Here is a 114,473-nt window from a genome sequence, read left to right as displayed (position 1 = left end):
TCGAAGTGTAGTATCTGTTCTGATACCTACATCGTGCGAGGCAGTGCTGTTCTGTTCTGGCGACACATTCTCGTGCCCGGAACACCTGACAAGCTTTTTGGGTCGCGTTCTGTCCGCACCCCCACTTTGTCTGTCTTTCTCTGCTCTCCCCCCTCCCCCACGGGGGGGGGATCCGAGCTGATAATTTACGACCTTCCCGCGAGGGAGGGTCGGAAACACCTTCTCTCTTCCCTCCACTAACTTCCCACTCCCTCTCTAACTTCCCACTCCCTCTCTCAGTTCTATCTCCCCTCTTGCCGCCTTTTGGCGCCACCTCTTTTTGGCGCCAAAGTCGGCTCCCCACTTTGGACGCTGATTCCACGTCACTTTTTCAGTGAATTTTTTAAAAGAGAGACCCAAAACGGACACCCCCAGCCCGGGGGCCACCAATATGGATACCCCCAGCCAGGGGGCTACTGCTCCCCAAGAGGACGAATCCCCACGCCCGGGTATGACACCATTGGACGCTCCCCAGAAGGGGGAAAATTTAACAACAGCTCCCCCGAGGGCGACTCCCCCCAAAGGGGAGCAAAACCAAAATCGGTCGTAGCATCTCACTCCAACCACAAAAAGGAGGAGGTGCCAGACCAAAAGGACAATAAAGGGGACAGCGCTCCCCAGGAGGGCTGCTCTCCCAAAAGGGGAGCAGATCAAGAAAATGAGGGGGCATACCGCCTGGACCTCACAAACGAGGAAGAGGCAGATGGCCTCAAAGTAAACAAAAAAGATCATGCTCCCCAAGAGGCCGACTCCCCAAAACGGGAAGCTGCTCCCGAAAAAGACACTAAAAAGGGAGCCGCCGCCCAAAAATGAGACACTCCCACAAAAGGACTGACCAAGACATCTGGGGAGGCAGGAAGCGTCGCCAATAAACAGGCAGGGGCGACCTCCATAAAAGACCAAAAACGGTCTAACCCCACTAAAGACCCCATACCAACACCAACAAGAGGGTCTGCGTGGGGGAAGACCGTAGAAAAACAACTGTCCCCCTCAAGAGTATAGAGACCTGTACCTGACAAAGTACAGACAATACATAGAGGGGGCAGATATAAAACCCATACCAGGTGCCTGGGAGGCGATTGAGGGCAGAGTCCTGTCCTTTGCCATTTCCGATATACCGGAAAACCGCCTCCTAGGGATGAAGAAGGAAGACATGGCGGGGCTCCTCCACAAACTTAACATCCCAGTACTATACCTGTACCAGAGGAGCTTCGCTGTGTGGGACATCCTCCTACCCACCAAGGACGATGCGGAGAGACTCTCCCTCCAAGAAATAAAGCATGGGAGAGTCAAACTAATACCTGAATACCAGGGCAAAAGAAGGACTCGGGTGCAGGTATTTAATGTGCCAACCCAAATACCTGCGGAAGTATTAGGATGCCTCTTCAGCCAGTACGGTGAAGTGGAACAGGTGACCCCAGTACGGTCAAAAACTGGGACTCACCTGGGCTGCTACACAATAGCAATGAGGCTGAAGAGGGAGGGTGTTCGAGCAATACCACCGCTGCTGACATACAAAGATGCCAGCATAACGGTAGTGGTGGAGGGCCGTCGTCCACACTGTTGGTTCTGCCAAAAGCAAGGCCACATGGCTAGGAGTTGCCCCCAAAGGGTAACCCCTAATCAAACAACCCAAAAGGCGGTCACAACCCCTGAGACAACGCCCGCACCAAAACAGGTGGCAACAACCCCTGCAACTGCAGCACCAACCCCAGCTCCAAGGAAAATCCAAACCACCCAGGAGGCCAAGGGGGAAGAATGGAGCACGGTAGTGAGACAAAAGCGGAAACACATAATCCCTTCTGCCACCGTCCCACCACCAGCCCAAAAATCGAGGCAGCAGCCTCTGCAAATGCAGCAACAACAACAGCCACCACAGCCAATGCCGCGGAAACAACTGCAGCAACAACTACTGCAGCAGCAAAATCAGCAAGTGCAGCAGAAGCAGCAGCAGCAAGGACACCAGCGAGAGCAGCAGCAACAAAAACAGCTGCAGCAGCAAATAGAGGAGCAGACACAACCAACGGTCCCCACACCAATCGAGACGGGGATCAAGCGGAGAAAAGACTGCTCCTCTGAGGATGAATCCGCAAGTGAGAGGGAGAGGAACTCAAACTCACCTCTCCCCGGTTCATTCGAAAGAATGAAAAAGAAAAACAAAAGAAGAAAAGAGGAAGAAAAGGTGTCCCCCACTCCCTATGAACATACACCACCCCTAACAACAAAATCCACTTCCACCCCCAAACCACACACTGCACCAACACCAGACACCGCACCAACACCAACACCAGACACCGCACCAACACCAGACACCGCACCAACACCAGACACCACACCAAAACCAACACCAACACCAGGCACCACACAAACACCCGTCCCCACACCAAGGCAAACTGAGCCACTACCCCAAAAAGAAAAGGAAAAGAATGAACCGAGGGAGGGGAGAGACTCCTCTGCCTCCTGCAGACCAACCAGACTAAAGGTCCTTGCCCCTGAGGAACTATGTAATGTAGACCCTCTATCTGTGGCCACAGACATTTCCCATCGGCAGAGGAAAAACTTAAAACCTCTGCTCGATTACAAACAGATAGAGGGGAAAGATGTAAATATCCCCTCAAATTTCCCGGACGCCCCACTCCTAATAACTTTTGTCAGAACTCCAGAGGCCTGCAAGACCAACTTGTGGACAAGGCTGCAGGCCGCTGAAGGGGCGTTTCCGGGAATTGAACTGGTGAAAAAAAATGACCCTTCTCTTGATGAACTGTCAAAACAATGCAAGGGAAGGATCCCAGTGTTGATCCATCCGTCACTCTACAGGGTCATAAAATTAATTTATCCTTTGGACGTCGGCGGCATTGCGAGAGAAGGTCAGGATATGAAAAACCTGACCACCTTGAGCATGGCACATAACGTCGGCGTCCTCTCCCCAGCTGACTTCGGAGCTCAGTGTGACATACCCTAAGGTAGGTACCATAGCTTTGAATTTGGCTAGTTTGAATGCGAGGGGCTTGAGATCACCGGCCCGGGCGGCTCGCCTCCGGCACGACCTCTTGTCCCTGGGAGTGGATGTGGCTGCGATTCAGGAGACGCATTTCGTTTCCTCTGTGGACTGTCAGGTGCTGGCCAGAGAGTTTGAGGTTTTCTCAGCATATGGCAGCCCGCGGGGGAAGGGAGTTTCCGTGCTGGTTAAACGTACCCTGTCGGCGACGGTCGATGTTGTCCATAGAGATGCGGTGGGCAGGCTGGTTGTGGCCGATGTTGCCGTAAAAGATTCTGTGTTTCGGGTGATCGCGGTTCATGCGCCTGGCACCGCACGTGAGAGGGTCTCATTCTTCAGTCAGCTTGATGCGTTTGTAGATTGTCGGAAGCGGGTAGTGCTAATGGAGGATTGGAATGCCATCTTAGACCCCGACATAGATAAGGTAGGAGGCGGAGCTAGAGGATCGGAGAGGTGCGAGTCCAGCCTGGCTGATCTGATGGCTAGATGCGGTCTGGTCGACAGGTTTCGGTTCGAGCATCCGGGGCGGGAGATGTGGACGTGGACCAATAGCGTTTCCTCCTATCCAAATACCTATTTGGACAGGATGTTAGTTAGGAGAGGCGAAGTAGACTTCTTATCTTCTCCCACGTTCACTTGGCTAGGCCAGACAGACCATAAATTAGTTATGGCCTGGCTGAAGCTAGGAAATAGACCTAAGTTAGCGGGGTACTGGAAGTTAAACACCTCCCTTCTGGAGATACAAGTCTTCCAAGATCAGTTAAGATAATTGATTAAAAAGCACTAGTGAGGGCGGTTACCGGGAGTAAGTGGTGGTTAGGTCTCAAAGCCAAGATCAGAAGCTTCTCCGTCAAGTATGCCCAGCGCCTCGCACTAGATAAGGCCAAGACGAAGAAGAAGCTAGAGCAGAAACTAGCCCAGGTTACGGGGGAGGGTGATAGGGTTAGTCAGGAACTAGCTAAGCAGGACCTTCTACGCGAGACTAGCGAGCGTTACGAAGGCCAAGTAGTTAGAGCTAGGCTTAGAAAGATAGGCAACGAAGCAATCAATTCTGATGCAGACGTGCGCCGTGAGGTTTCTAGGCGTGGCTCAGACAAATACATTGCGAAAGTCAAACATCCGGATGGACGCACCCTGGAATCGACTCGGGAGATCTGCGAGGGGTTTCGAGAACATTTCGAGAAGCGTTTTACGCAGCAGCCCGATCTTCCGGTCCTTGAGTTTAGCGACTATTTGGCCGACTCTCCCCGCCTCGAGGCGGCTAGAGCGGCTGGTTGCGAGGGCCGGGTGACAGAGCAGGAGGTCTTTACTGCGCTGAAGCAGGTCAGCTGTGACAGATCGCCAGGACGATGGTCTGCCATACGAACTGTACTTGAGGCTGTCGCCCATGTTTCTGCCTCTTCTGATGGATATGTTCAACCATTGGTTTGCTCAGGGATCCATCCCAGGGCAGGTGACCAAGGGAGTGATCACATTGCTGAAGAAAGGTGACGGGCATGGAGGGGAAGAGTTAGACGACTACAGGCCCATAACTCTGCTAAACACAGAGTTGAAGATTTTGGCCAAGGTCCTGTCGAATCGGCTGCAGGTTGTTATCGACGAGTTGGTTGAACCGGAACAGAACTACGCTGTGAAGGGGAGATCGATTCAGAACAACTTGCACCTGATCCGCACGATCCTAGAGGGGGGAATAGATGACGACACGGAAGCCGCGCTGATCAACTTAGATCAGTCCAAAGCTTTCGATAGGGTCGACCATCATTTCCTGGCATCTGTCTTAGAGGCCGCCGGTTTTAAACCGGACTTTTGCAAGTGGATCTCCATAATGTATCGACAGCCCATGGCTGTCGTGCAAGTTAACGGAAAGCGCTCAAAACCCTTTGTTATCTCTCGGTCGGTTCGTCAGGGTTGTCCGCTGTCGCCCCTGCTTTATGTCCTGGCTTTGGAGCCTCTTCTCCGCAAGCTGAGACATGGGGAGGCAAATTCGGCCCTGCGCGGAATGGCTCTGCCTGGCGGCTCAGCTGCCAAGGTATCCGCGTTCGCCGATGATGTCACGGTCTTCGTGTCGGGCTTCAGAGACATTGAGGTCGTGTCGGAGGCACTCACACAGTACAAAAGAATCACGGGGGCCAAGATAAACCGCAACAAGTCGGTAGGACTGCGGTTGGGCGCATGGAGTGGCAACGCAAACCTCCCTGCGCCCTTCAGCTGGACAGATGGCCCGGTCCGGATCCTCGGCGTGTGGTTCGGACCGGGTCTCCGGCTTGACAAGAATTGGTTGGAGGTACGGTCAAAGGTGGAGGCTGCAGTCAATTCGTGGCTTCCTAGGAAACTTTCCTTAAAGGGTAGAGCTGAGGCGTGCGCCACTTACGTCTTTCCTCTCATCCTTTACCGACTGGCCATACTTCCCCTGCCTGCACAACACCTAAAAGCTCTTGTCGAACTCTTGTCCTCGCTCCTTTGGGACAGAGGAAGTCACTGGGTGAGCAGACAGGTCTGTATTCAACGTCCGTGTGAGGGAGGCTTGGGAATGCCGGACTTGAAGTGTCATCGAGATGCTGAGAGGCTGGCCTTCCTGAGCCACTATATGCAGGATGACCAACCGTGGCACCCCGTGGTTACTGCCGCTTTCCCCGACCTCGTTCTCGACCCTTCCATCGAGAGCCGTCGCAGGCCGCGGGGAGAATCTGCCTACATGAAAGAGTGCCGAGCCGCGCTAAAACGACTACCAAGGTCCAGTGACCTTGTGACTGCTACCCGTAGGGAACTCCACAGGGATCTAGTGAAGGGGGCCGCTGACGACCCGCTATGCGCGCGTTTGGGGTGGCAGCAGAGTGAGATCCGCTCCGCGTGGAGCTGGGCACCAGGTTCGAGTCATCTGAACAATTCGGAGTTCTCTCTGACCTGGCGATTGGCCCGAAATGCACTTCCACTCAACAACATACAATGCAGTTCCGGGTTTTTGGAGTCGCCTGATTGTCCCCGTTGTGGGACAACGGCCGTAGAAACTACAGATCACGCTTTCTTCGATTGCCGCGAACTCCGCCAGTACTGGTCGTATGTCAGTGGAGTGACGGCTCGCATCGATCCTGAGCATCCTCGCCCAATTACTGTATCCAATGTTGTGGACAACGTGAGGCCGCCGTGGGACCGGGAAAGACAAATGGTCTACGTTACGATGCTGGCTGTGGCGAGAATGGTGATTTGGACGTCGCGTCTGCAAGGTTGCCGGGGGGTGTTGTCTTTTTCTGATCAAGATCTGATCGCTTTCTTTAAACACCAACTACGGGTGAAGATCAGATGTGATAGAAGAAGGCTGCATCGCGCGGCATTTGACAGAAGATGGATACATGTGGCAAGTCTGTGTGTACGAAGAGGAGCCAAATTTGAATACGTGTTCCCCGCCTAGGTGTGGAACGCGCAGTTCTGTAAAGTAAAATTAAACCAGTAGCCTCTCAGCTAGCTGAGTGTGTGTTCCATCCCTCCCCGATTAAAACGCCTCCAAGATCCCCATCCCCTCTTACCTGCAATTTTTGTTTTTACCCCTTCCTCTAAATTTTACCCATCTTGGAGAAAAAGAAATACAAACTAACCTCCATCCCTTACCCACAAAAATTTTCTTTTCTCCATTCACCCCCATCTAGAGGGCATCCCCACGTAGAGACTGACCCGCAGAAGCGAGGTTCCTTTTACAAACCTAGTGGAACGGGCAGTCTATCAACTAGACGGGGTTGGGAGGGTCCTACTAATCACCTTTTGTTTTTTCTTCCTCCGCCCTCGACACAAATGAATTATTGTACCATTTTATTGTTATCTTTTTTGTTTTTACACGTCAATAAAAAATGTTTTAAAAATTGGGAGTTACTAGGACGTCCCTCAATATGAAAGGGTGAATGCGGTATTATGGTGAAAGAAGATACTAGCTGGGAGAAACTTTTGACTTTGTTTAGTTCTGGAGTGACAAGGATGACCAACGACCCCCAAAATCCCCCCTTTTGAGTTGGCCATGTGCCTAAGTTTTTTGTTCATCGTTGATTTTGACTGTATTTTTTAACATGAATAAAAGATTTAATATCTCAAAGTGTAGTATCTGTTCTTCAGATGCTGCATTTCTATTTCTTGTTCTCTTTCGGTGGAGGAGAAATCCTTCACGACTGAGACAATTTTTATTTTTGTACCTTTTCTCCACGTTAAAAAACGACCCTGGTGTCTAACTCTGTCCCGTGGGGAGGCATAGTAAATAGGTACAACAGAATACCGACCAATAAAATTTGTTAGTTTATAAGTTTTCGGGGTCGCTGACAACGAATCTGATACTCAAACCCGTCGCAAATTTACTGTTTGCATGGTATTAACCCCTGAACCCTCGCACTATTTTGTGCCAACTCACCGCCATCGTTTATGCTACATGATGCGTTCGCGCATGGACGCGCGTAGTAAGGGGACTTTCGCCTCGCAGAAGAATTTTTAAGCAGACATTTGAAATAACAAGTTTGCAAAAACAACAAAATGTGATTCATTTTTCTTTTACGTAGTTTTTGATGCTTTTTAATTGATCTAAGAAAAATTTAGTTTTCACGAGCGGTTTACAAAAGCATTTTTATTTTTCGCTTTTTTTTTTTTTTGAGGGGGGTTATTCAATTATAGAACTTATACAACATTTAAGAGGTGCTTCTGCAGTTTAATTTACCGTTTTTCCGCCCCCCCCCACCTTGACTGAACTTTGAAGAAACATTATGACTTATGTGAATCGGGGAGGGGTAGGGTTACCCCCCGCCCCGATTCACATAAGTCATAATGTTTCTTCAAAGTTGTTCACACTTCTTCCTTTTCATCCTCATCATGTAAGACTGTATAGATATGGTATAAGGGGGTATTCAACAATATTGGCAAACATTCCATGTGAAATATTGACCCTAAAAAAAAATATATATATATATATATATATATATCCTAATCCCATTACAAAAGAAAAATAATGAAATGAATGGAATGAAGGAAACAAAGACTCGATTGCTGGAATAGATAAACGTGTCGTTTATTTACTGTTGAAAGAATGAATGTTTTAGATATAACACATGTTCATGTCCGCGCGGGTGTAACCATCGTTTGTTGCAGGATTGGTATTATAGAAGGAAAATGGAAATGTGTTTACATCTCACGTTCGGGTCACTATCGTTTGTTCGCGCGTGGGAAAAGAAGTGAGTGATGTAGTGGAAAATGGGAACGATAGTCCAGCGTGTAGACACAGAAAAAGATAGAGGGTTGACATCAGTTAAACTATGCGCCATGTTAGCCGTCAGCAACGCGGTGGTGTTCTCTGGCACAAGTAGTAGATAGCGAGAGAAAGAGTGAGAATGAGAAAAAGTCAATCCAGGCCATGGAGAGAGAAACCGTATAAAGTGTACGTACGGTCTGATAGATTTTTGTCCCACATAGTAGCAAGTGGTGTGAGGCACGCAGTCTGAAAAGAAAGGGTTGGAAGCTTGTTTCTTCCTTTTATAGGTGTTTCCGGTGTGTCTTTTGCACATGTGTGGATTTCCTTTGAAAGGGGAAGTGACGTTGTCCATGCGTGCGTGTATGTGAGTACATGTGTGTACGTTAGCGTATGTGTATATACACGTGAATGTGAGTGTATGTACGCGAACGTGAATATATGTACGTGTGTGGACGTGGGCGCGTATGTTTGTGTGCGCGTATGTATATGACAAGTAATATAGCTTGAAATGTGAACGCGTGTTTTTGTGTGAGACTAGAAAAGGCTCGCGCAGACTTAAAACATAATGAAAAATGACTCGTGAGTCGAAGATGTTCGACTTCGAAATTTGAAACTTCCCCATGTTCGAATTTTGTCCAACTTTTAGTATGATGTATAGTAGACCCAACCTGACATAAATTTTTTTTATATCAGTTTGCATTTTGACAAGACTATGGTGCTGCTAGTAGGATGCAATGTAGCATTTTATTATCATGATTGAATGTGTCTAAAATAGTGTTCGAAAGCTACATAAGATAGTGGCTATTAGCCTAGATATATTGAAATGACGTTTCTCCATTTTTGAGATGAGGATTGGTTATTTGTATTATTATTCATCGGACTACTGTTCTCATCTTGAGTGTGATTTTCATAACGTTTCAGTCGATATAACCTCCGACCTTCTTCAGGTGTACCTTGTTGAATTCTGCTTAAAATTCCGTCCAAATTCCTGAGTTTGACAGAAACATTCCCAAATTTGACAAGATACACCTGAAGGTCAGAGGTTACATCGTCCGAAATGTTGTGAAAATCACACTTAAGATGAGAACAGTAGTTCGATGAATAATAATACATAGATGTATTGAATTTGTATGTGGCATCTGTTCTTGGAAACCTACAATACTTTGGTCCAGAAGGGAATTTCAACAGTCATTTTATTATATGTGGAGATTATTTATGATTAATGGTTCTCATAAGTCTACTTAGTAATTGATTGTTGCCCAGCGTATGTGCTGCTTCTTTGAGTCGTCTTAATCACCACTGTTCTTCTCTGTCTATAATTTTTACTTTGTTCTTTTTCCAGGCAGATCTGATTAGCCATATCCGATTTTTCAATCTCACCATGTATCATGGCTTTTTGGTGTTCTTCTAACGAAACATTAAAATTCCATCCCAATTCTCAAGTTCGATAGAAACATTCCCAAGTTCGACAAGATACACCTGAAGAAGATCGGAGATTACATCGACTGAACTGTTGTGAAAATGACCCTCAAGATGAGAACAGTAGTCCGATGAATCCAAATAATTTGTATAAATCACTTTGCAATTAATTTGCACAGCCCATTTTCAGACCAAACATGGTTTTTTATATAGGAAATATATTATGTATTTTTTTTTGTGGGAAGTGGGGTACTCTTTTACGTGCTTGCTTATGGTTTTTATCAGGGATTTTTTGGAGGGAGTTTGCTACATAGACTTAGGGTTAATAGTAGTGTTAAGATAAGGTGGGAGCGTGTTTGTGACTCGGTCATAGTGAAAAAATTAAGGGAGTGTTTTTAGGGGAGTTTCTACTCAGACTTAGGATTCCTGATAGGATTAAGGCAGTTAGGAGAGGTTCTGTCAGGATGAGGGGGAGGGGCTTATCATTCAAACTTAGATCTAATGATAGATTTAAGATTATTTTTGGAGGGGGACTACCCGCTAGTACTAGTATGGCTAATAGTTAAGAAGGGCTTTTTTTTTACTATTTCTTAGAAATTAGTCATGCACAAGATTCATTTTCTTATTTTTGTTAACTGTCCTAAAAGCTTGGAATAGCCAGGAAATGAAGAATCATTTTACATTATATTTATAAGTGGAAGTGATCCCCCACTTGAAATTCTAAAATGTTTTCTTGTTTTTTTTTTGTTTTTGTTTTTTTTTCAAAGTTTTTCAGAATGTTCACATATAATTACTTAAAAATCTATTGAATCGCTTTTCTTTTGGGGGTGGAAGTGATTTGACAGAGGTTGTTAATCTACAAATTTGCCAATTACTTATTTTTTAATATAATTTTTTTTGTGTGTAAGAATTAATTTTCATCTTCTTAGATGCAAAGGAGCCCTTTCTTTTTCTTTTTTTTTTTTTAAGGTGGGAGACTGTTTTCTTAAGGAATCATTTACAGTTTCACATAAAGAGTACTCACAAAAAAACTTTAATCAAAAACATTTTTTTTCCAAACATGCCACCATTTATGAAGGCCCATAGGCCATTCGAGGATAAGGATTATTGAGTTTGACAGGTGGACACTGAGGAGATTAGTAACAATGAGTGAACTGATCACAAATTAACTATTTAATAGGATAGCTTTTTTTAGGGCTAGGTTAATAAAATGAAAGTAAAGTGGGGCGGGCTATTTAGTTCTCTCTTACTACAAGAACTGTGACACCAAGGTCGGAAAATGAGATCAAGAATCAGGGCCCCAGAGGAGGAGCACTCTGACCTGCAAAGAGTATATGGGCAGCCCTGTAGGCATTTTCCGGTAAGGGTGCCTCAGGTGATTAGCAATAAACTAACCCCTTCTCAAAGAGAGAAGGCAAGGCCTGGGAGGGTGAATCTCCTAGAACTGCACAGAATCAGCATTACACCGCAATCAACAAGGGACTAGGTCATTACAGGAATTGATTTCATGTTAAGATCTCTGTTAATTTTGGGGGCCAAGGATAAAAATCCCTAGTCGGTAGGGTTAAACTAATAAAATTATATATTACTGATAGACTATGAAAAATATTTACAGAAAATTATTAAATACTCAAAGAATATTTGGCAAATTGATTGTTTTTGTGTCGTTTTGTATCGTCTGCAATAAAAAGAAAATGCGTGTGCTCACTGTTTCACTTCGATTTGTATCGTTCTGTAGTAAAAACAAAATGGCCACCACTGAAAAATGAAACGTTCCAGAATACATTAAATAATAAAGATCTTAATGTCATAAAAATTACTTGTCGGCAACAATTTTAAATGTCATATTCGTCCAAAACAGACCCGAATATCCTTAAAACTCAACTTTTGACAGGCGAGTGTTTAGTTGGTACACATTCGTACTTCGACCAAAAGATATTTCTCAATTTTATCATTTAAAAAGGAAAACTACACAGCTCCTTTAACTCTACAATTCACTCTGGCAGTGAAACTTTTCCCATTTTTATATGCCTTTAACCCTCAGTCCGATTGGCAGTAGATCCCCCCCCCCTTCCGAAAAAAATTTTGCTTAAATCAGAAATTGATTACATCTTAAAATGTTATCGGGTCGGAAAGTAAGCGATTGTTTAGATTAAATTTATATGCTAAACAGATCCCCCACTCTAATGTCTACAAAATTTTGGTACTCATGCAGAGAGTGATCCGTGCTGAAATAATAACGTTATTATTTAAAAAGCCATTCTTAACACGGGGAGGGGAGGGTGTTTTGTACCTATTCTGTACTTTAACCTTACAATTGAATTAAAAAAAAAGGGGGTAAATGTTTACTTTAACTACAACAGAACACCGACCAATAAATTTTTTTTTTTTTTTTTTTTTTTTTTTTTATAGGTTTTCGGGGTCGCTGACAACGAATCTGATATTCAAACCCGTCGCAAATTTACCGTTTGAACCCTCGCACTATTTTGTGCCAACTCACCGCCATCATTTATGCTATTATTACATGATGCGTTCGCGCATGGACGCATGTAGTAAAGTGACTTGTCACATTGCGGAAGAATTTTTAAGCAGACATTTGAAATAAGTTTTCAAAAACAACAAAATGTGATTCATTTTTCTGTGTTACGTAGTTTTTGATGCTTTTTTAATTGATCTAAAAGAAAAAAAAAGAAATCAGTTTTCACAAGCAGTGAGTTGGCACAAAATAGTGCGAGGGTTCAGGGGTTAATACCATGCAAACGGTAGATTTGCGACGGGTTTGAATGTCAGATTCGTTGTCACCGACCCCGAAAACCTATGAAAAAACAAATTTTATTGCTTGGTGTTCTGTTGTAGTTAAAGTAAACATTTACCAAAAAAACATCATAAAACTTTAATTAAACGTGGAAAAAAAAATAACAGCAAAATTTTTTTTGGAGTGGGGGTTGACTCGCGAAAAAAAAAAAAAAATAAAATAAAATAAATGATAAATAAAATTAAAAAACAAAACTTTAAAGCGAATTAAACAGGGGAGAGAACTCAATTCGTTTTAAAAATTACACCGTTGAATTTCCATGACAGTATTTTCTAATAGTATTACTTTCTTTTTTTTTTTTTAAGCTTAAATAACTTTTCTGTATATTTGTTTAATCAACACTGTAGGATTACTAATTGAAAATTGTTGATTCGACTGTCTTATGGAATATGTACATTTTTAATGAAGGTATATTTCCAATTAAGATCATTTAAGAAACGAACTTTACAAATGTTTGCTGAAGGTAAGACAAACTTCTCCATTTGTAATTGTAATCCCGGCCGCGTAAACTATTTAAAGCCAAATACAGACCGTACCGAAATATTTCGGCGAAATATCTAATATTTTTTTAATGCATTACATTGTTTCTAAACAACGTATTTTTTTTTTTAATCACTCCCGTGTCTAATCAGGTGTTTTTTGTAGAGTTGATAGTTTTTTCGAGTGTCGTAAGAAGGATATTTGGGTTTGTATTACTGTACACATAGATTCGAAAAAGTTGTCAAAAAACAAATATATAACAAATAAATATTATCAAAGGCAAGATAAGTTACTTTTCTACCAAACTGGATACATTTTTTTTTTTTTTATTATTCAATGTAACATGTTTATTCAGCTCGAAAAACATGCAGTGTTTATCGATGTAGTGGAAAATTTAAAATGGCGTCTCACACCCTCTTTAACACCGTAAGTTTGGGAAAAGGTGTTATAAATAATAAACTATACAAAATACTATTAAAAACCCGCCGAATATATGTCACCCTATTTCACGGTAACATATATTGAGCGAGTTTTTAACAGTATTTTATTCGGTTTTTTATTTATAACACCTTTTCCCAAACTTACCGTGTTAAAGAAAGAATCAGACGCCATCTTGAATGTTCCAATACATCGGTAAACACTGTATGCTTTTCGAGCTGAATAAACATGTTACATTGAATAAAAACACAAAAAATATATCCAGTTAGGTAGAGAAGTAACTTATCTTGCCTTTGATAACGTTTATTTGTTATATATTTGTTTTTTGACAACTTTTTCGAACCTGTGTACAGTAATACAAACCCAAAGTAACACACCGACATTTACCAATTAGAACACCATTTAACATTTTCCGAAGATTTTACTGTTTACATTGGGGGCGCGAGCGGGCGGGGGGGGGGGCGGATGTGATGTTTGGGCGCGCGCCCCAACATCACATCCGCCCCCCCCCTCTTCGGAAAATGTTAAATGGTGTTCTAATTGGTAAATGTCGGTGCGGTGCGTTTGCGTTACTTACGGAAAAACGTTTAACTAAACTGCAAAAACACCTATTAAGCCACATAAGTTCTATAATTGAATCCCCCTCCCGCAAAAAAAGAATGAAAAACATAAAGATGTTTGGTGCTTATGTTTTTGTAAACCAAAACCACATTAAAAACTACGTAAGACAAAAAAAAAAAAAGTTCCCCAATTTGTTGTACTTTTCTTTAACTGTAAGTCATTAAAAAAATGTCAGTCCGTAATTTTTTGATTGGTACGCCATGTGAGAAGGCAGTTTGCTAGGTGAAGCATTAAGCAAGCCGTCGTTCATGCTGCAGCGAGTGCAGCGCGCGCGTAGCGTAAACAGAAGCAGCTGCAAAATGGTGGAAAGTTATTCGGGGGTTAATACCATGCAAACGGTAAATTTGCCCCAAGTTTGACTTTCAGATTCGTTGTCAGCGACCTCAATTACTTATTAAAAAAACAAATTAGAGTGGTCGGTGTTCTGTGGGATCTGGATATTTACCTCTAAAAATTTAACAAATAAAGTGAAAGAGAATTTGTTTAATTGGAAATGTTTCGATTTAATTAATGAAAACGGGAAAGTTTTTCATGGAACATTTTTTTTATTTTTTTTTTTATTTATTAAAAACAGAAAATGAAAGGACATATTCATAATAGTTTAAACTGGGGGAGTGCCATTTGAAAACCAAAACATTTATTAGTCTTTTTTTTTGTTTGTTTGTTTATTTTTTTCGTTTGTGTGTGTGTGTTTTCGAACAAATAAATAATTTTAAACATTTTTTTGAATTGTCAAGATTCATTTTCTCCAGTAATATCGTTTTACCAAATTTCTGGGAGTAATAAATGATAATTTTAGTTTAATTTAACGTTTCTGGAAGTAATAAGTGTTAATTTTGGCAAATTTATTCTTTCCCTTTCCGGAAGCAATCGTTCGGCCATATAATATCTGGATTTGGACAGCAAGTGCGTGATAAAAAATATAATATCTGGATTTGGACAGCAAGTGCGTGAAAAAAAAATGGCGTCTCCAATTTCGGCAATAAAGTGTAGAAGCACCTTAATTTTAAACAAAAACGGGAAGTTCGGTTTGATAAGCGGAACAATCGACGTAGAAACTAGATTTTCACCTGACATCCGTCGGTCGCACAACGCTTCTGAATCGCCGACCGTTTATAAATATCAGGTCTGCCCATTCGCACATATATTGCTTTTATTTATGTTTTAATTTATTTATGTGTTCATCGTCATAAACATCAAAGAGACCTGGCGTTCTTAAAACGGTTTTCCCATATGAACTTTAACAGAAGATGGCAACTGAGGTCTGTCTATCCATTACGTATCGTTTCTGTCGGACATGTATTGTTTTTATTTATGTATTAATTTATTTAAATTGATTTGAACATGAATAAATAAAAGCAAATTAATTAAATTAATTTAGTTGGACTCATCATCACCGTCGTGATCGCTGCTGGGGAGTTCTGCCGTTTTGGATGCTCTTGTTTGGAATTTGCACAATTCAATGCACAGACACCGCAACTGGCGCAACTCATGACCGCTTGTTTTATGTGCCGTGTGTGTGTTAGGTTTGTTTTTCTTATTCATTGTTGGGGATTCTGATGAACAGCGTGTGTCCAGTGCCATATAACTGGACCCCCACCCCCACTGCCTTGTGGGCCAAGCTTCTTTAACCAAAGGCTAAGGGTGAGGTAGGATAGAAACCTCTAGAGAAGATTAGGCCCTCTCAGTTGCGGTATGCATTGCATCACACTCGCGGCGTGTGGAATATGCTCTGGTGCCCAGCAACCTAAGTCCCAGACATGGACCGAATAGCATTGGGGGTGGAGAGGGCTCCTGTAAGCCATGGTGAAGGCAACCTCTCTAGGAAAAGCAAATCTCTGATTTAAAAAAACCATAAAGCGAAAGACCAGTACCCGCATTAAGCTGGTCTGCAGTTTGACTTGTTGCTGGCTATCTTGCTTTTGCTTGTTCTCAACATTTTGAACCAAGAGAAAGACTTAGCTGTCGTACAAAGTTAAAACTCTTTAATATTTTTGTACAGAGACTCCCTCAGACATCATTTGTCTGAAAAAAAAAAAAAAAAAAAAGGTCCTATGGCGATGGAAAAGTTGTGACGCATGTAGGCCTGATAGGCTGGAAGCATGTAATAACTGATCTGCAATCATGTATATATGTATATATATATATATATATGTGTGTGTTTATGTATGTGTATATATATATATATGTGTGTGTGTGTGTATGTATATATATATATATACGTATGTATAGCAATGATTGTTTTCAATGTCATGTCTGCTCGAGGGTATGCAAGTCGCTGGTAGAACTTGTCATCTTCGGACACAGACTTTCAGCGACAGAGGGAGTGGCACTCATCTGACAAGACATTGCAATCATTATATATATATATGATTTTTAAGTTAATTCAATTTTTGTTTATTAAATTTAGGCACCGCCAAAACTGGGGGGGGGCAGGTCAGTACTTTTTGACGGACCGTCTTTTTAAAAATCTACCAAAAATCAGGTAATTATCCGATCAATACGAAATTTTCAGCGATTATTAGGAGAAGAATGAACTTTATAACAGTGTACTTATTTTTCATAAACGATATTTATATATATATATTTTTTTTGCTTACAAAACCCCCCCTTGTTTTGAAGTGGGAACAAATATGCTTAAAATAATCATCTGAGACTGAAATCAACATATTGTGTTGTAAGGGACAGAATTATAGATTAAAAAAAAAAAAAAAAAAATTGTTTGCATACCTTATTTTGACGTCTGAATATCAGAACTTCGATTGTGTTTAATTATCCCGCTTTTGAGTTTTGAAGTGTGAAATTCGGTGAATATGTTAAGTAAAATAATTAATTTAAGTTAAGCAAAACAAAAAAAAATTTTTTTTAATATTTATACGAAAAAAGCTATTTTAAAATTTTTGATAAATAAATTAACAATTTTTTTTAGCGAGCCGAATAATGCATGACCATTATTAAACAGGGCATGCTTTGAATAATCGATACCAAAAAAAAAAATTCGATAAATATTGTGCCCTTTGTGTTAAAAATAGCATCTTTTTTTTCGATCCCGTTTGAAAACGTTTGCCGCCTTTCGACTATAGTGGACCAAACGCGCTGAAATAATTTTTTTTTATTCTGCTTTAAATTGCCCCCCCCCCATTTTGGGGAGTCTGGCCCCCACACACATACACATTAAAAACCAAACGCATACAAATGGTCACCCATCTGGTACTGGCCAGCCTCAGCTTAATAATACATTGAAATTTTCGTCACTGAAAAAAAAGTTTTTTTTGGCCTGTTTGGTCTTCCATAGTTTGCTTTTTATCAGACGAAAACGTAAACAGAGTCGATCTGAACTCTACGTCAACGCGAATATCTGGTTACCTATATGAATAAGTGGAATTATTTGAAATTCAGGTACTTATATTATAATATTTTTGCATATTCTCTTAGAAAATCATCCTAAATCTTAGTTAGCCAATAAATAAATAAATTAATCATTTCAAAAACCCTTTTTTTTAAATATTTAAGTACGTTTTTTGTGCAAGACAAAAAATGTCAATTGTTAACTTTTTGGGAAAATTTAACATTTAAAATTGAATTAAAAATAGTAGAAAAAGTTTTACATTATTCTGTTTTCTATATGATAAAATTCAGGGTTTTATCTTTCTGGAAAAAAAAAGTTACTCAGAAATAATGGATTTTAATAAACGTAATTTCGTTTTAAAAAACAACAACAACTTGATTTTGCGGCCATTTTTGGCGGTGCCTAATTAAATTGCTATGTGAAAGGGTTTTATTTAAGAATTAAGGTTTATTCTTTACTTCCGGTTACCATGAGATAAGATTTCATTGTATGGAAGACCAAAGCGTACATAATTTACTGTTATAATTGTTAAGAAAAGATTGCCCCCCCCCAAAAAAAATATTGTTAGAATGAAAATAATCTTTATTAGAACAAAGTAAATATTACCTTATGCTACAACAGAACACCGACCACTCTAATTTGTTTTTTTTTTTTTAGGGGTATTCGAATCTGATAATCAAACCCATCTCAAATTTACCGTTTGCATGGTATTAACCGTTGGACGTTGGAACTATTTTGTGCCATCTCACTGCCTTCATTAACGCTGCGGCCGAGTGCATATAAGAAAACACTACCACATGCTCAGCCATCGCGTTAATGAAGGTGGTGAGATGGTACAAAATACTTCCAAGGTCCCGGGGTTAATACCATGCAAACAGTGAATTTGCGACGAGTTTGATTATCAAATTCATTGTCAGCAACCTCTAAAAAAGATAAATTAGAATGGTTGGTGTTCTGTTGTAGCGTAAGGTAATATTTACCAAACTTTTTAACCAAGTAACAAAATTTCTCACGCATCAGATTGTTTAAGTTCCATTTAACATTCATTTAAATAGTAAAACTTTTATATTAGAATTTAGCATAGAAATGTAAACTTTATCAAATACTAGCGGGGGTACCCGGCGTTGCCCAAGTGTTTGTTTCCGGGACAGGGGGGGGGGGGAGTTTTAAAAAATGTTATGGTAGGTAAGTAGGAAGGATCAAACCTGGAGTCATGAGTAAAAGTAGGAAAATAAAGTGTGAAAAAAAAAACAAAAAAAAAACATCTGCAACATTAACAGTTCGGCCACCAAGAAAAGTCCATTCCAGTTGTTTAAGGAAAAAAAAAAAAAAAAAAAAAAAAAACGACTACAGTAGGTCGGCGCGAACGTGAAAATATGATATGAATTGTCCAGCATGCTAACCACTACGCCACAGAGCACTGCAGCTTAGTTTAGTGATTTTAAATAACTTCACATGAAAGAACTACGAAGCCAAACCGGTGTTCTCTTCTCAACTGTTCCTTGTGAACGATCCCCAAACGGTGTTAAGTGGTGGCAGGGGGAGGAGGAATTTATTAGAGAGAAAATATTTTACCACTTCCATTGATCTTAACCGATTTTGGCCGTGACTTCTCAGCAGAAAAAGTATAGAAATCTAAGATTATCAAGGAATTTGAGAAATAATAAGCCTATAACACACCTCGGATATTGTTCTGCCATTTGTGCATATTATATTTGCATGAAATATCTTGATTTTTAATCCTATTAATGTCAAAATCAGACGGGAAAAAATGAGTTCATTTTATTTATATAGAGATTAGAGGTTTCAATTTGTTTTTAATTCAAACCTCAATAGAACTTGTAATCAAACAACGTGAACATTTTATAAGTGTTTTCATGAAATGTATTTTTAATAATAAATAATATGCATATGATTTTGAACTGTTTTATTTTTCTTTCTTACTCAAAACTCATCAAAAAACCGTATCCAGTAAATAATACCACTAAAGTGATTGTCCTTTATTCACTGCCGCCAGAGAAATTCCTGTAGATGACTATTGGAGTTTGCTGGACTAATATCTCTCATAGCGCTGATACTCCAGCTACCTTCAATGCGATTTGTATGAATGATAGTCATCTGGATTTGTGAAGTTATAGCTGTGGTTTACCATCTCATGGCTGGGTAGGGTACTATATGCACGCCAACCATCTGTCACTGTCCTTGTGCCTGGTCGCACATACTTCTGAATATTGACAGTAGGGTTTCAGCATCTCTATTGTTGACTGGTACCATTATGGTCACATTTGTTTCTCACTTAATCATACCAAGAACCCATTGCCCTTCAATATATTCCTCGGTGGTATTTCCGATGCATAAACTTGCCCTCACCTATCTTAACTGTTCTTGCAAGACCAATTTCAACTAGATTTTCCATCAAAGACATTGTGTAAATGTCCCTGATGGAATTGAACCCGTCCACTAAACTTGTCTGTGATACACTTTTACTATCAATGTCACCAGACTCCAATATAAAATCTGGATTAAAATGTTTAACTTTAATTTGCTGCCTTCAAAGAACGATCCCGTTCTAATATTTTTCCTTTTCCCCAACAATACGTATCGATATATTTCTTGCCCCGTTGATATTGCAGATTCGTACAACGTCTAGGAATTGCATCACATTTCAGACATGTATGCTGGTTGGCAATTAAACCACAATATGCCAACTATTTCATACTGCTTAAAATATCAGACGTATCATTAAAAATGTCTTTGAACAGTGTATTAGTGCTACAAATATTTGCCACTGGCATCACCACACCGACTATTTTGTTTATGATTAAATGTTATAATAATACCTTTCTTTAAACAAACTACAGCGATTACCTTAGGAATTCACAGGAAAGAAAATCTTATTTGAAAACATTACAAGTTACTTTTTTAGTATAGTTAATAAATGTCACTTTATTTTACTATTAGAATATTATATAAAATATTGTGACTCGCAGTCCTTTTTACTGCCCCTCACCATTCTCTTGTTTTTTTGGAGGGAACAACTTGTGACCCTTCACTGCTGACACCGATGCTTTCCTTTTCCCTTTCTATGGGGTAACTGCCATGAGGGCTTAGCTTGTACTGCCTCGATATTTCTTTACTTGACGTCAGACCTTCGCTTTTTTTACCTTCTTCAATTTCAATAAACCTGTTGATTTCATGATAAACCGTCTTCAGAGTTTTGATTTTGGAGAGGTGTTTATACTTTTCGTCATAAGACTTCAAACACACTCTAGGCAACAGAGCATGTGATCTTTTATGAAACAGTCTAGTTAAAAAAAAAAAAAAACGAAGTCGATCAAGTAGGATTAAAGCAAGCTCCAAAACCTATCTTGTCAATGCTACAAAGAAAAGTTACCTCTTCGACAACGTGGAATAGTTTCTCGTGGGGGTCCCTCCTCCCCCTGAGGAAGGACAACCTATTTACATCACTTACAACAACAACGGCTACATCAATCTCTCTTAGATTGATTAGGTGTACCCAGGCGAGGCACAGTCTCTTATCTTAAACATGGTGGACAACAAATCCAACTGGTTTTATAAATCCCACTGGTCTCACTCACCCCACAGTCTTCGAGTAAAGCATCTGTTGCTGTCTCTGCAGCTGCTGCTGCTACCCAAACTAAAGCTGAAGCAGCCAAAACATGACTAGAGTTAAAAATGAAACTAGAAAAACTACAACTCGAGAAGGAGACGGTTGCCGCTGTAGCTAAAGGAAGCTCTGAGGGAAGCTGTCGACGAGCTAAATGAACGGTCCAGCTCAAAACTCAACTGTATTTTTTTTTTTTTTTTTTTTTTTTTTTACATAGTGATCACCACTTATCAAGGCCTGGAAGCCACTCAGGGATAAGGGTTATTGCAAGTACATTACGTTAGTGTGGAGATTTGATGAAGTGTTTACTTAAGGGGGTGGTTCATTAGGAATTTGTTAACGTTGGACTTGAACACATCCAAGTTGTAGTCCGGTGGGAAGCAGGCAGACGGAACAGAGTTCCACAGGTGTGCAGTTCTAAGAAAGAAGCTTTGTTCATGGAATCCGCGTTTTGATTTAGGCACAGATATAGAGTGGGGGAAATTTTTCACAGTGGATTCAGCTAGACGGGTGTTTTTCGTGAAAGATTGGCGAGGAGGGACCAGAGATTGGAGTTCAGACGAGCAACGATAAAACAAGGATAGGCTCGCAATGTCTCTTCTGTGTGAGAGGTTGCAGGGAAGAGAAAAGGGCATCCCCCACTAAGCCACGAAGTCTATTTTGTACTCTGTCAAGGCAGGATAGGCTGTTTTTAGCAGCTCCTGCCCAGATATGGCAACAGTATTCCATCCTTGGACGTACTTGGCTTTTATATAGATAGAGAATTGCATTAGTAGTGACATATCTTCTGGAGCGGTAGAAGGATCCCACCATCTTTCCAGCGACCTTGGCAACAGACTTGATGTACGTGTTCCATTTCAGATCAGGAGTAAAGGTCAAACCCAGAAGCTTGTCAAAACACGGGGCCTCACTCAGATGAGAGCCATCCATCACAATTGATGCCTGCTGGGGATCAAAGCGTTGATGATGTAAGGATAGGAGTTTGGTTTTGGATGCATTAAAGGTAACCAGCCACATCTTCCCCCACTGAACCACGCGCTCAAGATCAGAGGAGAGAGAATCAGAGAGAACTTTGTCATTTACAGCCTTTGATGTGTTGCCGTAGATTCCTTCTGACCCTATCATATGGGTCAGAGAATACTTAGCCGATCAGGCAAATCAACCGAAACGAGATGACTGGACCCCACCCACCTCTTAATGAAAAGAAATTGGTCAAGGATGCCTCCATTGTCCACTCGTACATGGAGACCAACTTCCCCATCCAGCCAGGTTCATCTGAGCCAGGGAGCTCAGATGAACCTACACAAACAGTCCCCCCCCCCCATTATCAGTTATGACTCACCCACTTCACATGAAGTAAACGACGGTTTAATTGATGGATCAAAGGACATTTGCCAGTACTTCTGATCTAGTGAAGCTTTTCACTCTACACGAGCTCCTCACTACTGGGTTGATTCAGTATAGTGATAAATCAGGAGACTACCAAGTGTGGAGACAATCATTTCAACACATTCTCAGGGAACTTAGTCTCATTTTGAACGAAGAGATAAACCTTCTGATTAAATGGTATGGCAAAGAGTCCAGCATCTATGCTAAGAGAATAAGGGCGGTGCACATAAACAACCTGGCAAAAGACTTATCAAAAATGTGGGAACAGCTCAAAGAGTGCTACGGAGGTCATTGAGGAGGTACTTCTTGAACCTGTGGAAGACTTTCCTCTGTGAACCCATGCTGACACTCATCAAGAAAGGTAGACAGTTTCAGCTGACAATTGACATCAAGGGTCTCAATCGTCGCAAACTTCTCAGTACATCCACCGCCAAATATGTCCGCCCTCTACCAGTGTCCAGTAGGCAATTAACTGACACTGTCCTTGTTCTATAAGAAAAGGGAGACAAAGTGCGTGAATAACCAGTCAAAGTTGCATTGTTCACATCCACATGAAAGGAAGAAATAACTATTCACCCGAACAAACTTTTGAGACATTCCGTCTTATGATTGACATAAATGCGGTAGAGGCACTGCCTTTAATCTGTAATCTCTATACACCAATGAGTCTTAATGTGAATCTTAATGTGGTTAAGACATTCATCCACAAGACTGAAGCATCTAAAAAAAAAAAAAAAAACATGGCAGCAGAGAGACATCCGGATGTCATGATCTGGATGTGGCCCACCCCCTTAGAGTGTAAGGAGTTAAGGGCCAAAACATTTGATTGAGGGGGAATTCTTTGCTGTTTAGCTCTCCATTCGAGTTTCCTTCCACTGGAAAACAACAGCGGTACCCACCTATCCATTAGAGCTATTATCTCCCCCTTCAATTCTTGGGGAAATTTTCTGAAGAGAATCTTAGCCAAAAGATGAGCTCCGATAGAGTCGTCCGCAGAAAAGTCACAGAAGGAGTTTCCCAGTTCTTTGAACAACAACGCCATCCTGGAAATGAGGTCTTCCAGTTCAAAAAAGGATACACCCTTCTTCAGAACATAGTCAAGAATATCCTAGAATATTTGGGCAATGATTTTGTCCAGGTCCAAATACTCCCTCTTTAATATAGACATGGCACACTGGTAATTAGTGTCTGTGCAACTCAGGTGATTTATTAGCCTCAAGGCTCTGAGAGAGAACACTTCAAGAAGTTACCTCTTTCTGCATCATTGGCCCATGCCAGTCAGACAGTTCTCGAACCTAGTTAAAAAGTTCCTGAAACTCATGCAATCGGACTCCAATTCCTGTCCACTAAATGTAGGCCCCATGATTTGTATCCGTGGGGGTTTTATAATGAAGGAGGAAGAAACTCCCTGTGATTGCAAAAGCCTCCGAGAACTTAAAGGCAGATTCCGAGTAAAGGCTGGTCTGACTATTGATAGGTTTGATCCATATCGCCCAGGTCCTTGTAATAATCCTTCAGTTGAGTCAGTCAACCGCCCTCAATCTTGGCAGGTGTTATCTTGTTGAAGGGGCTCAACTCCAGCTGCGTAATGCGAGTTTATAACTCAACAATGAATTGTTAAATTTCCGTCTGGAAGAACGAGTACGCCGAGGGCTTTACTCCATCGCAACATATCTTCAGCCGTTCCTGTATCTTCTTAATCAATGACTCCCTCTTGCGTAGGAACTGTTCTTTCATGAGGTTCATGATATAACGAAAGAGTGAAGTAGCAAATCCTTTGCAAGATATGAGGGGGGGGGATTATTCTAACGATAAAGGTGATTACTAAATGATTGCGTAAGCTTCGCGGGGGTGGGTAACACAGAGAGCACCTTAAGGTTGTTCCAACCGTTCGCCAAGGCACGTTCCTTTTTTTTTATAAAAGATTCATACCTCCCACTACTCCTCTATAAAAGACTCCTCTTACACACTCAGATTGGAACTCCGCCCCCACCAACGTAAGCATTCATCATCGTTTTTTTTTTTTTTTTTAATTATTTTTTTCTCACATATATCAAGGTGTGGACACATTTGTTAAATAAACATGCGTTCTATAAGGTATCTCGCATAATAAGTTAAAAGCAAAAAAAAAAATTCTTTCTTAAAATTGTTTGGGTGACCCCCCCCCCCAAGTTGCGCGTGTTTATTTATATATATATATATATATATATATATATATATATATTAGTTCCAGTTTCTGTTGACCATTCAGATTCACGGGGAATTCCTTGGGAAAGTCCCTTCTGATTAGTGTTTTCCAGTTTTAAAATAAGCTAACAAAATTTTTCAGTTGTTTAATAATGAAAAAAAAAAAAAAAGTTTCACATTTTTGGAATCTTTTGACATGCATTTGTTCGAAATTCCATTATATTGCACAAGCACCATGTTTTCTTCTGTATTTTTTTTTTTTATTAAACATTTATAACTAGCAGGGAAATCCGATGTTACCCAGGATTGAATGATGATTAATGAATGTTTATGTTTCACACATCCACATCGAAATCGCCCATTTTGCAATCAAATTAATTGCTTGCTAGGGGCCTATCGTGGTGCAAGTAATGTCGCTAAATAGGGTTTGCAGGTGATATGAGAAAAATAAGGCTTTAAAAATGTTGCTTATCTGAAGCATTATTACATGAGGAGTCATTTCATGTAAAAAAAAAAAAAAAAATTTTTTTTTACCTATCGAAACGCGAGAAATGCACTGTTAAAATGTGCAAGCATTCAACGAAAGTCTCCAAAATGGCAACAGCTATATTGATTTTTTATTCATTGAATGTTTGCACACTTTAATCGTGCATTTCTCCAATTTTGATGGATAAAATAAATTAACTTTTTACACAAAATGACTCCTCATGTAATAATGCTTAAGAAACATTTGCAATGCCTTATTTTTTTCATATCACCCGCACGCAAACCCTAGCGACGTTACCGAGGAAGCTTCACATGTCTCCCCGTAGTTACTTAGTTCACAATACATTGTAGTTTACATTGCACTGTAGGGAACCTACTGTTGATTTTATAAAATTTTTATATAAGAGCTTGAATTGAAGTTTAAAATGAAAAATCCAAGTATCTTGATTCAGCTGTGCTTTAAACATTCATTTTGAACGCATCCCTATCACATCAAAGAACCTACTGTTGATTTTATATACCGGGCTTTTTTGCTTGTGTGGTAATAAAACTTCTCAAATGCGCTTGTGATGTTAGGCAGTATAAGGTGTTAACTTTGGTCAAAATAGTATATTCCTTCTTTCATTGGACTTTTCCGATTATCAATACTTATCGAGGATGTTCCAATACAAAACCTATATAAGAACACTGCCAGATACATAAAGTATATTTGTGTGAAATTTCAAAAATATCGGTCCATCTTGAAAACAGTCTGAAGGAATAAGGAAGATAACTCCAAATCGAGATTTTAGGAAGATATTCTTAACATGGGGGCGGAAGGGGCATTAAAAACACCCAAGTTCGCTTAAAAATAATTTTCTTCATAAAAATATAAATAAAACTACTTGATCAACTTTTCTTTTTTTTTTTTTTTGTACTAGTGCACTGCAGTGCACTTATTGATCCGTGCTCTGAAATAATAACGTTATTTAAAAAGCCATTCTTAACATGGGGAGGAGAGGGTGTTTTGTAACTATTCTATACATACTTTAACCTTACAAAATTGAATAAAAAAAACATATCAGAAAACTTTAATTAAACTTGGAAATACGATTTAAAAAAATAGCGCGGATCATCAGTAAGTGCACTAGCACTTTTTTTTTTTTTTTTTTTTTTTGTGCAATATTTTCTTTTGGTTACGGGTATGTTACATCATACTTTTTTTTTTCTTTACTTCTTTGGTTTTCTCCATGTGAGGGGGTGATTCTGGACAACCGCCGTCTATTCTGAATAAGTACCAAATGTTTTTCTGTACTCTCTCTACCGCACGCGCACCGTGGTTGTCCGTTCACAGGCGATGGCGTCAGGGCAATAAGATGCAAACAAACGCAATGGCCTATTACGTGGCCAACCTTTTCGTGTAAAGCTAAATCTATTTATAGACTCGGGTATTTCCACTATTTACTGCGTGCAAGATTAAAATTACACTCACAGTCCGTAGGTAAGTCCATCTGCGCACATAAATTTTATTCTAAAAGTATTGTCTTATTTAAAAAAAAAAAAAAAACTTCTCGCATAAATTCAAACGTTTATATTGAAGTTTTCAGTTTTAAGATGTTTTAAGTTTTAAGACAACATCGGTGTTTATTTATACTTATTTAAAAACAAAAATACAGAAAAAAATCTTTATGATGTACATACTCGTCACGGAATAAACATGTCATATTCCCAAAATTACGTAAATGGGTACTCCTTGGGCATTGAGTTCCATGGCGACCAGCTGAATTATTTAATGGTCGCTCCCTTAGTCCCCCCTCTTTAGTCAAGGCATAGTATGCGCACGTAACATTTTTTATTTATTTACTTACGTTGCCTTTCGCACTTTTACAAACATTATTTACGTCGGCTTAACTCTTTTCATGAATAAAAAAACAAGTAACTAAACCATTTATTGATAATTTGTCATTTTGGCAGAGTTGTACAACGGAACGCCCCTCCCCCCTGCGTAATTTCTATACTGAGAAGTTTTTTGAAGTTTTTTCACTGGATCATTATTGATTGGACACTAATTAACAAGATTATGAAAAAAAATTGAAAAAAAAAAAAATTATTTCGACATTTGAAAGGGGGTTCTCACTTTAGTTACGACGTTCTGGTAAACCGAAACCGGTCACCCATTTTTTTTTTTCTTTCTAAATACGGAATTGTCTTCGAAGATATGAAATGGTCGCATGTTGACGAAAAGCAATGTATCGGGAGGCGTACGATATGAAAATTGACAACGGGATGGAAAACTATGAAATAGGCACCGCCAAAACTGGGGGGGCAGGTCAGTACTTTTTGACGGACCGTCTTTTTAAAAATCTACCAAAAATCAGGTAATTATCCGATCAATACGAAATTTTCAGCGATTATTAGGAGAAGAATGAACTTTATAACAGTGTACTTATTTTTCATAAACGATATTTATATATATATTTTTTTTTGCTTACAACCCCCCCTTGTTTTGAAGTGGGAACAAATATGCTTAAAATAATCATCTGAAACTGAAATCAACATATTGTGTTGTTGTAAGGGACAGAATTATAGATTCAAAAAAAAAAAAAAAAAAAAATTGTTTGCATACCTTATTTTGACGTCTGAATATCAGAACTTCGATTGTGTTTAATTATCCCGCTTTTGAGTTTTGAAGTGTGAAATTCGGTGAATATGTTAAGTAAAATGATTAATTTAAGTTAAGCAAAACAAAAAAAAAATTTTTTTAATATTTATACGAAAAAAGCTATTTTAAAATTTTTGATAAATAAATTAACAATTTTTTTTTAGCGAGCCGAATAATGCATGACCATTATTAAACAGGGCATGCTTTGAATAATCGATACCAAAAAAAAAAATTCGATAAATATTGTGCCCTTTGTGTTAAAAATAGCATCATTTTTTTCGATCCCGTTTGAAAACGTTTGCCGCCTTTCGACTACGGTGGACCAAACGCGCTGAAATAATTTTTTTTTATTCAGCTTTAAATTGCCCCCCCCCATTTTGGGGAGCCTGCCCCCCACACACATACACATTAAAAACCAAACGCATACAAATGGTCACCCATCTGGTACTGGCCAGCCTCAGCTTAATAATACATTGAAATTTTCGTCACTGAAAAATAAGTTTTTTTTGGCCTGTTTGGTCTTCCATAGTTTTCTCATCATCAAAAGAAAACGTAAACAGAGTCGATCTGAACTCTACGTAAACGCGAAATATTTGGTTACCTATATGAATAAGTGGAATTATTTGAAATTCAGGTACTTATATTATAATATTTTTGCATATTCTCTTAGAAAATCATCCTAAATCTTAGTTAGACAATAAATAAATTAATTATTTCAAAAACCCTTTTTTTTAAATATTTAAGTACGTTTTTTGTGCAAGACAAAAAATGTCAATTGTTAACTTTTTGGGAAAATTTAACATTTAAAATTGAATTAAAAATAGTAGAAAAAGTTTTACATTATTCTGTTTTCTATATGATAAAATTCAGGGTTTTATCTTTCTGGAAAAAAAAAGTTACTCAGAAATAATGGATTTTAATAAATGTAATTTCGTTTTAAAAAACAACAACAACTTGATTTTGCGGCCATTTTTGGCGGTGCCTACATGAAACATTTCTCCAACATGTTAGTGAAATTTATAATACCTTAAATTAAAAAAAACATGCTACATTAAATAAAAACACAAATATATCCAGTTAGGTAGGAAAGTAACTTATATTGCCTTTGATAACATTTATTTGTTATTTATTTTTGACTTTTTCGAACCTGTGTACAGAAATAAAACCCCCAAAAACTAAGTAAAAAAAAAAAAAAAAAAAAAAAAAAAAAAAAACTCGGAACTTTATTTTCATAAAAACAATTAAAAAAAAAATCATGTTCATTCTTTTTTTTATTGATTTTTATATACACCCTTTTATATTGGTTACAAAATGGGTGGCTGATTTACCAGAACGTTGTAACTAAAAAGTGAGCACCCCTTTCAAATGTCGAAATAATGATTTTTTTTTTTTTTTTTTTTTTTTTTTTCAATTTATTTTTTTGATAACTGGTTAATTAGTGTCCAATCCAGTGAAAAATGTTAAAAAAAACCTATCAGTATAGAAATTACGCAGGGGGGAGGGGTTGTACAACTCCGCCGTCACTTTTACAAACATTTATTTATTGATTTATTTACGTTGGCTTAACTCTTTTCACGAATAGTGAAAAAAAGTTTTACTTTTTATGAATATTTAAAAGAAAAAAGTTACTAAACATTTATTAATAATTTCTCACTTTTAAAAACATTTGTAATTCGTTTATTTACTTACGTTGGCTCACCTCTTTTCATGAATATTTAAAAAAAAAAAGTTACTAAACCATTTATTGATAATTTCTCACTTTGACAAACATTTTTAATTTACATGAGCAGATAACTTTTTGGTAAATATTTACATTTAGGTTCACTTCCACAATTTTCTTTTTAAATGACGATTTTTATTGATAAATAAATCTACTTCTCTGCAGCGGACACTGAACCCTTTTTTTTTTTTTTTTTAATAGTATTTGCGGGTGGATATGCTGACAACAAATATCAGTTAAATTTTGCAAATATTTTTCACCGCCCCCCCCCCCTCCAAAAAAAAAAAAAATCTTTATTCCGAAAGCTATTAACATGGGGAGGTTAGGGGTGTTTATAAGGTGGACCTAATCTAAAAAAAAAAAAAAAAATTTTGGTGCTAGTGCACTTACTGATCCGCGCTATTTTTTTAAATCGTATTTCTAAGTTTAAAGTTTTTTGATATGTTTTTTTATTCAATTGTAAGGTTAAAGTATAGAATAGTTACAAAGCACCCTTCTCTCCCCATGTTAAGAATGTTTTTTTAAATAATGTTATTGTTTCAGCACGGATCAATAAGTGTACTGTACAACTAGTACCCAATTTTTTCAAATGAATATTAAAATAATTTCTCACTTTTACAAACATTTTTACATGCGCACATAAACAACTAATTTTTAAAAACTTTTTTTCATTTAAAAATTAGTAAATTTCAATGAATAGAGTAATAAATCATTTATGGTTTTGTGTGTTGAATAAAACTTTTTCATTACAACAATAATGAACCAATTTAAATCGTCCGGCATGCGTTTGAGGATTGCGAAATTAAATCGCCAACGTCAGTAAATAAAAAATGTTACGTGCGCATGCATTAGCCTTGACTGGGGGGGGGACTAAGGGAGCGACCATTAAATAATTCTGTTGGTCGCCATGGAACTCAACGCCCAAGGAGTACACGTAAATTGATCAAATAAGGTTTTCTCTTAAAAAAAAAATCAAATTTTATGATTTTTAGCGATTAATAATAAAATAGCGGCAAAGTCAGTAAATCACGACGAGAGTTTATTGTAAGAAAAAAGGTGGTACTGTAGAGACTGATCCGTGCTGAAATAATAACGTTATTTAAAAAGCCATTATTAACATGGGGAGGGGAGGGTGTTTTGTACCTAATCTGTACTTTAACCTTACAATTAAATAAATAAAAAAAATTTTTTTAATTAAACATGGAAATATGATTTAAAAAATAGCGCGGATCACTCTCTGCCATTAGCACCAAAAAGGTAAATTTTTTCTGACCTGCCCCAGCATATTATAAACATCCCAACCTCCCTATGTTAAGAACGGCTTTCGTAATAAGCACCCTCCCAACCTCGAAAGCCGTTCTTAACATGGACGTTGAGAGGTATTTCGAAAGCCGTTCTTAACATTGGGTGGTTGGGGGTGTTTATACTACCGTAAATAAATTCTGTAGGCATTTTTTTTTTTTTTTTTTTTTTTTTTGTTAAATATTATTTATTATACGGGGAATCTTTTCGAGTTAAAATCTCTTGAGCAAATACACTTTGTATTAAGACATACACGCTTTAAATGTGTAAACATTAGGTAAAGTTATTCAATATCGCCTAAATGACTGCCGTTTTGTATAACTTGTTATTCTTTAACTAGTGTTTGCATATTTAGTGTAGGTGCGTATGGAAGCGGTACCCCCTCTAAGTTTTTTTTTTATTTTATCTTTATCTTTTTTTCTGCAGATTTTTCTCGAATAGTCTCTCATCTACCAGATTATAAAAAAAAAAATACAAAAAATTTCAATATTTAACATTTTTTTGATACAACGTTAATCTTTTATTTATTTATTTTTAAGCCTTTTTGACAATGCCAAACTGCTTAAAAAAAAAAGAAGCTAAATTCGTGGAATTTGGCCGAAATAAGTCGATGCTTCCAAGATGGGGGATCGACGTCAAACGGAGCACCGGTTACGAATGTTAAATATACATAGAATTTTGATAGATTAGTGACCGTTTCCGTTCGGTAATCTGCTGGGGGAAAAATGGGTAAATGTTTATTTTACCTAACACACGCACACAATGCCGATCATTCTAGTTTGTGTTTTTAGGGGTTATCGAGGCTGCTGAAAACAAATCTGGCATTTAAACCCGTCGCAAATTTACTGTTTGCATGGTATTAACCCCTGGATCCTAGGACTATTTTGCGCCATTTCACCGCTTTCGTTAACGCTTTTCTTACATGATGTATTCGCGCGTAGTAAAATGACTGGTCATACACATCATAGAGGAATCTTTAGCGGAGATGTGAAACAGACTTTTTTACTGAAAATATTTTTCTGAAACCAGCTCATCCCAAAAATACTTTTGCCATTACAAAACAAAGTAACTAACCTAAACCGGCAAATCTTGCTGATTACAATCTGTTAATATGCTGAATTATCAAAAATAAATTACTATATGCCAACCTTAGAAAGCTGAGGTACTTTTTGCTTTAGGTTAACACCAACCTAAAGGTGCTGACGTCACATTCAGCCACCATAAATATGTCCAAAGTTTCAATAGAAACATTTTTTAGATGCTTTTGCGTATTGACTTTTTTTTTTTTTACATATTTATTTAATTTCTTTTTCAGACAATAAGATAAGCAATGTGCAAAAAATATTTTATGGCAATACGAAGGTTTTGTCTATTTTTATTGTTTATGAATTTGTGTACATTTTGTTATATTGAAGCTTTGGTGTTTGTAGTTAGAAATACGCAGGTAAAATATGGCAGTTCAACATAAATTAAAAGGAAAGTTTTTTGATTTACTTATCAGGCAAAAGCTGTTGCCAAGGTCGTTGGAAAAATGGTAGGATCCTTTTACCGTCCCAGAAGATATCTCATTACTGATGCAGTTCTTTATCTATATAAAAGCCAAGTACATCCAAGGATGGAGTACTGCTACCACATCTGGGCAGGAGCTGCTAAAAACAGCCTATCCTGCGTTGACAGAGTACAAAATAGACTTTGTGACTTAGTGGGGGGATACCCTTTTCTCTTCCCTGCAACTTCTCTCCCATAGAAGAGACGTTGCGAGCCTGTCATTGTTTTATCGTTATTTCCATGGCAAGTGTTCGTCTGAGCTCCAATCTCTGGTCCCCCCTCGCCAATCTTTCACAAAAAACACCCGTCTAGCTGAAACCACTGTCAATAATTTTCCCCACTCTTTATCTGTGCCTAAATCAAAACGTAGATTCTATGAACAAAGCTTCTTTCTTAGAAGTGCACACCTGTGGAACTCTCTTCCGTTTGCCTGTTTCCCACCTGACTACAACTTGGATGCCTTCAAGTCCAACATAAACAAATTCCTGATAAACTACCTCCTTAAGTAAGACACTTTATCAAATCTCCATTACTAACGGTTACGACGATATTATCCCATTGATTACTGTACATGCAATAACCCTTATCCCTGAGTGGTAGAAAATTATCAAGTAGAATTTGAAGTAAAAATATGATGGACACAAACCCTATATATTTTATTTTTTTCATCTTTTTTCAATTTTTTCAGCCGATTATTATTGATTGAACACTAATCTACCAGATTATCCCCCAAAAATACAAAAAAAAATTCAATATTTAAAGAGTTTTATGAGCAGTGGTGCTCAGTTTCCAATAGAACGTTCTAGTAAAGTATATTTCTTTTTCCCACAACTTTTTATACATTTTTTACAAGTTTTGCTGATGTAGAAAAATAAGCGACTCAAAGTCCGCAACAAGCAGTGTCAGAAAAAATTCACATTATACTTAATTTTAAAAATTTGAGTTTTTTTTTTTTTTTAAGGATGTTCGGGTCAGTTTTGAACAAATGTCACATTTAAAATTGTCACCGACAAGTAGTTTTTATATTATTATCCAATTATTTTATGATATTTATTATCCAATGCTTTCCGTATTGAAATAACTTGATACATTATTTTAGATGTGCTTCAAGGTAGAATTTACCAGCATCCTGTTGTTCATGATGACAACTTTGTCGAAGATACTGATGATATGAGCATATGTATATGTAAATTGGAACCATGGCAAAATAAAAATCAGAAAACATGTATCATGGAGATAACCATCCTCTATTTTAATTAATATAATAAAATAGTGGACTGTAGTATAAAGTTTACCTGGCTACAAGAAGTAATCAACAGGTGACATCACAGTTTCAAATGAAAATACCTTTTTACTATTATTGGTCTGTGTTGGAAAAGGCATTAAACAGCTGTAAAGTGTGGTATGCAATGTCTGTTGGGTATTGGTTCCAATTCCTGCCAGGGGAAACAAACATGTATGAATACTGTAAGAAGTCTGGAAATTTGTGTTCCTATACCAGAGCTTCTGATTAACTGAGGAGAAAGCAATCACTCTAGTGACACACACGTCTATTTACATCAAAGAAATGCAATACCTAATACAATTAGAAAATGTGACTTTAGTAGATGTCTGATACTCGATGATAACAGTTTGAAAGCCTTCTGATTCAGTTTGTGTGGAAGAAGTAAAACGACTATTAATCCTCTGCAATGCTTGTATGTATTTGTGACTTTATTTTATTTTAATTTTTTTTTTTTAATTTTCTTTCTTTGAAGATTGTAGTGTTGGGTATTGGGCAGACAAACCAGCTGCCAACATTGCCCTGATTTTTATTGAACCAGCCGAGAAACATGCAGTTTTATATGTTCTAAGAAATGAATTTCATGTTATTTCTCTGACAATCCCATCTGTTCTATAATTTTAATTTTTTATTTATTTTTTTAAATCCAATACAAAATGCAATATAGATTAAGTTTAATTTAATCAGTAAATAAAGAAAATTTGCATTGCAAACTACATTTTAATTAGATTACTTATCTTCCAAACGCAAATATTTTATGTCATTCACCAAAATGACACCCAAACCAACCTCACCAAAAAAACAACTGATTTTAAATTAAGAAAGTAGAAAAAAAAAAAAGGAAAATCTTTCACACATTATGGAATTTTATTTTAGCATTAATAATGTTGTCTGTGTGCCTGTGCATAGATATAATTTATATATATAGGCAGCTTTCTTTCCTTTAAGCATATTTTATTAAATAATGTAGACAATTCCCGTCTACATATTTTTGTTCTGGTCCTTTCCAGATTTCTTATTAGTTTCTTGTTTCTGGTAAAAACTGGCTGATATAACTGCCATAGTTACTTTTGACCCAAGTACTTTAGATTCATTGTCAGTGATAATTACCAGAAAGATTTTAGGTTATTTGCTGAGGTGATTTTCTTTTTTCTCTCCAGTAAATCACTTTTCTTTTTTTTTTTTTCTTTTTTTTGTTACTTTTAAATGTATTTTAAATTTATTTTCTTAATATTTGGTTTCTTTGATTTAATTATGAATGATTCTAGTATATGAAGTTTTTGTTTGGTTGTGGTTCCAAATTGGGAATATAGAGAAGAATGTTTAGCAATTGTGCTGTTGTCAGAAAGATGCATGGTTAATTTTCTCGACAAGGTTGTGGTAGTGATACTTATATTTAAATTAAAAACATATATTATCCTTTATATTAGAACCTATCGAAAGCTCAATATACGAGATAGAGCAATTAAAGAAACAAGAAAAATTGATATTGAAAATAAAAATTTTAATAAATTACAATATTAATCCATCAAAAATTCAGATAAGGAATTATGACAGAAAAATCTTGAACCTATAGATTTTCAAAGATAGACTTATTTCATTTGTGTATAAACATTAGTCAAAAATGTATCTGCATGTATTAAATGTATAAGCGTAACTTTGAAAATATATAAAAGAAATTTTATTTTCTAACTAAAAGGCATTTTTTAATAGAATTGAATAGAATAAAAGTGAAAGTAAAAAAAAAATCAAATTAACCAATTTTTATTTTTATCATCTCAATTTTTTTTACATATGAGCCAGAGAAATCTTGGTCATTATTGGCTCTTGTGCCTAAAACTAAACAAAAATTCCATGAACAAAGTTTCTTTCCTAAAACTGTATGTCTGTGAAACAATACCATGAGGCTGCTTCCCAGTCGACTATAACATGATTGTTTTCAAGTCTAATATAAATAAATTCTTGCTGAGCTGTCCTCTTAAATAATTAAACTCTATCCAAATTTCACCATTATAGTGTTGTCTACCTGACACTCATTAACCCTTATCGTAGCGTGGCCTTTATGAGAGGACATTTTCCTTTATAAAAATATTGAAATATTGAATTTAGAATGTTTCGGAACAATCTGGAATAATCAAGAAAATTCCATGTAGAAAACTATATAAGCAGCCACGTTAGATGTTAAATTAAGTTGCTGACTTGGTGTTAAGAAGTCTGGTAATGTTTCTTGGATGAAAATCCCGGCGAAAGAAATTCCTTAAAAGCCAACCACCACATCAATTAAAGAAGCTGGGATTTCAGTAAATACAAAGATTTCTGTATATCTGACCAAAAAAACTATTTTAATATTTTTCATGTTAGATTTTACCCATACATAAAACATTTGATTTAGAAGCTCCCTTTTACCATCGCTATAGACCTTATAATTGCTTTCAAAGCTAGAAACAGTAGTACTAAGAAAGTGTTTTATGTTAAAATAAATATTTTTATTTTAACTCTAAGTTTTATTAATTTTTTTTCTTTTTTCTTTTAATGTGTTGCTTGTTCATATTTCTGGACAGACACATAACATTCAAGTAAAAAATGTGTATACGAGTGTGTGTGTGCATTTGTCTTAATCTTAAATTTAAAAAAAAATTCTTTCAGGGAATTTCAGTACCATGCAACGTCCGGAATTTGTATCCCTTGATAACACATTTATTTGTGTGCATTGCCAACAAGCTTTGATTGGAGCCTTCCAGACACCTTGCGGACATCGGATATGTTCGCCATGTTTGGATGATTTGTTTAAACAAAACGAATCTGCTGATTGCCCGGCAAAAGACGATGAATGCATTCCTCTGACTAAAAACCAGGTGAGTGACCATAATATTTTATTTGAATACGAGTGTCAAAAAATGATAGAAAAACAGTTATGCTTCTTCAGTGTTTGAATGATAAAATAATGTTTCGATTGGGGAAGTTAAAGAATTAAAAAATCTCAAACGGGAAAATTAAAAAAAGAAGAGTGAGACTTAAAGAAACTTAGAGCTTACATGGTTGGAAATGTGAGAACAGTATTACAAATAATACAAATTTTATTTTTTTGATTCTTGTCCAGAATTCCCTCTCCTTTATTAAAAGAAAGAAAAATCTGTGATGTATGTACTCGTGATTAAATAAAAAAAATATATATATATTTCAAAAATCACAAAATTGATCAGGTAGTTCTATTTTTAAAAAAGAAAATCAAATGTTTTGAGTAACCTAACTGCCTTGTCTGCCATTTTAAAAATGATCTTTAAAAAAAAAAAAAAAACAGGGGAGATAACTCAACGATGATTTTAGACTTGCGAGATTTATGTTGTAATGCCTACGAATTTCCATTAATCACTTTAAAATGTTTTTTATAAAAATAAAACTGCTTGATCAATTTATGATTTTTGGAATATGATAATTTCATTTTGTCACAGATGCAAACAGCATACAGATTTTTTTTATTTTTTAATATTGGGTGAATTTTGGATAAGAACCAATTTTTATTAAAAAAGAAAATGTTTATTACTACATAAATATTACTGAAAAATATTTTTATTTGAAAAAAATCTTTTTTTTTTTCTTTTTGCTTTAGATTTGTAAAGATTTCACTGCCAGAAAAGCTCTCCTCAACTTGGAAGTTTATTGTGTCAACCAGAAATATGGCTGCCAACATACAATGTCATGGAAGGAATATTTAGTAAGTGAAGCCAGATTTGAATTTGTAACACTCAATAAAGTGAAGGTAAAATTTTACAAATACTATCATTAATAAAATGACCCATGATGTCATTTGCGAACACTAGAGTCCACTTAATGGATGTTGTAAAAACAAGCAAAAGCTGAAACCAAATTTCAGAAATCACATAAAAAATATGAAAATCCCATTTGGATATCATTAAAAATGTACGAGGTTTTGAAGTTTGTCTATTCATGCACAAATAGAGACCTATATTTAAAAAAAAAAATTGGGGGGGGGGGGGGTAAAAGAATAGGCAAAGTACAAAGGATTTTTGACAAGTTATTAAACCACTCACTACCTTCTACAGCTAGGGACATGGAAATGGCTAAGGCAAAATACAATTGCAAGTTTGCTTTCACAACAGTGGAAAGATTCGAAATGTTCTGTGCCATCCATTGAACGGTGTAACAAGATTATCCCAGAGTGATCGGAAAGGGCTGAATTGTAAATAAGAATTATAACCTAAAAGTTAACCAGATGTAGATAAAGGATGTGGAGTATACTCGTGTTTGGAATTCAACTGTGAGTGTTTTGATAGTTGCAAGGTTGAGACAAAAATTGAAATTGTGAACGGTGTATTATTTTTATTTTTGAGGTATGTGAATTTGAGAACAGTATTAAAAACAATTGTTAAAAGTACAACCTTGATCGGCAGAATAGAAAAATAATATCATAGCAGACTTGCTGATCAAAATGGGCAGATGATCTGCCTTTTGCTCCCACCAGCGAGGGCTCGGGAGATGATTGCGTTTGTAAGGTAGAAGTGTGTTCTAAAGGGTTAATTTAGTAACTTCAAAAATTGTTTTTACTTATAATTATTTTTCTACTGGACCATTTTTTGTAATTTATACTAATTTCGCCATGACACATAAGTACATAATGTTTTTCTCAAATGCAAAGACACACTAATTTTCCTCTACAAAACAACCAAACCAAATGCCTTGAATAAATATTTGAAGATATAAAAAACTTTTACCAAAATGACTGAACTTGAAACGAGTTGATATACCATAAAACAAAGAAAATAGCATTAATAAATATTTGAAGAGATTAAGAAATTGATGCATAAAAACTTTTACCAAAATGACTTGATTTAGCATTAAATAACTCAAGAAATGGTATGTTTTAAAACAAAACCAAACAACCATCTGCTGCAACACGTTTTACATTTTGGAATGTGGGTAAAGAATGTGCACAATGTTACAATAACAGGGATAAGTATTTTGGTGCTAGTTTGGACCATGGGTTTTATCTAGGGGAGATAACAAGAAATTACTAAGGTAATAGTTATTTTGTTGCAAATAATTTAGGACACGGAAATGATTAGTAGAGCAATGAAACGGTCAAAATACAAACAAATTTTCTTTTTCTGATACAAAGAAATTTCATATTTTCCAAGAAATCTGATATATACTGAGAAATTCAGTTTTTCAGATTGTTTTTTTGTTTAATTTATTCATATTTCACAAAAAATACTGATATATATATATATATATATATATATATATAAATTTTCAATAACAAGAATTTTATTTTATATTATGCATATGAAACATGGTTTTTGTTGTTTTTACAGAATGATGACCCGCATTTCAGTGTATGTGCATTTAAACCAGTGAAATGTACAAATGAAGGTTGCTCTTTCATTGGAGGTCAACAGCAGATTCAGGATCATCTTATCGAATGTCCATTCCTGGTCAAGATTTGCTCCAATTGCAACAAAACTATTATGTTACAAAAAGAATCGGTGAGTTTCTCTTTACAAGAATAGTATGAAGTTGTTATATCGTCAAGAGAAAAATAATACACAAATATAAAATAGAGAATGGATTTGTTCTGTTAGGTACAATGATAGAAGTCTATGTCTGGTAGCAATAACTGGTAAGTGAATTGACCAATAGATTTTTAAGTGTTTGCATTCTAACTTCAAGCAACTTTGATTCATACCAACCAGTTTCACTTTTTTTAAATATTGTTAGAAATTAATTGCAAGTTATATTTTAAAATAGTTTTATAATAATAATAATAATAATTAGCTTAGTACTTACTTTTTGAAACAACCTCCAACTTCCAGTAATTATATATATACACACACAAGGTGCCTTCAATAAGTTTCCAGACTTTTGTACAGGCATTTAAAATTGTTATAGACTCTTGAAAATTCAGTATGTTATTGCTATACCTCTTATGAGATTATTAATTTTTATGATTTTAGGTTCAAATGAACAGCTAGAGTAGGAATTGGAATACATCCTACTAAAGGCTGAGTGTCATAATGCAATCTGGATGTGAAGACACTTTAGAAGAATATGTAATATAATTCTGTTTTAAACATGGAAAAAATGCCACAGAAATGTATAGAATGCTTCAGACTACTTTTGGACCATCTTGCATGAATTGAGCATCAGTTTTTGAGTGGCATAAGAGCTTCAAGGAAGGCAGGGAGTTTTTGAGGGATGATGAGGCGTATGGGAGGAGTAAGGAAGTCAGAACACCAGAGTTGATTGACCAAATAAAAAATTTCATGGTTAATGACCGTCGTGTGTCTAAAGAAACAATAAGTGCACAGTTTGATGTCGGTGTAGGAATTATACACAGAATTATTCGTGAGGACCTGAAGATGTGGAAGATTTGTCCAAATGCACCAGACCATAACTCTATTCTTGTCACAGACTAAGATGGGCATCAAGACAGTTCTCCACCCTCTGTATAGTATAGACCTTGCTCCCTGTGACTTTTGGTTATTCCTAAAGTTTAAGTAAAACCTTAGAGGCTGTCGTTATGAGACAATTAAAAAGATGAAAGAGGCTGTAATGAGGGTCATTGACACACTCCCACAAGAAGACTTCCATGGGCCCTTCCAGAAGTTGTTGGAACGGTACAACAAGTGCATTGCAGCTGGAGGAGATTACTTCGAAGGGGATTAGAGTTTCATGTGTATATTATTAATAAAAGTGCCCATACAAAAAAGTCTGGAAGTTTATTGAAGGGACCGTGTGTGTGTGTGTGTGTGTATATATATATATATATATATATATATGCAAACAAAAGTATAACAAATCTACTTAGCTGACATTCTTCTGTTTCGAAGAATAGTTGACTTTAAATATATTTTCTTCCATTTCGAAACATTGGTACAAGTCATCTCTTTTAAGCACTACCTTTCCTCTTGAAAAAGTTTTCTTGACTAATAAAAAAAAAAAACTTCTACTTAATAAGTCATAAAAAATAATACATGCATAAAGATAGGTTTTTATTTTTAACCAATAAAAAATGTCTTAATTATTCATAAAAATTAAGACATGCGATAAGTTATTTATTTAAATTTTATTTTACTTAGTAATATTATATTGTAGGAATACAAGGTGCCTTCAAGAAGTTTCCAGACTTTGTGCAGGCATTTAAAAATTGTCGTAGACTCTTGAAAATTCAGTATGTTATTGCTATACATCTTATGCAATGACTGACCAATTTTTATGATTTCAGGTTCAAATAAATAGTAGAGCAGGAATTGGAATATACCCTACTAAAGTCTGTCACAGTTGGTGAATTTCAAAAATGCAATCTGGATGTGAAGATACTTTAAAATAATGATATGCAACATAATTCTGTTTTAAACTTGGAAAATATGCCACAGAAACGTATGGAATGCTTCAGACTAAATCAAGCATCAGTTTTGAGTGGCATAAGACATTCAAGGAAGGCAGGGAGTTTATGAGGGATGATGAGAGGTTTGAGAGGAGTAAGGAAGTCGGAACACCAGAATTGATTGGCCAAATAAAGAATTTCATGGATAAGGGCCATTGTGTCTATCGAGACAATAAGTGCATAGTTTGATGTCAGTGTATGAACTGTACATACAATTATTCGCAAGGAACTGAAGATGTGGAAGATTTGCACAAAGTTTGTCCCAAGGATGCTCAGAGAAGATCAGAAAAAAGATGTTGACATGATAGCAGGGAGTTGAGCTGATCACTTCAGATCCCATAGTTCTTGATGCTCTAGTGACTCGTGATGAAAGCTGGATCCACAACTTTATCCTTGTCACAGACTATTTGACCAAGATGAGCATGAAGACAGTTTCTCACTTTCCTGTAGTCCAAACCTTGCTCCCTGTGACTTTAGGTTATTCCCTAAGCTCAAGGAAAACTTTAGAAGCTGTCATTACGAGACAATTGAAGAGATGAAAGAAGCTGTTATGAAGGTCATTGACACTCTCACACAAGAGGACTTTTTCTAAATGAGTGATAAAATGCCAGAAGTTGTTGGAATGGTACAAGTGCATTGCAGCCGGAGGATATTACTTCAAAGTAGCTTTGTAGCAATATTATCGATCCTAAGCAAAGTTGATTGACCTTGCTGGTGGATTCTCACAAATTTTTATGGAAACAGGCAACGCTCTGGTTCCCAGCACACATATGAAAAGACTAGCTGGTAAGAACACAGAGGCTCACTAAGATGTTTCTGACAGATTAATGATAGATAGGTTTCACAAGTAAACCTGGCATTCTTTATTATATGAAAAACATTGATTTGGCAGAGAGAAGAGAGAGCGGGGAGAAAAAGAGGAAGGAAATTGAGCACAAAAGTTCTTTTCGAACAAAAATGAATAGCAAACAGTTTACAAGTTTCTGTTAAATACCCAAAATTTTTCGTTGTATTAAAGCTGAATTAATCAATGTTTGTTCCCTTAAGACTTTGTGTGTATTTTAATCACACAAAATACATGCTAAAATATTCTTCAGTTTTTAGATTGAAGTTTGTTTGAGGAAAAAAAAAAAAACTTCCGTTTAATTGTTCTAATTGACTGTAATGTGCAATTAACTCTCTCTCTCTCCCCCTGCCCCCAGTATTTATTTTAAATGCTGTCTATAATTCTCATTTCCTTTTCTCCCTATATCACCACCACAAGTAATATTATTTAATGCATAGCCAAAGAGCGAAATGTAGTGATCAGAAAAAAAACACATTTTTTTTTTTTTTTTTTTTTTTTTTTTTTTAAATTTACCTGTTTTTGAAAATTCACTGTTTTTGTTATTCCTTCAATCTAACCGAAGCTCAGTGGTTGACTGATGGGTCACTTTTTTCTGGTATCTTTATAAAAATAAATCTTTATTTTTTGTATTTGTATTCATAGAAATTAAATTTTTGCAACTAATCACCTGCTCTGAAGAAATGAATCATAAAATGAATAAATCGACGCTGTGAATTTTTAGTGTGTCTGATCTTCTACCCACCCCTCCTCTCTCCCAGATATCCTTCAGCTCCAAGAAAAGAATTCCAAGATTTTTGTGTTATTTGACATAAGTTCAGATGATCCCAGTAGATATACATGCTACTAATCTTCTCATAATCCATTGTACCTGTCAACTTGTATCTATAATTAGGGTACTTATGCAGAATAAGGACTATGCTATAGTCAGAATTGTCTAGATGGTTTATGGAAAGTGCTAAACAGAAAGTTTTGTGATTTTCTTTTTACAAACGCTGGTCAATTTTTTTTTCAATGAAAAATATATTATTTCTGTTATTATGAAGATAATTTCATGAAATATTAACTGAAAAATGAAAACAATATTCCTTTTGCTGTTATGAAGAAAATATAATGAATAATTATTGGAGAATTTTTACAAATCTTCAAGAAAATTAAAATTCAGTTGATTAAAATTGTTAACTACTGCTGTTTTATTGGCTCGGCATTTTGGCATCTTCTGTATTTTCTGTAAACCACCCAGATAGCATGGTCTTCATAAATACTAAGTATAGTACTCTGAATTAATATATATATATATATATATATATATTATATATTTTAAAAATTGAACCATTTGTTACACTGATGTTAAGATTAAAATGCCAAATTCATATTCACAATATAGAACAACTTTCAAATGTATATATAAATTATATATATTTGATTAATGTCAAAACGCTAACTAATTTACATATAAAATGACATCTCATTAATTAACTATCCATTTTATTGTTTTCTAATTGGATGATTATTTTGATTTTACTTAAATGTACAGTTCTATTAGTGCATAATTTTTGTGTCATAGATAAATGCTGAAAATTTGGGGTAAAGAGCCTTTCCGGTCAATTCACACTTGGAGGTTGCGCTTCTTGATTTGTTTAATTTTCTTGGGCAATGCTGGGATACCAGTCCTGCTATTATTTAAGATTAGTTCCCATAAAATTCTGTTTTTTCTCTTCAGATTGCTGAACATTTGAACAAGTGCCAAAATCAAGAAATGCGGTGTCATTATTTCACGTTTGGATGTGACGTTACCGTATGTATGATTATTGTTTTGAATAAAAGTTTTTTTGTTTTTGTTTAATTATTCAATTACAAAACAAGCATAAGAACTACTAATCAAAATTTGCAACGTCAATAACATTTTAAAAATGTAACAACAAACATTAAATAATACTTAATTAAATGACCCTTCCTGAAACCAACATGCAGGTATCAGAAAGTTTTGCATGTTCTAGCGACTTGACAGGCTGAGAAAAATCAAGGCATTTCCACAAATAGTTGCTCCACTCATTGCTATGACAGTCGATTAAAACACACAAAAAAAAATCCATTTGTGTTTTAATCGACTGTCATAGCAATGAGTGGAGCAATAGACCCTACCACACACATTTTCAACAGCCTGAATTTATTAATGATATGCTATATTAGGGACCAATATGAATTGACTTAACTTGCTACTATTTGTGGAAATGCCTTGATTTTTCTCAGCCTGTCAAGTCGCTAGAACATGCAAAACTTTCTGATACCTGCATGTTGGTTTCAGGAAGGGTCATGGATAGTTTAATAGAAAGCTATAGCAATGAATATCCTGGCGTTGTAAGAAAGAAATCTAAAACAAGACCATATAACAAAAATAATTTTTATTTTTTGTTATTAATTTAAATTTTACTTGATTTTAGTTTTTCTTTGGTAATCACTAGTATTTTATATGATGCTAGAATTTCACAATATTCTAGGCATATGTCCCTCTATCAAGTGTCTGTATTTTCTCTTTTTTTTTTTTTTTTTTTGTATTTCCTGAAATTATGAAACTTATCCAATGGGACAAGACATAACACAAAATGATTGAAACAAGCAGAACTGGTGAATAAACATCATATTCAGTTTAATGTCTGTTTTAAATGTGGTTTATGTTGGACGGCTTTTTGGAATTAATTTCCAAACTAATCTATCTAAATGTTCTAACAAATAAGAAAAAAAAATAGTCATAAAAAAAAACAAAAAAATTTTTGCTCATTGTTTTTATTTATTTATTTTTTTTCATGAAAAAAATGATCAATTGAATTGATTTTATAAAATCCACAGGGAAATGGTGCCATCCTAAAGAAACATTTCAAAGAAGCAATTTCCCACCATATGTCATTGTTGGCCATTTATTTTCAAAAACTGGAAGTTGGTCTTCTCAACATTGAAAAAGATGTTAAGGTAAGTACTCCTCTCCTCGTTTTTACTTTCTCTTTTACTTTTTTTCTCTTCTACTTTCTTTTTGGTTCCCTGACAAAGGAGGGATTGGACCTAGTAATACATTCCTGTTCGTCTGTTCGCACTGTTCTCAATAACGACACCTTGGATTTTTTTTACATTTTGCGCAAACGTTAGTCATAGTGAAAGCAAATTTTGCCAGAATGGATTTTCTGGGATAACTCTGGTTGTACCCCTAGGGGGGCATTATAGGGGTAAAATTGCCCCCAAATCGTTCATCTGTTTGCATTTTTTTCTATAACCACACCTTGAATTTATTAATTTTGCACAAATATTAGTCATCGTGAAAGTAAATTGATAACTCTGGTCCCCCCCCCTAGGGGGCATTATAGAGGTAAAATTCCCACCAAATCGTTCATTTGTGGAGGGAGACCCCCTCATGGGTTGTTCTCTTTTACTTTTTCTTTTAATTTCATTTTGGTCAGTTTTTTTTTTATTCATTTTGGTCAGTTTTTTTTTTTTTATTCTAACTTCATTTTTTTTATTTAATTTATAAAAAAAGAAAAATGTATAATTTTCCTCTATTAAAGTATTTATTAAATTTCTTTTTTTCTTTTTCTCAGGCAAACAGCCGAGAAAATGCTCGCATAGAAAGTTTATTTCAAGGACAGCTTTTAGAGATGCAAGCGAAGATGGCCATCCTGGACAAATATGCTGCAACAGAATTAGAAAATAAGGTAATTTGTTTCCTTTGTTCAAAAGCAAATGCTACTGTGCACTGGTTAACACTTGATCTTTTTTTTTTTTTTTGCATAGGAGAAAATAATCTGTTATACAAAAACTGAATTATTCAACGTTTGTTTTCTTAAGAATATTTTTTATCTATATCACACAAAATACATTTTAAAATATTCTTCAGCTTTAGAATTGAGTTATGTTCAGGCAAAAACTTCTCTGTTAATTATTCTAATTAGCTGTAATTTGCAGTTGACTCTTCAAGTGGCCGATTTATTTTACTTTATCATTTTCATCCTTTTTCATTTTTTTTTTACATGGGGATCACCACTTATCAAGGCCCGAAGGCCACTCGGGGAAAAGGGTTATTGCGTGTGCAGTAATCAATGAGATAGTAATGTTGTTTGACTCCCCACCATGCACACACGCACTCTTATTTTGTGCATCATCAATTACTCTTGCTTCTGCCATTCTTTCTTGCTTTCTCTCCGTTTACTAACAACCAAAAGTAATAAAGAAGAGAAAGAATAAAACTGTTGGAATATTTCATTATAAACAAAAAGATTATCATTATAAAGACTACTACTATTTAATCCGTAGCTAGAGAGATAAAGCAAAACAAGGTTCATTTAAAATTGTTTTTATTGTTTAATATTTTGCAAACTCACTTTCCTGATTCAAACAATTTAACCAAAGCTCAATGGGTAACTTTTCTAGTAGTTTTTTTTAATGGAAATCTCTCCAGATTAGGCATGAAGCCACTTGATGTAAGAAGCTAAAAAAATACCACTTCATAGTCAAAAACTAGCCAACCAATCAACAATAAGTGTTAGATGAATTATTTCGATCCAGAGAAATGTCTGCCATACAAACTATGTAAAAAAAAAAAAAAAAGCACTGAACACAGGATGAGAACAATCTACCCCAATTGAACTAAATAAAGGTTTGAATTTAAAATGTCCAAATGGTTACTGATTTCAACACAGGGTGCCTGACCGATTCGGATTATAAAAGCGCTGACAAAAAAAAAAACACAACCCTAGCATAAAAGTAATCACCTGTGTAATTATAGACCCTCTAACTAAAGAGTTCATTAAAAAGTATCAATTTAAGTTTGTTAATATAGAACTTTTCCAATATTTGAAGCTTTTCTTGTCATAAAAATAATGGAATAGTTAACAGAACCATCCTTCCCATGTTAAGAATGGGTTTCTAATTAATAATGTTGCTAATTAGAAAACTCTTAACATGGGAAGAGAAGGGCAAGGATTTTTTGTTAACTATTCTGTACCTTGCCTACCCTAATTATAAAGAATCTTTCATGTTTAAAGAAATTGATATAGATTTTTTCTTTAAAATTTACTTTTTTTTTTTTTTTGTCTTGTCCAGTATCTTATATTTTTTTTATTTTTCTTCAAGAAAAAATTTGTGAATCTTAGTGAAGCTTCTATCGCTCAAACTTTGGAATTCCGATCATTGAAAGAACATGTCCAGCGACAACTTCAGAATGGGCAAAATACAGGCACCAACCAAAATGTTAACACTTTGATTGGTAAGTTTGTTTTGTTTTTTTTTATTTATTTTTTTCTATATGTTGTATTATAAACTAGAAAAATAACCATCCCAAGGCAGGTAAAATTAATTCCCTATTTTCTGTCACTCTTACAGAGTAAAATCAAAATGACACTTAACCTTATGTCTAGAATCCTTATTTTAATCAAAATCTGATGCATGATTTTTACTAAAGAAAATATCTCCACCTTAAGAGGTTTTAAGATAATGAAATTTGGGGGAATCTTGCTTAATTGATGTCTAAATGCTCAAATTCAATGCAAATCTGAAATATTTGAATTTTCAAATGGGAGTTTGTGCCAATATTAAATCACCTAAAAACTCAGAGAAAATGAAATTTGAAGAATATCTCTATGATACGTATTGTCAAAATTTCACAAAAATAGTAATTTTCATGAAGGGTTTCTTCCCTCTGAAATTTTAAATTAAATATTGTGCTCATATTTTACTTCCAAAAATCCTTTAAAATACTCCAAAGAAACTGAAATTTGGGGGGGGGGTATTTTATTAATTGATTTCTAATATTTATTTTTGAAATTTCATAAAATCAGTCATCTCAATTTTCACAATGGCTTCAATCCTTTTTTTTTACCAACTTTACATAAAACTATATATAGCCCAGATTACCTGCCCCGACTCCTAGCAGCTGTGTTCCAAAACTCATAATGATTAGATTACTGTTCTCACTTTGGATTCTATTCTCAACGCTTCATCCATTGTAACTGCCAACCTTTTTGTGCATCTCTGGAATCTTTATGTTGAACTTGGAAATATGTATAGAATTTTAAGTAGAACCATTTATATAATGCACTTGAAGGAGGTTAAAGGTTACATTGGCTGAAGATAACATCCAAGATGAGAATAGAATAACTCGGAAATGAAATGGATGACTACGATGCCTCCATTCAGTTTTAAGAGACTGGACACCCCTGCAGATGTAACTGCGCATGTAATTGTGAGGCAAGGGTTGCAGAATCTCCAACAACACCTTTCCTGAATCGGCACTGCTTGGACTCACTAGCAAGGAGAGATCCAAGATTGATTTGAAACAATGTCAAGATAAACGGAGAGCACACACAGCACCTGGAATTCTGAAATGGTCATACATTTTAGTACTGACCAGGCTCAACATTGCTTAACTTCGGTGATCTGACAGGAACCGGTGTGTCAACATAATTATGCCGTATATAAATGAATGATTAATTTCTGAATAATTGTACAAATTACTGTGATATCCAAATAATTTTGAAGATTATTCCATCTTATGAAAATGAAAATTTAGTTATTGGCATTGTTATGAAATAATGGATATTTTTTTCTTCATGAAAGCTTTTTTTTCCTCAAATCAAAACTCGTTGCTCATAGAGGGTGCTGTTACCTCTAAATTAAAAGATATAAAAATATCACCATTATTACACACCTACCCAAATTGGGTGCTTCATAAAAAAAATTAGATACTATTTTTCAGTACAAGGGAAATAGTCTACTTAATGATAGCTATCGGGTTTCGAATTTAGAAATAGAGAAGCAGTGTTTGTCAGAAAAGTCTTATCATTTTTGTGTGTTTAGAGTTTGGCGGAATTTCACTAATTTAAACATCTCGGGAGAAAATTTGTGAAAAAGCAACATTAGACCTTTGTTTTTTTAAACATTTTTAAGGCTAATAGGTATCTCCTGTTTTTGCATTTATCATTGTTAACTCCTTACATGCTTCACACTATGTCTGGAGTGGTTTCCATAAAAATTTTAAAAATTGTAAATTATCAATTATAAAAAAAAAAAAGTTGAATTTTTTTTTGTTTTATGTGTTAATATTATTTTCTATAATTATCAACTCAATAATTGGATTTAAGAAAGTATGATGAAAACGAATTATTAATTTCCTCCCGCAAAAAAAAACAAATTCTGACCTAAAATATGTGTAACAGGTATCTGATGAACACTACTTGCTTATTTTCAAATTCAAAATCAAAAGCCGTCATCAAGTAGACTGTTTCTATTTTACCTACGTTTTCATGGCGGTGTGTGAATAAGCAACAGACTTTGGTTCTTGTCAAGAATTCCCTCCATATTAAAAAAATATACATATATATATATATATATATATATATTAGTTATGGGATGATTCCAATATTTTTCCCAATTCTGATACAATTACCGATTCCGATTCTTTATAACTCTCTAATTACTTAACTATAAGATTATTTCCCCCGATTTTCATAAAAACATGTGTTAAATATGCAGATATTGTCCTAAACGTCAAAATACACTTTTGGAGAATGAACTATCGATTTTAGCATTACTAGTATTTTAAAATCAATAAATATTGTTTTATCATTGTAGGGAAACGTGCGACTTACCTAATTAGCACGTGTACATAATTCAATGGGTCGGTCGTGGAATGAAATGAATGAAGAAGAAAGAAACAAAAATGGCTGCCTTATCTCTTTATATGCCTGCAATGTGACCACCCGATATGCAAATGAGATGCTCCTGGTTGGAGATAAGAGGGTTGATTTTTGAGAGGGTCGTTCATTTTGAAGTTGGATTTCAAAGCAATAAGTTGAATTAGCAGAAGTACGTTGGGAGAAGGTGCGTTACGTGTACAGAAGTTGGAAGTTTGGACAAAAATGTTAACCTTACCCAGGAAATTATTGTGACGGGCGGAAGAAATAAAACTCAAGTTATTGAGTTATAAGCTATTTCGGCTCTCGGTGTGCGGTGACTCGAAAGGCAGAAAATGGACAGATTCGACTTTCGCTTGATACCTGAGTTTGATGGATCTACCACTGGACCGTCTGTCGTTGAATGGGTGGAAAAGGCTGAAAAGATCTGTACACTGTGCAGAATTAAAGAACCAGCCACAGTCATTCCTTTGAGGTTAACCGGAGGGGCCTATGCAGTCTACCAGCAACTCTGAGATGAACCAGACTGGGATGCAATCAAACGCAGCCTGTATACAGCGTTTGGTACAGATCCGTTTGTTGCATGACAACAGTTCACGAGTCAGCGACTTCACCCCAAGGAAACCGTTGATGTGTACCTAGCCGACCTACGAAAGTTGTCGGTACCATTTGGTGGGGTTAACGATAAGATATTAAGATGTGCCTTTTTAGTAGGCTTACCTGAGGAGGTCAGCAAACTGTTGCGGGCATCGTCACGAATTGATGAATTGACAACGGACGAGTTATTACCCCGAGCTCGAAACATCTGTAAGGAACAGGAACCAATTGCAGTAGCAACTAGCATTCAACATGCAACGGTCGAACCGCATGGAAGCAATGTAGATTCTCTCCCAGGTAGTAATAAGTGTGTAGGCCCAGTATGCTATAAATGTGGGGAGGCCAATCATTTTGCTAAGGATTGCCGAAGTGATAGGTGTGTATATCCACGAGCACAGAGAACAGTACAATGCTGTCGCTGCAATAAGTATGGGCACATATCTCGCAACTGTTCGGGAAACGACGTTGGGGGCAAGGTACTATCGCCACCCTTGCCTCTTGCCAACCAATAAACACAGGATTACCGGTCATTGGCGTTAAAATTGACGATGTGCAGTGTTCGGCACTCAGACACGGGGTGTTCTCGGTCTATAGTTAGTGCACATTACTGTCAGATGTAGCGGGAGCAACCAGTCGGTATTATGACGATCAATGGTTTATCCCGAGCATGTTGTGGTGAAGAGACCATTACAATCTGTACTGAGAAGAGTGACAGCCAAAGTTGATGTTCTGGTGATGCAAGAAAAACCCTTTGACTATGACATGTTGATTGGAATTGATGCAATACAAGCACTAGGAGGCGTCATAATTACAGCGACTGGAGGTGTAATGCTTGGAGAAGGAAAAGAAGTATGTGCAGCCATGTCTATTGAAGAAAAGGACTTCTGTGCTAAGTTTGACGACAAGGAAAAGGCGTGGACTGCAAAGTGGAAATGGACTATGAGCCAGGCACCAGATCGGCTGTGCAACAGCATTCCAGAGTATGCAGTTTCCACAAAGAATAGGGCCGCATATGAAGAACTTCAGATGTGGATTGATAACGGATGGTTAATACCATACCCACAGGAACGTCTGGGACCACCCAAAGGATTAATTCCGCTCATGACTGTTAAACAACCTACTAAAGACAAAATTCGGCCCGTAATGGATTACCGAGAATTGAATCAACATGTTGATGCTTTCACTGGAAACGCAGACGTGTGCGCTGCTTAACTAAGAGAGTGGCGTCAGAAAGGGAGTAATGTAGCACTGCTGGATTTAAAGAGAGCCTACCTGCAGATACGTGTCCATGAGTCATTATGGCCATTTCAGACAGTGATAATCAAGGGAAAACGATATTATTTGACACGTTTAGGTTTTGGCCTATACGTAGCACCCTTAATAATGACAACTATTATTAAAACTGTTTTGATGCAGGATGAGACCACAGCAAAAGCTGCTCCAGCTTACATTGACGACATCTACGTTAATGAGGATATAATGTATGCAGATGTGGTTCGAGCAAAACTGGAATCGTTTGGGTTAATAAGCAAAGACCCTAAGCGCCTAAAGGACGGGGTGCCCGTGTTAGGCCTAGAGGTCTATGAGAAGGGCAATACTTTGCGATGGAAGCAAAGGAGTGCAATTCCAGAGTTACCCAGTATATTGACAAGACGCATTGTGTTTTCTATTTGCGGTAAATTAGTAGGACATCTACCTGTCTGTGGATGGCTCCGATCGGCAACAGGAGTATTAAAAAGACGAGTAATTGCAGTAACCAAAGGATGGGACGACATGGTGGATGATGATTCTCTCCAGCAAATGATGGCTGAAATGTTGTCCAGAGTACATAGGAACGACCCTGCCCAAGGTGAGTGGCAAGTATCTGGAAACAAACTGAATGCATGGGTTGACGCAAGTTCACTGGCTACAGGTGTCGTGTTGGAACAGTTGGGTGCCATTGTGGAAGATGCGTGCTGGCTTCGTCCGAAAAATGATGCCCAGCATATAAATTTGGCAGAACTCGATGCCACGTTAAAAGGGCTTAATCTTGCATTGCAATGGCAGGCTAAGGTTGTGCATCTCCACACTGACTCATTGTGTGTTTACCACTGGTTGACCGACACCTTGACTGGAAAGGCTCGAATTAAGACTAGAGCTGCAAGTGAGATGTTAGTACGAAGGAGACTGGCAATAATAAAGCGTATAGTTGACGAATACAGCTTGCAGGTAGATGTTACCTTAGTTTCGTCGATGCAGAATTTGGCTGATAGCTTGACTAGAGTACCAAAGAGGTGGATTGATGTAATGAGGCAGGGATCTGATCCTCCACAGCAGACATGTGCGGCTGTAACAGATCAATTAACACCTGACCAGATCCGTACAATACATCAGCCGAGTGGACATTCCGGAATTCGGAGGACAACATATTTTGTCCGAAGAGTGTGTCCCTCAACTACAAGAGCATCAATCAAGGCAGCTATACGCTCGTGTGAAGAGTGTCAGCGAATTGATCCGGCACCATCCCAATGGCAAAAAAGGAAGCTTGAGGTGGAGGACAACTGGTATCAAGTAGGAATGGATGTAACGCATTATGAGGGCAGGCATTTTTTGACCTTGACAGATTGTGGTCAGACACGTTTCACGATATGGCGCCTGTTGACACGACAGGATGCATCTAGCATTATACGACAGTTGAGAGCTGTCTCTTTTGAACGTAGTGCCCCGCTGGAAATTCACGCCCCTACGTTTCGATGTCAAGAATTTAAGAAATTTACGCAGGAATGGGGGATTAGAATGTGTTACCGATGTGCATATTTTCCAGAAGGTAACGGTATAGCGGAGCAGTGTCACCGCACCATTGAAAGAATTGCGGCCAGGACACAGTGTTCTATTCCAGAAGCTGTGTACTGGTATGTGACACCAAAGGACGATACAACACCAGAAACTGCACCAGCTAATGGGATTTACCGCTATGAACAGCGTATAAAAGGAATTGATGTCACACCATCAGTAGTTAGCGTTGTCAATACACCATATATCAAGTGGGAGACCATGTTTGGGTAAAACCCCCAAATGCTGGGTGCACTGTAAAATTTTGCAGAGAAAAAAATAGACAAAATCGTAAGTCCTCAGACCATGTTGATTAATGGTGTTATACCTCTTCTGATTCTGAGGATAATGAGGAAGATCACATACAGTTCAGGGATGATCCTGATCACCTACTGCCCCTACAGGTGAGCATAGAAACATTACCTACAGAACCAGATGAGGGAATGATGGAACATACTAGTGGCAATAGTGATGAGGACGATGGACATGAGGAAGTAATACCACCAGTTCCTCATCAAAGTACCCGAGAAAGATGAATACTGCCCACCCGTCGTGATTGTGAAACACCGCCTATAGCATCACGAGAGGGAATGATGAAACATACTGAGGAAGATGGAACCGAGGAAGTGATGCCTCCGATTATTCGAAGGAGTACCCGACAAAGACGGATACTGCCCCCTTGCCCTGATTGTGAAACACCGCATAGGGAACCACAAGAGGGGATAATGGAACAGACTGGTGGCAATAACGGTGGTAATGAGGAAGATGGCAATGAGGAAGTGCTTCCCCCGATTCTTCGAAGAAGTACCCAACAAAGACGACTGCCCCCCAGCCCTGTGTGTGATCATGAGATCAGGGTGGAGTGTAGGGAAACGTGCGACTTACCTAATTAGCACGTGTGCATAATTCAATGGGTCGGTCGTGGAATGAAATGAATGAAGAAGAAAGAAACAAAAATGGCTGCCTTATCTCTTTATATGCCTGCAATGTGACCACCCGATATGCAAATGAGATGCTCCTGGTTGGAGATAAAAGAGGGTTGATTTTTGAGAGGGTCGTTCATTTTGAAGTTGGATTTCAAAGCAATAAGTTGAATTAGCAGAAGTATGTTGAGAGAAGGTGTGTTACATGTACAGAAGTTGGAAGTTTGGACAAAAGTGTTAACCTTACCCAGGAAATTATTGGTGTGATGGGCGGAAGAAATAAAACTCAATAACTTGAGTTATACATTATTACCAGCAATGGAAAAAAAGGACGATTAAAAGAATCGTTTTGGCATCAAAAAATAGGCATTGATTTTTCCGATTCTGATTAATTGTCCCAACACTAATAATATATATATATATATATATAATCTGTATGATATACCCATGATGAAACAAAAATATCATATTCCAAAAATCACAAATTGATCAAGTAGTTTTATTTTTAAAAAAGAAAATCAAATTTTATGAGCATCTGAAGAGTGGTTCTCTTGCCCACCATTTTGAAAAAAATTTAAAGAAACAAAGGTAGATAACTCAACAATAATTCATACTCTATTTATGTAGTAATGTCAACAAATGTCCGCTGATTGCTTAAAAATTATTTTCTTTATAAAAATAAAACTATTTAATCAAAATATGTAATTTTTTTAATATTATATTTTTCGTTTTGTCATGGCTATATACATCATAATGAGTTTTCTATTTGTTTTTAATATTGGGGAAATTCTGGATAAGAACCCAAGCTTTCACTTCAGTGAAATGTGCTTAATATGCAAACATTTGTGTGCTTTTTTTTTTTTTTTTTAATTTTATTTAACATTTCTCATTTTAGAACAAATTTTGGAGCAGACCTCTGTGCATGACCGTGAGATTGGTGTCCACGATGTTAGATTTTCTGAGATGGAAGCCCGATTAGCATCCCTGGAGACTCGGAGCTACGATGGAAAGCTTGTTTGGAAAATTGCAAACTATACCAAGCTGAAAGCAAATACAAAGACTTCAAAACAAAGTTCCATCTACAGCCAACCATTCTATTCGAGCCGATTCGGATACAAAATGCGTTCTCGTATTTACCCCAACGGCGATGGTGATGGGAAGGGCACTCATATGTCGTTCTTCTTTGTTCTGATGAAAGGCGAGTATGATAACGTCCTTTCATGGCCGTTTCAGCACAAGGTGACGCTGACATTGCTTGACCAGGTGAATGGCAAAAAGAATCTGAGTGACAGTTTCATGCCTGATCCAAACAGCATCAGCTTCAACAAGCCGGTCACAGAGATGAACGTTGCAACAGGCTGCCCTTGTTTTATTACCCAAAGTCACCTCAATGATCCCGTGTATATGGTGGATGACACCATATTTTTACAAATTTGCATTGCAGAGAAATGATTAACATGAATGAATTGGTAATCGAACAATTTCCATTAGTTTTAATTATAACCAAGCCATTAAAAAGGTGCTTGCTTTGCAACTTTCAGACTCTAAAAGTATTGTCTCGTTACTTTGTGATACAATACAATCTAACAAAATCTCTAATGCTACCAGATCAGGCTGTCTGAAGATATTGGCTAATCTAATCTAAACTGCACCAAACATGATGCTGTTATTTTTTTTTGCTTGTCCCTTTGCAAAACAGTCATGAGTATAAACAATTTTCTTCTCTACAAAATAACAGAACTAAACACCATGAATAATTATTTGAAGCATAAAACATTTTTTCCAAAATTATCGGCATTAAATAATCCAAAAATGATTGATATGCCATAAAACAAAACAACCAAACCAAACACCATGAATAAATATTTGAAGATATTTTCCAAAAATTACTGGATTCAGCATTAAATAACCCAAAAAGAGTTGATATGCTGTAAAACAAAACAACTGAAGCATTCTTCCCAAAACCTTTCATCTAATATGCCTTCATCTTTAGGATTTGGTGCATTTCCACACAGATGTGTTGGCCTCTAAGAAAAGCCAAACCATGTGTAAATTTAGCACTTCCACTTGGACAGTTGGAAGGAACAGATTTTAGCATGGCACCATTCAAAAATGCTGTATCTTACCTCCTTGAGAAATACAGTCATTATCAATATAAATGGTATACAAGTTTATTTATCATTGTCATATATGTAATTTTATATGTATATATGTAAATCTAAGTTTGAAAAATATAGACCGATAATCCATAACATGGTGATTGCCAGTTTCTTGCCTTGCATTCATTGGACAATTTATAATTGTTTGTGTGTGTGTGTGTGTATATATATATATATACGAGGGTAAATCAAAAAGTTCTGAGACAAATTGAAGAAAAACTTTATTTATGGAAGTTGAAAACTTTATTTTTCTACATACGATCCGCCTAACTCAATACACTTCTGTAAGTGATGTTTCCATCGATAAATTCCTTCTTCATAAAATTCTGGAACTTGTCTAGTGAACCAGGTTACAACCTCTTTCTTTGCTTCATTTATGGATTGAAATCTTATTCCTTTCAAATGTTCCTTCAGTTTTGGAAATAGGAAGAAATCACTAGGCGCTAAATCAGGACTATAGGGAGGGTGTGAAAGGATTTCCCAGCGAAACTCGCATAAAATTGTTCTTACAGTCTTGGCTGTGTGTGCTGGAGCGTTGTCATGACGGAACAGAATTTGACGATGGAGCTTTCCTCGTCGTTTCTTAGCCAATGAAGTCTTCAGCTTTCTCAAAACTCCTTCGTAATAGCTTGCGGAGATAGTTTTCTGTCCTTCAAGAAAATCTAATAAAACGATTCCATCTTTATCCCAATAAACAGTTGCCATTATTTTTTGAGCTGACCTTTCTGCTTTGAACTTGATAGGGCCTGCTGATCCTCTTGGTAACCATTGTTTAGACTGAACTTTGCTTTCAGGATCGTACAGGTAAATCCATGTTTCATCACCGGTTATGACCCGTTCAAAAAAGTTTGCCTCATTTGCTTCAATTCTAGTCAGAAGGGCCAATGAAAGATCTGATCTCAGATTCAACTGATTCTGCTGCAACGCTTTAGGCACCCAACGAGCAGAAAGCTTACTCAGACCAAGATCTTCTTTCAGAATTGAAAAGGTTGACCCAAATAAAATGTCAAGCTCCTTAGCAATCTCATTCACTGTTATTCTCCGATCTTCTTCAACAAGATTCCTGACAAGCTCGATGTTTTGAGCATTTTTTGGTGCTGAAGGCCTACCTTCTCTTTGGTCATCTTGAAGATCATTCCTACCATCCTTGAATCGTCTGATCCAACGATAAACAACAGCTCTAGAAGGTGACGAGTCTCCATAAACATTTTGTAGAGCTTTAATGATTTCCGTCGGTTTCCATTCCAGTTTTGTTAGAAATTTAATGTTTGCACGAACTTCAAATTGGCTCATTTTGGACTGTCAAAAAGTTAATATTATAAAATATTATCTGAAAAAAAGAATAAAAGATTTAGAATGCTGTAACTTGTCAAATTTGTTGTTAAGTAATCAGTAGTGCAATTAAACCTTGTTTTGTTGCTCTATTTTCATTTAGATTGAATTTATATCACTTGTCTTAAAACTTTTTGATTTACCCTCATATATATATATATATATATATATATATATATACACACACACAGGTACATCATGTATAAGAGGTCTAGATTAACAGCAATTTTGTACACTTGAAATGTATTAATACTTTAATAACATGAGTTTTTTTTTTAAATCATGCATAAAGTAAGATCATTTTTGGGGGTTTCTATTACAATCCAAAAACATATGAAAAAGTGATAATAAATATAAAATATAACAAATAAAGGCAAGATAAGTTACTCTTCTACCTATCTGGAAAAGTTTAGTGGTTTTATTTATCATAAATTCATTCATGAGTTTGACAAGAAAGTTTGAGGTTATCGGCAAAATGTGAAAATATTACCCAAAATGAAAACAGTAGTCTGAATAATCCAAATTTTAATGTTTTATGATTTCAGACTTCTGCGACACCCTATATGTATGCATGTGTGAGATATATATTTTAGAAGGAATAAACAGGTTTAAATTGCATTTGTAAGAGCACATGTTTATTATTTGTAGTAGTAGTATACAGTGAAAATTAAACATTGGTTGATACTCATATTAGTCTAGGAACATCAACCATCTCTATTACTACCTATATATAAAAGGCACTTTGTGTGTGTGAGTTTTTTTCCTTACACACTTCAGTATGGCTGGGCTGATTTTTTAAATTTCACACAAATGTACTTTTTGTCTTGGAGTGTTCTTAGATAGGTTTTGTATTGAAATGCCTCTGATAAGTATAGATAATCAAAAAAATTGGATTAAAAAAGGAATAGTTTGAGTTTGACCAAAGTTAACATCACAAGTTTAATTGAGAAGGGCCGAGCATATAAAATCGACAGCAGGTTTTTTGATAAGATAGGGACATGTTCAAAATTAATATTTCTGTTTAGAGAACAATTGAAGCATGGTACTTGACTTTTACATTTTAAACTTTAATTGAAACCAAATAAAAATAATTTTATAAATCAACTAGGTTCTCTACAGTGCAATGTTAACTACAAGGTGTGGACTAAGTCGCTGCGAGGAGGCATGTGCAGCTTCCTCTAGAGCAGGCAATCAATCGATTTGATTAAAAAAAATGGGAGATTTCATCGATTTTGATAATAAAAATGACACGTTATTTATTACCCTTTCATACAAGAAAAATGGTTCACATGCGGCAGCCTACACATTTGGAATAGGGGCATGTTAGCAAAAAAATTCAATATCACCAATTTATGTCTCCTAATGTCCAATATTTGCACTATTGCGTCCATCAGAGTTAGAGTGGGAACATAATTTGGTGGACGTCTACAAGATTGTCCTCCACCTCTAAATTCCAAAATTTACACTTTTTTATCTGGTTAATCTCATTGATTACAAACTTTCAGATTAAAAATTATTTTGGAAAAAATACTTTTTATGACTTTTAGTCAGGGATCAGTCTTCAATTATTCAATTTTACTAAATTGAACACCCACTTTGTGGCCATCGAGAAAAAAATGGTAACTCTCACATGACTGGTGAATATTCCCGTATAAAAAATTAGGATATGAAGGAAACTTTCTTAACCCCCTCCTCTCTCTAGATTTACCTGTCTCTCACCAGCTATCTATCGAGGGTAAATTTTTACTTTCTTTCCAACTTGAGACTCACCTTTAAAATGACGACTTTTATAGGTTTTGGAGTATGCTGAAAACGAATATAACAAGAATGTCCTATTTTAGTGTTGAAAAAAAAATTCCAAAAATAATCAATTCGAACAAAAAATTGAATACAAAGTTTATTTGTATAAAAATTAAAAAAAAAAAAAAACACATTAGATAAGAGGAAGTGGGAGGAGGTAAGAAAGTTCCCTTCATAATCCCTTTTTTATACAGGAATATTCACCAGTTATGTGAGAGTTGCCGTTTTCTCTCGATGATGGCCACTAAGTGGGTGTTCAATTTAGTAGAACGTTATAATTGAAAACTGATTCCTGATAAGTCATAAATTTTTTTTTTTTTTTTTTTTTTTTTTTTCAAAATTTTTATTTTAATCTGAAAGTTAAGTTTGTAATCGATAAAACTGGAAAAAAGTAAAAAGAAAAATATAAATTGTGGAATTGAGGTGGAGGCAATCTCATAGACGTTTGCCCATAATTTAAAGTGCGTAAAAACTATTTAGTATTCTACAGTACAAAGGATTATGGAGAAAGATTTTTTTTTACTTCTTGAATTTAGCTTTATTTATTTCTTTAAAACTAATTTAAAGTCTATAGATAAATAAGGTAGGGTACCAACATACAACATAACAACAACAGGTACTTGAAAAACTAAATTTATAGCTACCAACACTATAAAACTTTAACAGCAAAATTACAAAACATCCCCATGAAATAATAACTTGTCGAAATCTCACAAGCAACATACATTTTCATTCAGACAGTCATTCCTATTATATTCTCTGAACAAATGCCATAAACACAAACTCATTAGTACAAATTCATTCAAATTACTAACTATTCTTACTAGCAGGGAGTTGAATCAATGCTGTCTTTAATAAAAATCTGAAGTGACCCATTGAAAGTTATTTCTTGTAATCCTGTTAGTAAGTCTCAATCTCGGTTTTCGTTAATGTTTTCCAAACCAAAGTGCTTTTCTTCAGTAGTAGTTGAGATGATGTTATAAAAAATTCAGCCGGATCTGATTGCAACATTGTGCAATCTGTGTTCATGCTGGATCATTCAAGGTTGGGCGTGAAATTTCTTCAGTTAATCTTTCCTGGGTAATGCTGGAACACAAGTTAGCTAGTAATATAACTATACTAGCAGATGTACCTGGTGTTGCCCAGTATTAAACGTAACATTAAATTCCTCAAAAAAAAAAAAAAAAAAAAAAACGAAAGAAACCGAGACATGTGCATGCAAGTATTTTTTCTAAACAGTTTACTTCTTGTAAGTAAAAAAGAAAAAATATATTTGAGCTGAGATTGAAACTAAAACCTTAAGACAATGAGTCAAGTATGATAAACATTAAGCCAGCTTGACACGATCTTTTAAAAAACGTTTTCAAACTTACTTATTCTTAACATAAGGAAGCTGTCATGTGAATGATGTCATGCATGTGCAGTTGTGAAATAGTTGACAAACATAAAATCCTATGACCCCCCCCCCGTTCCAATTTTTACCCCTTAGCAGCCCTTTTCTCTGAATGAAAGTTAATTAAAAAGTTTTCTTCGTGTCTGAATTTCAAATCTGTAGATCAAAAATTTAAGTTCTCACTTTTTTATATATATATATATATATATATATATAAGAAAAATACTTTTTCTCATCAGAGAGTAGGAATTAGCAAAATGCAGGATCGGATTTTGCTTGCAAAGTATTTAATGAAACTACAAGTAAGCCTTTTGGATGACATCGAAATATCTTCCAGTAATGCGATTCCTTTGGATTTTTATTTCTGGATACTGGACTTTTACCAACTTTTCTTGGATTTTACCGTTATTGGATATTCTACTCTTCACTGGACCATCCATTCACATGAAATCATTTTTATTTTTTTTCCTCCCATTCCCTATGGTTCACTATTTTTTAACTTTTACCAAGTAAGCTCTATGGCTTGCTTGTAGTTTCATTAAATACTTTGCAAGCAAAATCCAATTCTGCATTTTGCTAATTCCTACCCTCTGATGAGAAAAGTATTTCTTTCGAGACTCCACTGATTGAGGACAATCCACTTAATTTGTGTTTCCTTTTTGAAAATTAAATATGTTTTTAACTCTCCTTAAAGTGTTTTAACATGTTTTATTAATTAGTTGTTCTTATAAGCTCTATTGCCTATTTGGTTTTATTGAGCTTTTATATCTGCTTAGGATTGCTTTATAAATATTCAGTTTTTAATATTTATAATATATTTTATGTTTGCTATTTTGGATTATCTTTGTAAACTTAATTGTAATTCTTTTATACTAGCAGGGGTATCCGGCGTTGCCCGAGTGTTTATAGGTGTAAAAGAAAAACGTTTTGATAGGTAGGTAGGCTCGAACCTGAACCCTTGAGGTTAATAAGCTGATGACTTACTGCCACGCTACGCTGGCAGAGAACTGAAAATGTGTGAAATGAAACAATTAAAAAGTGATGTGCAGGTGCGTGAATTAAATGAGGTCAATCATCACACTATAGGGAATGAAACACACTTAACTTTGGCTGCAAGCCAGTTTCTGCGTATGTTGTTTGTTTTCCCCAAGATGTTTGGGAAAACCATTTCCCCATTTAAAGGGGAGTGTCGTAATGAATAGCAATTGTCTGATATGACAAATTTTGGCCGCATTGATCAAACTTCATTGCTTTCTGGACGTCCCGAGCACGAGTGTCAGGAAGGCTAATTTGCTAGAGTTCAGTTTCCCTTATATACGACAAAGCCAAAGAAACACGCGAGTAAAAAATATCACAAAAATAGTGTATAAAAGTCTCCTAAATAAAAGATACACACCACCCCCTTTCATAAATCGTACATATTATAATCTAGGTAGCATATAAAAAGTTCTTAAAAAAAGTTTACCGCCTCGAGCCCCCCCCCCTCCCCTCCAACAGCCTTTGCCGGACATACACAAAAAATGCACACACACATTTTGCCTTATATATATATAGATATATATATAGAGAGAGAGTTTTCTCCATGCATTGTTTGATTTAAATTGAAGAAGTATTCAACGCAGATTTTGTTTTTTAAAAATAAACAAATACATGTTTGTTTACTGTTTATAAATAAAATCTGCATTGATTGGTTTATAAACCTACTTTTCAATACTATTATATCTTTTTTCCTTTTCTCTTTAATAAAATGAAGCTAAGATATTATATATATATATATATATATATATATATATATATTGATCTTAGCTTCATTTTATTAAAGAAGTGAAAAGGAAAAAATATATAATAGTATTGAGTTTTGAGGAAAATATATATTAAAAAAAAACTCAACAAAGTAGTGATTTGCAGTTTTCTGTGATTCATTTGGTTTTTATTTTCAAGTTTTATACTCCGTCCAATATTGGAGGGTGGGGGGATACAGTTGAAAGCACACATAAATGTTTTTTTGGTGAGTGATATATATTTCGGACCACTATTGTCTTTCAACTGTCACTCACGAAATGCAAAGATTTGTTGAAATTTTTCCACTGATTTAAGATGCTTCAATTTGAAAACCTTGCATGAGTTTATAAGTATATATCGATCTCAACTGCTGTTTTCTCATGGAGCTGTTGTAATAGTCTTCCACAGACAGTTGTTTTGTCTTCATTTCTGTGTTGCTAGACAGCGTGTATATTCACAGACTATTCAAAACATCAAGTTATATATATATACTAGCCTGGGTGCCCGGTGTTGCCCAGGTGTTTGGAGGTGGAAAAAAATTTTTTTTAAATGTGGTAGTAGGTAGGTAGGCTCGAAACCCGTGATGCGAAGAGGGAAAAGAAAGTGAAAGAAAATCTGACGTCATACCACATGCGTTTATTTTCCATGACGTGAACGGAAGTGTAAGGCGTTAAAATTTAACATCAAAAAGATGATTCCACAAAGGTCGTTTTTAATGTGGGGGAAAAACAGCTTCCCCCCAAAAAAGGGAGACTCTGGCAGTATCTAAATAGTAATTGTCTCAGTATGAAGGGTTTCCCCTACATTGACTAAGGACGAATTACAGAACAGATACTACCCGGGTAAAGACTGGGCATTGGCATGTGATTAGTTTTGCTTTATTTATATGAAAAATACAAACACTTGAAACGACGGCACGGAAGGAATTTTCTAAAACTCGATCAAAAAAAAAGATAGAGACGATGTTCGTTTGCGAATCTGAGATGTTACTATCTAGGAAGCATAAGAAAACTTCTGGAATCTAACCGACATGAGAACCCCCACCCAAAAAGCCTTTCACGGACATACACAAACACGCGCGCCTATTTTGCCTTTTATATATTAGACTGTATTAGGTGTAAAAGAACAAAAAAAAAGTGTTAGTAGGTAGGTAGGTTCAAACCCGTGATGTGAAGGCGGAACACCTGAGATCTTACCGCTACGCTACGACAACAAAGGAAGTTGACTTACTGATAATTAGGTCAGGAGTAGGCGAAGAAATGAAATCTCTCATGGCATTTATTTTCTTCACCACGAGGTTGTGCCCAGCTCCCAGTGTCCAAATGAATAGCAATTGTCTGATATGAGGGGTTTTCCAAGACAATTGCTTTCTGGACATCCCTGGCAAGAAGCCGGAAAACTACCTTCCCTTTCCTTAGTTTTGCTTTTTTTATACGCAAACCACGAACAAACACGCAGGACCATGGGATAGCGTGAATTTTTATAAAATAAGTCCCTCAAATAAAAGATAGACAACCTCGTTTCGTAAATCGGAGATATTATAATCTAAGGAGTATATAAAAAGTTCTAAGAAATGGTAACCCACCTGAGTCCCCCCCCTCCAAGCCTTTGCCGGACATACAAAAAAAAAGCATGCAAACACACACACACATTTTCGCTTTTATATAATAGACTAGCAGGGGCGCCCCACATTGCCTGAGTATTTGCGGTGTGTGTGGGGAAAAAAAAAAGATTTTGTAGGCAGGTATGGCTGGAACCCAAATCCTTGAGGCGAAGTCGGAAAAGAAAATGTGACGCGTTACCGCTATGCTAAGACGGCAGAGCAAATGAGAATGGTTGAAAATAAATGCAGGTGGTTAAACGAACGTCTGGTTTGCTATGTCAAACATCCCACCATAAAGAAATGAAATCACGCAGAGCCAGTTAAGCTTTACGTTTTCTGCGTATTTGATGTTTGGGGAAACCAGCTCTCCATAAAAAGGGGAGTGTCCAAGTGAATAGCAATTGTCTGATATGACGGGTTCTCCCCCGCATTGATCAAAGCCACTGATTTCGTTTCAATTAGTTTCACTTTATTTATACTAAAAAGCCAAACAAACAATGGGATAGCGTGAATTTTATAAGTCACTCAAAAGATAGACACGACCTCCTTTCGTAAATCGGAGATATCATAATCTAGGGAGTATATAAAAAGTTCTAAGAAACAGTAAGCCCTAAGAAAAAAGCCTTTGCCGACATACAAAAAAATTGCACACACAAATGCACACACATTTTGCTTTTATATAATAGATGTTGCATTAGCCTGGCAGTTTTTTATTTATTTTTTATTTTTTTATATAAAAAAAAAAAATAGGCAGCTGTTGCACATTACATACGAGCATTTCAAATTAAAATATTTCCGTGACAAAAAGATGCTAAAAAAAATAAACATTTGTGCCAGGCTTTATTTCATTAAGTGAACATTTTTGTCACTTCTCTGAAGTATTATTTATCTCCTGGATCTAAATTTTGTTAAGTGAAAAGTCTATTAGCCTTTGTTTTGCTGCTGACATATAAAATCAAGAATATTTTTCACACATTTATGTGAAACTACAGACTTTTGCACAATTGGATCTGATACTAAAGTTTCCGTCAAGAAGTGACTCAGTGTCTGAGTTTCAAAGCGAAGCAGTCCAACTTGAATCAGTCACTTCTCAAATGAGGTTGATCTGAATTTTTCATCAAATTTAAATAAAAAAAAAAAAAAAAATTAATACTATCTATACCACTGAGAATAGATTTATTGTAACAGCTGACAGTTTCTCAATAAGATCTAATCCAAATAAAAATGTTTTCATCTTACTGTGAAAAAGTAAACCAAGTACTCTATTGCAAGGACATCCTCACTGCTTTCAGAGTGTCTTTCATCGAATCCATATCATCGTCTCTTACACACCTAACATAAATCTAAACTTGGAATCAAAGTCTGCTTAAAAAAACTACTTGAAAATCTGATTTCTATGCGTAAAAAAAAAAAAAAAAAAAAAAAAAAAAAATTCTCTCACTTCTGAAAACCATGTCGTCTTGAAATTCCAGCTATATCTATGAAAAAGACATTGTTCTTGTCTGTCTGTGACCCTATCAAACCACTTAATTGAACTTTTTTTTTTTTTTTTTTTTTTTTACTGTAGAAATACTGATTTCTCAGTAGATGGCAATCATTTTCTCCAAAAGATAAGTAACTTGTGAAACAATTTCATTCACAAAAACTTTGTTTATCATAAGAAAAACTATTTCTTTTTTGTGCCAATACCTCACTTATTTCACTCCTAAAAATGTTATCTCTTTCAAGTCGGAACATAATTTATTTTCCTTTGCTCCTGACATATTTGTTTTACTATAATCCTTTTTAATAAATTATAAACTTTATATCATCATTGTTGTTTCTTCAGTGTGTTTATTTTATTTTCTCTGAAACTCCAAATGACGTGTGTGACCTAATTTTTTTATTTGAATCAAGATTATTGGGTGCAAGTTCAGAAAAAACTATGTACATGCTTTTCACAGAACGAAAATGTCATATTCCAAAAATCATTTTGATTTTTTTTTTTTAAACATAGAATATCAAATTTTATGAGGAAAGAAACATTTTAATCCATTATGTTTAATAAATAAAGGGGAGACAATTCAATGCATACTACCAAATGACATTTTCATTCTGTGATGAATATATATCAAAGATTTGTCTGCATTTTTCTTTTGATTAGGTTGAATTCTAGATAAAAACAAATTGTTTAGATTTGACGACATGTCTCCTTGTTCAACACGTTACTGCTCATTCATAATACTGTGCAATCTAATGTTTCGCAAAAAAAAAAAAAAAAAAAATTTGCAATTAACAAAGTGACACATCGTTCTCTAAAGTTAAGTCGATCACTCTTTCATCTTGTTGGTCCCCTGATAAAAGGAGGGTGAACCTGTAAATTCACCATTGTCTGTCCGCACTTTTCTTAATAGATACGCCTTGGAATTTTTTAAAAAATTTTGCATAAACATGATACGAGTACAAAAGTAACAGAACGTATTTTCCGGGAAAACTCTGGTTGCCCCCCCCCCCCCAGGGTGCCTTTTGGGTTAAAATGGCTAAAATTGACACTTGTATTTAAAATAAATTGATGCCTTGTATTTTTTATAAAAATTTCTGAAAAGTTGTAACTAACTGATTTCTATATAATTTTTGTTTGTCTATACTTTGTGATAACTCTTCGGTGTGCCCCACGGACTCTTTTAAGACTAATAAAAACACTCCATTTTTGGGACTATTTTACCATATTTGTCCAAAATTTTCTGTGTATGTCTAGCAGTTTTGCATGGTGCTGAACTCAAATTTAAATATGTTAAGGCCTTGGGGACTTTTGGGAGGGGTGGGGGTGGGGCAAATGATGGACTTAGTCATTTCTTTTTTTTGCATGGTGCAGAACTCAAATTTACATATGTTAAGGCCTAAAACTGCATCGTTTGTTCATTTTCACCAGGATTTAACGTCATCTGGGGACTTTTGGGGCTAAAAAAAGGGTGGGGGAATGCTAAACTTAGTCATTTTTTTTATGCCTCGTTCACTATAGACTCACGGGGTACCATGCATTTTTCACTTTTTTATCCTTTGCTTTTGTTTTATACTATTTCAATCTTACATCTCTCTAACAAAAGTCAAACAATTTATCATCACTTTGCTTCTGTCACCTCTTAAACCTTAGTAAATAGATAATACTACTACTGTTTTGCTATGAATAAATGGTTTTGCTATGAATAAATGGTTTTCAAATGATCATAGCCAGTTTAAAAATTAATTAGAAAAAAGGATTATGTTGTCACAGTTTAAGTAGGATGGAGCAAATAAAAGAATCAAGTGAAGTTATCAGCTAGATGTGACGATGACATTTTTCTCCAACATTGGAAGCTGTTTTTCATCAATTGATTTTTCTATAAGTGATCACATGACTTTCATTTAATTTTTTTTATCAGTATCATCATAAAAAGTTAATGTTTTGCTGAAAATTTATACTTTGTGACCACTTGATATTTGAAAGAAATTTATTTTAAAATGATGAAGCTGATTTTTAAAGTTTTTATTTTATTTGAAATTTTATAAGAAATATGTTTATGAAATTATAAAAGTTTTTTTTTTTAAATTTATATAATAAATGTTTATTAAAAAAGTTGAAATCAAAATAATATTTCAAACATCATGAAAAAAATGTATCCAATACATATTCCCAAAATAGTTTTAAAAGATTTTAAAAACTGTTTTCAATAATTCTTAAAAAAAAAAAAAAATTCAATAATTATTTTTTATTTAATTTTTTCGGTCTTGTTTTAATTAAGAACTTTTCAATGATTATTTAAAAATAAAAAAAAAAGTATCAAACAAAACATATAAAAAAATAGAGTACATGCACAGGAGAGAAAAAAAAAACAAAAACGAAGGAGCTGATTTGCTTCCAGTAGCAACCACGCTGGAAGTTAGGAAGTACATTAGCTGACTATAACTGAGCATGCTAAAAATTCTGAGTTCAATAAGATACACCTGGAGAAGGCCAGAAGTTACACTGACAGAAACATTGCGAAAATAACACTTGAGATGAGAACAGTAATCCCTAGGAATCCAAATAATATAAAAAGTGGGATTACGTTATTGTGGAATTTTTAACTTTGATTTCAAATGAGTTTTTGTTATATCTTTACTTTATATATCGTTTTAAAGAGCGTTTTTCATTCTATCTAATCATTTAAATTACAATTGTTTTGAAACAATTGTCTTTTCAGAACTTTAAATACAAGATGGAAAGAAAAGAGCAAATTTGCACAATTTTCTTATTTCGATTCAAGGTAGGTCAAAAATCTGCTTAAACAGCTTGTGATATCAACAAAGCATTTGGTCCAGGAACCACTAGTGAACCCACAACATCATGGTCGTTTAAGAAATTTTGTGGCGGCAACAAGTCTTCAAGATGAGGAGTGTAGTGGTTGGCCATCAGATGTTGACAATGATCAATTAAGAGCCTTAGTCAAAGCCAATCTATGCACAACTGTTCGAGAACTTGCTTCTGAATTAAACATAACATATACAACAATTTCTCAACCACTTATGAAATTGAAAAGAAAAAGAAAACTTGATAAATAGATGCCTCACAAATTGAACAACAAAAGAAACACCGTTAAGAAATATCATCTTCCCTTCTTTTACACAAGATCAACCCATTTCTTGATCGGGTTGTGACTTGCAATGAAAAGTAGGTTCTTTACGACAGCCGGCGATGCTCATCTCGGTGGTTAGATGCCGACAGAGCTCCATGGCACTTCCTGAAGCCAGAGTTGCACCAAAAGAAGGTCATGCTGACTGTTTGGTAGTCTTTGAACAGTCTCATCCATTAGTTTTTTTGAATCCAGGTGAAACCATTACAGCAGAGAAGTACTGTCAATAAATGGATGAAATGCATCAGAAACTTCAACAACACCCAGCATTAGTCAACAGAAAAGGCCCAATTCTCCTCCACGACAATGTCCGACTGCACATTGCTAAACCGACCTTGCTAAATGAATTGGGTTATAAAACTGCCACATCTGCCATACTCTTCAAACTTATCACCTACTGGCTACCACTTTTTCAAGTATCTCAACTTTTTGTATGAGAAACGCTTCAAAAACCTAGACGATATCTTCAGCGACTTCATCGCTACCAGAACACACAATTTTTACGTTATTGGCATAAATACACTTGTTTTGTTGCAAAAGTGTTGAGTCTGATGGTGCTTATTTCGATTAATAAATTTTTATTTGAGCCGAAATATGTTCATGTAAATTTAAATATTAAAAACTGCAAGAACTTTTTTGTCAACCTGATAAAAGTTTATGCTACCAAAACCAAGAAAGAATAGTAATCATTATTATATTTTGTTTAACATCTGTTTTACATGATGGCTTTTAGAAATTGACTTTCAAACTAACCTATTTCTGCCAGGTCTTTATTTATCCCTCTTTCTCTCAAATTCATCTTTATTACTCCCTCCCATGTCTCACCCAATTGACTCTGCTACCTTGACTGTTCTACATCTATGAACTCAAGAACTCCTCAAATCTTCCAATATGTGACCATACAAGGGAAATCTCCTGTTTTCCACATCTTGCTTTATTGATCAGATTCATTTTCTGAAGTCATCAAAATCTAAGCCTATCATTAAGACATTATACACATCTATTGTATCATTTCTCTTCATACAACACATGTCCTCAACACTCATTCGTCAAGTTTCACTCTTGTGCATCATCACACTGCATACACAAGTTTGATAGACTCTTCTCATGATTGACAGAGGTAACACTGTACTTGTTAATAATTACAAAAGTTCTCTGAATTTTTTTTATCTACTCATAACTTCAACTGCTCCAATGGTATCACCAAGGTAACAGAACCTCTGAACAATCTCAACAGCTATGCCATTTTACAATTTTAAATAAAGACATTTGCTTTATTTAAAAAATATGACAATTATTTTTTTACAGAAGAGTAAAACCATTTTTTTTTTTTTTTTTTTTTTTAATGCTATTCACTCTGGTAGCATTCTTTTAGAAAATAGTGGGTTCTAGTCAGCTAATGTACTTCCTAACTTCCGGTGTGACTAATACCGGAAGCAGTGACAAGACAAATCAGTTCCTTCACTTTTATTGTTCTTCAGTATTTCTATTGTGAAACGATTTATTGAAATAAAAATAAAAGATTTTATTGAAAAGTACACAATAAAATTTAACAAAATTATACAGATAAAAATAACACAATTAGTCTTTTTCGATAATCATCTGCAAGAATTTCTATGGTGCCAGCAAATAAAAAAATTTTAGGAATATTATGTATTGGATATGTGTTTTTTATGATGTTTGAAATTTTATTTTGATTTCAATAATTTTATTTTATACTTTCATAAACATATTTATTATATAAATTCAAATAAAAAAACTTATTTTTAAACTAAAAAAAAACAAAAAAAAAACATTTTTATCATTTCATAAACATATTTATTAGATAAATTCAAATAAAAAACATTTTTAATCTAAAAAAAAAAAAACATTTTTATCATTTCATAAACATATTTATTAGATAAATTCAAATAAAAAACATTTTTAATCTAAAAAAAAAAAAAAAAAATTTTTGTATCATTTCATAAACATATTTCTTATAAAATTAATTTTTTTCAATTTTGTTATTAAAAGTGCAAAAGAAGACCGTATAATTTTGTTAATATTTATTGTATCTATTAATAATGTCCGTTTCTATTTTACTTCAATAAAATCGCTTCACAATAAAAATACTGTAGAACAATAAAACTGAAGAAACTTATCGCCACTTTTGGTAGCGCTATGCCGGAAGGTAAGCAATACGTTAGCCGACTATAACCAAAATGTGTCTATTATTAACAGTAAATTATACAGATGCAGAAAGCACCATGGAATTTCCACAGGATCCTGCTCATTTAGTAAACATTAGTTACTTAAGCAAAGCAATTTATTAATTAAAGAATATAAAAGTTTTTTTTTTTTTTTCAATATACAATAATGTGAGGAGGAGTGATAAATGGATCATTTTAAGTGACCGAAGTTCTCACATACAATGAGTCATGTTGGTTTCTGCCAAATTATGGCTTGATTACAATGTAAAAATGGATATCACAAAGCTATTAAGATGGCAACTTTGACCATCTCAAGTCAGAGACACTGCTAGAAGCGATATGATGTGAAAATATAAAAAATCGGCACTGCATCACTGAAGATCGGCTATGATTCTCCCAAAAAATGTATTTTAGAAATTGAAATAAACTTTTGATATTATATCAAAATAGTTAATCATTCAACTTTTTAATAAAAACCACCAAAAAAGAAATATTCTTTTTAACCAAACTTGAAAATTTTTTTATTTTTATATAAACAATGAAAACTTATTTCTTAATTTTTCTTCTACTGGCCCTCCATTTAAAATTTTTTATTTTAGTGAAGGTGTTTTAGACATTTTAAGCACTTATGTATAATTGAGTGTTGAAAGTTTTTCATATTAAACTTTTTCTTAAAGAGATAATATTTAATTATAATAAAAATGTCATTTTTTTTTTCAAGAAATTGTTGGTAACTGCTTACATCAGTGTAGAGATAACTGAAAACACCAGCCATCAAACTCCTGAAAAGTTACTTCCCATTTTTAGATGAAAGTATCAGTCATGACAAACTTTGGAAATATACTAACTCCATCTTAACATGAAATAAATACAAAATAAAAAAACAATGTAAAAAAATTTATTAATAATTTTTAAAAAATATTTACAAATCTATGAAAAATTTATTGACAGATTCTAAATAAACTTGTGATAAATACTGTGATAATTCTTGTTTTGTCAGCCAAGAAAAATCTGTAATTTCTGAACTCATTTCAGAAATATTTCCATCTTCATGAAAAGCTTTGAAAAAAAATACCTACAAAATAAAATAGGAAACAAATTTACAATTAGACAATACATTTTTTTTAATCTTTAGATTTGCAGAATTAAATTGTTTAAATTTGTATAACTACAGCATGACCAATTCACAATCCAACCATATTTGCTATACATAAAATCCATCATTTTTTTCAGTCAAGAATGTTCAACAGTCTTTGTTTTATCACCGTTAAATGATAAGCACACTTTAAGATACCCTCCTTTTTTGGTATGGTCCCAAGTTTGGCTGTGATAACCTTCAATTCAAGGTTATCCCAAGGATTATTTTGCTTGCCATTATCTTTGATTAAAGTCTGGGGTAGATGTGTGTGTGTGGGGGGGGGAAAGCACACAATCACACGGGGTATCACTAAAGTGTCCCCCAATATCATTAGACAGTGATAAAACAGTTGTCTCAGTTTACTTGCCTTTTGAGAGAAGAGTTAGACACAAGGTCAGTTTTTAAAATGTGGTGAAAATCGAGCTCCTCTACAATAGGACACTTTGGATTGGGACAAAAATAAAAATTGTTTCAGTCTTCACTGACCGAGGACAGAAAATATGAAGCTTATTATCAGAACAGATGCTATATCTTCCATATAACCAGAAAGCTAAAAGAAAAAAATCTGTAGAAATCTAAAAAAAAAAAAAAAAAAAAAATTAGAATTTCTGTTCTTTATATCTGAATTTACATCTGACAATCTTTCTGAGATGAGATATCGTTTCATTTGTTCTTGTAATTTTATAGAAATCGCTCCAGACAAGGTATGAAGCCACATGATGTAAGAAACTAAAAACAATGAAAGATGAGCATCACAAAGACAGGAGATATCTATTGACCTTAGTCTTGAAAAAAATTAAATTTATAGGTAGGAGGGAGCAGGACAGTTTCTGGAATAAGAAGCTGAATTATAATGAAGTATAAAAAACTGCACACAAAACATTATTCCAGAGGAGTCCTAGCAAAGGGGTTGCAGTTGCAGGCAATGTAGTGTAAAGAGACAAGCAATCTTTATCTGTTTCTATCCCTCATGCATACACAAGTGTCACTCTGATGTTGTATGCGACTGCATATCATATCTTTTCAAATAAACTTTTGGCAATTTTGCATATTTACAGATCTAAACAAGTTCCAGTTTGTAAACTCCGCAAAAGTAATTTGAAGACACCAATGAAAATGTAGTTTCAAACATAATACCCATAACTGATTTTTACAGAAATAATTAGTACTGAAAGTAAAATATTTGGTGCTTATGCAGTTTAGGAAAGATATTAAACACAGATTAAGAAAAACGTCTATGCATATGGAATAAAGTTCTAAAAAAAAAAAAAAAAAAAAAAAAAATTGCTTAATTCGATCAAGCATTTTTAAAAATTTTTTTACAGAAAAAAAAAAATCACTTTTTTTCTAGACAATTGCAACAAAACATATTGGTAATTTTAGCTACAAGGAGGAGAGCACCAATGGAGATAACTCCATCTAATTCTTGAAGTTTGCCAAAATTTGACGAGATTATTTTTAGTTTTGAATAATTTTAGTTATTCCTTTTTTTTTTTCGTTTTTATTTTTTTGCTTTCAAAAAATCGTTCCAAAATTTATAATTAGAATTATTAGAACATCATGTGCGTTTTGACAAACTTCAAGAATTAGATGGAGTTATCTCCCCTTCCCTCTCCATAGCTGAAATTGTCAATAAATAGGCTTTCGTCATGATTATCTGAATAAAATTTTATTTTCCTCTGTAAAAAGACAAAAAAAAAAAAAACTTGATCAAATTAAACGACTTTTCTTTTATGAGAATTTCATTCCATAATCGGCACGTAGTTAAGAAATTTTTCTTTATCTTCATTTTTTAATATCTTTGCTAAACTGCATAAGCACCAAATATTTATTTTAATTTAGTATAAATATCTGTAAACTGATTCTTTTTAAATATTTATTTACAGACACATTCTTACAGAAATAATTAATATTGAAAGTAAAATGTTTTCTTTTAAATATAATAAAGTAAAATAAATTATATAAATGGATATGAAATTGAATGCATGTTGAAAGAAAATGAGTGTTATAACATTTAAAAAAAATTTGCCGCATATAATAAATTGAATAAAATAAACGTAATTAAAAGATTAAATAAAGGAATGTAATTTGCAGGGTTTTCAAAAATAAAGTCATGATGTTTACTTCTGATGATTTTCAAAACAGGAACTCATTTAGATCAGCAAATAAGCGAAATAACTAAACCTGATATCAATATCTGATGATTTTATCTACAAACAATCAAGAACATGATTTCACGATAAGGACACAGGTGTATGATTCTAAGCAGAAATATTACACAATATCTTATGATAAATAGTGGTTTGGTTTGTTGTAGTGGGTCTTTTACTGAATTATAACAGGTTTTATTTTTCTTATTTGTGTATATAATTTGTTAAAGTAAGTTAGATTCTTCAAATCATTCATTGAATCAAGTCAGGTCACGATTATATTTTCTTGTACAGGTTTACTTCTTTCAGGAAAGCTAAAATTGTGTTACAGTTTATTTTTTCAAATAGTTCTTTCATGTTGTTAAATGTAAAAGTTTTGATAAATATGTGTAAGATCACCACATTCTAGAAGGAAGTGCTTTTACAGTAAAGTGTACTTGGCACACCAAGCATTCTGGAGGATCTTCAATTTACAGAAGGAAGGCATGAGTTGTGTGTGTGTGTGTGTCCTATGTGAATACGAGACAAACCCATTTCATCTTTGCATGACTTTCTGGACCCTGGTATCCACTCTTAAAGTATGGGTTTATTTTTAAAGATTTTGTTTTTTTTTATAAGAGTTCTAACCATATTGCCATTTCTTCATAATGATATTATTAAATATTGGTCTGTAGTCTGTGTATGGAATTTTCATATTACTTATATTATGTTTTATAGAATTTTTGGCAGCCGTATCAACTTTTACATTTCCTTGAAATCCGAAATGACTGGGGATTCAGTAGAATTTGATGTTTTTATCTTGAGAGAGGGTATTTATTATTTGTAGTAGACTGACGATTAATGGGTTATTTAAGTTTTGCTTCTTTAAGGATTCAAGTACTAATAAGGAGTCTGAAACTATAAATTTATGATGGGTAATGAGACTGAGAGCCAAGTCTATGGGATACCTGTGTCTTCCACTATTGGTTTCATACATAGAGCCCAAAAAGTTCTATGGCCTTTTCTTTTTGGTCAAATAAGTTTTGGTATTTGGGATTGAAGATGCAGTTATCAGCCTGATTTGTTGGGTGTGATTTAATTTTTTTTGCAATATTATAGTCTTAATTTTGGGGATCTGAGTTGGTGGTTCAAGACTCTCCACTGAGGATGTATGAAAAGTTTCTAAAATAAGTTTTAGGACTTGGTGGTGGGCTGCATTTAGTACTTTCAGGTATGATTTTCTGGCTGTTCCGTATATGCAACAGTCATAGGTCAAGTTAGAGTTCTATACAATTTTAACAGTGATTGCAGATCAGCACCCCAATCTCTGTGGGCAACTATACAAAGCAGTTTTAGAGTTTTGTAGCACTTCTCTTTCTCTTTTTTATGTGTGGGATAAAATTTAGTTTATTGTCAAAAAGAATTTCTAGGAATTTATATTCTCTCTATTCCAATATTGGGTTGTTACAGATTTTCTTTGTTTGGTAAAAATTTACACATTGTGTTTTGGATTTAGAAGACTTGAAGCCATTTATAGTAGCCCACTTATTTATTTTGTTGATTCCTTGCTGCAGTTGATGCTCTGCTATACGCACATCTAAAATGTGCAGTAATACAAAAGTCATTGACAAATAAATAGTTATTGATTCCACTGTTTGCTTGAAGTCATTTCACTTTGATAGCAATTGTTTAGAGGTAAGTATCAAGAGTTATTTGTTGTTGGGGTATGATTTCCTAACTAAAATTGATACATCACCTGAAGCTCTGTGTCTATTGTTGTGTATTTGATTGTATGATGCATGGTTTCGGATTTTTAATTTGATTGCATGATGCATGGTTTGTGATATTTAATTTGATTGTATGATGCATGGTTTCAGATATTTAATTTGATTGTATGATGCACGGTTTGTGATATTTAATTTGATTGCATGATGCACGGTTTGTGATATTTAATTTGATTGTATGATGCATAGTTTTGGATATTTCTTTGAGGAATGTTTCTTGTAGGCATATAACTTTAGATTTATATTTGTCAATTAGTATCAGCAATTCTTTGTAATTTGCTCTAATTCCTCTGCGGTTCCATTGTAGGATTATCTTCTTTAGTATTTTTATAGAGTTTGGATTTGTTTTCCCTTGTGTTGTTTACATTGTCTGACTCTTCAGTTTGTTAATCTTTGTTATTCATCAGTATCTGATCTTTATTCTTTTGTATCCATTTGTATAAATCTGTTTTGAGTTGTGGTTCTTGGCCTAAAAGTTGGTTGTATGTTTTGGTCGAGTTTTTTTTTTTTTTTTTTTTCATTTCTTCTGCTTTTGGTTTGTCTTCTATTTGATCTTTTATTTTAGTTTTGTTGTTTAAAGTTCTGGTTCTGGTGTTAGATCGAGATCTTTCATGTTTTGTTTTGGTCTTGTTTTTTTGTTTTTGCAATGATCGACGGGTGTTCTCTGGTTTTTATATATATGTTTGTTGATTTGAACTTTCTGTCTCCATTTCATCGGCTAATTTAATTTGATTATTATTGAGTATTTCCCATTTTTTTTTTTAGGTGGGTCTGCTTTTTTGGGAGAAAATCTTGAGGTTTCTGTTAATTTGTTGTTCGGTTTTGCTAAGATTTGACCTTCAGCAGGTTTGTTTTTTTGTTTGTGGGGGAAGTTTGGATTTGAGCAGAGATTGATATTTGGCAGGGGGGGGGTATCTTTTTTGGTTTCTGATTTTGTTTTCTAATTTTTGAAGGTGTAATATTTAAAAAAAATTAATTTTTTTTAAATTTGACCATTTGTTTGGTTCTAGGTGTATAAGTTTTTTTCATAAGTTCATTGTACTTATCTGTCTGATTTGAGGTGAGGGTTTACTATTTTTGCATAGATATTATTTTTCATATGTCCTTTGACTATTTGTTGGGGATGCACCCCTATTACTAGGAATAATGAACTATTCCATGATGTCACTTCTGAGTAATGAGAAGCGGTTTATGAGAGAGTCGGTGACAGACATGCGAAGGGGATGGTCATTCACAACTAGTCCTCCCATGAGCAAAGATATTGTTCGATTCCCACTTTTATGTATTTTGTTAATACATCATTATTCAATTGTTCCTGTCTTTCTCATCATTTACTCAACCACTAAGATCACAACAATATTGTTTTGGCATCTTGGTAGGGAATATTGTTTTTGTATTTTACTCCTAAGATTTCTTTTCTTTTTTTTTTCCAGCATTTGCATAATTTAAAGTCATAAGGGTGATTCTCTTGACAATTTGTGCATTTGATCTCATAGCATTCTTGTTCATTATGGTTTGCTTCTTTTGAGCCATGTTGGACACATGTGGAGTAACCCCCTGCAGATGTCTCCGATGTCTGAATTTTTGGCATTTGAAACATCTCAGGGGATCTGGGATGTATATTTGTACTGATTTTGATTTTTTAGTGGGATTTGGAGTGTGTGAGAATGTATGTGTTTGTGGGTCTTTTTGTTTTTTTTTTTATTATTTTTCTTTATAAAAATTCTTTCATGGTTGATAATTCCTTGATTGTTTAATCCGTTCTGAATTTCTTCAGAGATGGAAAATGATAATTCTCTGCTTCTAATGACTCCCTTTGACTGATTTAGTTTATGTGAACTAGTTTTGATATTGAGGTTATGGAAATTTTCATTCTTTTCTATTAACTCACTTTATATCGTCATTTAAATTTCTATTCATAAATTTCCATCTTTAGTTTTTTTTTTTAATGTTTTGGTTTTATTTTATTAGATAGTATTTTTTCAATGAGGAAAGGGGAGTTTTGACATGCAATGATTCTATTATGCAGAATCTGGAGAATTCTGTTTCCCTTATTTTCCAAATTGAATAGGGCTCATTTGGGTTCTTTATTTTCTTGTATCATAGCATATTTTTTACTTTTTCATTGCTTGTGCTCCCCATTCCCCTCGGAATTCAAGATATTGGGACTTGTCACTGGAGAAACCCAATCGCTTTGACAGATCAGATCTATAACTAGATTTATACACCACCAAAAGAGTATGGCATAATCACGTTGACACACCGGTTTCCTGCTGGATCACTGAAGTTAAACAACGTTGAACTTGGTCAGTACCAAATGGGTGACCATTTGGGACTTCCAGGTGCTGTATGTGTGTTTGGGGAGGGGGGGAGGGCTACATAGTATCAAATTACTTAAACTACCAGTTTTCTTCTCAGATTTTGTTCTGTGAAATTTAATTTGTCTGATTGAAGAGAAAATGTAAATGCTTCAGACATCTCCTCTCTACATTCGTCACTTCCCTTAATTCACAAACAGGTCGGGCACAAACACATCTTGTCATTCTTATTTAGTCGTTGCATGACATTTTCTTTTTCTTTTTTTACATGGGAGTCACCACTTATCAAAGTCCAACAAGACGCAGAGATAGACAAAGGCTAATAAAAACATAACCTCTTTAAAAATGTTTGGGAATTTTTTTTAGATGAGGATCTATAATTTAAATCCTTTGGACTACTATTCTCATCACAGCATTATTACCAATTACAGAAGTGAGTGGCCAACAACAATAAAAATCTTTAATTTCTCAATCTTCCTTCCATGCATGCACATGCAAATTGAATGTAAAATTATTCCATTTCCATAATGTTTTGGAATTTTTTAGATGAGGATCTATAATTCAGATTACTATTCTCACCACAACATTTCGGCTGATGTAACCTTCAATCATTACTGCAGGCAAAATTAACTAAGAATAAGATGATTAATTAACACTTTTATCTGGTGATGGCTAACAGAACAAGAACAGTCTACCCTGCAGATTATGCAGATAGTTAAGTTCAATATAGAGATTTCTTAGTTCAAAAAAGATGCCACTTTCAGACTGGAAGTTATACTGGCAGAAATGTTATGAAAATAAAAACCAAGATGAGGGTAGTAAGTATTTATTATTTAAATGATACTCGTTTTGGAATCTATCGATCTAATACTTATTATTGTTGGATAGTTTTTGACCTTGAAGTTGTTTTTTCTTCTTTTTTATTTTTTTAGTTCTTTACATCAAGTTATTTCATGCCTTATCCGAGTCATTTTCATAAAAACTAAAATAAAAAACTCCCATGTAAAAAAAAAAAAAATAAATAAATAAATGAAATTATTGATAATGCTTACCTTTGCTCCGAATGAATCAGATTGTACTGGATATTTATATTTATAGAAACCGCAAGGTGCATTCCCAAGAAAAGCACCTTTCACTTTTCCGCAATGTTGATGCAAAATACGTTCGGCTGTCTGAAAGATTAAAGAAAAAAAATTGAATAATTTGTAGGTGGAGACAAAATTGTGAATGCTTTGACTTTAGTTTGCTTTTTTTTTATGACATACCAACACTTTTCAGGATATTTAATACTGAAACGATGCATATTGTAAACAATTAATTGAACATAAGTTGCCACTTTGACATCTATCAGTGCTATTGCGGTATAAGTGAATGCAATAGATTTTATTTGAATTGAACATGGTTTAGTCAGCATTGGTATGCATTACATCATTTGTGTCCTTTTGAATTTGGAGTGGAAATATACAATTTTGAATATTAAAGTCTATTATTGACATTGAATTTGCTTTATTCCTTTAATGCGGCTATACCATCAGCATACTTCTTATAGTGTCCAGATTTAGTTTTTCCCTCAAGTTATCAGAACTAAGCTTGTCTTTAAGACTCACATTACACATCTATAGTGTCATATCATTTCTCTCCATGCAATGCATGTCCTCAACCCTCACTGGACAGGTGATGATAACAAAAAAAAACAGGCATGTGGGGTCCCCCTCCACAAGTGAAAAATTTACTTTCACCATGACTAATGTTTGTGCAAAATTTCCAAAATATCCAAGGCATGGTTATTGAAACAAGTGTGATTGGATGAATGATTTGAGGGCAATTTTACCCCTATAGTGCCCCCTACGAGGGCAACCAGAGTTATCTCGGAAAATCCATTCTGGCAAAAATTTACTTTCAGTATGATTAATATTTGTACCAATTTTTTTTATAAATCCAAGCCATGGTTATTGAGAAAAGTGTGAAAGGATAAACGGGAGTGAATTACTAGGTCCAATTCCTCGTTTGTCGGGGGACCAAAAAGACATCCATACAAAATTAGTCAATGAAAAAAATGATCTAAACTAAAATATTGAATGAAAACAAAATAAAAAAAAAACAATAAGAATCATCGACTGTCTATACTAACCTGACGCATTGATTCTCCATGTTGGTGCTTGCCTTGGGGCATTACCCAAACTTCTTTGGCTCCGATTTTTTGCTTGACTAATAAAACCAGTCTTGACTGAAGACACCTGTTTAGAGATTTTAAATCATTTGATTTGTCAGCTTCTGCAAAAAAGATTAAAACCATTTTTAAATTTCATTATTATTATTATTAAACCAGATTATATAGCTACTCTGAGCTTCATACTGACCAGAGCTCACCCAAAAAATGTTCATCTTAAAGAAAATGTTAATCAAAACAATCCCCAGACTATTCTTGAACTGAAGGGGGCCATTAGATCCAGGCAGACAGACCAAAGAAAATGTTATTAGAAACTGAAATGTGACAGACCAAAGAAAATATGGTACTTATGCAGAATATGGACTATACCGAAATTATAACATTAATTAGAAACTTATTCTTAACAGTGGAAGGGGGAGGGATTTTTTCTTTTTTTTTTTTATAAACTATTCTGTACTTTCACCTAACAATTTCTTATTTATTAAAGAAAAGATGCCATAAAAATCGAATTATATGTGAAAACTATCTACAAAAAAAAAAAAAAAAGAAAAAAAAGAAAAATCGCTTGGTTTGTATTCTGCATAAATACCAAAAATGCTATTATAAACTGAAGTGCAACAGATAAAAAAATGCAATTCGAAACAAGTATGATAGACTAACTCAGCCTCCTAGATACTTGAAAACATGTCTAAAAATTAAGATATTTTATAAAAAATAAAAACAAAAAAATCTACATGTATGGGCACAGAACAGATATATTACAGACCTGAGATGCGAGGAGCTGGAGTGAACGCGTTGTATTCAAGTTCCCATGAATCTTCAAATTCTGCCGTAGTTTTTCGTGCGGCCTCCTCCTCTTTCAATTCCACTTCTTCAAGTTTCTTGGCTGCAATTTTCCTGAAATGAAAATGATATTTCAAAGAACGAACATAGATAACAAATCATCTGAGGCACCCCTACCTGGGAATGCCGAAAGGGCTGCTCAAGTATTTTTTATAGGGTAATGCATTTTGCTCAGTGATTTGCTTTTCAAAACCACACCTGGCCTTGTGTCAAACCTCCAGTAGAAGAGGTAATTGACATGACTAGATATCTATAACTCTGCCATAAGGAGTGACAAACACATGCAGAATTATATAAGAGTATATATTAGTAACACTCTCTCCTTGACTAGAGAAAATAGTCATGAATATATAGACCAGACATACATGTGCTTTAAATTAACTTTACAAAACAGATATTTATATTTCCTCTACTATTTTCCTTCAACCCAATACTGTACCCTGCTCAGCTATGTCTCTGAAAGTATAGTTAAAGCACTCTTCAGACCAGAGTACCCAAATTCATCTATTTGAGATTTTAATGTTCACAACAGTAATTTACTTGGTTTCTTAGACCATACAGATGCAGCTGATAAGAGCACACATAGTTTCTCTATTGTACATTCCTTTCAGATTATTTCTTTTCTGACCCGCCTTCCAGATTGGACAAAGCTAGCGAAACTAGAGCAGTAGTGCTTGACATAGGCAAGGTTTGGCAAGATGATCTATGCATAAAACACAATTTGTATGGTATTAATGGACAAATACTAAATATTTCCAGATATTTCTTAATCTAAAGAGAAATCCAGCTTGTTGTCGATGCCCATCCTTTTAAACAACATAACATTAATGCAGGTGTACCCCAAGGATCTCTCCTTAGACCATTATTGTTTTTGATTTTCACAAACGATTCACCCAATGCAATTGTATTTGAAATGGTTATATTTGCTAATGATACCCACCATTCTTGACATGTGGACAAAGCAAAAACACACATATGCAAGGAGATGGCGGACTCTTTAGGGAAATGACTGCCACTCTGTAGTGGAATGGAGACATAAATAGATGATAACACTTAATGCTACTAAGACAAAGTTCCTTTCTTTAACAACCATAACAAACCTTTTCAACAACCAATTTCCATGGCAAATAGCACCCTATTTGAAAGTTCATCATTTAAACTCCTTGGCCTAATATTCACAGATAATATAAACTGAAACACATACAGAAAAAAAGACTGTGCCAAGGCGGCAGCAAAGAAGATGGGCTCCTTTACCATGCAACCCCCCCCCCAAAAAAAAACTCATCACACCTGCCAGTATCCTATATCTATAAAACCACTATTTACCCATGCATGGAATATTGTTGCCACATTTGGATGGATGCACCAACTACTAACCTCTTTCTCTTGAACAAAGTCCAAAAAAGGGGTCTAATCTAATAAGTCATACACAAACTATTAAGCTCTTGCCACTATCGCTACAATGTTGCCTTTTTGTACTTGTTTTACAGATACTTTCATGGAATGTACTCTAACAAATTTACTGCATTGATATCCCCTTTGACATAAATACCCCCCTCCCCCCCCCCCCGATCGAGCTGACAATCAGAAAAATTTCACTCCTTCACTGTAGAGGGTCTTAAACGTTGGAAGGCTTTCTATTCTAATAGTTTTCCACATATGGCTCGCTTTTGGAATTCCCTCCTTGCTCATTGTTTTTCAAATTGTATCAAGATGCAAAAATTTAAATGTAATATTAACAAACACCTCGCCACACAACTTTCCACTTGTAGGTATGAACACTAATTCACAGTAGCCCATAATGTTTCAGTGGCAATATGCTTTGTTTTGGAGTGAACCAAAATAAAAAATTAAAAAAACAACTGAAGCATGCATGGTCCCCCGCGAGCGCTCAGTGAACGAAGCATAAAAAATGACTAAGTTCAGCTTTTGTCCCTCCCCCCTCCCCATTTAGCTTCAAAAGTCCCCAGGAGATGTCAAATCCTGGTGAAAATGAACAAACGGTGCAGTTTTAGGTCTTAACATATGTAAATTTGAGTTCTGCACAATGCAAAAAAGAAATGACTAAGTCCATCATTTGCCCCCAACCTCCCCATTTAGCCCCAAAAATCCCCAAGGCCTTAACATATTTGAGTTCAACACCATGCAAAACTGCTAAATAGACATCCACAGAAAATTTTGAACAAATATGGTAAAATAGTCCCAAAAATGGAGTGTTTTTATTAGTCCTAAAAGAGCCCCTGGGGCACACCAAAGAGTTATCACAAAGTATAGACAAACAAAATTATATAGAAATCAGTTAAAACGTTTATAAAAATCCAAGGCATCAATTTTTTTTCATAAGCACAAAAGTGTCAATTGTAGCCATTTTAACCCCCGGGGTGGGGGGGTTAAACCGTAGTTTTCCTGGAAAATCCGTTGTTACTTTTGTACTCATACCATGTTTAATGTTTGTGCAAAATTTCAAAAAATTCCAAGGCGTAGTTATTAAGTGCGGACAGACGAACGGACAAAAAAAGTGAATTTACAGGTTCACTTTCCTTTCGTCGGGCCACCAAAAAACAAAGCATTTTACTTACTTGTCTTCTTTATATCTCAGTTCATGGTTTGATAACAAACTATTTTCAATCTCCAACTGGTTCATGAAATTTGAATATTTCTCTTCGATCTCATTCAGATCAGCAGAAATCCGGGGTAATCGTTCCAGGCAGACAGCACTGTATAGATCCCATTTCTTGTACTGAGCCTCAGTTGAATTTAAACTGTTTGCAGACATAAGTCTGCTACAAATCCCAACCAACGACTGACCTGTAATTAAATAAGTTTTTTAAAATATCACATTATTTTAAACTATCTGGTTTTGCTGACTATATATCACTTCAAAAAGTCTGCTATTTGAAACGGTAATTTAAAATAAGCATTTCATTCACAAATTTGTTAAAATCTTTCTCATTTATTCATATAGACAAACATTAATATTTTGGTAATTTTGCTGCAAATTTATTGATCTTTTAAATGTGACTATAATAAAAAAAATTTTTTTAAAATCAATTTGTCTTTTCACTTACAAGTTAGAAATAGATTGCTGAAAATCACGTTGGTCACTCTAAAGAACGAAACATTTGAACACAAATTCTGAATATTTCTTCAAAAAATGAAAGAATATTGCAAAACAACTATTTTTTATATTAAAATCGAAACGATCTATATATCTATAAAAGTGAAAGTGTGTGTGTGTCTGTGTACATTTCCCTACGCAATAACTCTGTCAATTTTCAGTCTACAGACTCGAAATTTGATATACAGGGTATTGAGATTTGGGGAAATCTTTGTAATCCATTTTTGGCCAGAAATTTGGCTGTTATGGGGGTCAAAGTTCAACGATTTGACTTTTGAGAATTCTACCAAATTCCTCCGACAATTTTGGGTATAAACAATTGAAAATTTAGATATAGGTTCCTTGGACATGGATCTAACTTAACTTGATTTGAGCCCAAAACAATAAATTTTAAGAGGTCATAATAGGGGTCAAAGTTTAAAAAAATTGACCTCTGAGGTCTCTACAAAATTACTCAAACAATTTCTGGTCTAACATTTGAAATTTTACATAAAGGGTATTCAGAGATAGGGCAAGCTTTTTAATCGGTTTGGGTCGAAAATTTTTAGTTACCAATATATAAATGTATGTATGTTTGCATGTCTGCCTAAAACTTTCGACAGAGGGGATGGATTTTTACAAGATCAGTATTGTTTTGAAGTTCGACCTTTCAGGAGACAAATATTGAAAAATTGACTAAAAATATTAATATCTTCACCTTCAACTGGGCACTTTTCTACAGGGGTGGGGGGGGTCGCTTTTTTCACCGATATTTTCGAAAGTCATCCTCTCCTTTCGATTGTCTAGCCTTAATTTAAACCTACGTCACTTCTGGTTTGGTGGTGGTTGTAACAGCAAAGACGTCACGTTTTTTTCCCGTTCTTTTCCTCCTTTGCGGTACGGGTTTGAGCCTGCCTTCCTACTACTTTTTTTTTTTTTTTTTTTTTGCTCAACATACACCTCCAAAAACCTGGGCAACGCCAGGCTGAAATGCTAGTATTATATAACAAATATGTTACACCGAACGTTTCACATTCTTGCGAGCAAGGAAATTATTAAAATCTTGCATATAAAAATTATGCGAAGCCTGTAATTTAAAAAGGTACTCCTTGGGCGTTGAGTTCCATTGCAACCAGCATAAAAACATGCGTCACTCTGACGCAAGCGCACGTAACACTATTTTATTTACTGACGTTGTCGTCGTAACTAAACGATTATCTGTCACATTATTTATTTTTAAAAAAAGTTTTACTCTTTATGAATATTAAAAAAAAGTTACTAAACATTTATTAATAATGTCTCACTTTTACAGACATTTGTTTTTTAATTTCTTTTTAAATGACGATTTTATCAACTTTTTTTTAATAGCATTTGCGGATGGGTATGCTGACATTTGTTTTAATTTCTTTTTAAATGACGACTTTTTATCGACTTTCTTTTTTTTTTAATAGCATTTGCGGATGGGTAAAAAACGAAAAATAACTAAACCATTTACTGATAATTTCTCACTTTTACAAATATTTTTACCAAATGTTATCAAAGTCAAGATACCGAGAAATTGTCAGTAAATGGCTTAGTTATTTTTTTCGTTTTTTACCCATCCGCAAATGCTATTAAAAAAAAAAAAAAGTCGATAAAAGTCGTCATTTAAAAAGAAATTAAAAAATAAATGTCTGTAAAAGTGAGACATTATTAATAAATGTTTTTTCTTTTAATATTCATAAAGAGTAAAACTTTTTTTTAAAATAAATAATGTGAAAAATAATCGTTTAGTTATTACGACAACGTCAGTAAATAAAAAAAAATGTTACGTGCGCTTGCGTCAGGAAGGGAGCGACGCGTGTTTTTTTATGCTGGTTGCCATGGAACTCAACGCACAAGGAGTACATTCATAAAATTTTTTTTGCAATTATATTTTTTTTGTGTTAAAATGTTAAATAAACAATGGTAATATCGGTAGTTCGAGAAATTTGTTTTTTTTTTCGGGTTATAACGGACTTTGGGGCTTTTTTCGTAATGTTCCTGTAAAAATTATTTTATTTTATTTTTACAAATTACGATGCTTTATTTATATAAAAAAGTAAAAATAAATTCTTGCGTTTTTATTTACTACTGAAAACCATAACTTTAGTAAAGGTAATTTTGTTTAAACAAAATAATAAATTTCCACTAAGATTTAAATAAAAATAATTGGTTCATTATATTCCGATCATTATTCGATAAATACTGAAAATTTCGGTACTTGTACAGTTTAGTCAAGACATTAAAAAATGAAAATATCGAAAAAAGTTTAAATTGTATGTATCCGTTATAGATCGAAGTTCTCTGACAAAAAATTCACTTAATTTCATCAAGTAGTTTTTTTTTTTTTTACAGCGAAAAAACAATTTGTTATGATACCGAGTAAAATGTTCGATTTTTAGGAAGAAAAGCTAGTATTAAAGATGGGAAGGGGTGTCAGCGCTTTAACTGGAGTTATCTCCCTTTGTCATTTCTAAAATTCAAACATTTTTTTTTTTAATCCAAGATGGCCGCCTTTAACCCGCTCTCATAAAAACGTGGTTTTCCGTTGTAAAAAAAGCTACTTGATAAAATTAAGTGAAGTTTTTTTTTCGGAGAACTTCGTTCTATAACGGATACATACAATTTAAACTTTTTTCGGTATTTTCATTTTTTAATGTCTTGACTAAACTGTACAAGTACCACATTTTGAGCAGCAGCGGCATTCATTTTGCCCGTACCTAGTTAAGATGGAAATCAAGTAAAATTTTTACAAATGTGGCTGCCGCGTTATATTACTGCATGAAACATGAAGAAAAATATATTTTCAGTATCGTGAAAACTAGTTACCGGACCCAATTTTAAATGCAATATTCGTTTTCATCACACGCGAAAACCGCTATAGTATAGCGGCGACGCTATACACAAGTTTATAATGTTTTATGTTGTCACGATTATCCTTATGGTCTTTAATGACATTTATTATATATATATATATATATATATATATATATATATATATATATATATATATCAACGAATTTATTTTTGACTTGTTGATGCCCACATTTTTTTTTGGGGGGGGGGGCTATTAAAAAAATCCCGATCGGTACTTACGGACCGTGCTTAAATAATATTATTTAGAAATCCATTTTTAACATGGTTTTTGCAACTATTCTGTACTTTCATTTAACAAGAGTCCAGAGAGTGATCCGCGCTATTTTTTAAAATCGTATTTCCACGTTTAATTAAAGTTTTATGATGTTTGTTTTTTTTTTTATTCAATTGTAAGGTTAAAGTACGGAATAGGTACAAAACACCCTCCCCTCCCCACGTTAAGAATGGCTTTTTAAATAACTTTATTATTTCAGCACGGATCACTCGCTGCATGAGTACCACAAAATATAGCATAAAAAAATGAAAAATTAAAGATTCTTCCCCCTTCCCCTCAAAAAAGAACATGACACAATTCTGCATCAATACCTGACAATCGCTGATAAACAGGAATATCTCAAGGAAATAACACGTTTCATCCTTTGATGATAGATTTAATGAATTAAAAACCTGCGAATGTATGCTAATTATTTTCAATGCCATTCAATTCAACTGGATTTTTTTTTTTTTTTTTTTTGTCAAGGTCAAGATTCTCATCATTTTTATTAACAATCATCACTTACCAGAAATTTTTTTTGCGGGGCATATCCGTGAGACTGAGAGAAGACTTACAAATTTTATCATTATCTTTAGAGTTATTTATTTTAAATAAACATCCAGCAAAAAACTGATGATAAGCACGAGAAGTTGTCGGGAGACTGAAAATACGCATACGAATAATAAAAAAAATAAATACTTTAACCTTTCACTTTTACAAGACGGTTTTTGATTGGCTAAAACTGATAACTATCATTTGAAACAATTATTTTCATTTGTTACATAAGACAACCGGTGTCCGTTTAGTTTATGTACCGGTTGTTGATTATTCCGTTTCAATTTTTTTTAACGGGGAAAAGATCAACATGGTCAATGGTCACAGATAGTAATCTAAAAGGATACTTTTAAATATCGAACCATTGTACAGTACTATACTTCCATACCTCAGTAAGTGTGCAGTACTTGAGTACTATTTAAAAATTAACAGATGGAAAAGTACCGAAGAAGCGGAGAAAAAGTTTTTGAAATTAAGTCGGTATTTTTAAATATCTGTATGATTAAAAAGATTTTACGCAGGTTCTGCACTGCTGCAACACTTGATATGAAGATGAAAAAATATATATTCTGAAACTTTATATATATTTTTATTTTATTTTAAGTGGAAACTCATCCTTAACACTTCCCCCTTCCGCCGGATGAAAATTCAGTTAGATTTTATGTTATGCTTCAAGAGTTATCTCCCTTGGGCTATTAAAGACATTCATGTTAATAATAAATCATTTCAAATTATATTTTCAAACCTTTTCTCATACAGATCTTTCAAACAAATATTTTTCAACATTTTAATTTTTTCTGTATTAAACTTTATCCCCTGCCAGGGATGTGTAGAAGGGGATGCCTAAGAACCTGATCCTTTTACTCCTGTTTTAAAAGTGCTCTTTTTAAAGGAATTAAGACCTGTGTCCCCACCATTTATTTTATTTTTACAAATTACGATGCTAGCTTTATTTATATAAAAAAGCAAAAATAAATTCTTGCATCTTTTATTTACTACTGAAAACCATAACTTTAGTAAAGGTAATTTTGTTGAAACAAAATAATAAATTTGCCGTTTTTTGCACTTGAGCACCTAGCATGAAAAAGTTCCCCTGCGCCGCGTTCAAACCCTCTGCTATGTTTTTTTTTCCTTGCTAATAAAATAATAAAAATGATAATTTATAATCCTTCCTGAATTTAATTTTTTTAAATGATTTAAAGTAAATGGAGAAGTTTTCAAAATACGTCCGTAATTACTTCTTTAAAGTTATTTTAGTTTTTCAATGTCTACGTGATAACAACAAAAAAACAAACGTTTTATTTTTTAAGCGGTGGTAGAATCTACCACTGGTAGATTCAGTATTAATTCAGTAATGGGACACATGGACCATTGGCAATATAAGCTTTCATATGTTGAATAGACATGTCCGACCGATGCTGACGTCACTTGAAAACTGAAAATTGCGAAATTCGGATATAGGAACGAAATGCATTTTAATAGTTTTTGACGTAAAAATACAAATTAAAAGTACAGAAATATGGAGGGTTTTTTTTTTTTTTTGCATCTTCTTTTCCAGACAATTTTTTTTACTGAAATCCTTTGAAAATGATTCGTTCATTTCATTTTCCCAACAATTTATTACCTAAACCTTTCAAAAGATATTCGTTCATTAAAATATTTTAATTTTATTTATTTTAACTATATATGTAACGTATTATTAAAACGCATTTCGTTTCTATATCCATATTTCGCAATTTTAAATTTCCACGTGACGTCAGCTATGTTGCTTATTCAACCTACGAAAGCCCATATTGCTGGACCATTAAAATGATGTTACTAATTTATCTTCTCATTTTGGTAATTTTATGGAATCTGTGGGAACATGATGAGAATTGGCAGCCAATCTGATGTTAACGCATCCACCATGAGAGACAAAATAAAAAATCGTCATTTGCACATGGCTCCACGCATCGCTTCCGCTTGGGAAGAAAAAATAAGATAACCACAAAAGAATTATCAACCAATGGCAGAGCTCCGCGCCTAAAATAAAGGCCTAAAATATCACAGTCACTGGGAGCCGGTTTGCCACTATAAAATGAGGGGACCAAAAAAGTGAAAAGAGGAGATTTGCCCTGCTGCATCAGTGAACGCATGGACGGATTCTCCCACCCGACCAAAAGAGATGAAGAAGAAAAAGAAATAAGGCACCAGTGAACTGAAGCCGACTATGCTTTCATGTTATGGGCCAAAACGCCTTCAATTCTAAACAATGCCTAATTCACACAAACCAAAAAAAGAAAAGGAGAAAAACATAGGAGGCGAAGACGCCGTGCTGCTAGCTGTTGATGAAAGAAGTCGCCGCTTCCAAGTTAACAGCCAGGACACATATCACCGACAGTAGCACGACCGGCCACCCACTTACCACCCCCATCGTCCGAAAAGATAAGTACGCTTACGAATATTCATTCTTTGTTAAATTATACAAGCCTACAAAAGTTCATTCCTTATCAATGCATACACACCTACAAACATCCTACGAACACTTTACCTCTTCTAATTAAAACTGTCATTGCATGGAGTCAGATTTTACATACTTCCAACGTTGTCAATTAAATGTATTCTTTGTTGTGACCTCTATGGCCTCATTTCCTTCACCCCTTCTCCATCTATAAACCTAACCAAAAAAAAACCTCAGGGCCATAAATCACAAAATATGCAGGAAAAAACAATTTGGAGACGAGGGTGATTCTATAAAACTGTAGCAGAAACAATTGGAACTTTTTTCTTCCTCGAATCAATGCCTCTCTCCTGTGCAGTTTGGCCACATACTGACCAATCAGGGGTACGGCGCATTGATCCTTCCTATCCCCTAAGGAATTCAGCTAGCATCCAGTTTGAGGAATAAGAACTCGTCCTTACTGAGAGAGCCACCAAACAGAACGGACCTCTTTTTCTTCTCTCTCTCTCCACCTCGGTGATTTCTAACGTAATTGACGATTCCATTGGGAATAACTACCGCGATAGCACCAGGTAGCCGGAGTCCAGCTTTTGACCAGGAACATATCACATTTTCCTTAATAAATCTTTTCTGTGTTACATTTTATGAAGTTGTTGCGTTCGTCATTTCAGAAGCTTGTATGGAATTATTTATTTTCTTAGGTTGTGCCCTAAAAGCATTCAAAACCCTAAAATGGTGACCCCCCCCCACGTGATATACAAGCAATTCTGAATGACGAGCCTTTTTCTTCATTTTTTGTAAAACCCAACACAGCACAGAAAAACCAGGGAGCTAAAATTCAGCCCCAAAAAGCGAACTTTTCAACAGAGAAAAACAAATGAACTATTACTGACAAGTAACTCAACAAGCAACAATGGCATTGAACCTCCTTTTTTCCTCTTCACGTTAACGGACCTCGTTTTTCCAGAACTCTTTTCCTTTACAGACAACCGGCACATCACCCTGTTATTTGACTAAAGACAAGCAACGTTGGGTATACAGACGGAAAAAGAGAATTTCGCTGGCAGCGGACGAACAACAATGACAAAACCCCTCGTCAGACTCGGCAAAGAAAAATAAACACGGAGCTGTTGATTTCATATCGAATTTTTAAAAATTCGGGCTCGACAAAAAAAAAGAAAAAGGTGCTATTTCCTTGTTATGCAAGGCCGTTTTCTTAACCCGAGAATAAATATATACATCAAAATATTTTAAGAGGTCAGCACAACATCTTTTGACGCACGTGGTCGATATATTCTCTCAGAAGAAAACGCGCGCTGCCACATCACATAGCAGTCCATAAGTGACAGACTATGAGAGCGTTGAAAAAAAAAAAAAGTGACTACACATTTTTTTTGTTTTGGCTAAGAAGGACGCAAGTACACACACACGTGCGTACATATACACACTCAAGCAAAAGACAACCGATACAGAAAAGAGAACTTTTCCCCCCCCCCAAAAAAATATATATAATATTTCTCTTCGTTTCTCGGCCAAAGAAAACGTAAGTACCCTTTTAAAAAGATTTAACTGCAGGCTTTACGTATATACACATTTAAAAAAAAAATCTCTCTCTCTCTCTCTCTCTCTCTCTCTCTCTATATATATATATATATATATATATATATATATATATAGACACACACACTTACAAATAAAAAAAAGAAAAACACACGCATATATTAACTCTTTTAGCACTGCCTTTTACTTTCAAGAGTATATTTTTCTATTTTATTTTTTTGTGGAATCTTTTTTTTTCTCGTCTTTTAAGTATTTTCTCTCGTATTTTTTGTTTAGTGTTGAATATATCCCCTTTTTTCTCACGTGGTCCTTCAACAATGTCCTATCTATATTTCAGATAGTTAATTTTTTTGGGGTCTGTTGTCGCTTTCTTTACAAGTATATAAAATAGTTGCCGCGAGCCTTCGCAATGATGTCACAATCTAACGACATCATGGATATGGCTATTTTAAAAGCCATTGAGAGACTCACTCACGAGGTAAAAAAAACTTGGCAAGCTAGAGCTGCAGTCACGCATGCACCGACTTCAGACTAACTCCTTACATACAGGCCACCACTGTCGCCACCGCTGCTACTCAAACAAGCCGAAACTGTGCTTTTATCACAGTCGTTTTGGTATGGAGGCGCAGAAATGCAAAAACCCCTGTTCATACATGAACCAGGGAAACTAAGGTCTGGGGAGCTGAGCACGGCAGCTTCTCCACAGGATATTTTCAACAATCGTGCCTATTTCATCACAGACTCCCTATCCCAAGCACGTTGCTTGGTTGATACTGGAGCGGCCTGCAGTATCTGGCCACTGAAACTTCTCACAGAGAAGCCTCCAGTGTCACCTATCACACTACAGGCAGTAAATCACTCCCTCATCCCCACCTACATTCAAATTTCTCGTTCTCTGGACTTGGAATTACGGAGAGACTTTATGTGGGTCTTCACTATAGCAGATTTACCCTACCCCATACTAGGCACAGACTTCCTGCACCACTTCAACCTGATAGTGGATATGTGCAGATGCCGGCTGATAGATGCAAATGCAGAACTTACTGTCTCTGGTGTAAAAACAAACACCTCCTCTATCAGCCCAGTATTCTTCATTGCCGCTTCAAATAACCCGTATCAGACCGCCTTACACTCCTACTCGGAGTTAACAAATTTAAATTTTGTGGTAAGCGAACCCACGCACACCATAAAACACCACATCGAGATCACAGGTGCTCCTGTTATCTCATGCCCTCGCCGCCTCCCTGCTGATAAACTTAAGGCAGCGAAGGCAGAATTTAACCATATGCTGCAGCTAGGAATAATATGCCCCTCATCCAGTCCATGGGCTTCCCCTTTGCATATGATCCCAAAACGAGACGGAGATTGGCGTCCGACTAGGGACTACCGACGACTCAATGCCATGATGGTACCTGATCGTTACCCAATCCCACATATACAAGACTTTGTTTCTTCTCTGCATAGTTGTAAGACCTTCTCCAAACTAGACCTAGTTAAGGCTTACCATTAGATTCTAGTGAATCTGGCCGACATACCCAAGACTGCGGTAACGACTTCATTCGGAGCATTTGAATTCTTAATTATGCCCTTTGGTTTATGAAATGCGGCTAGCACATTTCAGCGCTTCATGGATGAAGTAGTGCGTGACTTTGACTTCGTCTATAACTATATAGATGACATTCTCGTGGCAAGTGCCTCACCTGAGGAACATGTCACTCTCCTCCGCCTACTATTCAAACGGTTTCAGCGATACCAGGTCAGGATTAACCATGGTAAATGTGTTTCCGGTGCATTGTCACTAGTTTTCCTGGGCCACATTATCAGCCTAGATGGTATATCTCTGTTACCGGAAAAGGTGAAGGCTCTACGAGACATTCAACCACCCACTTCACTTCGCCAACTAAGGCACTTCCTCGGTCTGTTAAACTATTACAGACGTTTATCCCACACTGCACGGATCTCCTAGCTCTTCTTTCCGACCTGTTACATAACAGGAAAAAGAAAAATGAGCAAATCTCACTTAATGAGATCCAGCTTAAGGCTTTTAATGAAGTGAAAACAAAATTTGCGACAACATCTCTACTTGCACATCTTGTATCCAATGCCCAGTTTTCTCTGGTCGTTGACGCATCGGGCACAGCTGTAGGTGCAGTGTTGCAACAGCAGCACCAACAACAGTTACAACCTCACGCATACTTTTCAAGACAGCTGAAACCAGAGAAACAACATTACAGCACGTTTGGCCATGAACTCCTGGCAATGTACCTCGCACTGAAACATTTTCAACATTCACTCGAGGGCCGTCAATTTGTGATCTACACTGATCACCGTCCGCTGACATATGCACTGTGTTCTAAGCCGGACAAATATTCTCCCTGCGAAACGCGCCATTTGGATTTTGTTTCGCAATTCACCAGTGATATCCGACATATCTCAAGTGAGCAGAATGCTGCGGCAGACTCTTTGTCCCGCCTTCCCATTAATTCTCTGTCCACACCATTGGATATCGACTTGCAGCAGATGGCCTTAGACCAGCCAAGTCTGGACACGTTGGATCCGTCGTCACCTGAATTTGCAACTTGCAAATTCGCATACCTGCTCGTGCCTACCTCGGACATGCAGATCATTTGTGACACTTCAATGGATTCGCCTCGACCATTCGTTCCATTGACTCATCGTAGAGTTGTTTTTGACACCCTACACAATCTGGCACACCCCGGATGCAGAGGCACAGTGAAGCTGATTACAGCTAGATTTTTCTGGCCAAATATGAGGCATGATATCACTGCCTGGACACGTTCCTGTGTATCCTGCCAAAATCAAAGGTGCACAAGCATATCCGTGCACCCCTTGGAACATTCACCACCACGGACGCTCGGTTTAGCCATGTACACATCGACCTGGTTGGACCTTGGCCAGTCAGTTAGGGATTTACTTATCTCCTGACCTATATAGACCATTTCACACGGTGGCCTGAAACCATTCCCCTCACAGACATTTCGGCTGAGTCTGTAGTGCGAGCCCTTATAGCAGGCTGGATATCGCATTACGGAGTTCCTACCACCATTACCACTGATCGTGGCGTACAGTTTGAATCCCACCTCTTCCAGGAACTCTCCAGGATTCTAGGGATCCAACGTATTCACACTACAAGCTATCACCCTGCTTCTAATGGGATGATTGAATGCTTCCATCGCCAATTGAAAGCAGCATTACGTGTTTACACCGACCAACAGTGATGGAGCGAATATGTACCGGTTGTCCTTCTTGGCTGTCGTGCTGCTATCAAAGAGGACCTGGGATACTCTTCAGCCGAACTTGTATATGGAGTACCTCTATCGTTGCCAGACCAAATGTTGAGCCCGGTAGATTTAACAACAAACGATATAGCTCTGTATGTCAACAGACTGCAAGCTTATTTTAGTAAGCTCCCACCGATACACACTAGGGAACAGACCATTAGATCTTCGGTCCCAAAGGACATTTCGTCTTGGACTCATGTTTTTCTTAGAAAAGAACCCCGTGAAAGCCCCCTAACTTCACTTTATACTGGCCTCTATCGCGTTCTTTCACGTACCGATAAACTTTTTACTTTAGATATCAGTGGTAGAAGAGAAACTGTTTCTAATGATAGAGTAAAAAAAAGCCTTTCTTGACACAAAAACACACGAGCCACACATTCCCCCTACTTTCACACAGCATCAAAACATGCATACACCTGAAGTAAATGCTCCAAATGAAGACGATCATGTCACCACTACTACACGTAGTGGTCGACGGGTACATTGGCCGAAGAGACTGTGTAAAACTTTGTATTTCTGTTAAGAAAATATTTTTTCCTTGTTTTCCCTTCTTTCAAAAAAAAAAAAAAAAAAAGAAGTTGCAAATATTCCCCAACTTTTCACACAAAAATAAGAACATTTTTTTTTTCTTTCTCGTAAAAATAAATACAATAAAAAGACATTTTTATTTTTTGCTATTTGTTATGCTACCTTTTTTCTCTGTCGGCTTTCTGCCTAAACAGAGAGTTATGTAGCAGAAACAAATAGAACTTTTTTCTTCCTTGAATTAATGCCTCTCCTCTGTGCTTTTTGGCCACATACTGACCAATCAGGGGGACGGCGCATTGATCCTTCCTATCCCCTAAGGAATTCAGCTAGCATCCAGTTTGAGGAATAAGAACTCGTCCTTACTGAGAGAGCCACCAAACAGAACGGACCTCTTTTTCTTCTCTCTCTCTCCACCTCAGTGATTTCTAACGGTATCGACGATTCCATTGGGAATAACTACCACGATAGCACCAGGTAGCCGGAGTTCAGCTTTTGACCAGGAACATATCACATTCTCCTTAATAAACCTGTTCTGTGTTACCTTTTATGAAGTTGTTGTGTTCGTCATTTCAGAACATAGGTTTAACAAAAACCAACTAAGAATTGTCCTAGTGACATATGGCCGAGTGGTCCTAGACGTTGTATCAAAGTTTACAATTACCTAAAGGTGCTGAGTTCAATCCTGAACGAAGGCAGTATAAAGTAACATTCAAAACAGAGAATCAGCAACTATGTCCCAGAGCCTAGCTGGAGTCCGAACACGGTACCCCCATAATAATAATAAAGGGTTGGGTTCGAGACTCCTAACAAACGGTTCCCCAGTTCGATACAAAACACCTGATGAAGGCCGGAGCGCAAAACGGCCAAAACGTTGTGACGATAACAACCAAGATGAGGAAGTCAGTCCGACGATCTCAATCAATGAAAACACCTCATCTCAAAAATACGGACAATTACTATTTCAGAAGCTTGTATGGAATTATTTGTGCCCTAAAAGCATTCTAAACCCTAAAAAAAAAAAAAAAAAAACTATCAATTATTGTAGCACTTCGACGTTTTAAAGGAGAGGGTGTTCAGTTTTTCAACTAAAAAAAAAAATGGCCTTTATTCATCACAGTAAACAAACGTCTCTGAGTAAACGTTTTTTTGGGATGACATGAGATATCGTCAGTAAAAGTAAATTAGAATGTTTAAAATTTAAACAAAACAAAACAACAACAAAAAAATTATGGTGTCTTTGTTCAAAAGAAAACCAGAAAACGATTGTAGTATTTATTTTAACTATGTATTGCGGATGCGATTGCGTGGAGATAGCATGAATTAAACGAACTGTTCTATTTGTGAGTGCGTTTATGAACAATGCATTGAACGCGCAATTGTGAAAGAAAATAGATCCACGTTTTTGTTGGTTTAAAATGTTTGGTCGAAACCGCCCTCCCCCCTTCTTTAAAGTTTTTCCTTCTTTTCTTTCAAACTAAACATAGTGGTTCAATTGTAGAATAGGGACTGTTGAAATATCTCGCTTGTTTTTTTCCTACTCAAATTGATTGTCGGTCTTAAATTGTATTCGTAAAAAGTTAAACAAAAAGGAATTTAAGACTGGTGGTAAAGTTACGAAATCTTTGCCCAAATAAAATAAAATTCATCTAGAGCAATTAGTTTTAATCCCTTTTCTTATTTCGTAAAAAACAAAACAAAACAAATAACATCAAACATCATTCTTGTGTTTCTTATAAAAAGAAAGATGGGACTTGTAATAAATCGGCAACCACAAAATTTCAGTACAGATTGACGGAGAATCTAGACATTCCAGGAAACTACCGAAGTCGTGTACGATTTGAAAGTCATTTTTTTTTTCCAACTTAAACTTTTCGAGACTATTTTTTTTATTTTTATTAAATACTAACCCTAACCTTGCATTTTTACATTTTTCTCTGCGACTTTCAAATTGTAAACTGTTTCGGACATTTCGGGGGCTTATTCTCAGTCAATCTTGTAGGTGCCCATTCCTTACAAGCACTAGCACCATAAATGTATAAAACTAGCTCTTGAAAATACTAAATAAATAACTTTACTTTGTAACTTAATTTTAGATAATAAATAACATTAACTTATAAACTTTAAGTTAACGTCACGTTTTTTTATTTTCTAACGACGAAAAGGAAATAAAGAATGAGTTTTGGATGAGCGCTATTAACATGTCACCTTGTTTCGGGTTCGGGATCTAATCAGAGAGTGAATGAATCATGGTCGTGGAATTTAGGAATAGGAGGAATGTAATGTTAAACCAGAGTTCGAAAAGAACGAAGATGACAGAAGTGGCATAAGCTAAAGAAGAAAAAAAATGTTTTCTGTTAAGTAAGTATGACGAATGAAATTTTACAAATAAAATAATAAAATGTTCTATTGACAATATATATTTTCTTCTTCTTTGCCCGTAAAACAATTTAAACCGTTTCGGTACTTATGCAGTTTTACAGAACGTGCTAAAATATTATTTCAGCGTTATGTTAACATCGGGAGAGCGGGCTTTATTACTTTCATTTTTAACAATTTAATAAACAAAATCGTTAAATTCAAGCTACATCTCCTGACGCATACTGACGTTCCTTGCTCCTATGATTGCACACTTAAAAAAAATAAAAATAAAATAAAAAAATAATGATGATGATGATGATGATGATGATGCTGCTAACTTCAAGCAAAGTCCACCGGCGGTTGCTCCAGGCCTGTTAGTTAGACTAAGCGAAGCGGTAAAACCCTTGTTTTTATAAACATATTTTGGTATTTTTTTTTTTTTTTTTTTTTAATTATTTTACGAGACTACTCAGCGGAGTATAAACAACCCCAACTTCGAAAGTCGTTCTTAACGTGGAGAGTTGGGGGTGTTTATTTCAGAAAGCCATTCTTAACATAAGAAGGTGTTTATACTATGCTGGTTACATTCGTAAAAAATACCCATATTTTTATAATAAAAGTTCATATATGGGATTATTCAGAGTTTAACCGCTTAGTTTAACAGGCCTCAGTGCAGCACTGCAGCAGCATGCAGCATTGCAGCAACCGTCGAGGGACTACTTGAAGAAAGCTGTTTTTGCTTTTTTTTTTAAATTTTTTTATTTATTTATTTTTAGTGTGCAATCATTTCAGGGAGAAACAGTTCACCGATGATGACGTCCTACGAACACAAATTCGGAATAGGGGCGTCAGCAAGCGTTGGGGATGCAACCTAATTTTAACCAATAAAAGATACCGTAAAAAATTGGCGCTTATGTCAACGGATCATCAAATCTAAGGGAGATAACCAGCATAAACATAGCAAAAATAAGCAATATTTTGCAAGATATATATATATATATATATATATATATATATATATATATATATATATAGTCATCCACATACAGTACTGTTTCGCTGTTTCACAGCTCATCAGTGCGGCTAGACAGGCAACTACCTCAAGCCAGGATTGAAACCCGACCGTATATATATATATATATATATATATATATATATATATATTGAAACCCGACCGTATATATATATATATATATATATATATATATATATATATATATATATATATATATATATATATATTTTGTTAATTACATTTTCACCCCAAACAAGGCACATTGCCACTTTGGTGTAGGGGGCTACTATCAGCGGCAGCAACTACTGGAGCACTATGTAGGGATTTGGGCAGCAAGATATCGGTTCACGTTACACTTGAACTTCTGCATGTCAGTACAGTTTGGGAAGCACTGAAGCAGGGACCTGGAATGGAATTCCAGAGTCTAGCGGTTCTGAGGAAGAAACTACTGGAGTAGAAAGATCTTTTACATCTAGGGATCTCTACTGTGTGGGGGTGGGATTTAGCTGCCTGTCGGGTTTGTCGAGGGTGTCTACATCGTGGGGGCACAAGTGTCTGCAGTTCGTCAGAGCATTCACCATTAAAATACTTGTACTAGAACAGGCAGAGGGATGCAACATTTCGTCGATGGGACAGAGGCTGAAGCTTAGATGCCAGTTCAGGGCCTATCAGATTGGCGACTCTCTTTTGAACCTTGTCTAGGAGCAAGAGACTAGCAGCAGATGCACCAGCCCAAATGTGACAGCAATACTCTATACATGGGCGAATGGTGGCCTTATAGAGGTACAGGATACTTTCAGGTGTCAGTAGTTTTCTAGCACGGTAGAGAGAGCCTACCTTCTTCGCAGCGAATCTGGCAATGTATTCAATGTAATTGTTCCAGCTCATGTTTCCTGTGAACGTTAGGCCAAGCATTTTGAAAGATGTACTCTCAGATAGGGAGTCACTGGCCATTGCTATTGATGGCAGAGAAGGTTTCTTGTAATTATTGAAGGAAACCAGTTTAGTCTTGGCAGCATTGAATGTGACCATCCATTTATGTCCCGATTCCACTACAGATTGGAGGTCATCCTCTAGTGTTTTTGCCATTTTTTTTAGTCATGTGTTCATTTGTTTTCCTGTCATGCCTGCTATAGAGTATGGTGTCATCAGCATATATACCCATCTCAGAGGCAGTTTTGTCGGGGAGGTCATTAATAAATATTAGGAACAATAGAGGTCCAAGGATAGACCCCTGAGGCACTCCCGCATTTATATCATATTGTTTAGATGTACGACTGTTGAGGACAACCTGGATTTTTCTCTTATCTAAGAAGGATTTAATTATGTTAAGTATTCTACCAGTGATACCGTATGATTTAATTTTCCTGAGAAGACCCTCATGCCATATCCTGTCAAAAGCCTTAGATATATCTAGAGCTACCGCTCTGCCCTCCCCCGCTTTGTCCAGTGACTGGTATATACGTTCAGAGATTACAGTGAGGATGTCTGCTGTGGAACGGGCTTGTCTAAATCCATATTGTTTGTCAGTCAGAAGTTTAGCATCTGTAAGGTAATGAACTAGAGCATGGTTAATTATGGTCTCTAATATTTTGGTGTAAAGTGGGAGGAGACTAATGGTGCGATAATTTAATGGGTCAGTTCTTTCGCCAGAATTCTTGAACACTGGTACCACAGTAGTAGTTTTCCAACAGCTCGGAAAGCATGATTCATTAAGGCATTTGTTATAGAGCTTGGAGAGAACTGGAGCTACTTCGGCTGAGCACCTTTTTTAATAGCACAGCTGGGATGAGATCAGGTCCACATGCTTTTGAGGTGTCAAAGTTTTTTATGATAGCATGTACCTGAGCAGGGGTGATTTTTAGATCGTCTAGCGTGGCGTCTGTCCGCAAAGGAAAGTCAGGCAGGGGGTGGTTGGAAGGGTCTAGTGTGGAGTTGGAGGCAAACCGGCTGGCAAGCATATTAGCCTTCTCGGTTGCTGAGCAAACAACCTCGTGATTGTTGGTTAGTGAGGGAATTGTTGATTTCCCATTATTTACTACACTGTTGTAGATTTTCCAGAAGTCATGAGTTCCTAATTTTTGTGATTGATGCGTTTTTTAGTGGTTTCAGTAAATTCTCTCTTAGCTGTCGCTATTTCCTTCTTAACGTTACTTCTAGCTTCTATATACTTCTGTCTGTTTGAACTGGACTTATGTCGGTTAAATCTGTGGTATGCATGCTGCCTTTGAGCAATGGCAGTTGCGCAAGTAGAAGTAAACCATTGGGGAGAGTGGGGCTTGCTATAAAGTTTCCGCATGGGAACATGTGCTTTAATTGCTGTTTTGAACCATTCAGTGGTCTCATTTGAGCACTGTTCAGCAGGAAGAGAAAAAATATTTCCCCATGGGGCATCTCTGATAAGATCTCTGATGGCTTCCCAGTCAGCCTTTTTATAATATCTCGTTGTTTTGAGCACTGGCTCTTCAGTTTTGGGTCTAGAGTTTAGGGCGATTTCGACCATTATCACTGCATGATCGGCGTTCCTGAGTGGGCTGTCAGCATTTTTTATACAATCCTCGGGAACTGTGGTCAGAAACAGATCTAGAAGTGATGCTTGTTGTTTTTGCTGGTCAGGGAAACGGGTTGGAAACGTAACTATTTGTGATAGGGAGTGAGATATAGCGAAGCTATGTGTTGTGCTGCCTGCTGCATCTGTGTGAGTAGAGAATCCAAGCCAGTTTTTGTGGTGAACATTAAAGTCACCAAATACATGTACTTGTGCGCTAGTGTCAAGGGAGAGTGCTGTGTCTATGCTGTCAGAGACTTCGTTTATTATGGTGCAGTCCTGGGTCGAGGGAGAGCGGTACAGAAAATAAAAGTAGCTAATGTTATGCTGTCTGTTTAGTCTAAAGCACATAAAGGCTTGATCGTCCGTTTCTAGGTTTGTTTCTCTAGTCAGGGGGAGGGTGTTACGAATGTAGACTCCAAGTCCGTGCATATGTCTGTCAGAGTCCTTACGACAGAGTGGGAGATAGCCAGGCATGTTAAAGTAGTTAGAGGGGATGGAGGAGTGTAGGTTAGTCTCGCTTAGTGCTAAGATATCCGGGGTATTTGTTAGGAGAAATGCTTCAACATCAGCTAAATTAGTTCTAAACCCACGGATGTTAGTGAATGCAAGCCTCAAGGGAGGAGGCAAGTTGGATTTGTTTGTCCCTAGGCCTGGTTTAAGCTTATTTTTTTTTTTTTATTGTACTGTCATCATGTTTTTAAAGAGTTTCAGTTGGGAAGGGGGAGCTGAACAAGAGGTTATGCAGGGTATCAGACATGCAACACAAGTAGACCATCAGCTGACCCTCCATCAACTAGGACTGTGGCCTCAGGAAAGCCCATCGGGGATGAGTGCAGGGTCCCTTTCCATGCGCGACATGGCACTACAAACATCCCGATATTATACAACTGCTGATGGAGCAGCCGCTCTAAGCGCTACCAAGTTTGGGACGCTGAAATAATCAGTAGAATAATGAAATAATGTTAAATGAAAAAAAAATTACACAATTACTGTAGCCGAGTTCCGGAAATTGCTGTAGCAATTTACGAAAAGGAGATAAGTTAGCGAAGTTAATCTACGAACTTAAAAATATAACCATGTTAAGTAGCAAAATAAACTTATTATTAACGTACACAAAACAAAAGTAAACAACCTGTTACAATGAAACTATGTTAATTAATCAACAAAAATTAAATTAACTTGTTAATTAATCAAGTTGTTGTTATCTAATTATCCAAAGAAAAATGCTTCCCTTATTTAAGAGACCCCCCCCCCCCCCAAAAAACCCAAAAAAACCCGAAGACTTTATCCTGTGCAGAATATTTGAACGTTGTTATTTTTTCCTACTTTAATCAGACAGAAATGATTGATTACCTAAAATAATAAAAAAAAAAAATTTCTTATTTTTTAATTTTCGTTTAAAAAAATATCGGCTAGAGGAGTTTTTCTTGATTGGGGAAATTTTTATGTGCGTTCAATTCAGAGTGCCAGTTTTGTTGTTGTTTTGGTAAATGTTTACTTTAACTACAGCAGAACACCAACCAATAAAATTTGGTTCTTTTTGGGTTTTCGGGGTCGCTGACAACGAATCTGATATTCACACCTGTCGCAAATTTACCGTTTACATGGTATTAACCCTTGAACCCTCGCACTATTTTGTGCTAACTCACCGGCGGCGAGTCTCACCGCCATCGTTTATGCTATTCTTAAATGATGCGTTCGCGCATGGACGCGAGTAGTAAGGTGACTTGTCACATCGCGGAATAATGTTTTAGCAGACATTTGAAATAAAGTTTTCAGAAACAAACAAAAAAAAAATTTCATTTTTCTGTATTACGTAGTTTTTGATGCTTTTTAATTGATCTAAAAATATAAGTTTTCACGAGCGGTTTACAAAAGCAGTTTTAGTTTTTTTTTCTTTTTTAGAGGGGGGTATTCAATTATCGAACTTGTACAAAAGGTGCTTCTGCAGTTTAATTTACCGTTTTTCCGAAAGTAACGCCCCCCCCCCCAATTTCCCGTAAGTAACGCGCCGACATACACCGAGCAGAAAAACTGTTTAATTTTTCACAAAAATTCTATTTACATTGGAGGGGGGGGCAGGGGGACGGGTGGTGTCGCGCGATCCCCTTCCCTTCCCTCCCCTCCAATGTAAATAGAATTTTTATGAAAAATTAAAGTTCTTCTGTTCGGTGTATGTCGCCGCGTTACTTACGGGAAAAACGGTAAATTAAACTGCAGAAGCACCTGTTAAATGTTGTACATTGACTAAGTCCCCCCTCAAAAAAAAAAAAAAAAAAAAACGAAAAATAAAAATGCTTTTGTAAATCGCTCGTAAAAACTTAATTTTTTAGGTCAATTAAAAAAGCATTAAAAACTACGCAACACAGAAAAATGGCTGGTGAGTCGGCACAAAATAGTGCGAGGATTCAGGGGTTAATACCATGCAAACGGTAAATTTGCGACGGGTTTGAATATCAGATTCGTTGTCAGCGACCCCGAAAACCTGTAAAAAAAAAAAAAAAAAATCCATTGGTCGGTGTTCTGTTGTAGTTAAAGTAAACATTTACCGTTGTTTTTTTACGGAACCCCCTTCCGTTTCATTCACATAAAAAAAATCGACGGTGCGGCTAACTTTGTCCTTGTTGAGAGGCAAGTAATTAGGGACCATTTCGCCGCCTCCGAAAGTAGAGGGTAATGCATAGGAGGATGGTCTCCTCCTGAGGATCGAGCAGAAGCGTTATACTAATCTCCACTCCAATCCTAGTCACAAAAAGGAGAAAAGCAGTGAAGCAAGCACCATAGGGACTTAACATGAAATAATCTAGCTTTTAAAGTGTAAATGACGCAGAGACGCCGTCACTACGAGGAACGGCGGTTTACTACGGTTTCAATTTTGAGTTTAAGGATGTTACGTTGTGATTGGATGCCGACTTTTCTTGTTAGTGGATGATTTATTTATTTATCTGGTCGGGTCGCTAGTAAATTCGGTAGGCGGATATTTATCAACTAGTTATGTGTGATTTTTCCAAGTGGCGACAAAACAAACTAATCCAACGTACTAATTTGTTGATGAATTTCTTCACTTTTATTTATGTATTATAATTATTATTACTATTATATATTTTAACTTTCATTTTGCAAATATTAATCTGTTTTTTTTTAATTTTTTTGAAAATAACTTGTTTTTGACTCTTGTAGTTTTCGTCTTTTTTATTGTCATTTTGGTACTTAGTTTAATAGAGACATTAAAAAGTAAAAATATTGAAAAAAAAAATGTATTGTACGTACGCTACTACCGCCCATCAACCGCCTCTCTCCGCAATGCAAACATAATTTTTGTGAAATGTTAAACGGTATTCTACTATGTTGGCGCCTTACTTACGGAGAAACGGTTAATTAAACTGCAGAAGCATCTGTTAAACTACACAAGTTCTATAACTGAATACCCCCCCGTGAAAAGAAATAAAAACATAAAAATGCTTTTGTAAACTACTCGTGAAAACTTATTTTTTTAGATCAATTAAAAATTACGTAACACACACACACACACACAAAAACAAATGAACCACATTTTTTTTTTTTTTTTGAAAACCTTATTATTTCAAATGTCTACTAAAGATTCCTTCGCGATGTGATAAGTCACTATAAAAAAAAAAAAACACCACTGAAAGCGGTGAAATGGCGCAAAATCGGCCCAGGGGTTAACATGCAAACGGTAACTTTGCGCCGGGTTTGATTATCAGATTCGTTGTCAGCGACTTCGAATACCTCGAGAAAAAAAAAATTAGAGTGGTCGTAGTCGGCGTTCTATTGTAGCGTAAGATAACATTTACCAAAATTTTCAATTTGAGCAATTAGTTCTTTTTTTTGTTTGTTTTTTTTTTTTCAGAGGAAAATCAAATTGTTATGAGATCAATCAATCGTTTCCCAGCCATCTTGCTTATTTCGTGGACGAAGAGGGGGTGCCCGGTGCCTTTAAACGAAAAAGGGATTAACAAAGGACAAAATGAAAAAGGGATTAAAAAAAAGGAAAGAGAAACTCTGTAAAATAAGTGAAAACAAACAAAAAAACAACAAAACAAACTAAAATGTTTATCTGGGTATTTTTTCTGCCCATGTTTCAAAATAATCTCGTTAAATCTTAACAAAATTTTAGCGGTGATTGTGTTATCTCCCTTGACGACCCCCCTCCTCGTTCGCGAAATAGGCAAGCTGGCGGGATATGATCGATCTCATTGAAATTTGATTTTCCTCTCTGCAAAGAAAAAAGAAAAATAACTACTTGATCAAATTAAATGATTTTTTTTTCTTTCATGAGAACTTAATCCCATACCGGGTACGTGCAATATAATTTTTTTTTTTTTTTTTCAATATTTTCATTTTTTAATGTCTTGATTAAACTAAACATGTAACGTCATTTTCATTTTGTAAATATTAATTACAAAATAATAAAATCAGACTTACGATTAATGGTACGATTAAGGAAGGGGTATGTTTAGTTTTGTAAACCAGTAAAAATATTTTTCATTACTTTAACGTCTGTTTTACATGCAAGCATGTTAAACGGCTTCTAGAAATTATCTTCCAAACTAATCTATCTTTGGTCATCATTATAATTCAATTTAACGTTTTACATGCATGCGTTGAACGTCTTTACGAAACTGATTTCCAAATTAATTGTTCCTATTTACAATGCCTCCCCACGGGACAGAGTTAGACACCAGGCTCATTTTTAATGTGGAGAAAAGGAACAAAAATAAAAATTGTCTCAGTCGTGAAGGATTTCTCCTCTACTAACAGAGAACAAGAAATTGAAGTGTATATCTGAAGAACAGATTGTATTTATTTGCTTCCCCACTGAGCAAATCAGGCACAAGGCCGTTTTTTAATGTGGAGAGAGAAGGAGGGGGAAGGGAAAAAGGGGACCAGCTCCCAATGGGTGGGAAATGGGAGCTGGATAGTGACAATTGGTATGAAGGGCCGCCCCTACATTGACCAAGGTCTGATATGTGGAGTTACCCGCACATATGGTCTCTGCTTGCAGTATCTGCCGGAACAGATACTACACTTTGAGATATTAAATCCTTTATTCATGTTAAAAAAATACATTGAAAATCAACAATGAACAAAAAACTTAGGCACATGGCCAACTCAAAAGGGGGGGATTGTGGGTGTCGTTGGTCATCCTTGTCACTCCAGAACTAAACAAAATCAAAAGTTTCTCCCAGCTAGTATCTTTCACCATAATACCACATTCACCCTTTCATACTGGGGGACATCCTACTTAACTCCCAATTTTTAAAACATTTTTTATTGATGTGTAAAAACAAAAAAAGATAACAATAAAATGGTACAATAATTCATTTGTGTCGAGGGCGGAGGGAAGGGGGGATTAGTAGGACCCTCCCAACCCCGTCTAGTTGATAGACTGCCCGTTCCACTAGGTTTGTAAATGGAACCTGGCTTCTGCGGGTCAGTCTCTAAGTGGGGATGCCCTCTAGATGGGGATGAATGGAGAAAAGAAAATTTTGTGGGTAAGGAATGGGGGTTAATTTGTATTTCTTTCTCTCCAAGATGAGTGAAATTTAGAGGAGGGGGTGAAAATAAAAATTGCAAGAAAGAGGGGGTGGGGATCTTGGAGGCTTCCTAATCAGGGAGGGATGGAACACACACTCAGCTAGCTGAGAGGCTATTTGTTAAATTTTACTTTACGGAACTGCATGTTCCACACCTAGGCGGGGAACACGTATTCAAATTTGGCTCCTCTTCGTACACACTTGCTACCTGTATCCATCTTCTGTCAAATGCCGCGCGATGCAGCCTTCTTCTATCACATCTGATCTTCACCCGTAGTTGGTGTTTAAAGAAAGCGATCAGATCCTGATCAGAAAAAGACAACACCCCCCGGCAACCTTGCAGACGCGATGTCCAAATCACCATTCTCGCCACGGCCAGGATGTAACATAGACCATTTGTCTTTCCCGGTCCCACGGTGGCCTCACATTGTCCACGACATTGGATACAGTAATTGGGCGAGGATGCTCAGGATCGATGCGAGCCGTCACCTCATTGACATACGACCAGTACCGGCGGAGTTCGCAGCAATCGAAGAAAGCATGATCAGTCGTTTCTACGGCCGTTGTCCCACAACGGGGACAATCAGGTGACTCCAAAAACCCAGAACTGCATTGTACATTGTTGAGTGGAAGTGCATTTCGGGCCAATCGCCAGGTGAGAGAGAACTCCGAATTGTTCAGATGACTCGAACCTGGCGCCCAGCTCCACGCGGAGTGGATCTCACTCTGCTGCCAACCCAAACGTGCGCATAGCGGGTCGTCAGCAGCCCCCTTCACTTGATCCCTGTGGAGTTCCCTACGGGCAGCAGTCACAAGGTCGCTGGACCTTGGTAGTCGTTTTAGCGTGGCTCAGCACTCTTTCATGTAGGCAGATTCTCCCCGTGGCCTGCGACGGCTCTCGATAGAAGGGTCAAGAATGAGGTCGGGGAAGGCGGCAGTAACCACGGGGTGCCATGATTGGTCATCTTGCATATAGTGGCTCAGGAAGGCCAGCCTCTCAGCGTCTCGATGACACTTCAAGTCCGGCATTCCCAAGCCTCCCTCACACGGACGTTGAATACAGACCTGTCTGCTCACCCAGTGTCTTCCTCTGTCCCAAAGAAGTGAGGACAAGAGTTCGACAAGAGCTGTTAGGTGTTGTGCAGGCAGGGGAAGTACGGCCAGTCGGTAAAGGATGAGAGGAAAGACGTAAGTGGCACACGCCTCAGCTCTACCCTTTAAGGAAAGTTTCCTAGGAAGCCACGAATTGACTGCAGCCTCCAGCTTTGACCGTACCTCCAACCAATTTTTGTCAAGTTGGAGACTCGGTCCGAACCACACGCCGAGGATCCGAACTGGGCCATCTGTCCAGCTCAAGGGTGCCGGGAGGTTGGCGTTGCCACTCCAGGCACCCAACCGCAGTCCTACCGACTTGCTGCGGTTTATCTGGGTCCCTGTAATTCTTTCATACTGAGTGAGCACCTCCGACACGATCTCGATGACTCTGAAGCTTGACACAAAGACCGTGACATCATCGGCGAACGTGGATACCTTGGCGGCTGAGCCACCGGGTATTGCAATTCCGCGCAGGGCCGAATTTGTCTCCCCATGTCTCAGCTTGCGGAGCAGGGGCTCTAAAGCCAGGACATAGAGCAGGGGCAACAGCGGACAACCCTGACGAACCGACCGAGAGATAACAAAGGGTTTTGAACGCTTTCCGTTGACTTGCACAATGGTTGTGGGCTGTCGATACATCACGGAGATCCACTTGCAGAAGTCCGGTTTAAAACCGACGGCCTCTAAGACAGATGCCAAGAAACGATGGTCGACCCTATCAAAAGCTTTGGACTGATCCTACAGATACTACACTTTGATCTTGTCCCGAAGGCCAAGAATTGTGCTTAAAACAATCAAGCTTGCCCTAAAGGAGTGTTAACTATGCTGTGCTATCAAGTAACAATTTCTGGGATTAAATTCGATACACTACTGTCAAAATTCACTCGCTACTCCAAAACTCGACACTCTGCTGTCAAAACTCTCAAAACACAAAGGACCTCAGATGGAACTTACTACTTCAACATTCAAATCCAAAATCAGTATTTATTTATAAATATTTACAGAACATAAATAAATATAAAATGTGGTGAGAGGGGGTGAACATGTCCTATTTTAACATTTGTTAACTAGATTTTCACCAAAATAACAGAATCACTCTATGAGTAAACTACTTAAAAAAAAGTAAATAAATAAATAAAATACGAAATGACAATACATACATGATGTGGGCAGTTGAGTAAAAATTTTATATACAGAACAAATAAATGGAGTATACAATAACAAAACTTGTGTGTTAGGTTAAGAACACCCCTCCCCTGTGCTAGGAAATGTATCAGATAAGCAGTTTTGCTAGTCAGAAAAGTATGCAGGTCCCCAAAAACCAACTTTATTTAAACACCTGGAAAGTGGGCCTATATCACTGAGAAACCAGCAAATCTGTCGCCTAGTTAGGGTTGAGAGCAGAGGTTATCATACAGAAAAAAAAGGAGGTGGACAAACTAAAGGGGGGGGCATATGATATAATCCGTACTCTAGCTAAGTTAAAAAAAAAAAAAAAAGAAAGAAAATTAACCTACTCTTTCCTGATTCCATGACTTGACTATGTTCTATTTGACTAACCAAAATTCTGAACATTAATTATGTTCAAATGGCACTCAAGAGCATCACCATTTATTTGAAAGTGCTAAAACTTTCACCCATCTTTCGTTGAAATTTGCCAAAGAGAGTTCCACCTTTTGTACAATAGTGCAATGGAAGAAAGCTCAGCATTGAACACAACTCAGTGTTTCAACCAGACTCGTTGCGTACTGTCTGTTGCTAGTCCAGAGAGCATTTCTAATTATCAACTAGGTGAGTGATGCCTTGTAATTATCGTGACACCTCAGCCCAGGCACCCAAGGCCATATTAAGCAACACTCCCCATTTGTAAAACCGAGCTCCCCCAATCCTATCATCTTCAACAAATCTCCTCACCTATATAGTATAGTGCCTTATGAGACATTGAGACAATGCTCAGGTGTTAAAGAGGCTTTCTTTCATCTGTAAAAGAAGTTTCAAGGACCGTCAAAACTCATGATAAAAGGTGCACTCATTTCAGGACAACCTGTGTGCCTCCAACTCACGCAAGTGCACACTTTTCAAAGTCAGGAAGACTTTCTTAATGTCTTCTTTCCAGAATTTACTGTTTCTCTCACATGATGTACACATTCGGTCAAGATAAGTGAAGTATATGTGAACGGATCTCAATGCTTGCCACACCCAGACTGCCTTCAAACAGATGGAGATAACAAATCTCCCTATTAACCATGGCTTGCTTTCCCCACCACAAGAACATAAAAAGAGCACCCACTAGATGTAACAGTGAGGTTTCCAGGAGTGGAAGTACTCATAGATGCTAGTAAGATATCTCAAGGACCACTTCCAATACCTCTGACCAAACCAAATGCCAAGTATCTCTAGCCAAAAGGCCCCTGAAGTAGTACCTCCTTCCAGGCACCAATGTGCAAGCTCACATACTTATCACAGTTGATTTTGGCCTGTCACCTGTTCATACCATCTTATTTCCATATTGAGGACTCTGGTCTCGGCACTGCTCATTATAAGCACAGTCAAGTCATCAGGATAGGCAGAGTACTTAATCATGGTGTAAGCACTGGGCAAAGTAATACTGTGAAGGACCAGATTTACCCTAAGCCTGCGATGGAAAGGTTCCAGCACAAGCACATAAAATATTGGTGAACGCGAACAATCCTGACGAATTGATCTGTACAAATTCAAAGGCTTCGATCTCACACCATTCACCTCTACCAGTGAAGCTAAGGACCAAATCTAGCTGAAAAAAGAACAGCCTCCAGGTAACAATGATTGACCCTATCAAAGGCTTTGGACTGATCTAAATTGATCAGCGTGGCTTCATTGTTGACTCTTCCTATGTGATGGCGTATCATATGCAAGTAATCCTGGATCATCCAGCCCTAACAGGAAAACTCTGTTCGGAACTTATAAGGTGATGCATGATAAGTTGCAGACAATTTGTTAAGATCTTGACCAAAATCTTTAACACCATTAATGGACGAAAATTGCCTATACTATCTCCTCCATTTTTATCCTTGCGTAGCAATTTAATGATCCCCCTGGTAAAATATTGGGGAATGGACCTGTTCCTAAGCCAGAAGTAGAATATTACAGCCACCAAAGGACCAAAAATGGACGACAATCTCAAATATAATTTGTAAGGTATACCATTGATACTAGGGGTTATGTCCTGTTCAGGGCCTCCAGGATTTCTTCCTCTTTTATACATCCTTCACACACAGACGCTTTGGTCACCTTGAGATGAAAAAAGTCGGCTAAATAGGTGTCAAACTGAGCCATTATCAGAAATTAGCGAAAATCTCCCAAGATCCCATTGTTTGTGATCAAATTAGGTCTGGTCAGCAATGTGACACTAGTGATGTGTTGATCGCCAGACCATCGATGCTCTTCTGCACATAATGAAGTGGCCATATTTGTTGCCTCTGCCTCATTCAACACTCTCTTTAATCTAATCATAACTAAAGTTTCCCGAGCCTTCCTATTATCCAAGGAGTCCAGTTCTGCCTCCTCCACTGCCCAGCCTAATCTAGTTTCTAGTGTTGCTTTGCTGCTCTAGAGCTAAGATTGAATCGGTGACTATAATTGGCAATAAAGGACTTATTTTTCAGATAATCCTACCTCTTGTTTCCAATTAAAGCTCCTGTCAATTCTCATTCTGATCCCAGAAGTCTTTTGAGTTGAGCAATGACATGCCAAATTTCCAGTACCCAGCTATCCTAAGTTTAATGCTATCTAAGTTTACCAAACCTGGACGAGCTTGTGATCCAAATAAACTATATCATGGAAGCTTGGATAATCTAAAAATCCTATGTCGACTCATCTAATTAAGGACCGATCGATGTAGCTCAAAAGTTACATTAAATCAGATCTATGTCTACTTGTCCATACTAAGTCACAGGGCTTTTCATTCCAGAACTTATTGATAAAATGTCAAAATTGTTTTATATCCCTGTTCAGGTTAGATGCCTTTGAAATGCCAAGATGTATTCATGAACCACCGAAAAAAGGAGAGCCACTCTGTATGTGATATTTCAACCCCAATAAGTCAAAATACTACATCTTTTACGGTAACATCCAAAACACACAGCTTTCCATTTGGATCTACAAATTCTGAGTCACATGACGCATTCAAAGTCAGCTTAACTAGCCAGGAGACCCCTCCATCTTGAATTGACATCAAAATGTGCTGAATAAATTTGAAAGTCTCTAGCCAGTACACCATGAATCCTATAGACAGCAAATATCCACACCAAGGTATTGAAGTTTACAATAGACGTCCCTCAACCCTTGGACATTCAGGCTTGCTAATCTGAGTGCCATTGTGATAACTTAGAATTGTGTATCTGGAACGAACATATTAAGAGTCAGTATGTCAATGGTGTGTCCCAGGGAATATTCAGCCATGGCAGAGTTTATGAGGCTGTCCCAGGACAGACCACCACCGTCCAAGGGGAATGTTAGTTTAGCTGCCCTAGGTTAAGATGAGAGAATTCTGACGACGATTTTCATAGTGTGCATAAGTTGGGTCTTCAGAAATAAACATGGGGCAGGGTATCAAATGTTAAGTTAGCCTTTTCAAGCATACGCCAAAGTTCTTTTGATTCATCCTGAGTTTGGATGACTTAGGATTTTGGTGGCATCTGGGAATTTAAGGGGTTCTTCAATACAATTATATTTACTATAGTGAAGTTGAGTAACTTTGGAAGATCACTTAGCTTGAGTCCTTTCGCTCTGGCAATAGTATTTGCTGATCTTGTCCGCGAAGATAAAGAGGTTTTTTTCTTTTCTTTTTGTGGGGAAATACTTGATTGGGCAATTGGGTGAAGGTGGGGAGAGATATTCAGGTTTGTTTTTACAGGGGAGTGGGGAAGGTTGTTTTTGGTGTTTTGTGGAGAAAAGGTGAAGATGGCTGGGGCTTTGTTGGTGATGCTGGAGAGGAATTCCTTGGAATTTGAAGAGAGGAGGCAAGGAGATTAGTCTTTCGTGAGTTTAATTTGGGTTCTTTTTTTGATTGGACTTGGAGGAATCATGTTGGCTTTGGTTTGGTAACTAAACTGATGCTGATTTTCTGGGGAGTACTTGAGCCTGAGCTTCTTGGACTTGGAGGAGAGTGGGTACTAGTCTTGGGCATTTTTAATTGTTTTTCTAAATTCTCAACTCTAGGAATCCCTCCCCTTCCCAGGTCTTTCTCCGTCATTTCTTGAATTCTTTCCACCTCTTGCAATTGTTCTGAGGTAAGTTTTCTCGGGGGTCTTTTTTTTAGTGATTAGTACCTACTCATTTTCTTTAATTGTCTTAACTGTCATACTAAGGTCAGGGAATTTGTTAAGGTTGTCCTTTTAGGGAGTGGTTGCTGGTGATGATGATTCTGATAGTGTTCTTATGGGTAGCCTGGCATTAGCACCCAGGTGAACCCCTACTTTATTTTTTAGGGTTCATCATTGGACCTGCTGTTTTATTTATTTTTTGGGAACATACATTTGTTAAGTATCCCATTTTCCTGCATGTCCAACATGAAGGCCTCCTACCTGCAACTACCACTGATATTTTCTAATCCCTATTTCTAGGTAATAGGGGATGCCATTGAATGTCTGTCTAATATTAACTCAAAATGCCAAGTTGGCAATGGTTCATCGCAGCTAATCTTGGCGACATCTCCGTATTCTATTAGGAAAGCTGCAAGATGTTTTCCTTCTACATGAAAGGGTACATGAAATACAGACAGAGGTCCTTCGTTAGCCCAAGTACTTCATAAGTAAGATGTAGTCTGTAGTGATGAACCTTGGGAGCCATGTTGTTCTAGAATGTGGCCTCTTCAGGTGATATATTTCTTCTCACAGCTATCGCTTTCACTGTCCAATAATGTTACTCCATTATCCTACTTTCTCTGGGCCTATAGGCTACCCTGTAATAGTTTCTCATCTTCTTTTTTTTTTTTAAATCATCTGAGAATCCAATAATGAAAGCAAGTTTGGCTGTGTAGTCGAGCTCTATCCCTAGGTATTCTCCTACTCCAGCCAATGTTTTGATTGTATTGGATTGTTTCAAACATTAATCGACTCTCCTGTCAACTTGAGTCATTTTAGCTTTTCATATGCTTCCAAAGGACCTTTGATGAATGACATCACTAGTCATTT

The 114,473-nt window shown here is 36.0% G+C and overlaps 3 protein-coding genes across 5 annotated transcripts; 2 read left to right on the top strand and 1 right to left on the bottom strand.

Annotated features, from left to right (window-relative positions):
* The first annotated feature begins 12,716 nt into the window (after positions 1–12,716).
* LOC145277741 (TNF receptor-associated factor 3-like) lies at positions 12,717–65,701 on the top strand. 3 transcript variants are annotated; one of them, XM_080129455.1, is made up of 9 exons: positions 12,717–12,952; positions 36,207–36,415; positions 37,171–37,275; positions 38,894–39,064; positions 43,533–43,607; positions 44,660–44,779; positions 45,400–45,513; positions 46,931–47,063; positions 54,715–65,701. In XM_080129455.1, exons 1-9 carry the CDS (start codon positions 12,892–12,894, stop codon positions 55,269–55,271), a joined length of 1,545 nt encoding a protein of 514 aa, XP_079985581.1. In that variant the 5' UTR covers positions 12,717–12,891; the 3' UTR covers positions 55,272–65,701. The 3 variants fall into 3 exon arrangements, with proteins under 3 accessions (XP_079985581.1, XP_079985582.1, XP_079985583.1); XM_080129456.1 differs by lacking the exon at positions 12,717–12,952 and adding an exon at positions 26,349–26,547; XM_080129457.1 differs by lacking the exon at positions 12,717–12,952 and adding an exon at positions 28,703–28,714.
* LOC145277740 (uncharacterized) lies at positions 51,466–54,251 on the top strand. The gene has a single exon (XM_080129454.1). It carries the CDS (start codon positions 51,469–51,471, stop codon positions 53,128–53,130), a length of 1,662 nt encoding a protein of 553 aa, XP_079985580.1. The 5' UTR covers positions 51,466–51,468; the 3' UTR covers positions 53,131–54,251.
* Positions 65,702–71,590: 5,889 nt separating the features above from the next.
* On the bottom strand, positions 71,591–88,043 carry LOC145277745 (large ribosomal subunit protein mL46-like). The gene is made up of 6 exons (XM_080129461.1): positions 87,865–88,043; positions 83,670–83,898; positions 81,014–81,144; positions 80,209–80,351; positions 79,130–79,249; positions 71,591–71,783 (listed from the first exon to the last, which is right to left on the bottom strand). Exons 1-6 carry the CDS (start codon positions 87,923–87,925, stop codon positions 71,631–71,633), a joined length of 837 nt encoding a protein of 278 aa, XP_079985587.1. The 5' UTR covers positions 87,926–88,043; the 3' UTR covers positions 71,591–71,630.
* Positions 88,044–114,473: the final 26,430 nt, after the last annotated feature.

Source organism: Euprymna scolopes, chromosome 6 (genome assembly GCF_053919585.1).
Source record: "Euprymna scolopes isolate OS-2025 chromosome 6, ASM5391958v1, whole genome shotgun sequence".
In the NCBI taxonomy this organism is placed as follows: domain Eukaryota; kingdom Metazoa; phylum Mollusca; class Cephalopoda; order Sepiida; family Sepiolidae; genus Euprymna; species Euprymna scolopes.
Note: the sequence above shows the minus strand (reverse complement) of the source record. Positions and strands in the feature narration are given on the sequence as shown.

Excerpts from the sequence above, each read along its gene's own strand:
- LOC145277741 (XM_080129455.1), top strand. The coding sequence starts at position 12,892 with ATGAAGGTATATTTCCAATTAAGATCATTTAAGAAACGAACTTTACAA. Across the intron at positions 43,608-44,659 it reads CGTTTGGATGTGACGTTACC|GGAAATGGTGCCATCCTAAA; the intron begins GTATGTATGATT and ends TAAAATCCACAG. Across the intron at positions 47,064-54,714 it reads AAATGTTAACACTTTGATTG|AACAAATTTTGGAGCAGACC; the intron begins GTAAGTTTGTTT and ends TTCTCATTTTAG.
- LOC145277740 (XM_080129454.1), top strand. The coding sequence starts at position 51,469 with ATGACAACTATTATTAAAACTGTTTTGATGCAGGATGAGACCACAGCA.
- LOC145277745 (XM_080129461.1), bottom strand. The coding sequence starts at position 87,925 with ATGATAAAATTTGTAAGTCTTCTCTCAGTCTCACGGATATGCCCCGCA. Across the intron at positions 81,145-83,669 it reads CTGAGATATAAAGAAGACAA|GAAAATTGCAGCCAAGAAAC; the intron begins GTAAGTAAAATG and ends TTTTCATTTCAG. Across the intron at positions 79,250-80,208 it reads ATGGAGAATCAATGCGTCAG|ACAGCCGAACGTATTTTGCA; the intron begins GTTAGTATAGAC and ends TTAATCTTTCAG.